General features: G+C 36.5%; 3 protein-coding genes and 1 non-coding gene across 6 annotated transcripts; 3 read left to right on the top strand and 1 right to left on the bottom strand.

The window, feature by feature from the left end:
* The first annotated feature begins 90,588 nt into the window (after positions 1 to 90,588).
* Positions 90,589 to 90,695, top strand: LOC141716373 (small nucleolar RNA R71). The gene has a single exon (XR_012573085.1). It is a non-coding gene; the product is annotated as a small nucleolar RNA R71 (small nucleolar RNA).
* A 19,857-nt stretch (positions 90,696 to 110,552) lies between these two features.
* On the top strand, positions 110,553 to 114,756 carry LOC141710909 (chaperone protein dnaJ 10). The gene is made up of 10 exons (XM_074513398.1): positions 110,553 to 110,838; positions 111,341 to 111,400; positions 111,524 to 111,606; positions 111,851 to 112,004; positions 112,713 to 112,842; positions 113,403 to 113,561; positions 113,665 to 113,843; positions 114,032 to 114,112; positions 114,215 to 114,337; positions 114,442 to 114,756. The coding sequence occupies exons 1-10, from the start codon at positions 110,752 to 110,754 to the stop codon at positions 114,520 to 114,522; spliced, it is 1,137 nt and encodes a 378-aa protein (XP_074369499.1). The 5' UTR covers positions 110,553 to 110,751; the 3' UTR covers positions 114,523 to 114,756.
* Positions 114,757 to 115,587: 831 nt separating this feature from the next.
* Positions 115,588 to 119,140, top strand: LOC141712897 (magnesium dechelatase SGRL, chloroplastic-like). 3 transcript variants are annotated; one of them, XM_074516016.1, is made up of 5 exons: positions 115,602 to 115,978; positions 116,967 to 117,143; positions 117,341 to 117,499; positions 118,494 to 118,640; positions 118,790 to 119,140. In XM_074516016.1, exons 1-5 carry the CDS (start codon positions 115,826 to 115,828, stop codon positions 118,907 to 118,909), a joined length of 756 nt encoding a protein of 251 aa, XP_074372117.1. In that variant the 5' UTR covers positions 115,602 to 115,825; the 3' UTR covers positions 118,910 to 119,140. The 3 variants fall into 3 exon arrangements, with proteins under 3 accessions (XP_074372118.1, XP_074372119.1, XP_074372117.1); XM_074516017.1 differs by lacking the exons at positions 118,494 to 118,640; positions 118,790 to 119,140 and adding an exon at positions 117,662 to 117,911 and having other exon boundaries at positions 115,588 to 115,978; XM_074516018.1 differs by lacking the exons at positions 118,494 to 118,640; positions 118,790 to 119,140 and adding an exon at positions 118,146 to 118,487 and having other exon boundaries at positions 115,590 to 115,978.
* Positions 119,141 to 120,131: 991 nt separating this feature from the next.
* On the bottom strand, positions 120,132 to 126,083 carry LOC141712896 (TOM1-like protein 3). Its single transcript, XM_074516015.1, has 10 exons — positions 125,930 to 126,083; positions 125,350 to 125,494; positions 124,195 to 124,273; positions 123,461 to 123,559; positions 123,256 to 123,369; positions 122,628 to 122,791; positions 121,533 to 121,614; positions 121,363 to 121,448; positions 121,094 to 121,285; positions 120,132 to 120,975 (listed from the first exon to the last, which is right to left on the bottom strand). The coding sequence occupies exons 2-10, from the start codon at positions 125,487 to 125,489 to the stop codon at positions 120,309 to 120,311; spliced, it is 1,623 nt and encodes a 540-aa protein (XP_074372116.1). The 5' UTR covers positions 125,490 to 125,494; positions 125,930 to 126,083; the 3' UTR covers positions 120,132 to 120,308.
* Between the last annotated feature and the right edge of the window lie 18,096 nt (positions 126,084 to 144,179).

Below are 144,179 nucleotides of genomic sequence, written 5' to 3'. Positions count from 1 at the left end.
CGTGAAATGCGATGCTATAATACTTGATGTTGATATATATACACATATGTTTTGTTCTCCTATGACAAACCTCTATAGTTCAGAGGTAGATTCCAAGCCAGATATTTGTGGCAGTATTTTTTTTCATATACAATTATCTTCAATTCGTTCTTTTCTCTCCTTTTCATTTTGTATAAGCTGAGAAAAACAACCCTTCCAGAAGCGGAGGTATTGCCGAATGACCATCTATCTGTGTGATAGAAGCCTAGTAGGATACCATATGTTGTTTAATTACTTGTCAAGTACTAAAGGCTGGCCACCTTTTGTACTAACTATGCAATAGAACAAGTGTTCATGATCATAGTGATCTCTCAATAAAATATTTTACTTCTATACGATAGATCAAGCTTTCGAAGATGGAAGTAGCTAAAGGAAGTAGTATCAATGCGGTGGTATTCCGTATCTAACGCGTTCATGATACTAAGGTTGACGCGGTTATTAAAAGGTTATAGAATACTAACGAGCAAAAGTATAACCAGTATAGTATTATGTATGGAAGATAGTAATGACTACGAACAAGAAAAAAAGGAGTATTGAGAAGCAAATGCTATAATGTTAGAAGCTATAATGATAGTCTGTGCAATAGACTTGAAAGAATTTGGAATGATCACTTAACGCGGATTGAGTTTTCTTACGATAATAGATCATATGTCATTATCGACATGTCGCCTTATGAGATCCTTGAGGGAACACAATGTCGATCTCCCTTATGTTAGGATGAAGTTGCAGAGCACTAGATGCTCGGACCAGCAGTGGTCCAAAGGACCAGGGATATAATAGATCTAATCAGAGGACGGCTGGTAGTAGCCCAAGATGGACATAAGAAGTATGTTGATTTGACATGAAAGGACAAAGAGTAGGAAGTAGGGGACCTAGTGCAGTTATAGGTATTCCCTTGGAAAGGATGGATGAGGTTCGGAAAGAAAGGAAAGTTAAGCCCTCGAATTGTTGGACCCTTGGAGATATTAAGACGTATTGGAAAGTTGGCATATGAGCTAGCCCTACCCCCGAACCTGTAGCAAGTTCATAATGTGTTCCACGTATCAATGTTAAGGAAGTGTAATCCAGATGCCAGACAAATAGGGGCATATGAACGCATAGACAAGCAACCAGACGTAACCTATATGGAGCAACCAGGAAGGGTTATAGATCGATAAGAGACAAGTGCTTAGGAGAAGGGTTATCAAACTAGTCAGAGTTGGTGGTAGAACCACAATGTGGGAAAATTGACTTGAGAGTTAGAAAGTGCAATGCTAAGAAAGTATCTCTATTCATTTTTATCTGATTCCGGGACGGAATCCTTTTACGGAGGGGAGACTGTAATAACCCCAAAAATTTTGGACTTTTTGTAACCCTTATGATTAGTGATTTTGCTGATTATGCTGATTAAGGAAAATTATCAGACCACGCTATATAGGTGTACTGTAATGGAAATTCTAAGATCGTATTAGTATTCCATATAGTAAATAAGTGTATGTAAAGGTCGTTAGAATTCGAATCCAGACACTTTGATTTTTCCCAAAAATCCACCAGATACCGAAAGAAATGAGTATTAGATAACATGATTAAAAGGATTTAAATTCAAGGATTATAAGAGAGGATCATAAAAGGAATATATAATATTGAGAAAGGTTTAGGGAAACCCAAGTAATAAGATCCCGGATATGATCCCTTAAACGAAGAACGAGAACGAAAGTTAAGCGAACCTTAAAACAAATAAGCGACCAAGAGACAAGCTTGTACAAGAAGCCAAGGATTTTGACATCATCAAACCACAAGGAAAGGAAATGTGTTAAAAAGGTGTCATAATCATGGTGACATAAGCATGACAAAAAGAAGTGTGTTGTTGGTTGATTCTTGGCCATGCAAAAGTTACTATGGTAAAAGATCAAAAATTGCCAAGCCAAAAAGGAAATCAACAAAGCAAAATATCATAATACAAAAATTAAAAATTTGACTTTGCTCCCATGAAGAGAAGCTCTCGGCCTTTTCCTTTTTCAAGAAGATGAAATTCCAAAAATCAAGATCCAAGCTTTGATAATTTGCAAGGTAATTATCCAAGGTCCCTTATACTTAGATATAACTATCATATGAATCTAAGCTTCCATTTCAAAAGTGAGTGTTTATGAGCTCGAGCAAGAGCATGGATCCATGGAATGATGGACGGAATAGTAAATATTCTGGCACATGAAATGCGATGCTATAATACTTGATGTTGATATATATACACATATGTTTTGTTCTCCTATGACAAACCTCTATAGTTCAGAGGTAGATTCCAAGCCAGATATTTGTGGCAGTATTTTTTTCATATACAATTATCTTTAATTCGTTCTTTTCTCTCCTTTTCATTTTGTATAAGCTGAGAAGAACAACCCTTCCAGAAGGGGAGGTATTGCCGAATGACTATCTATCTGTATGATAGAAGCCTAGTAGGATACCACATGTTGTTTAATTGCTTGTCAAGTACTAAAGGCTGGCCACCTTTTGTACTAACTATGCAATAGAACAAGTGTTCATGATCATAGTGATCTCTCAATAAAATATTTTACTTCTATACGATAGATCAAGCTTTCGAAGATGGAAGTAGCTAAAGGAAGTAGTATCAATGCGGTGGTATTCCGTATCTAACGCGTTCATGATACTAAGGTTGACGCGGTTATTAAAAGGTTATAGAATACTAACGAGCAAAAGTATAACCAGTATAGTATTATGTATGGAAGATAGTAATGACTACGAACAAGAAAAAAAGGAGTATTGAGAAGCAAATGCTATAATGTTAGAAGCTATAATGATAGTCTGTGCAATAGACTTGAAAGAATTTGGAATGATCACTTAACGCGGATTGAGTTTTCTTACGATAATAGATCATATGTCATTATCGACATGTCGCCTTATGAGATCCTTGAGGGAACACAATGTCGATCTCCCTTATGTTAGGATGAAGTTGCAGAGCACTAGATGCTCGGACCAGCAGTGGTCCAAAGGACCAGGGATATAATAGATCTAATCAGAGGACGGCTGGTAGTAGCCCAAGATGGACATAAGAAGTATGTTGATTTGACATGAAAGGACAAAGAGTAGGAAGTAGGGGACCTAGTGCAGTTATAGGTATTCCCTTGGAAAGGATGGATGAGGTTCGGAAAGAAAGGAAAGTTAAGCCCTCGAATTGTTGGACCCTTGGAGATATTAAGACGTATTGGAAAGTTGGCATATGAGCTAGCCCTACCCCCGAACCTGTAGCAAGTTCATAATGTGTTCCACGTATCAATGTTAAGGAAGTGTAATCCAGATGCCAGACAAATAGGGGCATATGAACGCATAGACAAGCAACCAGACGTAACCTATATGGAGCAACCAGGAAGGGTTATAGATCGATAAGAGACAAGTGCTTAGGAGAAGGGTTATCAAACTAGTCAGAGTTGGTGGTAGAACCACAATGTGGGAAAATTGACTTGAGAGTTAGAAAGTGCAATGCTAAGAAAGTATCTCTATTCATTTTTATCTGATTCCGGGACGGAATCCTTTTACGGAGGGGAGACTGTAATAACCCCAAAAATTTTGGACTTTTTGTAACCCTTATGATTAGTGATTTTGCTGATTATGCTGATTAAGGAAAATTATCAGACCACGCTATATAGGTGTACTGTAATGGAAATTCTAAGATCGTATTAGTATTCCATATAGTAAATAAGTGTATGTAAAGGTCGTTAGAATTCGAATCCAGACACTTTGATTTTTCCCAAAAATCCACCAGATACCGAAAGAAATGAGTATTAGATAACATGATTAAAAGGATTTAAATTCAAGGATTATAAGAGAGGATCATAAAAGGAATATATAATATTGAGAAAGGTTTAGGGAAACCCAAGTAATAAGATCCCGGATATGATCCCTTAAACGAAGAACGAGAACGAAAGTTAAGCGAACCTTAAAACAAATAAGCGACCAAGAGACAAGCTTGTACAAGAAGCCAAGGATTTTGACATCATCAAACCACAAGGAAAGGAAATGTGTTAAAAAGGTGTCATAATCATGGTGACATAAGCATGACAAAAAGAAGTGTGTTGTTGGTTGATTCTTGGCCATGCAAAAGTTACTATGGTAAAAGATCAAAAATTGCCAAGCCAAAAAGGAAATCAACAAAGCAAAATATCATAATACAAAAATTAAAAATTTGACTTTGCTCCCATGAAGAGAAGCTCTCGGCCTTTTCCTTTTTCAAGAAGATGAAATTCCAAAAATCAAGATCCAAGCTTTGATAATTTGCAAGGTAATTATCCAAGGTCCCTTATACTTAGATATAGCTATCCTATGAATCTAAGCTTCCATTTCCTTCACAATCTCTTTCAATAAATCATTGAAGAAGAAAGTGAATAGTGTTTTCAAGATCTTGAAATTTTTGATCTTGTGTTTTTGTTTAGATATAGCTTTTGTAAGGATTTTCAAGGGTTGTTTCAAGCTCCTTAGTTACTTCTACTCACCAAGGAAGGTATAATCTCATACCCTAGCCCTACTTTTGAATATTTAGAGTTTTTAAGTTTGGTATGGTTCATGAGAAGCATGATTCTTGCATACTTAGAGTGTGGTTGGTTTTGTAATGAGTTTGAAGTTGTAAATCTTGATTATTGGTTAATGAACTTAAGTATAAGCTTTTAGTTCATGTTTGAGGAAAATATAAATTGGAAATCTTGAGATGTTGGGGCTGTTGTAGTAAAGTATGGATGGAGTTTGGTTGTAGTGATGATTGTGGGTTGATTTGTGGATTGATTGGAGTGGTATAAATTTGGTAATCGCGTAAACATAGCCGTCGTAATGCCCAATTTACCTTAGACTGTTTTTGTTCTTAACTTCAGGACCCGTGAACTCACTGTTAGATTTTGACCATTGCTATGATTAGATAGTTCATGTTACGAGCTTCGTTTTGATATGTGGTTCGCTTGAATCCGATGTACGGTTTAGGAGACCACCGTTTTAATTAACGGCATTTCGCGAACGAACCATTACCCCTCGCCTTACTTTGAAACCTTGGTTAAGGCCCTTAAATGACTAATTGGAGTATGAAAAAATTATGTAAAATGGATTAGGCAGTTGGTAGGGTACTCGCGAAAGAATCTCCTTAAAATTCTTAATGGTTAATTTATTAAAAATGGTGGAGCCGAGGTTACTCGAACGACTTATGTGATTCGTTAAGCATAGAAGTGACTATAAGCGAACATTAAGGTTCAATTGGTTAAAGTCTAGTTTCTTAAGTGACCGGGGTTTAATTCCGAATTATGTTGTTATTCATAGGTTATCGGACCCACTCTAAGCTTAAGTCTATCCGGGAACACTCAGGCAAGTTTTCTACCCGTTATACTGTTGTTGTGATGTAAATATATGTATATGCATTATCTTATGATAAGTGCATGGTTGTTATTAGCAAATTTTGTGATATATTGGAGCATGCTGATATGGTATATATGCATGTCTGTTTCGTAATCTTGATATCTAATTGTTGATTCAAATGCTTATAAGTTGCATAATACCTATGTTAGAGATAAGCAGTAGTTGCGTATACCCTTAGTATAGGGGACCCAAAGGTGAACATTTTCTAAACCGGGAGTCGATGTTCCCGAGTATAATATATATATATATTTATATATATATTGCTATAGTTTTCAAAGCTATTAATCGAATAAGGTTTATTCGATAACTTTATTTTATTTAATGAATATTATTTTGAATATTCATTCGAGGACTTATGACTCCGCTCATTTTATTAAATAATATTCTTCATTTTATTAAAGAATAATTTTTCGATAATCAAACTTATTTTCGATTATTCAAATAAAGATCGTGCTTTCGTATAAGTATATCTTTGGTTATTTATTATTCATTTCAAGTATATGTTTTAAAACTTCTACTTCAATTATTTTTATAAGGATTATCCTTTATGGGAATATTATTTAAGTAATAATATTCAGATATTTTCTCCAACATATCGGGATTGATTCATTTTATTAAATCAGCGTTACTCTAAACATTCTTTAAAATGTTTTCGAAATTATTTTTTAAAAGTTAGAGCGGATCCCAAAACTCATTAATAGATTTAAGATCTTCCTTTCGAAGGGGATTTAAATACTCGCTCAAAACCTGAGGGATCCGGCTCTGTGGTGTATTTTATATTCGCAACGAGCTTGCTATTTTGAGAAAGCATTTTGATTACTTTCCCAACGTTTGGGAAGTAAGTCCATCTATTTGAGTCGGCATAAGCAACATGGGCTCAGTGGGCGTCCATGAAAGTGTAAGTGGATCAGTGGGAGTCCATTAATGCGTAAGGCTGAGTGGCAGTCCAGCATAGGTCTTAATGCGGCCAGGGTGATGACCAGTGGTGAATTCGTCCATCTAATAGTAGAAAAGGTTACTTATTGGTATCTTTGCCCGATCAGCAAGATATCAGGTTTATGCCAAGGTTTTCTCCTTTCCAAATTATTGGATATTGCAACTCTGTTTATAATTTTCATAACAGAGGTTTTCAAGGAGTGTATGAAATGTATATATATAGGTGTATATATATATATATATCGGGACTTAATGAAGTATCTCGTAACTTCATTATTTATAATGATATTTCAAAGATTGAATTTATCCAAGTCTTTTCTTGTAGTCTCATCTATGTGATGAACTTTTGAAACTGATTATACCTTGAACAGTGGTAGTTCAAGTAGTATTCGGAAAAGATATAAGTATATTGGAGTATCTTGTAACTTCATCTTTTCAACTTATATCTGGTTAATGATTATCTTGTGTATGACAAAGATTTTCACAAAAACGTTGAGACAAGGTTAGATATATGAGATCACCTTGCAACGATATTTTTATACTGCTATAAACTGGAACTCTGTGTATATTATGCATGGAAGAGGACTTCCAAGATTTTGAAAAGTATATATACATATATACTGAATATTTTGTGACTTGGTCGCGATAAGATATCAAACTTGGTACATTTTTACTTGACCAAGACTTTCATGAGTACTATGAGGATGCTCACATATTGTAAATTAATATACATATTATTTTGGTGGGCTTGTTGCTCACCCTTGCTTTCTTCTTTCATCACACAACAATAGATAGAAAAGATGAACATGACCAAGCTTCCAATTCGCAAGCGGTTAGGAAATATTCCGCGGTTTTCTTAAAGCCTTAATGCCGTGTAGCTGAGATAGGATCTACCAATAGGCTAGGCATCCAACTTTTGATGCACCAGACTTATGTATCTATATGAATTGTAATAATGGCAAGAAATATGTAAATTATTAAGAAACCCTTTTAAGGTATAATGGTTTATAATTGTGGAATAAAATGACTTGTGTTATTTTTGGTATTCATCTCTGAGACTATAACTTGTGGTGTGTGTATATTGTGGGGTCACAGTACGCAGTAATTGGTTGTTTATTTAGATTAAGTGTTGTTAAGGGAAATGGAACTTGTGACAACCCGGATCCCCGACCCCGGATTTGGGGGTGTTACAGAAATGGTATCAGAGCTAAGCGTTATAAACCTCAGAGATGATGTGACATTAAAATAATAAGTTCACTAAGATAATAAGAACTCTTTCCAAGTTCATAGTCGAGCTACTTAACGTAGTACTGACAGTTAAAACCCTTATGGGAACCCTTATAAATATCGTGATAGAAGCGTAGTTCATTATCGTATATGGTAGCGGGACTCTGAACCCTGAGGTTGAGGAGCAACAGCGCGATGATGTTTTATTACTTATTAGGAGATCATATTGTGGATCCAATAGAACGTCCTAACGAGGGACCGGATAATGCTCATATTGAGGATGTAGCCGTTGAGGAGGTTGTCCCAGAAAAGATTATTGCCGTGGAGGATCCTGACAAGAATGAATAAAGGACCACTGAGGAATTGATGACCATGGTTAGGGCGACTACCAGAGGTAGGATTGGCCGGTCACTACCGGAGGTTCGTTCAAGTTTGTAAAGGTAGTAGCCCCTTTAACGCGGCTTACTCGTAAGACTGAGAAGTTCGAATGGACAGAGAAATGCGAGAGCATCTTTTAAGAACTGAAGCAAAGGTTGGTGATGGCCCCTATGATGGCGTTGCCGGATGGAAAATGAGATTTTGTGATGTGTAGTGACGCTTTGCATAAGGAATTAGGGTGCTCTTATCCATCACAACAAGGTAATCGCGTACGCGTCAAGACAATTAAGGGAATATAAAATTCGATATCCCCACCCATGAGCTTGGCTCGTGGCAATAGTTTTGCCCTAAATTTTGGAGGCACTACTTGTATAGAGAGAAGTGCGAGATTTACACAAATCATAAGAGTTCTAGTATATTTCCACGCAGAAAGAGCTCAACATGCGCCAGAGGAGGTGGTTAGAGCTAATCAAGGATTACGATTATGAGATTATTTATCATCCAGGGAAAGCCAAAATGGTGGCTAATGCCCTTAGTATAAAGGAGAGACTCAAGATGAAAATGTCTTTGGGAGAGTTGATAAGAGATTTTGAGAAAATGGAAATAGCAGTGAAGGTAACCGGAGCCGGTACCGAAATGCTGTTTGAGATTGCAATACAGCCCGAATTATCGAAAAAGATCATATTGTGCCAAGAAAAAGTGATGAATGAAGGCAGAGAGTCAATGACTGGAGAAGAGATTAATACCAAGAAAGATGATAAGGGAATAATGAGGTATTCTTACAGAATTTGGGTTCCAAACGTTTAAGAGCTTAAGGATTGGATCTTAGATGAAATCCATAGCTCGAGGAATAAGATTTAGGGCAAACCCCGAATGTGATAGTCAGGGAGGTTGCCATTAAGAAAGAAGGAGCCCATAACATAATGAAGTGGAAAACAAGGATTTTAACGTATAAGATAACCCTAAGTATGGGAGAAGGATGAAACATTTAATACTAAGGAAACATAAAGTCGAGTAAGGAAAGGAGACCCGAGACGGTACTCCTATACGGCAATTCATGGACCTGTCTAAAAAGAACTTAGACTATTATTCCCAAACCACCACCCTGAGGAGACAGTGCGGTGGGAAATTCTTTCAGGACCTTTAAGTCGCTAAGCTCTCAGAGTTCCAAGGAACAAGCGAACCCAGTAGAGGCGAGAGCCTGGCTAAAGGAAATATAGGAATCATTTGAGATTCTAAATGATGGATGAATCACAAAAGACTGTTTTTGTCACTTACCCTCCTAAGAGAGAGGCCACCCGCTGGTGAAAGACCAAGAAAGGCACGGAGCCAGATGTTAGAATAAACTGATTAAAGTTCAGTCAATTGTTTTCGGGAAAGTAATTCCCAAGGTTATGGAGATAGTGTAAAAGCTTTAGAGCCAGAACAAAGGCGGACGAGTATGATGAATTATGAAGCTATGTTGTAAAAGTTGTCAAGATTCGTTCTGATGACAAGAATCCCAGAACGACGTGATGTTTGAAGTCAATGAGTAGTGGGTTCATGAAATGATTGTAATAGAAAAGAAAATAAAAAGAAACTGAAGTGGGAAGGAAAATAAAGATAATAGAGTTTGAGGAATGATAAGGGAGTTAGGTATGAGGAAACCCTAAAGACTCGTAGCAATAGAAATAGAAAAGTATGTATTCGTCAGGATGAGGGTGATTCGCCATAAGTTAAAGTTGATGGTTGAAGGCATAAGAGATACATATATTTTATCCCCTGTAAGTTGGGAGGATTTGAGGAAACCTTGAGATAGTTCGAAGGATAAATAATGAGACACGGATAGACCGAGGAGACAAGAAAGTAAGAAATTAGGAAAATTGGATGAAAGAAGTGACATTCAAGAATGTGAAGTGTAAGACCGGTGGCATGATACCCAGACAGGGAGACGCCAGGTATGAAAGATATCCCAACATTGAGATGACTGTTAAGATAAACAACAAAAGTAAATGAGGAATTATTAAGAAGAAGTTCACGTTGAACACGACTAATATCTTCCAGAACATCCCTGTTGTCATTACCAAATTAGGAAAGAAAAGCGGGTAACCATTGTTATCTTTTGAAGGCCATATGGGTTGACCTCAGTTTGAATAAGGATGCTATTGTGAAATTGGTATAGACTATATGGGTGGGAATGATTGAATAAGATAATCTCTCAAGGATATATGACTTGATTTATCCATGGAAGGATGCAAGTACCTTTTTAAAGGTGGAATTAAGGATATAACTTCGATAACTTAAGATGAACCATAGGGGAATGCATGAAGGTTGGCATTTCACCCTTAATAGGGATAGTATGAGTTTTGACAGTATGAATTGGAAAGGATTAAGGTAACAACAACCTTTAGGGATCAGTGGAGAAATTTTTCAGAAGTGTATAAACAATGGTTCTAGTATCAGTAAATGATATTTTGATATGTCCTGTATCTAGGGAATATAGGAGGAACGATTTAAGGATAACCTTAGAGGTTTTATAAGGAGAAAGGTAATATTCGAAGTTCTCAAGAATAGAAATTTGATAAATGAAAAATGGCGTAATTATAATAATGCTAGGTGGGCACGTGTTAAACCATAAAAAGTATAGATTGAACCAATGAAGGTCAGAATTGTTAAAGCAAGAAGGGCCCAAGATAAAAGACGTCATAAGTACGATCAAGAGTCAGCCATGATAATGTTTACATTTAAAGACTAAGGCAGTGACTTATGGAAAAATGGTGATTTTTTTTTCATAAGGACTTAAGAAAAGCATTTTCACATAAGCAGTGATTTGAAATGAGGTAGAAAATTTAGTGAAGGTGGTTAAAATGACTTTGATTGTAAGGAAATATTACTACAGGAAAGGCCAAAGAGGTGGCTGACACTTTAAGTGTAAGAAGACAATTATCGGCGCTCCTGCCAGAGGAATACAGTGATAATGGTTAAAGCCGTGAAGATTGTATTATGGTTTGAAAGATTGACATTCCTTCTGATGATTGTGCGATACTCAACCGTGATAGTAGTTTGGTAAAGATTTAATTTATAAAATCGCCGTGAGCGGGCTATCTATCTTATAAGGTCATATCTTGAGATAAGCCAGGACCATGTTACGAAAGGACTAAATGAACCTTTGAGCTTCATGTCTCCTAATAAAGACATATGGTTAATAAAGGTATTAACCTGCTATCGTTGCTTTTATTGAAACTCTTCTGTAATTTTATCTGCTTCATGTATGCTAAGTTCAGGAGTGTTCTTCATGAATCATGGAATGGTGATTATGTTGCCTCCTTAGAAGAATTCGATACAACATGTATGGACTCCGTATGGTTAGCTATTAAGATTTCATAGAAAATGAATAACTACAGTAGGTCAGTGGTGGACCATAGTAATGCAACAATGATTCTGCGAGTAATGAGCCGATTACATCTGTGAGAGTTGTATTGGAATGGATGTTGAGATTGAGTACCCCTAATGGGGTCGTGTTGATATATAAGTTATCATTGATAGACTACCCAGTGGATTATTTACACATTATATATTTATTCCCTCTTATGAATAGAGAGTCGTATTACTATACGAGGAAGGTTACAGTGCAAGCATAGAATTCTAGTAGCAATGATGTCTAGAAGGAAATCCCTTATTCGAGTTTCAATGTCGAGGGAGTTTCAAAAGTGAGTGTTTATGAGCTCGAGCAAGAGCATGGATCCATGGAATGATGGACGGAATAGTAAATATTCTGGCACATGAAATGCGATGCTATAATACTTGATGTTGATATATATACACATATGTTTTGTTCTCCTATGACAAACCTCTATAGTTCAGAGGTAGATTCCAAGCCAGATATTTGTGGCAGTATTTTTTTCATATACAATTATCTTTAATTCGTTCTTTTCTCTCCTTTTCATTTTGTATAAGCTGAGAAGAACAACCCTTCCAGAAGGGGAGGTATTGCCGAATGACTATCTATCTGTATGATAGAAGCCTAGTAGGATACCACATGTTGTTTAATTGCTTGTCAAGTACTAAAGGCTGGCCACCTTTTGTACTAACTATGCAATAGAACAAGTGTTCATGATCATAGTGATCTCTCAATAAAATATTTTACTTCTATACGATAGATCAAGCTTTCGAAGATGGAAGTAGCTAAAGGAAGTAGTATCAGTGCGGTGGTATTCCGAATCTAACGCGTTCATGATACTAAGGTTGACGCGGTTATTAAAAGGTTATAGAATACTAATGAGCAAAAGTGTAACCAGTATAGTATTATGTACGGAAGATAGTAATGACTACGAACAAGAAAAGAAGGAGTATTGAGAAGCAAATGCTATAATGTTAGAAGCTAAGATGATAGTCTGTGCAATAGACTTGAAAGAATTTGGAATGATCACTTAACGCGGATTGAGTTTTCTTACGATAATAGATCATATGTCATTATCGAGATGTCGCCTTATGAGATCCTTGAGGGAACACAATGTCGATCTCCCTTATGTTAGGATGAAGTTGCAGAGCACTAGATGCTCGGACCAGCAGTGGTCCAAAGGACCAGGGATATAATAGATCTAATCAGAGGATGGCTGGTAGTAGCCCAAGATGGATATAAGAAGTATGTTGATTTGACATGAAAGGACAAAGAGTAGGAAGTAGGGGACCTAGTGCAGTTATAGGTATTCCCTTGGAAAGGATGGATGAGGTTCGGAAAGAAAGGAAAGCTAAGCCCTCGAATTGTTGGACCCTTGGAGATATTAAGACGTATTGGAAAGTTGGCTTATGAGCTAGCCCTACCCCCGAACCTGTAGCAAGTTCATAACGTGTTCCACGTATCAATGTTAAGGAAGTGTAATCCGGATGTCAGACAAATAGAGGCATATGAGCGCATAGACATGCAACCAGACGTAACCTATATGGAGCAACCAGGAAGGGTTATAGATCGATAAGAGATAAGTGCTTAGGAGAAGGGTTATCAAACTAGTCAGAGTTGGTGGTAGAACCACAATGTGGGAAAATTGACTTGAGAGTTAGAAAGTGCAATGCTAAGAAAGTATCTCTATTCATTTTTATCTAATTCCGGGACGGAATCTTTTTACGGAGGGGAGACTATAATAACCCCAAAAATTTTGGACTTTTTGTAACCCTTATGAATAGTGATTTTGCTGATTATACTGATTAAGGAAAATTATCAGACCACGCTATATAGGTGTACTGTAATGGAAATTCTAAGATCGTATTAGTATTCCATATAGTAAATAAGTGTATGTAAAGGTCGTTAGAATTCGAATCCAGACACTTTGATTTTTCCCGAAAATCCACCAGATACCGAAAGAAATGAGTATTAGATAACATGATTAAAAGGAATTAAATTCAAGGATTATAAGAGAGGATCATAAAAGGAATATAAAATATTGAGAAAGGTTTAGGGGAACCCAAGTAATAAGATCCCGGATATGATCCCTAAAACGAAGAACGAGAACGAAAGTTAAGCGAACCGTAAAACAAATAAGCCACCAAGAGACAAGCTTGTACAAGAAGCCAAGTATTGTGACATCATCAAACCACAAGGAAAGGACATGTGTTAAAAAGGTGACACAATCATGGTGACATAAGCATGACAAAAAGAAGTATGTTGTTGGTTGATTCTTGGCCATGCAAAAGTTACCATGGTAAAAGATCAAAAATTGCCAAGCCAAAAAGGAAATCAACTAAGCAAAATATCATAACACAAAAATTCAAAATTTGACTTTGCTCCCATGAAGAGAAGCTCTCGGCCTTTTCCTTTTTCAAGAAGATGAAATTCCAAAAATCAAGATCCAAGCTTTGATAATTTGCAAGGTAAATTATCCAAGGTCCCTTATACTTAGATATAGCTATCCTATGAATCTAAGCTTCCATTTCCTTCACAATCTCTTTCAATAAATCATTGAAGAAGATAGTGAATAGTGTTTTCAAGATCTTGAAATTTTTGATCTTGTGTTTTTGTTTAGATATAGCTTTTGTAAGGATTTTCAAGGGTTGGTTCAAGCTCCTTAGTTACTTCTACTCACCAAGGAAGGTATAATCTCATACCCTAGCCCTACTTTTGAATATTTAGAGTTTTTATGTTTGGTATGGTTCATGATAAGCATGATTCTTGTATGCTTAGAGTGTGGTTGGTTTTGTAATGAGTTTGAAGTTGTAAATCTTGATTATTGGTTAATAAACTTAAGTATAAGCTTTTAGTTCATGTTTGAGGATAGTATAAATTGGAAATCTTGAGATGTTGGGGCTGTTGTAGTAAAGTATGGATGGAGTTTGGTTGTAGTGATGATTGTGGGTTGATTTGTGGATTGATTGGAGTGGTATAAATTGGTAATCGCGTAAACATAGCCGTCGTAATGCCCGATTTACCTTAGACTGTTTTTGTTCTTAACTTCAGGACCCGTTAACTCACTGTTAGATTTTGACCATTGCCATGATTAGATAGTTCATGTTACGAGCTTCGTTTTGATATGTGGTTCGCTTGAATCCGATGTACAGTTTAGGAGAAACCACCGTTTTAAGTAACGGCATTTTGCGAACGAACCATTACCCCTCGCCTTACTTTGAAACCTTGGTTAAGGCCCTTAAATGACTAATTGGAGTATGAAACAATTATGTAAAGTGGTGATAGGGATAAATAAATTATGATTGTATAATTAAATACTGCATTAATTGTACAAGCTGTGGGCTGCTAGGCCCAATAAAAAGATATATGATATTCAGACCAGAAAGGTTAAGCCTGATGGACCAGATCAGGCCTGGTGGAATAAAAAAGGCCCAAAAGCCCTGATTATTAATTAATTAATAAGGGAGAAATCAGATGCTGAAAAGAGTCCCGATAAGGATATAAATCCTTAGAGATTAGCCTCAAGGTGACCTAAAAGGATAAGGAATCAGCTTCCTACTTCCTAGGACTCCTAAGTCTATCCTAATTCAGAGGCTTGTCCACCAAGTCTCCTATACCAAGTCCAATTCAAGGACCACCAACATCTATATAAGGGGTCTCACCCCACAAATCAGAACTACGTTTTTTGACTTGATCCTTGGCAATCAGCAAGGTACGTAGGCATCTTGTTAAGGCAGATTGAGTCACGAAACACAAGAGCAGTCAAATCGAGCCTTGGAGCTCACGTTCCTTAGTATTAAATACAGCAATTATATATAGTAGTTTTAATCCATAACATTTGGCGCCGTCTGTGGGAAAAACGGAACAACAACCATGGCGAGAACACGGAGAACAACCAGCACTCTGGAGGAGGGAACACCATCAGGGACAACCCAGGTGATTTCATCAACCGTGGAGGTTCCTCCCCATTCAACTTATGCATCTACTCAGGGGGAAGCCCAGACAGGGGCAACTCAACCTCAGCCACAAGGGACAACTCCCCCGACTATTCAAGGTACGAATCCTCAAGTTCAACAAGTACATATACCTGTGAATTCTCGACCCCTCGGGTATGAATATTCAACTGTTGTTACTACTAACCCCCCTTATGGGATGCCCCTTCACCCTGAGGTTGGAGGAAGCGGATATGCTGGGCGAAGTGAAGCACGAGGGAGGTCGCCCCCCTATATACGAGGTTTGGATCCTATCCCTGAGGATCGGGAATTTTCTGGTCCATACACTGAGAGAGACTCCGAATCTTCGGATGATGAAGTGGCCCCGAGAAGGAGGCGTCCTGGAAAAGAGCCAATGGCCGATGGAAGGCAACGCCCCCAAAGCACCCCAGGGGCGAATCCCCAAGAAGTGCAGGAAAAGATCAGGGCTCATGAGGCTGAAATCCAAAGGCTGAGGCGTGACTTGGAGGCTCACCAAGCCACCAGAACCCACATACCACCTAGGGGGAGAAATCCTCCTCCTATCATAGACCTGGATGGTCCGGTAAGAAGAAGGGCTGCTGTCCCAAGAACTGATCCAAGCAATCTCCTTCCCCTTGGAGATCCTGATGATCCAACTCCACCCTTCACAGAAGAGATAATGAATGCCCATATCTCAAGGAAATTCAAGATGCCCACTATCAAAGCCTATGATGGCACGGGAGACCCCGCTAATCATGTTAGGACATTCTCTAATGCACTGCTGCTGCAACCCGTGAATGATGCTATAAAATGTCGGGCCTTTCCTCAAACCCTGTCGGGTATGGCTCAAAGATGGTACAGTCGCCTACCCCCAAATTCTATTGGATCATTCAGAGAATTAAGTCAGGCTTTTATTAAGCAATTCATCAGTGGAAGAGTCCATGAGAAAAGTTCAGCATCTCTTATGAGTCTTGTGCAGGGAGCTAAGGAATCCTTAAGAGATTACCTGAATCGTTTTACAAAGGAGGCTTTAAAAGTCCCAGACCTTGATGATAAGGTAGCCATGATAGCACTGCAACAAGGAACTAGGGATGAGTTTTTTAAGATGTCTTTGGCCAAACGACCCCCTGAGAGCATGTTGCAGCTCCAAGAGAGGGCAGGGAAGTATATCAAGGTTGAAGAAAGTATGAGGAAGACCGTAGTAAGTAATGAGCCCACTGGAGGCAAGAAACGAAAAACTGATTTGGAGTATATCGCTAAGGACAAATATCCTAGAACCGAACAAAACCCTGATTCAACCCCCAAGAAGGGAGGACCTGGGCAAAAGTTCACTGAATACGCTAAGCTGAATGCTCCCAGAAGTCAGATTTTGATGGAGATTGAGAAAGATAGAGATATTCGCTGGCCTAAGCCCTTGAAGGCTGATCCCGCCAAGCTAGATAAGGGCAAGTATTGCAGGTTTCACAAAGATGTTGGCCATGACACCGATGAGTGTAGGCAGTTGAAAGATGAAATTGAGTTTTTGATTCGAAAAGGAAGATTGAACAAGTATACTGGAGATGGAGGAGACAGAAATAATAATGGAAGGAAGAACTTTGAAGATCGTAGGAGGGACCAAGATGATCAGGGGCGGAATCCCCAACCTAGAGGACCAGTTATAAACACCATTTATGGAGGGCCGAGACCTCGAGGGCCCGTGATAAACACGATCTTTGGAGGTCCAACTGCTGCGGGATTGTCCAAAAATTCCAGAAAGGCATATACTAGAGAGGTTATGCATATTGTTAGAGAAGCCCCGAAGAGGGCCAGGACAGAAGTAACATTGGCTTTTGATGATTCCGACCTAGAGGGTGTGAAGTTTCCCCATGACGACCCGCTGGTCATAACGCCGATAATAGGAAATAGCCCGGTTAAGAGGGTCCTTGTGGATAATGGTGCTTCTGTGGATATCTTGCTCCACGACACCTTTCTAAGGATGGGGTATAACGACTCCCAGTTGACACCAACCGACATGCCGATATATGGATTTGCTGGAGTAGAATGTCCTGTGGAAGGGATAATTAAATTGCCAACCACCATAGGTACGGAGCCAAGGCAAGCGACTCAGATGCTGGATTTCGTGGTGGTAAAGGCTAGTTCAACTTATAATGCTATCATGGGGAGAACAGGGATACATGCCTTCAAGGCAGTCCCCTCTTCCTACCATTCAGTCATGAAGTTTCCCACCCGAAACGGGATTGGAGAAGAGAGAGGAGATCAAAAAATGGCTAGAAGCTGTTATGTGGCCTCTTTGAGGGCAGATGGAGTCGGGGGGCAGGTTCTTCCTATTGAAGATATGGATGTTCGAGAAAATGATGAGAATAGAGGAAGGCCAGCAGAAGAATTGGTTTCGGTTCCTTTAGATCCCAAGAATCCTGAGAGGATGACTTTCATTGGAGCTACATTAGAGGAGCCCCTTAGAGGGAAGTTAGTGAAATTTTTGCAAGAAAATAGTGATGTGTTTGCATGGTCAGCAGCTGATATGCCAGGCATAGACCCGAAGTTAATTACCCACAAGTTAAACGTTGATCCAAGCCGGAAGACAGTGAAACAAAAGAAAAGAAATTTTGCCCCGGAAAGACAAGAGGCTATAAAGCAGGAAGTGGAAAAGCTCTTAGAGGCTGGTTTCATTGAGGAGATTCAATTTCCGGAGTGGTTAGCAAACCCTGTAATGGTGAAGAAGGCTAATGGAAAGTGGAGGATGTGTATAGACTTCACCGATCTGAATGATGCATGCCCCAAAGACTGTTTTCCGCTGCCTAGAATTGATACTTTGATTGATGCCACCGCTGGACATGAGATGCTGAGTTTCATGGATGGGTTTAGCGGATACAACCAGATCAAAATGCATAAGGATGACGTTCCAAAGGTATCATTTATCACTGACTTTGGCGTTTATTGTTATCTTGTTATGGCGTTTGGTCTCAAGAATGCAGGAGCCACCTATCAAAGGTTGGTGAATAAAATTTTTAAGGATCTTATTGGGAAGACTATGGAAGTCTATGTTGATGACATGCTAGTCAAGAGTCTAGTAAAGACTGATCATATAACCCATTTGAGGGAAGCTTTTGAGGTCCTGAGGTACCACAAGATGATGTTGAATCCCACGAAGTGTGCTTTCGGAGTAGGATCTGGAAAATTCTTGGGATTGATGGTCTCAAAGAGGGGAATTGAGGCTAACCCCGATAAAATAAAGGCAATCCTGGACATGGAACCCCCAAAAACTGTCAAGGATGTTCAGAAACTCACAGGAAGGGTTGCTGCGCTAGGACGATTCATCTCCAAGTCAGGAGACAAGTGCTTGTCATTCTTCAAGTCATTAAAGAACATTAAAGACTTTGTATGGAGTGAGGAAAATCAGAAGGCATTTGAAGAGTTAAAGAAGTATATGGGCCAGGCCCCGTTGTTGGCCAAGCCAGTTCTGGGTGAAGTTTTATTCTTGTACTTGGCTGTTTCAGAAAGCGCCTTGAGCGCGGTGTTGGTTAAGGAGGAACTAAAAGTCCAGAAACCCGTATACTATGTCAGCAAAATTTTGCATGGTGCTGAGTTGAATTATTCAGCCATTGAGAAATTCGCTTTAGCCTTGATAATGGCTTCAAGAAAGCTGCGTCCTTATTTTCAAGCTCACCAAATTGAAGTGCTAACAAATCAGCCACTGAGAAATATCATTCACAGTCCCAAGGCAAGTGGGAGACTGATTAAGTGGGCAATAGAATTGGGAGAGTTCGATCTCAAGTATAAGCCACGTATGGCCATAAAAGCCCAGGCACTAGCTGACTTCGTGGTGGAATGTACCATACCCAACCAAGAAGTCGGGGGGCAGGAAGATACCACACCTCAAGACAAGGGAGTCGACAATGGGGACAAGGAGAAAGAATATTGGGTTCTCTATTTTGATGGAGCATCAAAAACAAATTCCAGTGGAGCAGGGTTGGTTTTGCAAAGCCCTGATGGATTCTTAATTGAGTATGCCATGAAGCTAGACTTCCCAACCACAAACAATGAGGCAGAGTATGAAGCCCTGATTGCTGGCCTTGGTCTAGCTGGGACACTTAGAGTCAAAAACTTAAAGGTCCGTGGAGACTCGAAGTTGATCATATCCCAGGTAAAGGGAGAATTTGAAGCAAGGGATGATACGATGGCAAAGTATGTTCGCCTAGTAAGGGCTGTGATGACCCAATTTAATGAATGCCATGTTGAACACATTCCAAGGGAAGAAAATGCTAAAGCAGATGCGCTATCAAAGTTTGCTTCATCCGAGATTGAAGAAAGTTCAGGAAGTGTGTACTTCCGTGTTTTGAAGACACGAAGCATAGATGTTAAGCTTGTGGCTCCCGTAGGCTTGGGGACGTCATGGATTGATCCCATCAAGGCTCACATTCAGACCGGTTGGTTGCCAAGCGATACAATTGAGGCACGGAAGTTAACTGTTCGAGCACTAAGGTACTCTTTGATAGATGGGATTCTATATAAAAGATCTTTCGTGGTTCCTTACTTGAGGTGTCTCAGGCCCGATGAGGCACGCTTAGCTCTTGAGGAAGTGCATGGAGGTATTTGTGGGCAACACTTGGGGGGCAGGGCCTTGGCTCATAAGATAACTCGTTTAGGCTTCTATTGGCCAGAAATGATGGCTGATGCCAAAGAATATGTAAAGAAGTGTGATTGTTGTCAGAAGCATGCACCAGTCGCCAGACAACCCCCCGAGATGCTGACCTCTATCAACTCACCTATTCCCTTTGCCATGTGGGGGATGGATATTCTAGGGCCTTTTCCTATGGCCACGGCACAAAGGAAATTTCTGATTGTAGCCATTGATTATTTCACCAAGTGGATCGAAGCCAAACCTTTGGCCAAAATCACAACTAAGCAGGTTGCACAATTCCTGTGGGAAAACATTATGTGCCGATATGGAATTCCCCGTATCCTCGTCACTGACAATGGAACGCAATTCAACAATGAGGAATTCAAGAAGTATTGTGAAGAAAATGAAATTGAGTTACGATTCACCTCTGTGGCTCACCCGCAAGCCAATGGGCAAGCGGAGGTAGCAAATCGGATAATCCTGGATGGATTAAAGAAGAGGATCGAGAAGTCAAGAAATAATTGGGTGGACGAGATACTTCCCATATTATGGGCCTATAGGACTACCTGTAGAGTCACGACGGGAGCAACTCCCTTCTTGTTGGCATATGGGGCAGAAGCAGTAGTTCCCGTGGAGATATCACATTCCTCTCCAAGGATTCAGGCTTTCAACGCAGAGGAAAATGGGGAAGGTCAGAGGTTAGCCCTGGATTTGATCGATGAAGTGCGAGATAAGGCACATGCAAAGATAGTAGAATATCAGAAAAAAGCTTCTTTCTACTACAACCTAAGGGTTAAAGAAAGGTTTTTTAAACAAGGCGATCTAGTCTTGAGGAAGATAGAAGCATCTGGTGTTGGACAAAAAGGGAAGCTTGTCCCAAATTGGGAAGGGCCGTACAAAGTCAAGAGCGTTCAAGGTAGAGGAACCTACAAGCTCGAGACTATGGATGGTTTTGAAGTCCCGAGGACCTGGCACGCACAAAACCTGAAGGTTTACTACGTGTAAGATAGGCGAAGTACGATTCTCACTTGTCATTATGACAAGTAGGTTTAAAAGCACCTGGAAGCTTTGCTTGCGTAGGATTTTATATTCCAGTAGAATTTACATTGTCTAGTTATTATTGATTAGGGTCGAACCCATGCTATGTAAGGTTTTGAAAAACCAGACTTCATATTAAAGAGTTTGAAATTACTTCAATCCAAGGATGTTTAAGGCTCAAATGCATATTAAACAGAAAGAGGCAAGAAAAGCAACATATAAAATATAAGCCCCAAAGGGTAATAAGTTTTGAATACAATTAAGTCAATACAATAAGACAAGCCATGCAAGGCTGAAAAAGCTCTAAGGAGCTGAGGTGCCCTCGGCGTCCATATCATCGTCTTCTCCGCTCTCGCTAGATGTCTCCGTCGTCTCGGAGGAGGAAGAGCTGTCATCCTCAGCAGGTCTGGAAGAAGACTCGGGAGGAGGAAGAAGTGGATCCTGAGGAACATGGTCCGAGACAACTACTCGGGTACGAAACCTCTGTAGCAAAGCCTCGTCATCAGGGCAGATGTAGTCCGCCGGGTTAATATCAGGACAAGCCTCGTTCACGGTCCCAAGGGCCGTGTCCCAACCAGTCCTAAAAAACTCGGGGAAGACTGAATCATCCCTAATCCTCATAGATTGGGCAAACTCCTCCGAGTCCAGATAGTTGTCTATAGCCTTATCCTTATCCGCCCGGAGTACCACCAGCTCGGCGTTAGACTCTCCGAGTTCTTCCTCCTTGCGCTTGAGCTTCTTCTCCAGGGTAGCATACTTCTTCTGCTGCCTCCTGAGGGCATTATCGGCCTTATCAGAAGCCCGCTTCCATGATTCGGCTTGCCTCACAGCGCCTTGAAAGTAGGCGTTAGACTGAAACAAAACAATTAACAAAGTATAAGGCAAGAAAGTGCTACAAGAACGAGAAATAAGTTTGAAAAAGAGAAGGCATACCGAAGCCAGAGATTGGGCTCCCATGAGCTTAATCCTCTCAAGGTCAGGGGTGGCCACCACATCAGTAAAGTCCTTTGGAGTCACGCTATGGTAGGACCAATCCCAAGCATGCTTCGTGGAACCAACCACGGTATCCCCTCGGCGGAATCCCCAGAGAGGCTGAAAGGCGCCTGTAGCAGCAGCAGCAGGGGCAGCAGCAGTGATAGGAGCATTATGGCCCTCAGCTCCTTCAGTTGAAGCCTCCCCCATAGGCTCCTTGTGCTTTCTCAAGAAGATAGGCTCTGTCGCCTTTCCTCGGGTGTCTAGGCCTGCTAACCGAGCTTTCTTCATCCTAGCTGTTTCCTCGACCAAGGGGACATTGTCCTCGTTAATCTCCTTAGCAGCTGAAACAAAGCAAAAGACAAAATAAGTGATGTTAATAATGCGTGAAATAAAGAAAAATTGAGAAGGGAAGAGAAATACCCTGTTGAGAAACAGAGGATAGTCCCACATGAATCAGGGAAAACTCTTCTAAAAGAGTCCAGCTGGTGGTGGTGCCATCATCCTGAGTGAGCCCATTGTAAATGATAGTTTCTTCAGGAGTTAAGTGAATGGATTTGAGGCTACCATCACTGACCTTCCCGAAGGAAGATCGAAAGAGCGTGCCCCAGTCGCCATTCTCCCAACGTAACCCAACGAAACTATTCCTCCAATTTGGATTATTATCAGGAATAGAGGCGCTATTAAAGATATGTTTGCTTTTGGGCCTTTGTTTGACGTAAACCCAGCCACAAATATTGGAAGAACTATTGTAACATTGAAAGACTTTCCTAAAAACGGCTACAGAAAGAGGAAAGCCCTCCCTAAGACAACAAACCATAAAACATAGAATATTCCTCCAGGCGTTTGGAGGAAGCTGACACGGGTTGATTTGTAAGTCAGCCAAAAGATGAGGGATAAAAGGATGGAAAGGGAACCTAAGCCCAGCATTAAGGGCGTCGGTGTAGATGAAGAGAGTATCGGGCCTCCAGTGGCAAGTACGGTCACCACCAGAGACTGGAACTAGTCTAAAGGGGGGAGGGACGTTATAACGAGCATTTAGTTTATTGAAATCTATGTTATGCCAAGTATTACAGTGATTAAAGGAGTCGAGATGTGCAGTGGAAGGATATTCATCCCCCCTAGTATTAATCATATCAATTAAAGACATATATGAAGAGCGGATCTCGATATCCTTACCTCGTTTTGAAGCCGAGGCTATCTTGGCCGCCCTCTCGGAACTCTTGTCAGCCATCTAGTAAAGACTGGAAAAGACTTGGGAGGAGGAAGGAGTGGATTTGAGAGAGGAGAAGATTAGAAAGTTTGAGATGAAGAGAAATGAAATGAGAGGTGTGAAGAATCACACTCTCATCCCACCTATATATAGGAGAAATAAATGGATAATGGGCCTTAAAAATCCCATTTGGGCCCAAAAGTTGGAAGGTTCTGGAAGTTCCTGGAAAATTCAAGAGAATTCTAGTAAAAAATCAAAAGAAAAACTTGAGTTTTTTCAAGATTTTGGAAGAATCCAGAAAGATATTAGAAGAGTTTGGAATTTGGGCTTAGAAATGAGGCCCAATTAAAAAAAAAACCTTGAAAAAATAAAGCCCAGCTAAGGGCCCAAGTGTTTAAAAAGCCCAGAAAAGGGCCCAGATATTTAAGGTTAACAGCCCATAACCCAAAATCCAGTCATAATGGGCCAAAAGAATGAAGGCCCAGCTAAGTGAAGGTGGCCCAAAAATAAAGTCCAGGGAGAAATGGATAAAAAGATCAGGAATATGACCCAATTCGACCAGGAATCATGGGGAAATCCTGGTCGAAATACAGGAGGTCGAAATTGCTTCGATCAAGGCACAAAATGGTACTTAAATCGGTCAAAATATTAGTTCCTGACCGAAATGGTCAGAATTCTGATCGAGAATGAATAAAACAGAAGAACCTTCGACCAGAAAGCAAGGCAAGATCCTGGTCGAATGGATCCCGCCCGAAAATCCTTCGACCAAGGCATCAAATGATGGCTAATTCGGTCAAAAAGCAGGACTCCTGACCGAAAGGGACAAAAATCCTGGTCGAAAAATTTCTGATCGAAAATTGTATAAAAAAAAAAAAAAAAAAATTAGGGAAAAAATCCAGAAATTAAGGATAAATCCCATAAAATTAGGGAAAAATCCCAGAAATTAGGGAAAAAATCCAGAAATTAAGGATAAATCCCAGAAAATTAGGGAAAAATCCCAGAAATTAGGGAAAAAATCCAGAAATTAAGGATAAATCCCAGGAAATTAAGGATAAATCCCAGAAATTAAGGGAAAAATCCAGAAATTAAGGGAAAAATCCAGAAATTAAGGATAAATCCCAGAAATTAAGGGAAAAATCCAGAAATTAAGGATAAATCCCAGAAAAATAAGGAAAAATCCCAGAAAAATTAGGGAAAATTCCAGAAATTAGGGAAAAATCCCGGAAATAAGGGAAAAATTCCTGGAAATCAAAATAATTCCTAAATAAAAGGAAAAATTCGTTGTAAACGTGTAGGTCGCTCCACACTTTACGGAAAAACGAAACCCTGTAAGGGAACAAATGGACTTAACTTCTGCGAAACCTATTCAATGTTTCCCAAAAGTTGGGGGGCAAATGATAGGGATAAATAAATTATGATTGTATAATTAAATACTGCATTAATTGTACAAGCTGTGGGCTGCTAGGCCCAATAAAAAGATATATGATATTCAGACCAGAAAGGTTAAGCCTGATGGACCAGATCAGGCCTGGTGGAATAAAAAAGGCCCAAAAGCCCTGATTATTAATTAATTAATAAGGGAGAAATCAGATGCTGAAAAGAGTCCCGATAAGGATATAAATCCTTAGAGATTAGCCTCAAGGGGACCTAAAAGGATAAGGAATCAGCTTCCTACTTCCTAGGACTCCTAAGTCTATCCTAATTCAGAGGCTTGTCCACCAAGTCTCCTATACCAAGTCCAATTCAAGGACCACCAACATCTATATAAGGGGTCTCACCCCACAAATCAGAACTACGTTTTTTGACTTGATCCTTGGCAATCAGCAAGGTACGTAGGCATCTTGTTAAGGCAGATTGAGTCACGAAACACAAGAGCAGTCAAATCGAGCCTTGGAGCTCACATTCCTTAGTATTAAATACAGCAATTATATATAGTAGTTTTAATCCATAACAAGTGGATTAGGCAGTTGGTAGGGTACTCGCGAAAGAATCTACTTAAAATTCTTAATGGTTAATTTATTAAAAATGGTGGAGTCGGGGTACTCGAACGACTTATGTGATTCGTTAAGCATAGAAGTGACCATAAGCGAACATTAAGGTTCAATTGGTTAAAGTCTAGTTTCTTAAGTGACCGGGGTTTAATTCCGAATTATGTTGTTATTCATAGGTTATCGGACCCACTCTAAGCTTAAGTCTATCCGGGAACACTCAGGCAAGTTTTCTACCCGTTATACTGTTGTTGTGATGTAAATATATTTATATGCATTATCTTATGATAAGTGCATGGTTGTTATTAGCAAATTTTGCGATATATTGGAGCATGCTGATATGGTATATATGCATGTATGTTTCGTAATCTTGATATCTAATTGTTGATTCAAATGCTTATAAGTTACATAATACCTATGCTAGAGATAAGCAGTAGTTGCGTATACCCTTAGTATAGGGGACCCAAAGGTGAACATTTTCTAAACCGGGAGTCGATGTTCCCGAGTATAATATATATATATACATATATTTATATATATATATTGATATAGTTTTCAAAGCTATTAATCGAATAAGGTTTATTCGATAACTTTATTTTATTTAATGAATATTATTTTGAATATTCATTCGAGGACTTATGACTCCGCTCATTTTATTAAATAATATTCTTCATTTTATTAAAGAAATGTTTCGATAATCAAACTTATTTTCGATTATTCAAATAAAGATCGTGCTTTCGTATAAGTATATCTTTGGTTATTTATTATTCATTTCAAGTATGAGTTTTAAAACTTCTACTTCAATTATTTTTATAAGAATTATCCTTTATGGGAATATTATTTAAGTAATAATATTCAGATATTTACTCCAACATATCGGGACTGATTCATTTTATTAAATCAGCGTTACTCTAAACATTCTTTAAAAAAAAATCGAAATTATTTTTTAAAAGTTAGAGCGATCCCAAAACTCATTTTTAGATTTAAGATCTTCCTTTCGAAGGGGATTTAAATACTCGCTCAAAACCTGAGGGATCCGGCTATGTGGTGTATTTTATATACGCAACGAGCTTGCTGTTTTGAGAAAGCATTTTGATTACTTGCCCAACATTTGGGAAGTAAGTCCGTCTATTTGAGTCGGCATAAGCAACAAGGGCTCAGTGGGCGTCCATGAAACTGTAAGTGGCTCTGTGGGAGTCCATCAATGCGTAAGTGGCTGAGTGGCAGTCCAGCATAGGTCTTAATGCGGCCAGGGTGATGACCAGTGGTGAATTCGTCCATCTACTTGTAGAAAAGGTTACTTATTGGTATCTTTGCCTGATCAGCAAGATATCAAGTTTATGCTAAGGTTTTCTCCTTTCCAAATTCATTGGATATTGCATCTCTGTTTATAATTTTCATAACAGAGGTTTTCAAGGAGTGTATGAAATGTATATATATAGGTGTATATATATATCGGGACTTATTGAAGTATCTCGTAACTTCATTATTTATAATGATATTTCAAAGATTGAATCTATCCAAGTCTTTTCTTGTAGTCTCATCTATGTGATGAACTTTTGAAATTGATTATACCTTGAACAGTGGTAGTTCAAGTAGTATTCGGAAAAGATATAAGTATATTGGAGTATCTTGTAACTTCATCTTTTCAACTTATATCTGGTTAATGATTATCTTGTGGATGACAAAGATTTTCATAAAAACGTTGAGACAAGGTTAGATATATGAGATCACCTTGCAACGATATTTTTATACTGCTATAAACTGGAACTCTGTGTATATTATGTATGGAAGAGGACTTCCACGATTTTGAAAAGTATATATACATATATACTGAATTTTTTGCAACTTGGTCGCGATAAGATATCAAACTTGGTACATTTTTACTTGACCAAGACTTTCATGAGTACTATGAGGATGCTCACATATTGTAAATCATTATACATATTATTTTGGTGGGCTTGTTGCTCACCTTTGCTTTCTTCTTTCATCACACAACAACAAATGAAAAAGATGAACAGGACCAAGATTCCAATTCGCAAGCGGTTAGGAAACGTTCTGCGGTTTTCTGAAAGCCTTAATGCCGTGTAGCTGAGTTAGGATCTACCAATAGGCTAGGCTTCCAACTTTTGATGCACCAGACTTATGTATCTATATGAATTGTAATAATGGCAAGAAATATGTAAATTATTAAGAAACCTTTTTAAGGTGTAATGGTTTATAATTGTGGAATAAAATGACTTGTGTTAATTTTGGTATTCATCTCTGAGACTATAACTTGTGGTGTGTGTGTATATTGTGGGGTCACAGTATGCAGTAATTGTTTGTTTATTTAGATTAAGTGTTGTTAAGGGAAATGGAACTTGTGACAATCCGGATCCCCGACCCCGGATTTGGGGGTGTTACATATACATAGTGGGATATTAACTATAAAAGGAAACCGTGTCTGAAAAATATATTCGGGTGATGATGTCCTCTTGAAAGCTCATAAAGATAATTGTGCTTTAGTCCTGCAGGCAGATTTGTTCTTGCGTAATTATAAGGTTGAGTGGATGATCAAGGATAAAAGATATTGATTAAATTAATTGTCAGAAATTAATTTAATTAATGGACATACAAAATCACATCCTAGGGTTTGAGAGAGGCAGCCATTTTTTTCAAGGAGCCAGCTAGGGTTTTGGAATTTCAGAGCTTTGGGAGAGGTACACCTTGGGAGATCGAAGCCCACACTTCGTCCAAGGAGAATCAGGGAATACAGTAGAAGACGTGGATTTGAATCGCTTGCGCCATAGCGATTAAGGTTAATATTCTATTCATACTCTTTAAATTAATATCATAAAATGCAGGGCGAAGATTCGATAGATCCAACAAATGCTTGGCAGCATTCGAGACTCTCAAGAAGAGTTTAATTTCCACACCAGTTATTACGGCACCGGATTGGAGAGAAACTTTTGAGATGATGTGTGATGCAAGTGATTATGCAGTGGGTGCAGTTCTTGGGCAGCGAACGACTAATATCTTTCATGTGGTCTAATATGCTAGTAAGACGCTAAATGGAGCCCAACTGAACTACACCACTACTGAGAAGGAGCTCTTTGATGTAGTTTTTGGTTTCGAAAAATTTTGATCTTATCTACTTGGGACAAAGGTGATAGTGTTCACTGATCACGCAGCCATCCGCTATCTGGTCTCAAAGAAGGATTCGAAGCCTAGACTTATTTGTTGGGTTCTCTTACTACAGAAATTTGAATTAGAGATCAAGGATCGAAAAGGTACTGAAAATCAAGTGGCTGACCATCTCTCTAGATTGGAGAATCCCAATTCTAATTCACATGATAAGACATTGATCAACGAATCTTTTCCGGATGAGTAGTTTTTCACAATTCAAGAGGTAGAGCTATGGTTCGCAGACATTGTGAACTATCTTGTTAGCAACATAATGCCTCCTAATATGAATGCGGCTCAAAAGAAGAAGTTTCTGGATGAGGTGAAGTGGTACATGTGGGATGAACCATATTTGTTTAGACAAGGAGCTGACCAGATCATCAGGAGATGTATCTCATTCTATGAGACGGAGGGGATATTACGAGACTATCATTCCACAACTTATGGTGGACATTATGGTGTTGAAAAGACAGCAGCTCGTATTCTTCAAACAGGTTTTTCTGGCCTACGTTGTTTAAGGATGCACATCAGTTCATTTTAAGGTTTGATCGTTGCCAAATAGTTGGGAATCTTACCAGAAAGGATGAGATGCCTTTAAATGTGATGCTTGAAGTTGAGGTCTTCGATGTTTGGGGAATCGATTTCATAGGACCATTTATCTCGTCCTGCAATAATCAGTACATCTTGTTGGCAGTCGATTATGTCTCGAAATGTGAAGAAGTCAAGGCTCTACCGTCTAATGATGCAAAGGTAGTGTTGAGTTTTCTTCATAAGCAGATATTCACAAGGTTTGGAATGCCACGAGTTATCACAAGTGACGAAGGGTTACATTTCTGGAATCGTAAGTTCACTTCTATGATGCAACGCTATAATGTGAATCATCGCATTGCTACTACCTATCATCTGCAAACTAATGGTCAAGCTGAAGTGTATAATAGAGAGATCAAGTGCATTCTAGAGAAATTCGTTTGTTCGTCAAGGAAAGATTGGTCTTTGAAGCTCGATGAAGCTGTTTGGGCTTATAGAACAGCATACACGACTCCACTTGGGATGTTCCCGTTTCAACTTGTCTATGGTAAGAGATGTCATTACATGCGGAGCTTGAGTATAAGGCTTATTGGGCATTGAAGAAGTTAAACCTTGATCTAGATGCAGATGGGAAGAAGCAAATGCTTCAGTTAAATAAACTTGATGAATTTCGACTTCAAGCATACGAAAACAACAAAATGTACAAGGAAAAGGTAAAAAGATGGCATGACAGGAAGCTATCGCCTAAGTCATTCGTGCTGGGGAAACAAGTTCTTCTATTTAACTCTCTTCTCCGACTTTTTTCTGGAAAGTTGAAATCAAGGTGGTCTGGACCATTTATCGTCAAAACTGTGTTTTCACATGGAACGGTGGAGATTTTTGAGAACGATCTAGGCCAAGCATTCATAGTAAATGGTCAGAGATTGAAGCACTATTATGGGGATACGGCAAACCCTGAAGTGGTTAGTACCGTTTTATTGTCAACTTGATCGCATAACTCCACGTCAAGCTAATGACGTAAAAGAAGCACTCTTGGGAGGCAACCCAAGATATGAGACCATAGGACACCTTAGAATTTAGTAATTTATCCAAAAACCCAAAAAAATCCGAAAAAGGTTGGCAGAAAAAAAATTCCAGAAGCCTTGCAAGCGCCCGCCTGCTAGGATTAGGCGGCCGCGCGCTAGCAGGCATCCGTGTGCTGGTACCAGGCGGCCGCGTGCCACCCTGATTTTTTAAAAATCATGTTTCAGCCTATAAAAAAAACAAAAAAAACAAGATTCACAGGAGCCATATCACCCATTAACCCACGAATTCTCCCCATACTTAGCCACAATCCCCACTCCTAATCAAATTCTAACCCTAATTTTGCCCTATAAATACATACAACCTCTATATACACATCCCACACACTTTCAACTCTACAAAAACTCTCCTACACAGCAAACACAAACTCTCCAACTCTTATTCTCAGTTTTCATGGCCCCAAAGAGATCACGAACTGTGGGTAGCAGCAGAACCAACCCGACTGCTACTGATTCTTTGAGGAATACTGCTGTGAGGCCCCGATTATTAGATGGGGTTGCTGAAGAAGAGTACACCAAGCTTCTGACTTAGCCTATTATGAGGGAGAGGGGGTTCTTGCCATCAGGGAGGGATGGTGATTTGCTACCGATGATTGCTGAGAAGGGATGGATTATATTCTGCGAGTCACCTGAGGCGGTTCCGATGAGTATCGTTCAAGAGTTCTATATGAACGCCAAGGCCAACAAGAATGGGTTTTCTGTTATTTGTGGGCTTACTATTAATTATCATCCCTAGGCGATTCGCCGGGTAATTGGACAGCGACAAAGGAAACCACAAGAGGAGTAATGGAATGAAAAGACCCCTGAGGACTTTGATATGGACTTGATTATTGCTACTCTCTGTCGGCCGGGCATAATGTGGAAGTTCAAAAGAGGAAACAATGAGTATCGTAATTTCCCTGCTGTCGTGATGAACAGGTATGCTCGTGCTTGGAATGCATTTATGTGTGCTAATTTTCTTTCTTCTTTGCATTCACATGAGGTTACAGTGGAGAGGGTGATTTATTATGGGGAATTCTGAATGATAAATATTTTGTGGACCTTGGTGAGTACATCTACCAAGGAATTTTGAAGTTTTTGAGGGGGAAATTGCAATACTCTATCCCGTATGCCTCTATTGTCACGAAGCTTTGCAAGGCAGTTGGAGTCCAGTGGCCTTCGTATTAGCCTGCAGATGTCGGCCGCTCTTATTGATTCATCGACTTTGAATGCGATGCAGGAGTGGACGGGTGGAGACCCCGAGCCACATGGTTTGGGGTATCACCTTCCAAGAGGAGTTCCAGCAGCTGGTGCTACCATGGCTAGGCACAGTCAGGCTCAGGGAGAGGCAGGCTCTTCGAGAGCCCAGAGAGGAGATAGTTCGGGATTGGCTGATGTCCAGTACAGGAGGATTTCGAGGAGGATGGATGCGATGTATGAGTCGTAGATTCGGTTTGCGTAGGAGCTCACCCAAGCACTTGGGACTGCATTTAGAGGCATTGGAGCTAACATCCAGTGGCCCGTTTATGGTGAGGATTCTACTTATCCACCTCATAACACTCCACCCTCTGAGGGTGATGATGATGATGATTCGTCTGAGTAAGTATACCTTGTGTTCCTTTCTATTACCTTCACTGGGGATAGTGAAGATTTTAAGTTGGGGTTGGTAGTTAAGGAGCATATTTGTGTGTGTGTCATGTAGTTGGATTTTCATGATTAGTTTAGCTCATTTAGTTGCATATTTTTGCCATATAGTTTTTTTATAGTTTTTTTTTATTTTTTAGATTTATTTATCATGTCATATAGGTCATGCATATACCATGATCCTTTTGTGTTGCTTTACCGATTAATATGTAATATTGATGCGAATGTACTGATAGCGTTAGAGTGATGTTGAATCTTATTAGGTTAATATTCATGCTAGAAACACTTGTAATTTCACTAAGTCTTAGAGTATGCTTAAGAACTAGATTGTTGTCATGATTTGATGGTTTTTGAGGTTAATATATTGCTTATACTTAGAGTGCATGATAGGCTCTTAATGATAAAAGACATGAAAAGATAAAAATTGGAAAAAAATTGGAATTCATTGCTAGTTGTGGCTAGGCGTCAAATGGCTAGCAGCCGGCTCGCATTGTATACGAGTAGTCTAGGGTTGAGCAAGATGGAGCGAAACGCACTTGCTCAGAAATAAAAAAAAAAGAAAAAGAAAAAAAAAAGTAAAAAAAAGAAAAGAAAGAAAAAATATGGTTAATGCACAATTGATCACGAGTGGGCTCTTTGGTATTCGAGTTATTAAGTTCTTAGGGGACTTTGTGCCTAGTGACCTAAGGCTTTTATAGTCTGGGATCCGCTAACCTAACACTCGCTAAATGGGTACCATTGCATAAGTCTTTTGTGGACCTCACTCATTGCACGATCAAATAAGCATTTGTTTTATGTGTTGAATAAAAGCATGATTCCGTATTAAACTCCAATAATCTTGAAGTGTTATAAGTCATTTTCTGTCTAGAATATATTCTTCGTATAATCTTGTGATTGCCTTGAGGATAATTAAGTTATGGTGATTGATCTAGTTTCGAAGCATATCTGTTAAGCATTCGCATACACCACGTTTCGAGTTGTATGTTAGCTTGCATGATTTGATTGATCTTTAGTCGCCTAATTGCATTTGTTGATATGTCATGTGTTGGTTGGTTTAGTAATCGCGATGGGGATCGCTACATTCATATAAGTTGCATTCATGCATATTTTTATTCTATTTTTGAGTCTGTGATGCTTGAGGACAAGCATCGATTCAAGTTTGGGGGTGTGATTAGTGGCATTTTAAACCACTTAGAGCGTCTCATAACAGCTTGAATTGGTGTCTTGAACTCGAGTATTTTATGTATTTGACGCATTTTCTAGTGTTTTTGCATTTCAGTGTATAACTTGCTTAGATAGGTGGTTTTCATCAAATAAAGCTTAAGGAAGTGCTTGGAATCAGTCTAGGGGAGATGAGCAAAGAAATCAGCAAAAACAGAAGTAAAATAAAATATTTTCCAGAAGGGTAGCAGGCGCCCGCCTGGAGAGAGCAGGCGGTCGCGCACTAACAGACACCCGCGTGGAGACAGCAGGCGACCGCCTGTGGGCGAAATTTTAGAATCTGGATTTTATTAATTCTATTACAATTGGGCTTCTGTTAGCGCTGGTTCTCTTGGATTATTATATAAACCTTATGGGAAGACGTTTTCTTCATAGAGGAGATAATCAAGAGCGAAGGCAAGAAGATTGAGAAGACCGTTTTAGCACGCAATAACGAAGAAGAGGAAGCATACGTTTATCTTGTGATTCTTTTAATTCGTTGTAACAGTGGATGCTAGTTTTCTTTATGCTTTGAACCTTAATACTCTTGTGACGTACTTCATTATTTATTAATTATTTTTAATCTTTATATCATTGTGTTATTATCATGCTTTCATATGAACCCATGGTGACGATAAGTTCTATTATGGGTTAATCGTGATCATGGGATCCTAGCGGATTTACTATGGATTTCTTTAGTTAATTGTTTAATACCTTGGTATGTGGTGATTGTATGATATCTAGTATAGGTTGTGCTTATTCGTCTTATGTGTGTCGCGAACATGTAAGATAGCTTGTTAATCTCTTGTGAAACGACAGTGAATCTTGAGATTTAGAACTTGCCATGCTAGCATAGGTTCATATATTGTATGCATGATTAGTGGGTAACTCTAACCGTTTTACTTGCCCTGTGTAATCATCATGAATAACTTGTACTTAAATCGTTATGTTGTCAAATTATGTAGACATATAGGGTCTCAACATAATTGATGCCTATTCAACTTCTATCTTAATTGTGGATGCTTGGTAGAATGGTATTCGTACAACGAAAGTTGGCGTTTATCAGTTTCGTGTTGTTCGATTAATATCATCACCATTACATGGTCAGGGTAATAACAATAACTATTGAATGAAGTAGTAATGAAGTCAGGATCCCATGTGTGTTTAATATTGTTAATTTAAGTGTTTAATTCTCGTAGTTCATATTAGTTAACCAACCTTAATTGTAATTGTCTTGACATTGAAGAATAATCTTACATTGGTGAGTAAGTGTTAATTAGATATAATTACTCAGAGTCTCTGTGTGAACGAACTAGAAATTATTCTATATTACTTGTGAACGCGTATACTTGCGTGAATTATTTAGCGCATATTTTGTGCCTAACAGCCAGAGATGGATGGATCCTTTATATATGAAGTCCAGAACTGGGACTGGGTACCTTGATATGATGATGGGTCTATACAGGTGGGTATAGATCCGCACTATATCCTGACTAATCAACAGGGTATAGTGCATATGTTGGTTCTAGTGTCCATTCTAATTTATTATTGATCGCCAGTAACGACATTCTTTCTTGAAAAGTTTTATGATTACAAAACCGGACAAGATCTGATTCAAGAGATGAATCAGTGAATTGCTCATTACTTTTGATATATGATTGAGGGCTAATAAAGGCCAAGGTTTTATTCACTCAACTAATTTAAATAAATAAAGATGTTTATAAAATATTTAACGATTGTGTCCGGGAATTTCTTTTGATATTGATACCTGGACAGCAGTTATGTTACTTACTGGGCATTTTTGGCTCACACTTGCTTTGTGAACTCTTAATTCTTTCAGTTTCGAATGAGGATTAAAGTGAATTGCTCTTAATAGACAACAAAACTGAAGAAATCTCAGTTATGAGAAGTTGGAGATGTTAGAGTGAATAAGATAAGGGAAGTTAGTAAATACTTAATAGAATTGTATTTAGTTGATGTAAATTTTAGAAGGTTAGATTCTTGTTTTATACCATAACTTGTAAACGATCCGGAATTGAAGGGTTATCTGTATATTTGTTTTAATATACAGGGTTATATTGTTTAAAGTTATTTAATGACACCCAATCCTGACCTCGGATTTGGGGATGTTACACAATGAACTCACTGGTGAAGAGGGAGTTGGTGAGAGGTTTACCACAGATGGAATTATGTCAAGAAGGACTCTATAAAGCATATGAAAAAGGGAAGTCAAAGAAAGAATCACACTGAAGCAAGGAAATGACAAGCATAACTGAATCTCTTCAGTTAATTCATATGGATTTATTTGGTCCACTGAATGTGATATCACTATCAAGGAAGAGATATACTTTAGTGAGTCGATGACTACTCAAAGTACACATGGTGTTGTTCTTATAATCAAAGGATAAAGCAACACAGATAATTGTTGATCACATAAAGAAGATTGAGCTGGAAGCGAAACTACCTGTCAGAAAGATTAGATCAGACAATGGAACGGAATTCAAGAATGCATTTCTTAATGAATTCTACAAAGAAAAAGGTATTTTGAGGCAGTATTCAGCACCAAGAACTCCACAGCAAAATAGAGTAGTAGAAAGGAAGAATCGTACCTTGGTTAAAGCAGCAAGGACTATGCTAAGTGAATCAAGACTTCCTACCTACGTTTGGGCTGAAGCAGTCAACACAACGTGTTACAATCAGAATCGTACCCTGATTAATAAAGATCATAACAAGACTCCTTATGAGATCATGGATGACAAAAGACCAACACTGAAATACTTTCATGTGTTTGGAGCTAAATGTTTTGTGCTTAAAGAAGAAAATGAGCATTTGGGTAAGTTTGATGCTAAGCAAAAGAAGACATATTTCTTGGTTACTCTCTGGAATCTAAAACATACAGGGTTTATGTTATTGCTGATCAGAAGGTGATTGAAAGCCTTAATGTAATGTTCGACGGCATCAAATTGGCAGGCCTGCAAAGAGAAAATGATTACGAATCTCTGGAATTTGAGAATCTTTCAGATGATCCTATATATGAAAACGAACCTGAGATACCTAATGTACATGGAAATAATGATCCTGAAACGAGTGGTGGTGGTAGTAATGGTAATGCAGATCCCTACAAGAACCATTACACACCTATTAGAATCATCAAGTCATGGTGGTAGCAACCCAAGGGGAGCAGGAAGAGGATCTACAGTTCACACTCAACATAATACTGAACAGGGGGAAACATCAGGATTGTATCTGCCTAAACAAAGGGTGTTAAACATAGACCATCCTTTTGAGCTGATCATTGGTAATCCTGAAATGAGAGTGAGAATTAGATGTGCCACACAAAATGAATGTCACTTTTCAGGGTTTCTTTCAGAAATGGAACCTAAGAAAGTGGATGAGGCACTTGAATATCCAGATTTGGTTATTTCTATGCAAAAAGAACTCAATCAGTTTGAAAGGAAGAAGGTATGGAATCTGGTACCCCGACTAAAAGACAAGTCACTAATTGGCACCAAGTGGGTATTCAGAAACAAGTTAGATGAAGATGACATTGTAACGAGAAACATTGCCAGACTGGTAGTAAAAGGGTACTCTCAAGAAGAGGGAATAGATTATGATGAAACCTATGCTCTAATAGAAAGTCATGAGGCAATCAGGATGTTTCCGGAATTCGCAGCACATTCAGACTTTAAAGTTTATCAGCTGGATGTGAAGAGTGTATTTCTGAATGGGGAGTCAGAAGAAGAAGTGTATGTGGAACAACCTCCAGCTTTTGAAGATCTAAATCTGGTAGACTTTGTATACTTTCTATTCAAAGCTCTCTATGGTCTCTAGATGTGTTATAGATAAAACTCTGTTTCATAAAATGCTTAAAATTGATATGATATTAGTGCAAGTATATGCTGATGACATTATATTTGGTTCTACTAATGATGATCTTTGAAAGATATTTTTTAAGCTAATACAGAGTAAGTATGAAATGAGCACGATGGGAGAGTTGTACTACTTTCTTGGACTACAAGTGAGTCAAATGGAAGATGGAATATTCATTTGCCAATTCAAGTTTATCAGAAAACTTCTCAAGATGTACAATCTGGAATATTCAACTTCGACAAAAACTCTAATGCCAACAGCCTCTAAGCTTGATCAGGACAAAACCAGTAAGAAGTTGACATCACAAGCTATAGAGGTATGATAGGCTCATTATTATATCTTAAAGCAAGTAGACCAGATATTATATTTACAACATGTTTGTGTGCTAGATTTCAACCTGATCCCAAACAGTCTCATCTTATAGATGTTAAACGGAGTTTTAGGTATCTTAAGGGAACTTCAAATCTTGGAATTGGTAACCTAAAGGTACAGGTTTTGACCTTGTTGGCTATACAGATTCAGATTTTGTAGGTTGTAAGATTGATCGGAAAAGCACATCAAGAAGCTATCAGTTTCTTGAAAGAAGGTTGGTATTCTAGCATGGCAAGAAGCAACATTCAGTATTCACATCAACTGCTAAAGCTAAATACATAGTTGCTGGAAGCTGTTGTGCTCAAATCTTGTGGATGATGCACCAACTCCGGGATTATGATCTGTTGATGTCAAAGATTTTAATATTCCGCGACAACACTAGTGCCATAGCAATCTCCAACAACCCAGTTCAGCACTCGAGAATAAAGCATATTGATATCAGGTATCATTTTATAAGGGAGCATAACACAAATGGCACTGTGAAATTACATTTTGTACCCACAGAGGATCAAATTGCAGACATCTTCACAAAATCACTTAATGAAAACACTTTCTCTAAGCTGGTCAGTTAACTTGGGATGTTAAATCTTTCTAACTGAATTAATTAAAAATCAATTACCGTATTTTGTTTCGAATAAACTCACTTGTTAATTAATGTCAATATTTTTAGGACATGTGAATTTATTTGTCAATATTTATTTCTCGTAATTCAAATATTTGTGTGCTTGTATCTAATTGATAAATATTTAAGCACATTTATATTGTCAAAATATTTGAAAATAATTTAATCATTATTGATTAAATTGTGAGTAAAAATAATTCAGTATAATTTTGTTACATAAAATTATAATTTTATCTTGTCAATGATAATTATTGTAATTTTTATAATTAAAGTTGTGATTTATTGATTTTGGTGAACTTTAAATAATTTAATATTTAAAAAGGTTCACTGAAATTGAAATAGAAAAGTAGCATAATTTTGTCTCAAACAAATGTATAATATCATCAAATTAATGATAAGTATTGTATGAGTGTGAACAAAATTGTGATTTACTAATTCTGGTGAACTTTAAATAATTTGATATTTGAAAGAATTCACTGAAATTAATGATATTTCTAAAAAATTTCTATAGAAATAGAAATGCAATACTTAAATTTTTTTCAAGTAAAAATAACAGTTGGCGTAAGTGACCACAAGGCTACACTGTAGGCGCAACTGAAGTCAACACTTAGAAAGACTAAGTAGGCGCAAGTGCACAACACTTAGAAATTTTCTAAATCAAGTTGCCATGTAGGCGCAACTGGTAAACTTGGAATATTTCTCTAAGTAATCCAGTGCCCTGTAGGCGCACTAGACACTTAGAATTTATTTCCAATGACTGTAAGCTCCTTAGGTGCCTCTAGTCGCAAGTGGCAACATAGTTTTTTTTGTTCCCATTTACTACTCTAGTCGCAAGTGGACATATTTATATAATTTTCTAAGTTAACGAGCACTATATGCGCAACTCCCTCACTTGAAGATTTTTTTGTTGTGATATATATGTATATTTCCGGACTTTATCATTTTCACATATACACACAATCTCTGTAAAGGCGCAAGTGCGACTTAGATTCAATATTTCATTTGATCAAAACCCGAACTAGACTCTGCTAAAATTTGTAATTTTATAAATAATTGTTGCCCAGAACAACGGATATCTTTTGATCTCAATAACTCATGATTTCATCATGTTTTTAGATTAATAATTAATTACAGATATCCTATATCTAAGACTGTGTTTGGTTTAGAGTTAATTTTGATTAATTACATTCCAAGTCGAGTTACTTACTTTAGGGTTTGAGAGTTAATTTGTTCCTTTATTATTTTTGTGTGTTACATTTAGTGGATTTAAATTTTGGTGCACAATTCAATTTATTTTAAAATCAAAATTTTATTCTCATTTTTAATAGAATGGCGTATAATATTAAGATTCTAAAAACAAATTATGTTTCGATTATAGAACACGATCCAGTAAAAATGGTAATTTTAAAAAATGGATCCGTTTTCTGAATGAACATTCAATTGTGCGATATGCATTAACTACAATGTCAAGTTGAATGTTCAGCTTCTCAGATATATTCACACAATAGCTGAAGACAGATCAGACGACAATCAACTTGGTTTTTCTTTCTTAATTGGTGATGAAAAAATCATCGCCGATGATGATTTAAATGAACATCTTCAACTTCCTCGTGATCATTTTGATGAGATACCAAAAAAATGGGAACTGATGAGCTTCTTCAATGCCATAAACTGCATAATGGAAAATGACAACTATCATATATATTTCAACCAGAATCATTTACCGAAGGAATGGCATATATTTTTCAACATACTGTCGTATTGTCTGGCTCCAAGGATTAGTGGATTTCATGGGATGACTAAATTCAATCAAATCATTGGAGTAGTAAGAAGAATCTGTGCCAGAACAATCAGAAGAAAATGTTTATAGGCCAGACTTCTCAGGTATGAATGTATCTTCTCATAGTGGTACTTTTGAAGATTTTCCTGACTTAATTGACATTGATTCATTACACATGAATGACTTTCACACACAGATCCTTGAGGATCAAGTTAGTATTAGAGGAAGTGAGTTTGTTTTCTCCAAAATTCATAACCACCCTCTAGAACCTATAAAAGAATCTCAAAATCTCTTGACCAAATCCCTGGAGTATAAGGATCCACTGAGTAAAGAGGAAGAAACTGCACTAGTTGCAGCAAATAAGGAAGGTACAATGAGAGAATCCAAAGCTCTGTCTCCTCAGAAGCAAAAAAACTGAGATAATTATAATCCCCCTTGTATCTTTTCAAAAGGATACAATAGTTGAAAAGGCAATAAAACCGTTCCTAGATCTATCTTCTCAACAAAATGTGTCTATTAAAATTCGCCCGTTGGCCATGGAATTCTGTATAGAGTCAAATATTCTTTGAGATACCCAACCTCTTGAAGTTCTAAATGCGTCAATCATAAGAGAGGTATTTGGTTAGGACGAATTGACGGAAATAGAAAGTTCAACCACATTACGGTTAAAATATCATGTTCAAGTTCCTTTAATGGATCAACTTCCTTCGCAGGTGTTAGGAGAGAGTGTTGTAGTCGTTGCCACATAAAGCATAGCACTTACCTCCCCAAGACTAATAAACCTGAATGCATCTGCAAATAGGGGATCTAACATAGGTGCGTATCAGCAACCCATTGACCATGAATCAGATTCACCTGGTGTGCCTAAGGGGAAAATGTCTTCACCGACACTTGAGAACACTGTGGATCATATGACAAATATGACGGCCTCAGTGATTCTCTCGGAGATTCAAACTCTAGAGCAGTCATCTCAGGATGACATGCAACTTGTCTTATACAAGGAAAGGGATTTATGAACTCCCATTGCACCACTGCTGGCCTTCTTAAGGATGGCTCCAGTGTTTTCTGCAGGTACATCTGGAACTCATAGATTTGAGCGGAGTGTATCCGTGAGGACTAGTGAAACACGACACCCTAAATCGAGTGATAGAGTGTTGAATGAAACTCCACGAGAAACTAGTGAGACACCCACCATCCAAATTACACCTATTGACATGTCATAATACGTTACAAAAGCATATCTTGAAGAACATTTAACATTCAAAGATGAATACCTAAAAGAAAAACTGGCTCTGAAAGATCAATTTCTAAAGGCTGAACTGTCTGCCAGGGATCACCGGATTGCACGTCTTTCTGAACAACTGGAAGTTCAACAAGCATCTTTTGTAATCTTATGGGAATTCTTGGAACAATCACTCTCTCAAACAGGAAAGAGAAAGACAATCGTCAATATTGAGCAAAAGCTTTCAGTTAGCGAGCAAGCACCAATTCCTAAAACCACAAGAGTAGTTCTTGCCAGTACTGAGCCAAAGACCTCAGTCAGCAAGCAAGTATATATTCCAGAATCACCTATTCGGAATGCTTCTGACTTGATCTTGTCTACACAATCAACCCCAGCTCTGAAGGATAACACAACTGAGGGGGAGAAAAGGGTGAAAAAGGAAACGTAGTTGTTGCTGTAGAGTTAATTCAAGATACATATTAAGAAGCTGGCTCAGAATATAATGAGTTTAGTGATGAGATTGAAGAAGAGAGAGGTGAATAAAGAATAGATGAAAGGGAGTTAATTAAATCTAGAGCAAGTGAGAAGAGTTCCAAAACTCAGTGGAAGAAATCAATATCATAGAAAGATCTTCTGAGCCAAGTTTTAAAAGCTTAGAGGAATCTTCTATCAGGTGTAGATGCTCTGAGGCCCCTATTCACAGATCTAGAGGATGAAGAATTTGAAGAAGGGGAGATTGATGAAAGTGATGTTCCTCGAGGATTTGAGCCTTTGTTTGAAGAAATTGAGATAGAATCAAGCAAGAAGATCTCTAAAGATGAAGAGTATGAGGATGAAGATGCTTTCACGGATGATTTCTTGTTCTATGGAGTTACCGAAGAGTACAACTTATCATATCAAGTAATTCAAGATGAGATAACCAGATCAAGAGCAAGAGTCCAAACAGATGTTTAAAGAAACAAAGAAATAGAAGCTATAAAGTCATGCCTTCAAAGAACCATAAAAGGAAGCAAGTGGGAGGAAGTGAAAAGAAAAATGAACAAACCGGAAACCTATCTGAAGATAGACACTGATAACAGAAAGCTCTTAAATGTTGTGGAAAAATTCAGGGAATGCTTTGCGAATATTCATGTCTTCTTTTATGAGTTCAGTCAAATAATTACTGGTGTCACGGTGAATACTTTGAAGATGGATGGAGAATTTATGTTAATCATATTGACGGGAACCAAGTGAAAATATCTACCAGTGTGCTGAGGAAATTAAATATAGTTGAACTGTTTGTCCTAAATACGAAAATCCCATGGTTGAATTCACTGGAGAATGAATACTTCAAAAACAAGCTTCACAAGATGATGATGGATGTGTCTCCTCAAGCATTCCTTGAACCATTTGTGATCAAGAGGCTTGCAGATGGAAGAATGCAGAACATAACCTTATCTGATGAACATTTGAGACTCATTAGATATCTTCAACTCACTTTTCTTGAAATTCAACTTAGAAGCAAAAGAGCAAATCTGGAAGCTCCTGAAGTGAAAAGATCAGAAGCAGATCTTAAAGCTGCTGAAGCACTGTATGTTTATAGGTTGAATGATAAAATGATCAGAGATTCAGAGAAAGATATGAAGAAGCAGTACATATCATATCATGAGATGGTGTTTGTTAGTCGCTAAACACGCGCTAAAATTCATGAAAGAATAGGCGTTTGCAAGTAATATAGAATTATTTCTAGTTCATTCCCATAGGGACAGGCTTAGATTAACTTGTGATTTATGCACTTATGCAACAATGATATGGCTAATATTCAATGCTAAGATGAATAACAAATTGGGTTTTGATTATACTACGACTAACTATTGAGAATTATACTAAATAACATTAACTAAAGAGAGTAAAGAGAGTTGAATAATATATAACACAAACATGGGATTCTAACTTGATTAAGTACTTCATTCACTAGCCTTTTCATTCTTAACCTTAGCATGTAATGGTGATGACACTAATCAGATAACATGAAACTGATAAACGCCAACTTTCGTTGTACGAGTATCATACTACCAGACATCCACAAAAGATATAGAAGCTGATTAGACACAAATTATATTGAGACCCTATATGTCTATAGAATTTGATAACATAATGGTTTAAGGTACAAGTTATCTATCGTAATTACATAGGGAAAGTAAGATGGTTAAAATTACCTACGAATCATGCATAACAATAACACATGAACCTATGCTAGCATGGCAAGTTCTAAAAAACTAACTAAAGAAATCCATAAATACTAGGTTATCATTCAATCACCACACACTAAGGCATCGAAAATTAACACATTATCTTATAAGTTCGCGATGCTCACAAGACGTATAAGCACAACCAATACTAGGTTATCATTCAATCACCACACACTAAGGCATTGAAAAAACTAACTAAAGAAATCCATAAATAAATCTGCTAGAACCCCATGAGAACGATTAGCCCATAATCGGACTCATCATCAACGTGGGTTCCGATGAAAGCATGGTATAAAAAATGTAATCCTTATACTTAATAAAACCAAGTACGAAACACAAGTAAAGGTTTAAGAATAAGAAAACTAACATCCAACGTTACAACTTAAAACAAAGAATCACAAGAATAAACTAGATCTTCTTCGCATTGGTTGAATTGTGCTCTCCGGTCTTCTTTACTCCTTTTCCTTAGCTTTTGTACGTCTCTCCTTGAAAAACGTCTTTATTTATGTATATATATGCTGTAGAATTGACCAGGGCTTCAAACTCTCAAAATCCTAATAGAAACAGAATTCTGCTACCCTGACCTGGCGCGACCGTGCGCTTGACCAGCGCGGGTGCACCGTCCTCCTAAATAAAATTCTGAATTCTTTTCTTCTTCTTGCTGATTTGAGCCGGTCTTTTCACGAGCCTTTATTCCAACACCATCCAAACACCAAATTAGCATTATAACCTTGCTAATTTACCTGATTACCTGAAAAATGCCTGCAATGCAAAAACACCACAAAAACACGTAAAAACACCAACACCTTGAGTACAAATACATCAATTAAAAGCTTTACGGAGCGTAATAAAGTGTCATAAATGCCACTCAACATACCCCCAAACTTGAATCAATGCTTGTCATCAAGCATAAACAGTCTCAAAGAACAAGAAATAAAAATGCATGAATGTAACTAAATGAATGCAACGATCCCCAATAGAATAACTAAACGAATCAACAAGCAACATCTCAACAAATACAGTTATTCGCATAAAAATCAATCAAACCTCACAAATCAACCTACAAACTAGAGATGTGTGTGTGTGTAACTGCTTACAGATATACTATCGCAACTAGATCAATAATCATGACTCACTACTCATCAAAGCATTCGCAAGGTTATAAATAGAATAAAAGCTAGACTTAAAATAACTTATAACACTTCAATTCTTATTTTGGAGTTTTATATGGATTCATGCTTTTATTCACAATAAAACAACAAGTATGCTTACTTGATTGTACAATGAGTGAGGCCCACAAAAGACTTATACAATAGTACCCATATTGCGAGCGTTAGGTTAGCGGATCACAGACTATAAAAGCCTTAGGTAATTGGGCACAAAGTCCCCTAAAAACTTAATAACTCGAGTACTAAAGAGCCCACTTGTAACGACCGGGAAATTTACGTTGTATTATATCATATTTATAATAAAATATGTGTATTAATATGTCATTTATATGTTATTAAATGTGTTGAGTCATTAAATCCTAACTGCTACGTGTTACGTGTTATCTGTTTTGATCGAAACGTGTTTTGGATATGTATTGAGTGTTTTATTGTAAGTTATATATTTTATATCAAAACCGGTACAGCTCAAAACCATGTTTTAAAAGCCCGTATTTCAAACAAAATCATTGGCCCTATTTTGCCAAAAATGCCCTATACCACGAAAAACGACTTTTCCGGACCCCTCCGGGTACCAAAAACCCTATAAAAATCACATTTTTATTTTTATAAGATCATGAAATTATCATATATCATTTTTCTTTACATTTTTGTAATATTCACAATTTTTGGGAATTTTTGACATTAATTTTGAATTTATTAAATATTTAAAAATTCAATATTAATACCCAAAAATTATAAAAATTGGGGCCAAATATTTTTATTAGGAGTGTAATTAGCCCCTTAATTTTATTTAGGGATATTATTTTACATAGTATAAATAGCTGATTTTTCAGTAATTAATTATTAGTTAATTATAAAAAACTCAGAAAATAAACAGAAAATTAAGAAAAGGGGGATTAGGGTTTGTTGGTGAAGAACAGGGCAGAAATTCAAGCAAGGATTTGAAGGTGATTCTGTTAAACAAATCGGACATGTAAGTATCCGTTTTGAAGCCTGTGATTCGTAGTTTTCGATAATGTAATCAATTTTGCTGTTGGATTTCTTGATTTTTAATTCGTAATTTCGAGTTTAGTTCTTGAATTCGGGTTTTACAAATCGTTAGTTGTTTGATGTTATTATTGTTGGGGATGATTAGATCGTCAAAAACCGAGTTGATTAACCCCGGTTTCGACTGTTGTTGCTTCGGGTTTTGTCTCGCCGGAAAGCGGCATCGCCGCCGCTGTTCTAGGTTCTGCCGGCGTCGGGCTCGTCGAGGACGAAGGGGAAACAGCAGAGGGACATCGTCTGTGTTGCTGTGCATCAGGAACGAGGAAGAATCGGACTGGAATCACGGCGTTCGACCATGTTTTCTCGCCGGAACGATCACCGGCGGCGGAGCCGCGGTGATGTTCTTCGTGACCCGATAACCCGGAGTGGACCCAATTTGCAACCCGATTTCGACCCGGGATTGATCCATGAAAACCATAACCCTGTTTCTGTGTTGTGTTTATGATATTTTAATATTTATTCTATTTTCTAAAAATCAGGAAATTAGTTTTAGCAATTCTAAAAATTAAATAAAAATTAGTTTAAATTCTGAAAAAAAATCTTATAATTAATTTCTAAATTATTTTATTAAATTATAAATTTGAATTTAATTATTTAATTAATTATTTAATTATTTATCTAATTATTTATTAGTTATCTAATTAATTAATAATTAGGTAATTAATTAATAATTAGGTAATTAATTAATAAATACGAATTAAAAATAATTAAATAATATGAATAATAATTCGATAATTAGTTAATATTACGAGTAGTGATTCGATAATGAGAATTATTATTCGAGCAATAATTATTCGAAGAATGTCGTAATAATTAGTCGTATCGTATAATTAAATACCGATAATCGATTGAATCGTATAAATTGTAATAATTATCGTAATAATTCAATAAATATACGAGAAAGGTGAATGATTCGTATTTATACGAGTAATTGATTGTTGAGTTGGATTATGATTCGAATAATGACTCAATTATTTTATAATTAACGTACCAGTTAATGATATCGATTATTTATTTATAAATAATCGATCTAATCGAATAAATAACGATGAGTTGTAAATATTTGTAATAAATTGTGATTAATCCTAATAATTTGGGATTAATTATTTTAAATTATTAAATAAATATTTATTAATTATTTATTAGATATTTATTTATTAAATATTTTAAAAGTGATTAATTATTTCGATAATTAGTCACATAATTTTCAATAAATCATAACTTATTCATTTTAACTCCAAAAATTATAAAAAAAATATTTTTGACTTTGATTTTCTTAAATAATTATTTAAAAATTATTTTTGGATTTAAAAATTTGCAATAATTATTTATATTGAATAATAAATTGAAATTATCAGTGTTTAATTGATAATAATTCAACCGTTAGTCTAATTGGAGCGAAACGAAAGCCTGTTGACTCTGAAAAATGAATTCTTTTCACTAAAAATAATATGAAGACCTAATTTCTTCTCTAAATTAGTTGACTTTATTGATTGCTTTATTATCAGTAGAAATACGTGCCGAGACGAGTTCGAAAAATTCTGGAAAAATGGGAACTGAAGTAAAAGGTGATCAATGGAGTAATCAGCGAGTCGATTTTGATTCTAAAAATTATTTTAACTATAAAAAAGATTATGTGCTTATGTGCTTATGTGTATTATGTGGTTAATCGAGTCTTACTTGCTTATATGTAATATTCGAGTCGGTTATAAGCGTATGGGTAGATAGTAGAAACAAAAATGAAGTTGATTTAAGGTGCAACCGAAGTACAAAATGAATTAACCAGTCTATTTTGCTAACAAAAACTAAGCCAGCAAGGCAGGTCAAGTAGGGGATAGACGGAAGTGATTTAATTGCAGTAATTCGCACAGAAGGCAAGTTTCTCCTCTATTCTATTTTTCAGAATAGTGATATTCTCTTCAGATTATTATTACAATTGCACTCTTTTAATTCTCTTGTTCATATTTCATTTCATTTCTTGATTTATTCTTTTCATTTGAATTCATTATTCATATTCCAATTATTATTCACAATTATTGATATATTCTAGTGATTGGAATATATCAAAGTATACCGATGGTTCCGGTTGCTATTCCAGGGACTGAATAACACTACTTTTGGGGATTAAGTTTACTTAATCCTAAGGACCGGGACATAACCGGATCCTTGAGATGGGCCGTAGTGCCTGGGTGCCCGACGGGATCTATATAGTGAGATATAGATCTGCACTGTATCCTGGCTGATCAGCAGGGTATAGCTGCGAACTTGAGTCCAGTTTAGTTCGTTCGCATTCGCCAGTAATGGCCTTCTTTTTATTCTTATGAGGTTATATCTTTGCAGATTAACCTGGGTTACGGATTCAGTTATATTGCTTTAACATTGTGTATATTTTATAGACTTGTTGAGCAAATTTTTGGCAGACCCCTTTTTTTATTATTCACCTTATTGTTTCAGTTAAGAAGGAATATGAAACCCGTCAGGACACGAGTGGTAAAGAAGCGGGTCAAGCCTCGGGATCCTCTTATACCCAATGTGTTGATCCCAATCCAGGAAGAAAGCTTTGAGTTGCCCGAGCAGGTGGAGTGTTGTTAGATAGTATGTGTGTTTGAATAAAAGCTGAACTTAGTTTAAAATGAGTTAGACAATGGTTTGTAATAAAGAAAGTTTGTGAGATTTTAAATGTTGGTTTGTAATAAAAGTAGTTAGTGGTTCTTGTTTTCATACTTCAACCTAAAAAGGTCCTGGTAGTGATTAAGGGGTTTAGTTTCAGTTCTTTATTATTTATTAATAAGCTTGTGTAGGTTTGGTGATTAGCTCGTAACCCCCAGACTTATACCCCGGGTCTGGAGGGCGTTACAGTTTGGCATCAGAACTGTAGGTTGGTCCCTGAAAACAAGAACATTAGGATTAAGATAGGATAGAGAGATCACATAAGATAGGGATAGTCATATTAGGAAGAATAGTGTTAGGATTTAGGTCAGATTAGAGTAGGGAAGTATAAATCTTAGAATTATTTAGTGACCTTTTCTTTTCTTTGGTATATTATTAGATGGCTTCTTCGTCAGAGCGGACTGAGTCAGACCCAGTACTAGCCCCAACATCAGTGCAGATTTTTCCTCCATTGCCACCACCTCCACCATTGCCACCCGGACCGGCACCAGAGATACCACCTCCACTAGAGGTACCAGACTTTGTTGATTATTTCCCTTATTTTAAGCCAGAAATGCCTGACTTTCAACCTTTGGAGTTTCCGATGTTTGATGTTCCTGATATGATTGATCTTCCATATTGGGAGGACTTAGAGCCGCAGATTCCAGTACCGCAGCCTGAGATTCCAGATATTCCACAGATGGAGCCAGAGGCAGAGCCACCAGTGTATGCACCTATGGAGCAGTCAGTCTTATTTCCTGCCCCTTTAGCTATTTATGCCCCTGTTCCCGGGGTATATCAGTTTCCACAGCAGGAGTTCATGGATGAGATATTAGTCGATGGGCCGTTACCTTCTCGAGGTTCTAGCACGGATCTTCGTGAGCATCATACAGTTACTTATCAGCATTTTCAGGCGGAGAGAGAGGAGAGGGTTCGATGGCAGAACCAGTGTAGAGAGATCCTTGGATTGTTTGAGACGCAGGCGGATGGTCCCGTCCGAGCATTACGACCAGATTATATACTGAGGGAGAGGTTACGTCAGATTTACCGAGTTAGTTCTCAGCAGCTTATGGATCTGAGACAGCAGGATATTAGTGCAGAGACAGCATATCGTAGAGCATTGGGACTTACCGAGGCAGTGCTAGAGGCATTGCAGGAGGAGTTGAGTCACGTGCCACCAGGGTTCTGAGTCAGGGACAGTTGAGACAGTGACTTTAGAGTATAGATATATATAGAGGCAGCATAGTATAACCTAGTGAGTAGTGTGTATGTGTGTACTAGTAGTTTAACCTGTAGTAAGATTTTGACCTGTAGTAGTAGTATGACTTGTAGCCCGATGACTTCCAGCGGAGCGAGACTTTTTGTATCAAGCATTTACACCTAAGGCTGGTGTCATATATATATAAACTGAACTTTTCAAATTTCTTTTATTTAAATTTCAGTCTTTACAGTTTTACAGCATTTACTTTCACTTTATTGCTTTACAGTCTTCCATACTACAATTCCTGTTGAAAAAAAAAATGAATGAACAGGACAACCATGTTATTTAACTGCTTACATTTCTAGTTTTTATATTCAGCAACTGTTTTCTTTATATAAATCATGTTATTAATGCCGGATCAATTGTTTTCTTATATATTGTCAATTGTTTATTAAACTGTTAAATAAATATCACATGTTTTATTATCAGAAGAAGATGACACCAAAAAGAAAGACTAGGGCTGAGACCTCTAACAACAATTCTGAAGGCCAGACTAATGAGACCATGAACCAAATGTTCCATCTGATGCAACAACAGATGGTAATGATGCAGCAGCAGATGCAGCATCAGCAACAACAGATACAACAACAAATATTACAACAGCCACCTCGTCATGAGCCTCAACCTGTTGTTACTTTTAAGCAGTTTCAGTCAGTTAAACCTTCAGAATTTGATGGATCTACTGATCCTATTAAAGCTACCACCTGGTTAAAAGAAATAGAGAAAGCTTTTGTACTAGTGAAGGTAGGTGAGGACCAGAAGACTGATTTTGCTAGTTACTTGTTGAAGGGAGAGGCAAATTATTGGTGGAAATCTAAAAAGGCTTTAGAGGGTGAAGATGTTATCACTTGGGATAGATTTAAAGAGTTATTTTTAGAGAAGCATTTTCCTCGCTACGTAAGGAATCAGATGCAGATAAAGTTTTTAGAGCTGAAGCAGGGAAGTATGTCTGTAACAGAATATGAAGCCAAATTCAATAAATTGGCTAGGTTTGTTCCGGAACAGTGGACACTGAAGAGAAACGAGTGCAGAGATTTCAAGAGGGATTACGACCATGGATACGTGGACAAGTTGCAGTTTTTGAATTAACAACATATACCTCTATAGTCCAGAAAGCTTTAATCATCGAAGGGGAAAGTGAAAGATCTCAATGAGACAGAGGACAGGGAAGTTTCCAAGACCGTTCCAGCAGGAAGCCGGGATTTCAAGCCCGAGAAAATCTGAAGTTCAAAAGGATAGGACAGGGTACATAAAAAGCAGGTAATCATTTCCAAGTCTCCAACCAGCAGGGAATTGTTAAGGTTCCAGTGCCATATTACAAAACTTGTGGACGCAAGCATACCGGCGTATGTATTAAAGCATATGTTACATGTTTTAAATGCAAGCAGAAAGGGCACTACTCTAACGAATGTCCAACAGGAAAAATAGCAGAAATCACTTGCTATCAATGCGGAAAGAAAGGGCATATCGCTAGGAATTGTAAAGGACCAGCAATGGCAGCCAGTATTCCGAAAGTATTGGCATTACCTCCGCCACCACCGCCGAATCAACCCAGAGCAAAGACTTTTAACATGACCATGAAAGAAGCAGTGCAGAGTCCAAGTGTGATTGCAGGTACGCTTTTGGTGAACTCCGTAGATTCAAAAGTATTAATTGATTCTGGAGCTACTCGTTCATTTATTTCTGAAGAATTTCTTGATAAGTTACATTGCAAAATTGAATGGTTGGGCGAGACGTTAATTATAAAATTAGCGAATGATGACCAAGTTCCAGTAGATCGAGTGTGTCATGCGTGTGATGTAGAAGTAGCCGGACATTATTTTTCTGTAGACTTAATTCCTTTTAAGCTAAGAAAATTCGATGTGATTTTGGGAATGGATTGGTTAGCATGTCATAAAGCTCAGATAGATTGCGCGAATAAGAAAGTTGAATTGCGAACTGCGGTAAATGCAACGGTAATATTTAAGGGCGAAAAGCAGCAGAATAAATTTCTCACTGTAGTGCAGACTAAACGATTGCTTCGACAAGGATGTGAGGCGTACATAGCTTACGTGTTAGATACTAAAAAAGGAAGTCCTCGAATAGAAGACATTCCAGTTGTATGTGAATTTCCGGACGTCTTTTCAGACGAGCTTTTAGGGTTACCGCCAGATCAAGAAATCGAGTTCACGATTGATCTAGCACCAGGTACATAACCGGTTTCGAAAGCTCCGTATCGAATGGCTCCAGTTGAGATGAAGGAATTGTCAACGTAATTGCAAGATCTTCTAGACTGAGGCATTATACGACCTAGTGTATCCCCATGGGGTGCACCAGTGTTATTTGTGAAGAAGAAGAATGGCAGCATGCGATTATACATCGACTATAGGGAATTGAATAAGCTCACTATCAAAAACAAGTATCCTTTACCGAGAATCGACGATTTGTTCGACCAGCTAAAAGGAGCTGCTTGGTTTTCGAAGATAGATTTACGCTCAGATTATCATCAATTGAAGATTAAAGCTGAAGATATTCCCAAAACTGCGTTTCGTACGAGATATGGGCATTACGAGTTTTTGGTAATGGCATTCGGTTTGACAAACGCGCCAGCAGCATTCATGGATTTAATGAACAGGGTATTCAAGAAATATTTGGATAAATTCGTTATTGTATTCATTGATGACATCTTGATTTACTACAAGACAGAAGGAGAGCATGCGGAACACTTAAGAATAGCTTTAGAAATTCTGAGGAAAGAGCAACTATATGCAAAATTCTCAAAATGTGAATTCTGGTTAAGGGAAGTACAATTTCTACGGCATATCATCAGTATAGTAGGCATCCAAGTTGATCCAGCAAAGATTGAAGTTGTGTTGAATTGGGAAAGACCAAAGACGCCGACAGAAGTTCGAAGTTTCTTGGGATTGGCAGGATATTATCGAAGGTTTGTCAAAGATTTTGCGAAAATAGCAACGTCGCTGACTAAGTTAACTCGAAAAGGTGAAAAGTTTGAATGGAATGATAAATGTGAAGAAAGTTTTCAAGAGTTGAAGAATCGGTTGGTGACCGCACCAGTACTGGTATTGCCAGACGAGCAAGGAAATTTCGTCATTTATAGGGACGCTTCGTATCGCGGGCTAGGATGTGTATTGATGCAACACGGTAACGGTATTGCATATGCTTCGAGACAACTTAAACCCCATGAGTAGAGATATCCTACGCATGATCTGGAATTGGCAGCGATCGTATTTGCATTGAAGCTTTGGAGACATTATCTCTACGGTGAAAAATGCGAAATCTACACGGATCATAAAAGTCTGAAGTATATCTTTACGCAAAAGGAACTGAACATGCGAAAGATTACGATGTTACAATCAGTTATCATCCAGGAAAAGCAAATGTTGTAGCGGATGCATTGAGCAGAAAAGAAAGATTGAATTGTTTGATATCATGTGAAGAATTGGCCAAGGAATTCGATAAATTAGAAATTGAGATTCGCATTCCCAATGAATCTGCAGGAACTATCTACGCTATGACTTTCTAACCGGAGATGCTAGAAAAGATTCACCGTTGTCAAGTTGAAGTGATGAGTCAAGATGACGACTTAACGGGAGAAGAGATCACAACTCAGAAAGATAATGAAGGAATTACGCTTTGTATCGAGAATCTGGATCCCTAACATGGCAGAATTAAAAGAAGAAATAATGCGAGATGCGCACAATTCGAAGTATTCCATTCATCCAGGAAGCACAAAAATGTATCGCGATCTGAAGGAAAACTTTTGGTGGCCGAATATGAAGAAGGAAATAGCAGAATGGGTGAGTAAATGCTACACATGCCAGCGAGTTAAAGCAAAACATCAACGTCTGAGCGGCTTATTACAACCGTTAGACATTCCAAAATGGAAATGGGAACATCTAGCGATGGATTTTGTAGTAAGACTGCCAAGGACTAAGGAAAATCATGATGCGATATGGGTAATTATTGACAGACTCACGAAATCGGCACATTTTCTACCAATTAATAAAAGATTTTCACTCGACAAATTAGTGCACATGTATCTCAAAGAAATTATAATGCGACATGGAGTTCCAATATCTATCGTGTCTGATCGAGATCCTCGTTTCAACTCAAGATTGTGGAGATAATTTCAAGAATGCCTTGGAACAAAATTAAATATGAGTACCGCTTATCATCCGCAAACCGACGGGCAAAGTGAAAGAATTATTCAAACGATTGAAGACATGCTACGAGTTTGTGCGATCAATTTTGAAGGCAGTTGGGATTAGCAACTACCCCTAGTGGAATTTTCTTATAATAACAGCTATCACGCCAGCATTGGAATGCCACCGTATGAAGCACTATATGGGAGAAAATGCAGATCACCAGTGCACTGGGATGAAGTTGGAGAACGTAAAATTTTGGGTCCAGAATTAATTCAGCAAACGAAAGAAAAGATTGAACTTATTCGGAAACGACTCGATGCAGCGCAAAACAGGCAACGCAAATATGCAGACCAAGCAAGGAAGGATATGGACTATCAGGAAGGAGAATACGTATTACTCAAAATATCGCCATGGAAAGGATTGACTAGATTTGGCAATAAGGGTAAATTGAAACCACGATATGTCGGACCATTTAAAATTTTGAAGAGAGTAGGAAAGCTTGCATACGAATTAGTGTTACCGCCTCATATGCAACACATTCACAATGTGTTTCACATGTTGATGCTTAAGCGATATAATACTGATTCTAGGCATGTAATAGAGTATGAACCAATAGATATCCAACCAGATTTGTCTTTTGTAGAGTAGCCGGTAAGAATTTTAGATCGGCGAGAGAAAGTGTTGAGAAATAAGTCTGTATATTTAGTGCGAGTGTTGTGGAGAAACCCAGTGGTTGAAGAATCAACCTAGGAGCTTGAAAGTGAAATGTTAGAAAAATACCCTCATTTGTTTTCGTAGAAGATTCTGAGGACAGAATCCTATTAAGGGGGGAGAATGTAACGACCGGGAAATTTACGTTGCATTATGTCATATTTATAATAAAATATGTGTATTAATATGTCATTTATATGTGATTAAATGTGTTGAGTCATTAAACCCTAACTGCTACGTGTTACGTGTTATCTGTTTTGATCCAAACGTGTTTTGGATATTTATTGAGTGTTTTATTGTAAGTTATATATTTTATATCAAAACCTGTACAGCTCAAAACCATGTTTTAAAAGCCCGTATTTCAAACAAAATCATTGGCCCTATTTTGCCAAAAATGCCCTATACCATATCGCTATTCTGAACCCCTAGACGTTTTACAAATTTACCTTTTTCGCGAAAAAAGACTTTTCCGGACCCCTTCGGGTACCAAAAACCCCACAAAAATCACATTTTTATTTTTATATGATCATGAAATTATCATATATCATTTTTCTTTGCATTTTTGTAATATTCACAATTTTTGGGAATTTTTGACATTAATTTTGTATTTATTAAATATTTAAAAATTCAATATTAATACCCAAAAATTATAAAAATTGGGGCCAAATATTTTTATTAGGAGTGTAATTAGCCCCTTAATTTTATTTAGGGGTATTATTTTATATAGTATAAATAGCTAATTTTTTCAGTAATTAATTATTAATTAATTATAAAAAAATCAGAAAATAAACAGAAAATTAAGAAAAGGGGGATTAGGGTTTATTGGTGAAGAACAGGGCAGAAATTTAAGCAAGGATTTGAAGGTGATTCTGTTAACCAAATCGGACATGTAAGTATCCGTTTTTAAGCCTGCGATTCGTAGTTTTCGATTATGTAATCAATTTTGCTATTGGATTTCTTGATTTTTAATTCGTAATTTCGAGTTTAGTTCTTGAATTCGGGTTTTACAAATCGTTAGTTGTTTGATGTTATTGTTGTTGGGGATGATTAGATCGTCAAAAACCGAGTTGATTAACCCCGGTTTCGACTGTTGTTGCTTCGGGTTTTGTCTCGCCGGAAAGCGGCATCACCGCCGCTGTTCTAGGTTCTGCCGGCGTCGGGCTCGTCGAGGACGAAGGGGAAACAGCAGAGGGACATCGTCTGTGTTGTTGTGCATCAGGAACGAGGAAGAATCGGACTGGAATCACGACGTTTGGCCGTGTTTTCTCGCCGGAACGATCACCGGCGGCGGAGCCGCGGTGATGTTCTTCGTGACCCGATAACCCGGAGTCGACCCGGTTTGCAACTCGGTTTCGACTCCGGATTGGTCCATGAAAACCCTAACCCTGTTTCTGTGTTGTGTTTTTGATATTTTAATATTTATTCTATTTTCTAAAAATCAGGAAATTAGTTTTAGCAATTCTAAAAATTAAATAAAAATTAGTTTAAATTCTGAAAAAAATCTTATAATTAATTTCTAAATTATTTATTAAATTTTAAATTTGAATTTAATTATTTAATTAATTATTTAATTATTTATCTAATTATTTATTAGTTATCTAATTAATTAATTGTTAGGTCACACACACTGTAGAGGGGGTGAATACAGTGTAAAGTACAATCTAATCGAACTTTAATATCTCAAGTAACAGAAAACAAACTTTATTGAAACAATAAACTCTATTACAGTATGGAACTGTTACCTCTCAGTGATGAACAAATATCACGAGAGCTGCTAGGGTTACTACGAATAATCTTCTCGAATATGATAACACTTATAGTTTAAACCCTATATCTGTGTTTATATACTACACAGTTACAAGATAATCGCTAATTGATATGGAATATAATTCTGCTTCTTAAAATATATCAATCAAATATCTTTTCTTCCAAGTATTCTATTCTTTATAGAATTTCTTCTTCATGCGTATCTCTTCTTATGTTTATCTCGATCTTTTTTCCTTTAATTAGCTACTGGCCTTATCTGAACGTCCTTCAGCACTTAAGTTCTGATATCCATCTTCTGATGATTATCTCCTGATAATAAAAGTACTGATATCCTTAAGTCCTGACTTCCAGTAAGTACTGATTTATCCTGTTTAAGTAAGATCTGAAAACTAAACATAAATCATATTAGCCATGACATTATCAAATATATCTAACAATCTCCCCCAACTTGTAAATTAGCATAATATACAAGTTTAACAGATATTTGATGATGTCAAAAACATTAAGTACAAATGCATGAGAATTAGACTAGATAACTACAATTTACAGTCCTTAAAGCTTTACCAACATTTAACTTCTGATAACAGCTTCAGTCTGTACAAATATCAGAATTTAATCAGTTGTAGATCTTGACTTGGCTTCATCTTCTGATCTCTCTGATATCAGGAGTTGTTCTGAGATAGTTCTTCAACAAACATCTCTCAGCACATCTAAGTTCATCAATCATCCTCCTTTTAGCATCTTTAAGTTCTGCACTATCTTCACCAATTTGAAAGATTGCAGCCCTGAGATCATTAATCTTTGCTTTTCTTATATCCTGATCTAGTCTGATCAAATAAGCTTTATCAGACTCAAGATTGAATTCCACAGCCTTGTAACCCAGAAAGGTAGTTATAATTTTAGCAGTGTTGGGCTTCATTTCAACTATATCACCCTTGTGATCTCTGTACTTTGGAACATATGTGCTGTCAGACTTAACAGAATAAAGCCTTTTCTATCTCTGAATCTGATCCTTCAAATAGTTTGCCGCACTTCCTGTTAATCTGTCATCCACTTGAAGTAAGAATAGTACATGCTCCAATTCTCCAAAATACTTCAATGGAATGGCATTTTGCCTTATATGATAAACCCTACCATCTGTCATGAAGTACAACAAGATGTGTTCTTTCAAGTAGGTATGGTAAACCATTTGTACAGATTCCAGTTGATTCAATCTCTCAGGAGTTGCTCCAATACCTGGTTCACTCAAGGAAGTTGGATCATTGATAGTGTTCTGTATTCTTCTTTCATCAGCACTTCCCAATCCAGTTTTATCTCTTGCTTCCTTTCCATTAACTACTCTTGCTTCAAAACCACTTGCAGCAGTCTTCAAAGGTTGAGTCTGTTTTGCTTTAGTGAATCCTGGTAGGAGTGTCTTTGATCTATCTTCTGATATCAAGTTAACTTGAGCTATGTCAGAGGTTTCTTGCTTCTTTGGAATATAAGAACTTACTGTCTCTTGACTCTGAACAACTTGAGCCATGTCAGACGTTGTTTTAAGAACTTTTCTTGAAGTTAGAGCAAGATCATCCTTTTCATCAGTGATTTCTTCATTCTCAGGAGGCACATAAACCTTGATAGGTTCACCAACCTTTTCTTTACCCTTGGATCTTGGATCTATCTGCGGTTGTGATTTAGCCAATGTTGCTTCAGTATTTGTCCTTTCTTTTATCACAATGCCTTTGAGTTTTGGAAGTGTCTTTTTACCAGAAACTTCAGATTTAGATGTGACTTTTTCTGATTTAAGTCTGGCTTCTTCTTCCATTAAACTCTCCAAGTCCATTCCTGGATTTTCCTGAAGAAATAACTGTCTTGACATTTCTTCATCAAGATCTAAAAGTTCATCAGAACTTATCCTTTTACCAGTAGCAGAACTGATTCTTTTCCCAGTATCAGAACTTGTCCTGTAACTTGTGATTTCAGCTTTTCTTGATGAGAAACCTCTACCTTGACTATGACCTCTACCCATTCCAGAGTTTCCTTGATCATCCTTTTCATCATCCTTCCCTTTCAGTGTCTTGCCAGTCTTGCATTTGGACTTAATTACTTTCTCCCCCTTTTTGGCATCAGCAGGTAGGAGAAGAGAGACAAGCAATTCCACTGAAGCTTGGATTTCAGTAAGTTGAGATTGCTGAGAAGCTTGATTTTTCAGAATATCATCAATCTGAGCTTGTTGTTTCTCTTGAGTCATCTCAATATAAGCAATCCTGTCAAAGGTAGGTTGGAAGAACTTTTTCTTGTCAATTTTCTGAATTTGGTCCTGTTTGATGAATTCTTCCTGAATCTTGTGTAGCTCTGCATGAGTAGTTGAATGGAGACCTTGTAGATGTTTAGTACTCAATGCAGTGACTCTAAGATGGGTTTTGAAATCATCAGAAATTAACATTTCATCAGCTTTTGTCAAGTGCTCAGCAAGATGCTTTGCAGTTGGAACACAGGAAACTGAGTTCCATTCCTTAGTCCACTCCTGTCCTGCAGGAGTTTCACTCCAAGGCACTGGTGCTTCTCTGGTAACAAACTTCTTAACAAGTTCAGATTTAAGAATAGTTTGTTGAGGAGCATGTCCTGAAGGACCTGCTTCATCAGCATCTACATTTGGAGCAGCATCACCAGTATCTCCAGCATTTGTAGCATCATAACTTACAGAATCAGTATCTTCTGATAAAACAACAGTGTGAGTAGCAATGGAGGCTTCAGCATCCTCTAAGTGCTGATCTGGTTCTAAGTTCTGATCAACAGCCATATCCTGATGCTCACCTAAATTCTGATCATCAGCATCTAGATGCAGAGAAGGTGTAGTAGATAACTCTGGATTTTGAACAGCATCAGTAACAGGTGTTGTTGATGGATTAGTTGTTGTTGGAGCTTCTAGGAGAATTACGCCAGGCACAACCAAGTTCTGAACATCAATTTCAATACTGGTGCCTGTAGTAACAGGAGAGACAGACTTTTGAACAGGAAACATAGATGGTGTGTTGGCCTGTTCAGGAACAGCCTCCTGAGATGGAGTTGATGAAGAAGAAGTGACTTTAGCAAATTCCTTTTCTTGTGAGATCAGAGATTCCTGATCTCCTTCCTTAGCTGCTGCTTCTTCATCTGAAACTGGCCTTTTTGCCCTCTGTTTCTTGTATCTCTTTGTAGATATGGATTCCTTGGGAGTTTCAGGAACAGTCATTCTTCTAAGCCTCTTGAGAAGCCTAGATCCCCCAATTTCAGAATCCTTCTGAGAAGTCACTGTCTCAGCTTCTTGGACAACAGGTTCTGATGTAGAAACCTGTTCCTCACTATCAGACTCATCTCTCAAAGAAATCCTCCTTCTCTTTTGAGGTGTTTGAGGAACAATTTTTGTCCTCTTAGGTTTGGAAGATGAAGGCTTCACAGTAGGTGCTGAGGATGAGGGTTAAACTGTCTGTGAAGTGGAGAGATAGGATTTGATATATTTCCTAAGGGTTGGTTGAGTACTATGGGTGGTATGTTCTAATGGTTGTTGTGGTGTTTGGGAGGTGTTTGTTGGTTGGACATCAGGATAAACAGATCTATAGGAATCAGGATCAGCATTTACTAAGATCTGTTTCACAGACTGAGGAATCTGTAAAGGTCTAACCACTGGTTTCTTAGTGTCAGCATTTACCAGGTCATTAAAGTAACGTTTGGCAACTTCAAAAGGTGAAGTTAAGGTACTGGTTAGTCGAGGTTCATCAGTATAAAAAGTATATATAAGTTGACAAAATCTAGCAAAGTAAACAACATTCCTATCCTCTGTCATCATATCCCCAATAAAACCTATTATAGCCGTTGCAAAATCAAAATGAGTTTGTTTTATAATGGCATACCCAATGTGCTGACTCATTATAGGGATGGCATCAAAATTCGAACACTTGTTCCCAAAAGCTTTAGTGATGCAGTCGAAGAAGAAGCTCCATTCCATTCTGATATGAGCCCATTTCAACTGCCCAAGCTTTGCCAAACTCTGTTCATACCCCAAACTGGCCATTATTCCCTGAAGAGCCGATTCCTCTGGAATTGAAAAAGTACATCCTTCTGGGAGATGTAGAGCCTTGCGTATTGTACCAGGAGTGACTGTATATGAAGAATCACCCACTTCAAAAACAATACTTGGAGTACCATTTGGACCACCATTATCAAAGTTTCCAGTCCTCCAAAGTGTCAGAACTTGTTGGCTTGAGAATACTGAAGGTTGGGTCAATGCATACCCGATTTCACTGTGTGCAAGAAGGTCTTGCACAAAATGCAATTCAGACGGAGCTTCAGCATTATCAAGAATAGCAGCATAATTGTTTGGAACAAATTTAGCTCCATCAATGATTAAATCCTTAGGTGCCATGAAAGTAATCGAGAGGTTTAAGTGCCTGTTAGGTGTTTGATAGAATGTCTATATGAAAAACCAACGTTAGAAAAAAAAGAGAGTAAAAGCAAGTAGAGAGAAAAAGTATGAAAGGAAATAAAAGATTAAAAAATCTTCTCTCTGTCTTACTTATACTTTTGAAAGAAAAAAAAATGTAACCGTTGGACACCTGTCAGACATGCAGTTAAAAACAAATAGTTAATGGGCACGAGAAAACAGTAATCATTACTTACCCGCTTGCAGTTTTTCAAGGAAAAACCGTTCCACTTACCCAGTTATTCCATTAATCAAGGTGAAACAGTTTTAATTTAAAATGGAAACTGTTCCCACTTATTTAATTATTTTTCACCGCAATATCAATATTCTGAAAAAAAAATTGAGTGAAAATGACCATAATAAATCGGACGAGCAAGTACTGATAAAAGAAAATCAGAATTTAAGTTAAAATAGAATTTATATGGTCATCATAATATGAATATATATTAGGATTTATCAATACATTAGAAAATATCTCAGAGACAAGATCTTGAAACAAAAACAAATTTCATTAATATATCAAGAGAATACATTCATGAAATTGAAATTACATCAGAACTTGTACAAGATTTCCCTAAGCTGCTAAACCTAACGTCAACAGCCTTAGTCCTAGCTCAAGAAGCAGGGCAAGGCTGATGATGAAGAAAAATAGGAAGAAGAAAATAAATTATTTCTTCTTCCTACTCTCGACAAATAGAATAGCGAGTCGAATGATTCGCTCTTGCTGGCGGAGAGCTTCCAGCCTTTCCTCCTCCAATCGCTCCAGATGGCGATGGTAGTCCATGTAGAAGAACAGGAGGTGGGTAAGTACCTCTTGGGGAACGGAGTCCCATATCTCATCAGGAATGGCAGTGACGTGCCATTCCTGCTGCCAATCGGCACAGCTCAGCTCCATGTTGAATGTTTCGTAGTTCAAAAATATATTGTAATTGACCATGGTGTTTTTGATAGAAAAAGTATGAAGGTGATTTTGTGATAAAAGTGGTGATGGGAAGGCTGATATAAAGTGGTTGTTTATATAGGCAAGAGAATGCCAGGAGATGCAAAGAAATTTAATGCTGACAGGTGGAATTAATTCCACCTCGTCTCCCCAGACTTGGAAAAAAAAACATTCATTGGAAAGAGAAGACATGGTTTAATGCGCACAAGAAGCAAGTAAAAGTTGATTGTTCATGTACGAGTACCACTATCCCTAACTATAGTGACTATTAATCTTCCACTTCAACATTATTCAGGTTTAAACTGAGACTGTTGTCAAATTTTATCCAAAAATAAGTCAAGTAAAGAATCAGACTGTAATATCAGAACTTAGACTTATATCAGAACTTAACAGTCATCAGAACATAATTTCTTAACTCGAAAAAGGAATTCCTATTTTAGTAAGTCCTCACACAAATTCTGATTTATATTCTTCAGAACTTAATCATCAGAACATGCAATCAGAACTTGTCCTCAGAATTTGTGCAATGTGACACAATGACTGTTCATCTAAAACAACATAGATCCCTACAATGATTTTCATCATTTATATGGAGTGGTTAGTGTGTGCATTAAGCTAAATATCAGACAAAGAAAAAAGTCCGATTCACTTCAGTACATCTTAGAAATAAGGCATAACTAAAACTTTACTAAAAACCTGTCAATATTCTGAAACCTACTATTGAATGAATTCATGCTTGAGTCCACCTCAACTATTTTGTGCTAATTTTGTGCATCTTTTGAAATTCTATTTTACAGTGGCTTCTCAGTGTAGGTGAGTCACGACTGCTTATCAGAATTTATGCTATTATCAGAGTATTTCTCCAGTAATCATAGAGTCTGAAAAGTCACCAAGAAAATATTTTATTTGCTTTTCTGATGCATATTACTTAATACCAGTAATGCACTTGGGTCTTCCCTTCCACATTTTTACTCTAGATCTCAAAGGAGTACCTGATTTTTAATCCTTGTTTCTCTTTCTTTTTCTTTTGATAAGTGAGGTTTATCAGCACTTAGTACATTCAACAGATTTATTAGCATCAGAATTTAACAGATGAGTAGCATTATTCTAGTTTGTGACTTAGTAATAAGATAGACAAAGTAAACTCAACTAAGCTCAATTATCAGAATTTGCTTGTGTCAATAGATTTCCACAGAAATAATTACTTCTTACATGGGATCCCTTGTTTATTGAAGACTACTAGGTCAGCATCTAGCACAGTTATCCTCATAGGATTGAATAGTTACCTAACTAGACATATCTCTATCAGAGTTTAGAAATATTGATCAGACAACAGTCAGTACTTAAACATATTTTTCAATTAAGCACAGAATACACAAAGAGATTGAATTATGTAAATACTGATCATAAAGTCTGATGCCATAGAACAAAACTAAGCAGATTTAGAGAAAGAACCTGAAACCATTCCAAGTTCATTTACCAATCTTGTAAAAGTAGCTTCACACAATGGTTTTATGAAGATATCTGCTAGTTGTTGATCTGTTGGAATAAAGTGCAATTCCACTGTACCTTCATCTACATGTTCCCTGATGAAGTGGTACCTGATGCTGATGTGCTTTGTCATAGAGTATTGAACTGGATTACCTGTCATAGCAATAGCACTTTGATTATCACAGTAAATAGGGATTTTGAAATATGTTAACCCATAATCCAGTAACTAATTCTTCATCCAAAGAATCTGTGCACAACAGCTTCCTGCAGCAATATATTCTGCTTCTGCAGTTGATGTGGAAATTGACTTTTGTTTCTTGCTAAACCAAGAAACCAATCTGCCTCCAAGAAATTGGCAGCTTCCACTTGTGTTTTTCCTGTCAATTTTGCAACCTGCAAAATCTGCATCTGAGTAACCTATTAGTTTAAAATCTGATTCTCTAGGATACCACAATCCCAGATCAGCTGTTCCTTTAAGATATTTGAAAATCCTTTTCACAGCTGTTAGGTGAGGTTCTCTTGGATCTGCTTAAAATCTTGCACAAAGACAGGTAGCATACATGATATCAGGTCTACTAGAAGTTAGATAGAGTAGAGAGCCAATCATACCTCTGTAATCAATAATATCTACTAATTTACCAGTATCCTTATCCAGTTTTGTTGCAGTGGCAATGGGAGTGGATGCACTTGAACAATCTTGCATTCCAAATTTCTTCAGCAAATTTCTGGTGTACTTAGTTTGACAAATAAAAGTGCCTTCTTCATTCTGCTTGACTTGAAGGCCCAGAAAATAGCTAAGTTCCCCCATCATACTCATCTGATACCTTGACTGCATCAGTTTGGCAAACTTCTTGCAAAGTCTGTCATTTGTAGACCCAAAAATGATATCATCAACATAAATCTGGACCAGAAGTAAGTCTTTTCCATGGTTGAGGTAGAACAGTGTTTTGTCTATTGTTCCTCTGTTAAATCCACTTTCCAGAAGAAACTGAGCTAATGTCTCATACCATGCTCTGGGAGCTTGCTTAAGTCCATAAAGTGCTTTATCAAGCCTGTAGACATAATTTGGATGTTTGGAATCTACAAAGCCTAGAGGTTGTTCAACATATACTTCCTCCTCCAATTCTCCATTGAGAAAAGCACTTTTCACATCCATTTGAAAGACAGTAAACTTTTTGTGAGCAGCATAAGCCAAAAATATCCTTATGGCTTCTAACCTAGCAACTGGTGCAAATGTTTCATCATAATCAATTCCCTCATGTTGAGAATATCCTTTTGCAACCAGCCTTGCCTTATTCCTTGTAATTATGCCATCACTGTCAGTTTTGTTTCTGAATACCCACTTTGTACCAACAACAGATCTATTCTTTGGTCTTGGCACTAGGGTCCAGACTTTGTTTCTTTCAAATTCATTTAACTCTTCCTGCATTGCTTGCACCCAATCAGCATCTTGAAGAGCTTCTTCCACTTTCTTTGGCTCAGTCTGAGAGAGAAAAGAATTGTAAAGACATTCGTTTGAAGTACCTGTTCTAGTTCTGACACCTGCATCAGGATTTCTAATTATCAAATCAGGTGTATGTGATTTAGTCCACTTCCTTGCAGATGGAAGGTTTTCTCTAGAACTGGATGCTCCCCCATGATCCATGTTGTCTTCATTTTCATTTTCCGATGCTCCCCCTGAAACTATGCTCTCTGAGTTGGATTCTTCAGAATTTAGATTTTCAGAACTATCAGAACTTGGCTTATCAGAACTTGATGAATCAGAACTTGAAGAGCCAGATGTATGTTCTGATGCTTCTTGAGATGTGGTATGTTCTTGAGTATGCTCCCCCTGCATAGGTGCATCTTCCTTTGGCGTAGTCACCACAGTTTCAATAACATCAGAGTTTAATCCATCAGAGTTTACAGTATCAGGACTTAGACTGTCAGGATTTTCAGTATCAGAACTTGAGTCTTCATTTTCAAATCTCAGTTGATCATGATCAATAAAATCTTCAAGACCAGTAATATTCTTGTCATCAAAAGAGACATTGATAGATTCCATGACCACTCTTGTTCTCAAATTATAGACTCTGAAGGCTTTTGTGGAAAGTGGATATCCAACAAAGATTCCTTCATCAGCTTTTAGATCAAATTTAGATAGCTGTTCAGGATGAGTCTTGAGAACAAAACACTTGCATCCAAATATATGAAAGTACTTCAGATTTGGCTTCTTTTTCTTCACCATCTCATATGGTGTTTTTCCTTGCTTGTTAATGAGTGTTGCATTTTGAGTAAAATAAGCAGTCTGCACAACTTCAGCCCAGAAATAGGTTGGAAGCTTTGCTTCTTCAAGCATTGTACGTGCAGCTTCAATGAGAGTTCTATTCTTCCTTTCAACAACTCCATTTCGCTGTGGAGTTCCAGGAGAAGAAAAATTCCTGCTTAATTCCATGGTTTTTGCAGAACTCTTCCATTATCAAATTCTTGAACTCAGTGCCATTATCACTCCTTATGGTTTTCACAGAATCTTTGACGAATTTATCCAGATGTTTGACATGATCAATCAAGATAGATGCAGTTTCACTTTTTATGTGCAAAAAATACACCCATGTGTATCTGGTGAACTCATCCACTATGACCAACGCATATTTCTTCTTTGCAATAGACATGACATTCACTGGACCAAATAGATCAACATGTAGTAGATGATAAGGCTCAAGAATTGATGATTCAGTCTTGCTCTTGAATGAAGATTTTCTTTGTTTGGCCTTCTGAAAAGAATCACAAAGGCCATCAGGAGCAAATACTGACTTTGGCAGTCCTCTCACAAGATCTTTCTTGACTAGTTCATTTATATTGTTGAAATTTAAATGAGAGAGTTTCTTGTGCCAATTCCAGCTTTCTTCAATTGATGCTCTACTCATCAGACAGATTGCAGAACCATCAGTACTTGTTGAAAGCCTAGCTTCATAAATGTTACCACGCCTGTATCCTTTTAGAACAACTTTGCCTTTGAATTTACTCACAACTTCACAGTGTTCTTCAAAGAAATCAACATGATAACCTCTGTCACAGATTTGACTTATACTCAGCAGGTTGTGTTTAAGTCCTGAGACCAGAGCTACTTCTTTAATGATGACATTCCCAAGATTAATATTGCCATATCCCTATGTTTTTCCAATGTTGCCATCTCCATAAGAAACACTTGGGCCAGCTTTCTCCACAAAGTCTGATAGCAGGGCTTTATTTCCAGTCATATGTCCTGAACATCCACTGTCCAGAACTAGAATATTTTTCATGTTGCCCTGCAATCACAAAGACCACTAATGATTAGTTTTAAGGACCCAGACTTGCTTGGATCCTTTGGCCTTATCAAGTTTGTTAACATTTGCAGCGGATTTAGCATCAGAGTTTATGTTAACATTTTTCTTATCAGAACTTACACTATCAGACTTTGAATCAGAATTTACACTAGAAGGAACAATGGAAACTTTCTTCAAAGAAGGTTTTATTTGATAATAATCATAGTACAAACTATGATATTCCTTACAAGTATAAATGGAATGCCATAAACTACCACAATAAAAACAAGGATTTTGTGGTTTATATCTAACAGACTGACTCTTAACTCCTGATTTTGAAGGTAAGGAGTTTATGTTCTTATTCTTCCTGCAAAAAGAAGCCAGATGGTTAGAACTTCCACGGTTATGACACATTTTCCTAGGAGCATCAGGAACAGGCCTATAATCATTGCTTTTATTCACACCTTCCTTTCCATTCTTATTTTTCCTAGGTGATTTTACCTTGTTTGCATTCTTAACATCTTTTAGCTTATGCTTTAGCTGCTTCTTAGTCATTAAGCCTATGTTAACTTCAACTGTCTTTTCCTGTTTCAGTTTGTCAGAAGTTAATTCCTCTTTAACTTCTGATTTCTCATTATCAGACTTTACAGTTACAAACTTAACAGGTTTTAATTTTGGCTTCTGCTTAGCAACAGGCTTAATTTCTACAGTTCCTTTATCATTCTTATCCTCTCCATAACCTAAGCCCTCTTTCCAATTTTCACTACTTCGCAAATTTTGAGTTGTTCTGCCTGAGTTAGTCCAAGTCCTGATCATCTCTTTTTCCTTTTCTAACTCAGTTTTTAGAGATTCATTTTTAGCACTTCATCCCTAACATAAAAAGCATCATCTCTATCCTTCTGAGTTTGATGGAACATAACTAACTCTTTTTCTAAGAAATCATTTCTTTTCTTAAAAGCAAGATTTTCAGAAGTTAATCTTTCACATGCTAAATTTTGATCTTTATAACTAACAAACATGGTTTTAAGATATCTTCTCAACTCATTAATATCATCAGTATGAAAAGCATAAGTAGTCTGAGGTACCTTTATTTCAGCAGCTTCAGAACTGCTCTCAGCACTTTCTTTATCAGCATTTGCCATCAACGCATAGTTCTCCTCACTTTCAGAGTCTGAGGTGTCTGTCCATTTTTTCTTCTTTGTGACAAGAGCCTTGCCTTTGTCACCCTTTACTTTCTTGCAATCAGGAGATATGTGGCCTTTCTCACCACAGTTATAGCATTTTACATTGGTATAATCTCCTCTATCAGACTTTCCTCCTCTGTCCTCAGATCTTCTGAAATTCTTCTTATCAGAACTTGTGCCTTTCCTGGAAAACTTCTTTCCCTTCCTGAACTTCCTGTATGCAATCTTTGTGATCCCTTTCACCATAAGAGCACACAGCTTCATCATCTCCTCATCAGCATCAGTCTCAGGCAAGCTTTCAGAATCCGAGTTATCATCACTTTCAGAACTTGATGACTCAGTATCAGACTTTGTGAAAAGAGCTTTACCCTTGTCTTTCCTTGAGGTAGCTGCCTTGGGGAATTCTTCTTCAGCCTTAAGAGCAACTGTCCTTGACTTTCCTCCTTTCCTCTTGCTTCTTTGTTCCATCTCAAGTTCATGAGTCTTGAGTATTCCATAAATTTCATCAAGAGTTGTTTCATCAAGATTGTAGTTGTCTCTTATTGTTGTTGCCTTCAAATCCCAGCATTCAGGAAGAGCTAACAGGAATTTAAGGTTTGAATCTTCAAGTTCATACTCCTTATCAACCAATGACAAATCATTTAAGAGTTTGACAAATCTATCATATAAATCAGTCAATGACTCATTAGCCTTTGAGTCAAAGTGTTCATACTCTTGAGTGAGTATTGTCTTCCTGTTCTTCTTAATTGTATCGGTTCCCTGACACCTTGTTTCCAGAGCATCCCATATCTCCTTAGCAGTCTTGCAGTTAATTACCCTATTTGACATTACATTATCAATGGCATTATGCAGTAAGTGTCGTACCTTAGCATCCTTAGCAATTGATGCTATATCTTCAGCAGTATAATCACTCTTCTCCTTTGGTATGGTCTTTGCTGCTTCACCTGCAACTGCAACAGCGAGCTTGGTTGGTTTGTGAGGCCCTTCTTTGATTCTATCAAGATATTCTGGATCTGTTGCTTCCAGGAACATGGTCATCCTCACCTTCCATATGGAATATTCAGATGGTCTCAGTATGGGAACTCTGATGGTCTCATACCGACTTTGAATTTGTGTCTTTCGTGGTTCTTCAGTTTCGGTAGGCTTAGTTGGAGTTTTTGTGTCAGACATGATTGTGTTTGGATCTTTAACTGTATGTGCGTTAACAGATAGGCTCTGATACCACTTGTTAGGTCATACACACTGTAGAGGGGTGAATACAGTGTAAAGTACAATCTAATCGAACTTTAATATCTCAAGTAACAGAAAACAAACTTTATTGAAATAATAAACTCTGTTATAGTATGGAACTGTTACCTCTCAGTGATGAACAAATATCACGAGAGCTGCTAGGGTTACTACGAATAATCTTCTCGAATATGATAACACTCGGCCCGCAAGGGTTGGCTCAGTTGGTTAAAGAGAGGAAAATTGTCCTCTTGGTCACAGGTTCGAATCCCACGGGAGGAGATTTTATGATTATGCCTCCTGAGTCAGAGCTTGTCGCTTAAATGCGGTTTACCTTGGTTCACGTGGTTTGCAGGCTATTGCGTGAGCCCGTAGGGTTTACCCAGTGCGCACCCGACGGGTAGTGGCTGCAGGTTACCTACGATAAAAAAAATATATGATAACACTTATAGTGTAAACCCTATGTCTGTGTTTATATACTACACAGTTACAAGATAATCGCTAATTGATATGGAATATAATTCTGCTTCCTAAAATATATCAATCAAATATCTTTTCTTCCAAGTATTCTATTCTTTATAGAATTTCTTCTTCATGCGTATCTCTTCTTATGTTTATCTCGATCTTCTTTCCTTTAATCAGCTACTGTCCTTATCTGAACGTCCTTCAACACTTAAGTTCTGATATCTATTTTCTAATGATTATCTCCTGATAATATAAGTACTGATATCCTTAAGTCCTGACTTCCAGTAAGTACTGATTTATCCTGTTTAAGTAAGATCTGAAAACTAAACATAAATCATATTAGCCATGACATTATCAAATATATCTAACATTAATAATTAGGTAATTAATTAATAATTAGGTAATTAATTAATAAATACGAATTAAAAATAATTAAATAATATGATTAATAATTCGATAATTAGTTAATATTACGAGTAGTGATTCGATAATGAGAATTATTATTCGAGCAATAATTATTCGAAGAATGTCGTAATAATTAGTTGTATCGTATAATTAAATACCGATAATCGATTGAATCGTATAAATTGTAATAATAATCGTAATAATTCAATAATTATACGAGAAAGGTGAATGATTCGTATTTATACGAGTAATTGATTGTTGAGTTGGATTATGATTCGAATAATGACTCAATTATTCGATAATTAACGTACCAGTTAATGATATCGATTATTTATTTATAAATAATCGAACTAATCGAATAAATAACGATGAGTTATAAATATTTGTAATAAATTGTGATTAATCCTAATAATTTGGGATTAATTATTTTAAATTATTAAATAATTATTTATTAATTATTTATTAGATATTTATTTATTAAATATTTAAAAAGTGATTAATTATTTCGATAATTAGTCACATAATTTTTAATAAATCATAACTTATTCATTTTAACTCCAAAACTTATAAAAAAATTATTTTTGACTTTGATTGTCTTAAATAATTATTTAAAAATTATTTTTGGATTTAAAAATTTGCAATAGTTATTTATATTGAATAATAAATTGAATTATCAGAGTTTAATTGATAATAATTCAACCTTTAGTCCGGTTGGAGCGAAACGAAAGCCTGTTGACTCAGAAAAATGAATTCTTTTCACTAAAAATAATATGAAGACCTAATTTCTTCTCGAAATTAGTTGACTTTATTAATTGCTTGATTATCAGTCGAAATGCGTGCCGAGACGAGTTCGAAAAATTCCGGAAAAATGGGAACTGAAGCAAAAGGTGATCAATTGAGCAATCAGCGAGGTGATTTTAAATTTAAAAATTATTTTAGCTATAAAAACAATTATGTGCTTATGTGCTTATGTGTATTATGTGGTTAATCGAGTCTTACTTATTTATATGTAATATTCGAGTCGGTTATAAGCGTATAGGTAGATAGTAGAAACAAAAATGAAGTCGATTTAAGGTGCAACCGAAGTACAAAATGAATTAACCAGTCTATTTTGCTAACAGAAACTAAGCCAGCAAGGCAGGTCAAGTAGGGGATAGACGGAAGTGATTTAATTGCAGTAAGTCGCACAGAAGGCAAGTTTCTCCTCTATTCTATTTTTCAGAATAGTGATATTCTCTTCAGATTATTATTATAATTGCACTCTTTTAATTCTCTTGTTCATATTTCATTTCATTTCTTGATTTATTCTTTTCATTTGAATTCATTATTCATATTCCAATTATTATTCACAATTATTGATATATTCTAGTGATTGGAATATATCAAAGTATACCGATGGTTCCGGTTGCTATTCCAGGGACTGGATAACACTACTTTTGGGGATTAAGTTTACTTAATCCTAAGGACCGGGACATAACCGGATCCTTGAGATGGGCCGTAGTGCCTGGGTGCCCGACGGGATCTATATAGTGAGATATAGATCTGCACTGTATCCTGGCTGATCAGCAGGGTATAGCTGCGAACTTGAGTCCAGTTTAGTTCGTTCGCATTGGCCAGTAATGGCCTTCTTTTTATTCTTATGAGGTTATATCTTTGTAGATAAACCTAGGTTACGGATTCAATTATATTACTTTAACATTGTGTATATTTTGTAGACTTGTTGAGCAAATTTTTGGCTAACCCTTTTTTTTTGTTATTCACCTTATTGTTTCAGTTAAGAAGGAATATGAAACCCGTCAGGACACGAGTGGTAAAGAAGCGGGTCAAGCCTCGGGATCCTCTTATACCCAAGGTGTTGATCCCAATCCAGGAAGAAAGCTTTGAGTTGCCCGAGCAGGTGGAGTGTTGATAGATAGTATGTGTGTTTGAATAAAAGCTGAACTTAGTTTAAAATGAGTTAGACAATGGTTTGTAATAAAGAAAGTTTGTGAGATTTTAAATGTTGGTTTGTAATAAAAGTATTTAGTGGTTCTTGTTTTCATACTTCAACCTAAAAAGGTCCTGGTAGTGATTAAGGGGTTTAGTTTCAGTTCTTTATTATTTATTAATAAGCTTGTGTAGGTTTGGTGATTAGCTCGTAACCCACAGACTTATACCCCGGGTCTGGAGGGCGTTACACCACTCGTGATCAATTATACATAACACTTATTTTTATTTTTTCTTTCTTTCTTTTTTTTGTTTTTCTCACAAATTTTTGAACGAGTGTGTTTTGCTCCATCTCGCTCAACCCTAGACTACTCATATAAATATGAGCCGGCTACTAGCCATTTGACACCTAGCTACAACAACTAGCAATGAAATCCAATTTTCTCCAATTTTTACAAATCCATGTTATTTTATCATTAAGAGAATATCCATTTTTAAAAATCCATGTTATTTTATCATTAAGAGAATATCCTAAATTCTAAATATAAACAAGCGATTAAACCTCGACAAACAAACAAACCATGACCATAATCTAGCACTCAAGAAACCTATAAGACTTAGTGACATACAATTGTCTCTAGCATGCAAATCAATTTGACAAGACTTAACATCACGAAATACGACATCACTACACTAGCATCAATATCACAAGTCAATCGGAAAAATCATCTAAGGGATCATGTTATAATGCAAACGCATAAAACTATATGAACAAACTATCATAAAAACTACCAAAATAAAATAAAAAAACTATATACGCACTAAACTATCATAAACATGCAAACTATATGTGACTCACACAACATATATTCCTTCCACTATTACCCCCAACCTTAAAATATTAACTATCCTCAGTGAAGGTAATATTAAGTAATCAGGCATACCTACTCAGAATCAGGCTTATCACCCTCAACGGGTGGAGTGTCAGGCGTGTCTGGAGGTGGATACACGGAATCCTCACCAAATACTGGCCATTAGATGTCAACACATGTGGCTCTGAATGCAGTCCCTAGTGCCTGGGTGAGATCACGTACAAACCGACTATGAATGTCATGCATCCCATCCATCCTCCTCTCTAGACGCCTATACTGCGCCGTGCTCAAACCATCTCCAATATCTGTTCATGCTTCCTCCTGCTCCTGCTGCGATGGACCAGCCTCACCCAACTCAGCTCTCCAATCTGCCTTGCTCGCATGCGTCGTGCCACCAGCATATGCCTGAGGAGCTGGCCTTCCACCTGGCAGATGGTCATAAGAATATCCAAGACCCTTAGGATCGGGCTCCCCACCATATCTGTCATGTTCAACAGCGTCGAACTGTCGATAGGAGCACTGGGAAGTTGTAGTTGCTCATAAGCGGGCCAATGATATAACACCCTCCAAATCCGGGGTATAGATTTGGGGCATTATTAACAACAACTACAAACTAAACCTGCACAAGCGGAATATAAATATAATAATTACCCCGAACTATTACTACTCAGGTTCTTTTAAGGGTTGAGTTGAAAACAAGAACCACATACTACACTTTATTACAAACCCAAATAAAATAATATGTCTTAAGAACTCTCTTTGTTACAAAACTTTATTCTATCTACGTTCTCACCACACAACTTTTATTCAAACTACATAAAACTTTTATTCAACCCAACATTACTACTTATCCTGCTACACCTGATCTGGTAATTCAAAGCTCTCTTCGGGAATAGGAAGGAACACTCTTGGTATAAGAGGGTCCCGCTGCTTGACTCGCTTCTTGACTACGCGGGTCCTGATGGGTTTCATTCTCTACCTTAACTGTAAAATAATAGGAATAACAATAAAAGGGATGAGCCAAAATTGCTCAACAAGCCTACAACAATATATATAGTATAAAGAGAGAGAAATAAGTGAACCAATAAGCTGTTGGTTTGAACAACCATCTGAATTTGTATAGGATAATAATTTGCCAACACTAGCGAGTGTCAAATGAACAAGACTGGAAACAAGAACCAACATATACACTATTACCCGCTGATCAGTCAGGATAGTGCGGATCTATACCCAACTGCATATACCCAACCAACATAAAGAGTACTCAGGCAACTATGGCCTATTAAATAATGGTCTGGGTAAAACCCAGCCCGTATAGTAACCATCCAGTCCAAGGTATAGCATCCGGAAAAATCGGAATGTTTTGATATATCCCAACACCAAGACATATCAGAGTATATGTAACAAGGGTAAAAGTATTGGAATATGAATAGAGGATTCAATAAATTGGGAGAAATCAAGAATCGAAATGAAATAGAAACAAGCATTAATAATTGGGTAATAGTGTATATGAACAATAATTATCAAAGGTAACTGATATTAGAAAAAGAATTATAGTTCACTATTCTGAATTTAGAATAGGGGAAAAACTTGCCTTGCGCGTACTTAACCTGGTTCAACTCACCGCCTTCTGTCCCTAGCTTGCTCTGCCTTGCTAACACTGAACCAATCATAGAAAGATAGTTGTTTAGATAACTTACTATATACGTGTATCTCGAATTGATACCACGTAACCTTATCAGTCCACCCATGCGTTTCTATCTGACTCGCATATATACACATATAATTATATAGCACGTAAGGTTCACATAGCCACGTAAAGCACATAGCACATAAAGCACATAATTAATTTTTAGACTTATAATTATTTTTAGAATCGATTCTAGACTCATATTTATAATAACTAACCCTATATGATTTTATTACAATTTTTCGGGATTTATTCGACTCGATTCTACCCCTAATAGGGCCTATGAATAATTAATTATCACAAAACCACTCTCTTCCGGAATAAATTATAACTTACAACTATTTTTATTGGATTCGTTTCATTTTTCTAAGTCTAGGGGTCTTTGTTTCGCTCAAATCGGACTAACAATTTGATTATTATGAATTAAATAAGATTTAATTAATTAATAATTAATTATACATAATTAATTATAATGAAATAATCCTTAATTACATTTTTAAATAATTATATAATAATTATTGTATTTTAAAATAATTAATCCCTAATTATTAGGATTAATTACTATATATTACAATTATTCACAAATTAATAACACTTACTCGATCGGATCGATTATTTACAAATAATCAATCGATTCAATTAACTGATACGCTATCTATCGAATAACTACTAATTACTCGAATTATAATCTACTCAACGATTAACTACTCGTATAATTACGAGCTACTCACAATCCTCACATAATTATCGAACCATTCCATTATTATTACTGTAACTTGTACGATTCATTAATTAATTATCGATATTTAATTATACGATACAAATAATTATTACGACATTCTTCGAATAACTATCGCTCGAATAATAATTATAATTATCGAATCACTTCTCGTATGAATACGAGTTACTCTAATATTAACTAATTATCGGATTATTTATCGTATTATTTAATCCTTATTTATTAATTAATTACCTAATTATTAATTAATTACCTAATTATTAATTAATTAGATAACTAATAAATAATTATATAAATAATTAAATAATTAATTACATAATTAAATTCGAATTTATAATTTAATAAAATAATTTAGAAATTAATAATACTATTTTTCAGAATTTAAAACTAATTTTAAATTAATTATTAGAATTATTAAAACTGATTTTCTGATTTTAGAAAATATAATAAATAAATAATATATCAGAAACATATTTCAGGGTTTCAGATTAGGGTTTTTAGGATCAAACCCGTGTCGAAACCGGGTTGCAAACCGGGTCGAACCCGGGTCGCGAAGAACACACCCCAGCAACCCAGAATCCGACGCCGGCGACGTTTCCCGGCAAAAATCCGGCGAGACAAAAACACGACCAAATCGTGTGATTCAAGCTTGTTTCTTCCCCGTTTCTGGTGCACCGCAACACAGACACCTTCTCCTTCCTTCCTTCTTCTCCAGTCGTCGACGTCGTCGACGTCGTCACCGGAAAACGAAGAACAACGGTGGCGTCGCCGCTTTTCCGACGATTCTAAAACCTCAACCAAAATCGACGAAACCGGTGCCGTTCGACTCCAAAATCGACGATCTAAACGTCTCTAACAACCATAACATCAAACAACAACTAGAAATTCAAACCCGAATTCAAAATTAAAACCCGAAAATACCAATCAAAAATCAACTCAATAATCAATGAAAATAAGTACATGAACAGAAAGTACAGATCACAAGCTTCAAAACGAGTACTCACGCGTTCGATTTGGATGCCGGAATCACGATCAAAATCGACTTTGATTCTCCTGCCCTGTTCTTCACTCAAACCCTAATCCCTTTTCTTTTTATTTTTTTCTGATTTTTAATAGTAATTAACTGAATATTTAATTATAAATCTGGTATTTATATTTATGAAAATAATACCCCTAAATAAAATTAAGGGGCTAATTACACTCGTAATAAAAATATTTGGCCCCAATTTTTATAATTTTTTGGGTATTAATAATGAATTTTTAAATATCCAATAAATACAAAATTAATGCTAAAAATTCCCAAAAATTGTGAATATTACAAAAATGCAAAGAAAAATAATGTATGATAATTTCATGATCATATAAAAATAAAAATGTGATTTTTGTGGGGTTTTTGGTACCCGAAGGGGTCCGGAAAAGTCGTTTTTCGCGAAAAAGGTAAATTTGTAAAACGTCTAGGGGTTCAAAATAGCGATATGATATAGGGAATTTTTGACAAAATAGGGCCAATGATTTTGTTTGAAATACGAGCTTTTAAAACATGGTTTTGAGCTGTACGGGTTTTGATATAAAATATATAACTTACGATAAAACACTCAATAAATATCCAAAAAACGTTTGGATCAAAACAGACAACACGTAACACATAGCAGTTAGGGTTTAATGACTCAACATATTTAATCACATAATAATACACATAATTTATCTTTATTATGATATAATACAAGCGTAATTTCTCGGTCGTTACATTCTCCCCCCTTATAAGGATTCTGTCCTCAGAATCATACTATGCAAACAACTGAGGATACTTTTCTAACATTTCACTCTCGAGCTCCCAGTTTGATTCTTCAACCACTGGGTTTCTCCACAAAACTCTCACTAGTGACACAGACTTATTTCTTAATACCCTCTCTTGCCGATCTAGAATTCTTACCGGCTGTTCTACATATGACAAATCTGCCTGAAGTTCTACTGGTTCATACTCTATTATATGTCTTGTATCAGGGTTGTACTTCTTAAGCATAGATACATGAAATACGTTGTGAATATGCTGCATATGGGGTGGTAAAGCTAACTCGTACGCAACCTTCCCAATTTTTTTCAAAATTTCAAATGGTCCGACGTAGCGAGGTTTTAATTTGCCTTTATTGCCAAACCTAGTTAATCCCTTCCATGGTGATACCTTTAGCAATACATGCTCTCCTTCCTGGTAGTCCATATCCTTTCTAGATAGATCTGCGTATTTACGCTGTCGATTCTACGCCGCTTCGAGTCGCTTGCGGATCAGTTCTACTTTTTCCTTGGTCTGCTGAATCAGTTCTGGACCTAGAATCTTGTGTTCTCCCACTTCATCCTAACAGGTAGGTGATCAGCATTTTCTTCCATATAGAGCTTCATAAGGTGGCATCCCAATACTTGCTTGATAACTGTTATTGTAAGAAAATTCCACTAGCGGTAAGTGCTCGTCCCAATTGCCTTCAAAATCTATTGCGCATACACGTAGCATATCTTCAATTGTTTGAATTGTCCTTTCGCTTTGCCCGTCCGTTTGTGGTTGATAGGATGTACTCATGCTCAACTTTGTTCCTAGACATTCTTGGAATTGTCTCCAAAATATCAAATTGAAACGAGGATCTCGATCCGATACAATCGATACTGGTACTCCATGACGCATCACAATTTCCTTGAGATATAAGTGCACTAACTTGTCCAGTGAAAATCTTTCGTTAATCGGAAGAAAATGTGCTGATTTTGTCAATCGATCAACGATAACCCAAATTGCATCGTGATTTGATTTCGTCCTTGGAAGTCCCACTACGAAATCCACAGCTAAGTGCTCCCATTTCCATTCGGGAATGTCTAGTGGCTGTAGTAGTCCGCTCGGGCGTTGATGTTCAGCTTTCATTCTTTGGCACGTATAACATTTGCTGACCCATTCCGCTATTTCTTTCTTCATATTCGGCCACCAAAAATTTTCCTTCAGGTCTCTGTACATCTTTGTGCTTCCGGGATGGATTGAATATCTTGAACTATGAGCATCTTGTAAAATTTCCACTTTCAGTTCCAGTACATTAGGTATCCAAATCCTTGAAGCAACACGAAAAATTCCTTTAGCATCCTTCTGACTGGTAATCTCTTCTCCTGTTAAATTGTCTATATACCGGTCCATTACTTCTTCCTGACACCTTCTTATTTTCTCCAATAGTTCTGGCTGAAAAGTCATAGCGTAAATCATTTCGGTAGAATTTTCTGGTACACGAACTTCAATCTCCAATTTATCGAATTCCTTGATTAAGTCCTCTGAAGATGTTAACAAGTTCAATCATTCCGACTTAACGCATCTGCTACTACATTGGCCTTGCCTGGATGATAATTGATTGAAACGTCGTAATCCTTAATTAACTCTAGCCAACGTCGTTGTCGCATGTTAAGTTCCTTCTAGGTAAAAATATACTTCAAGCTTTTTTGGTCCGTGTAAATCTCACATCTTTCACCGTACAAATAATGTCTCCAAAGCTTCAGTGCGAACACAATTGCTGCTAGTTCAAGATCGTGCATCGGTTATTTTTGTTCATGCGGCTTTAGCTGTCTGGAAGCATATGCGATCACATTTCCATGTTGCATCAAAACGCATCCAAGTCATCGATATGAAGCATCACTGTATATGACAAAGTCTCCTTGATCATCAGGTAACATAAGCACGGGTGCAGTTACGAGTCGATTCTTCAATTCTTGGAAACTTGCTTCACATTTCTCGTTCCATTCAAACTCTTCATTCTTTCGCGTCAACTTTGTCAATGGTGTGGCTATCTTTGCAAAATCTTTAACAAATCTTCTGTAATAACCGGCTAATCCCAAGAAACTTCTGACTTCAGTTGGCGTCTTTGGTCTTTCCCAATTTAAAATAGCTTCAATCTTCACTGGGTCCACTTGAATTCCTTCAATACTGATGATGTGTCCTAGAAACTGCACATCCTTCAACCAAAATTCACATTTTGAAAATTTCGCATAAAGCTGCTCCTTTCGTAATATCTCCAATGTCGTTCTTAAGTGCGCTGCATGTTCTTCTTCCGTCTTTGAATAAATTAAGATGTCATCAATAAATACAATGATAAACTTATCTAGATACTTCTTGAATACTCGATTCATCAAGTCCATAAACGCTGCAGGTGCATTTTTCAATCCAAAAGCCATCACAAGAAATTCATAGTGTTCGTATCTCGTTCTGAACGTCGTCTTTGGAATATCTTCTGCCTTGATCTTTAACTGATGATAGCCTGATCATAAATCGATTTTCGAAAACCATACTGCTCCTTTTATTTGATCAAATAAGTCATCGATGCGAGGTAAAGGATATTTATTCTTGATAGCTAACTTGTTCAGCTCACGATAATCAATACACAGTCGCATACTACCGTCCTTCTTTTTCACGAACAATACTAGTGCGCCCCATGAGGATACACTTGGCCTTATAATTCCTTTGTCGAGAAGTTCTTGCAACTGCTTTGCTAATTCCTTCATTTCAACAGGTGCCATTCGCTATGGAGCTTTTGAAATTGGTTCAGTCCCTGCCGTCAAGTCAATAGTGAACTCGATTTCTCGATCCGGTGGAAGTCCTGGAAGTTTATCTGGAAAAACATCAAGAAACTCACAAACTACATGAATATCTTCAATCTTCGGATTACCCTTGTCGGTATCCAATATATAGGCTAAGTAAGCTTGACATCCTTGGCGTAGCAATCTTCTCGTCTGCATCATTGTTAGGAATTTTTGCTTTTGCTTCTCACCTTTAAATGTTACCGTTTTATTTCCTTTAGGTTGCAATTTCACTTTCTTATTTGCACAATCGATCTGAGCATTATTACTAGCTAGCCAATCCATTCCTAAAATAACATCAAACTCTCCTAACCTGAAAGGTATCAAATCAACTGAGAAATGACATCTCCCTATCTCAATATCACAACTTGGGCATACTCGATCTACCTTAACCTGATCATCATTTGCTAATTTTATGACTAACACTTCATCTAACCACTGAGTCTCACAATCTATCTTAGAGATAAAATCTTCAGAAATAAAAGATCTAGTAGCTCCTGAATCAATCAATACTAGAGCATTTACGGAATTTATAGGAAGTGTACCTGCAACCACATTCGGACTCTGTACTGCTTCCTTCATTGACATGTTGAAAGTCCTTGCCCTGGGCTGATTTTGTAGTGGTAGTGGAGGTGGAGGTAATGTTAAAACTCTTGGAATACTAGCGGCCATTGCAACTCCTCTGCAGTCTTTGGCAATATGTCCTTTTCTTCCACACTGGAAACAAGTGACTTCTGCTCTTCCCATCGGACATTCTCCAGAGTAATGTCCCCTTTGCTTGCACTTAAAACACGTGACATTTGGCTTGTTGCAAATTCCTGTACGCTTTTTACCACACGTTCTGCAATCAGGTATAGGCGATCGAATAAGTCTTTGCTGAGTTGGGACAGGAAGTCGATTACCCATCCTCTGGTTGTTTTGTTCTGGTCTCCTGAAGTTTGCTTTTCCCCGGGCTTGAAATCCCGGCCTTTTGTTGAAACGATTCTGAGAATTTCCTGGTCCTTTCTCTTTCTAAGCTGCTTCACTTTCACCTTTAATAATCATGGCCTTCTGAACAACAGCGGTATAAGTCGTCAGTTCAAACACAGCTACTCTGCTAAGAATCCATGGTTTCAGTCCCTGCTGGAATCTCTTGGCCCGCTTCTCATCCGTATCCACTTGCTCAGGAACAAATCTGGCCAATTCAGTAAACTTGGTCTCTTAATCAGCGACCGATAAGTTGTCTTGCTTCAGCTCCAGGAACTTGATCTCCATCTGGTTCTTCATAAAGCGAGGAAAATATTTCTCCAAGAAAAGATCAGTGAATCTATCCCAGGTCACCACACCTTCTTCTTCCAAAGCTTTCTTTGATTCCCACCAGTAGTTAGCTTCGCCCTTTAGAAAGTAGCTTGCAAAATTCGTCTTCTATTCTTCCTCAACTTTCACAAACAAAAAAGCTTTTTCTATCTCTTTCAGCCAAGCTCTCGCCTTTGTAGGATCTGTGGAACCCGTAAATTCTGGAGGCTTTACCGACTGAAATTGCTTGAAAGTGACCGTAGGTGCTGCTGGTGGTACTTGATGTCCTGGATGAGCGGCTTGCTGTAACATCTATTGTTGGAACTGCTGTTACTGCTGCATTTGTTGTTGCATCATCAACATCTGCTGTTGCATGAGATTAAACATCTGATCCATCTGGTTATTATTATTTTGGCCCTCGGTATTTCCATTTGATGAGTCGGGTCGTGCTTTTCTTTTAGGTGCCATCTTTCAGGTAATAAAACAATGGGTTCTCTTAATAACGGTATATTAAACAGGTGTTATGGAATGGAAATAGTCTTTATAATATTAAAACCGTATTAAAACAGTTGATATGGGGAAAGAAAACAATTTATTAAATATCCAAATAAATCAAACAATATGATGTGTAAATAAATCCTTTTTTAAAAAAATACTTTAAAATCTTTTTGAAAATATAAAGGGCACAACATGAGCGTAAATAAAACAATATTTGTAAATATGCAACGATAAAATAATGAAAATAAATGTAAATGCTTAATGACTGGAAATAAAATAAAGAAAACGTGTAAAAGACCATCTCATATATATATAGGTAGAACACCAGCTGCAGGTGTCAGTGCTTGATACAAAAGCCTATGATATATCAGTCGTACTACTACTACTATTAGTCAAAGTTAGTAGCTACACTCATACAACTAGTCATACAATACTATGCTGCCTCTATCTACAAAAATGTACATGATACAACACTCCTCTATCTGTTAGTCTCAGAATCCTGGTAGCACGTGACATAACTCCTCCTGCAATGCCTCTAGCACTGCCTCGGTAAGTCCCAACGCTCTACGATATGCTATCTCTGCACTAATATTCTGCTGTCTCAGATCCGTAAGCTGCTGAGAATTAACTCGGTGAATCTGACGTAACCTCTCCCTCAATATATAATCTGATCGTAATGCTCGGACGGGACCATCCGCCTGTGTCTCAAACAATCCAAGGATCTCTCTGCACTGGTTCTGCCATCGAATCATCTCCTCTCTCTCCGCCTGAAAATGCTGATAAGTAACTGTATGATGCTCACGAAGATCCGTGCTAGAACCTCGAGAAGGTAACGGCCCATATACTACTATCTCATCCATGAACTCTGGCTGTGGAAACTGATATACTCCGGGAACAGGGGCATAAATAGCTAATGGGACAGGAAATAAGACAGGATGCTCCATAGGTGCATACACTGGTGGCTCTGCCTCTGGATCCATCTGTGGAATATCTGGAATCTCAGGTTGCGGTACTGGAATCTGCGGCTCTAGGTCATCCCATTGTGGAAGATCCATCATATCAGGAACATCAAACATCGGTAACTCCAAAAGTCGAAAGTCAGGCATCTCCGGCTCAAAATAAGAAAAATAATCAACAAAGTCTGGTACCTCTGATGGAGGTGGATATCTCTGGTGCTGGTCCAGGTGGCAATGGTGGAGGTGGTGGCAATGGAGGAAACATCTACACTGATACTGGGGCTAGTACAGGTACTGCTACTGGGTCTGACTCAATCCGCTCTGATAAAGAAACCATCTAATACCAATAACAATAATAACACAAAAACAAATCAAACCATATTCCTAAAATCATAACTTATAATCACATAAATAGACAATCCTAACACTCTTACTTCTATCCTATCTAATTTTCCTATCTTATCCTAATCCTAACGTTCTTGTTTTCAAGGGTCAATCCTAAACTCTGATGCCAACTATAACACCCTCCAAATCCGGGGTATAGATTTGGGGCATTATTAACAACAACTACAAACTAAACCTGCACAAGCGGAATATAAATATAATAATTACCCCGAACTATTACTACTCAGGATCTTTTAAGGGTTGAGTTGAAAACAAGAACCACATACTACACTTTATTACAAACCCAAATAAAATAATCTGTCTTAAGAACTCTCTTTGTTACAAAACTTTATTCTATCTACGTTCTCACCACACAACTTTTATTCAAACTACATAAAACTTTTATTCAACCCAACATTACTACTTATCCTGCTACACCTGATCTGGTAATTTAAAGCTCTCTTCGGGAATAGGAAGGAACACTCTTGGTATAAGAGGGTCCCGCTGCTTGACTCGCTTCTTGACTACGCGGGTCCTGATGGGTTTCATTCTCTACCTTAACTGTAAAACAATAGGAATAACAATAAAAAGGGATGAGCCAAAATTGCTCAACAAGCCTGCAACAATATATATAGTATAAAGAGAGAGAAATAAGTGAACCAATAAGCTGCTGGTTTGAACAACCATCTGAATCTGTATAGGATAATAATTTGCCAACACTAGCGAGTGCCAAATGAACAAGACTGGAAACAAAAACCAACATATACACTATAACCCGCTGATCAGTCAGGATACAGTACGGATCTATACCCAACTGCATAGACCCAACCAACATAAAGAGTACTCAGGCAACTATGGCCAATTAAATAATGGTCTGGGTAAAACCCAGCCCGTATAGTAACCATCCAGTCCAAGGTATAGCATCCGGAAAAATCGGAATGCTTTTGATATATCCCAATACCAGGACATACCAGAGTATATGTAACAAGGGTAAAAGTATTGGAATATGAATAGAGGATTCAATAAATTGGGAGAAATCAAGAATCGAAATGAAATAGAAACAAGCATTAATAATTGGGTAACAATGTATATGAACAATAATTATCAAAGGTAACTGATATGAGAAAAAGAATTATAATTCACTATTCTGAATTTAGAATAGGGGAAAAACTTGCCTTGCGCGTACTTAACCTGGTTCAACTCACCGCCTTTTGTCCCTAGCTTGCTCTGGCTTTCTAACACTGAACCAATCATAGAAAGATAGTTGTTTAGATAACTTACTATATACGTGTATCTCGAATTGAGACCACGTAACCTGATCAGTCCACCCATGCGTTTCTATCTGACTCGCATATATACACATATAATTATATAGCACGTAAGGTTCACATAGCCACGTAAAGCACATAACACATAAAGTACATAATTAATTTTTAGACTTATAATTATTTTTAGAATCGATTCTAGACTCATATTTATAATAACTAACCCTATCTGATTTTATTACAATTTTTCGGGATTTATTCGACTCGATTCTACCCCTAATAGGGCCTATGAATAATTAATTATCACAAAACCACTCTCTTCCGGAATAAATTATAACTTACAACTATTTTTATTGGATTCGTTTCATTTTTCTGAGTCTTAGGGTCTGCGTTTCGCTCAAATCGGACTAACGGTTTGATTATTATGAATTAAACAAGATTTAATTAATTAATAATTAATTATACATAATTAATTATAATTAAATAATCCTTAATTACATTTTTAAATAATTATCAATAATTATTGTATTTTAAAATAATTAATCCCTAATTATTAGGATTAATTACTATTTATTACAATTATTCACAAATTAATAACACTTACTCGATCGGATCGATTATTTACAAATAATCAATCGATTCAATTAACTGATACGCTATTTATCGAATAACTACTAATTACTCGAATTATAATCTACTCAACGATTAACTACTCGTATAATTACGAGCTACTCGCAATCCTCACATAATTATCGAACCATTACATTATTATTATTGTAACTTATACGATTCGTTAATTAATTATCGATATTTAATTATACGATACAAATAATTATTACGACATTCTTCGAATAACTATCACTCGAATAATAATTCTAATTATCGAATCACTACTCGTATGAATACGAGTTACTCATAATATTAACTAATTATCGGATTATTAATCGTATTATTTAATCCTTATTTATTAATTAATTACCTAATTATTAATTAATTACCTAATTATTATTTAATTAGATAACTAATAAATAATTGGATAAATAATTAAATAATTAATTACATAATTAAATTCGAATTTATAATTTAATAAAATAATTTAGAAATTAATAATACTATTTTTTAGAATTTAAAACTAATTTTTAATTAATTATTAGAATTATTAAAACTGATTTTCTGATTTTAGAAAATATAATAAATAAATAATATATCAGAAACATATTTCAGGGTTTCAGATTAGGGTTTTTAGGATCAAACCCGTGTCGAAACCGGGTTACAAACCGGGTCGAACCCGGGTCGCGAAGAACACACCCCAGCAACCCAGAATCCGACGCCGGCGACGTTTCCCGGCAAAAATCCGGTGAGACAAAAACACGACCAAATCGTGTGATTCAAGCTTGTTTCTTCCCCGTTTCTGGTGCACCGCAACACAGACACCTTCTCCTTCCTTCCTTCTTCTCCAGTCGTCGACGTCGTCACCGGAAAACGAAGAACAACGGCGGCGGCGCCGCTTTTCCGACGATGCTAAAACCTCAACCAAAATCGACGAAACCGGTGTCGTTCGACTCCAAAATCGACGATCTAAACGTCTCTAACAACCATAACATCAAACAACAACTAGAAATTCAAACCCGAATTCAAAATTAAAACCCGAAAATACCAATCAAAAATCAACTCAATAATCAATGAAAATAAGTACATGAACAGAAAGTACAGATCACAAGCTTCAAAACGAGTACTCACGCGTTCGATTTGGATGCCGGAATCACGATCAAAATCGACTTTGATTCTCCTGCCCTGTTCTTCACTCAAACCCTAATCCCTTTTCTTTTTATTTTTTTCTTATTTTTAATGGTAATTAACTGAATAATTAATTATAAATATGGTATTTATATTTATGAAAATATTACCCCTAAATAAAATTAAGGGGCTAATTACACTCCTAATAAAAATATTTGGCCCCAATTTTTATAATTTTTGGGTATTAATAATGAATTTTTAAATATCCAATACATACAAAATTAATGCTAAAAATTCCAAAAAATTGTGAATATTACAAAAATGCAAAGAAAAATAATGTATGATAATTTCATGATCATATAAAAATAAAAATGTGATTTTTGTGGGGTTTTTGGTACCCGAAGGGGTCCGGAAAAGTCATTTTTCGCGAAAAAGGTAAATTTGTAAAACGTCTAGGGGTTCAGAATAACGATATGATATATGGCATTTTTGACAAAATAGGGCCAATGATTTTGTTTGAAATACGAGCTTTTAAAACATGGTTTTGAGCTGTACAGGTTTTGATATAAAATATATAACTTACGATAAAACACTCAATAAATATCCAAAACACGTTTGGATCAAAACAGACAACACGTAACACATAGCAGTTAGGGTTTAATGACTCAACATATTTAATCACATAATAATACACATAATTTATCTTTATTATGATATAATACAAGTGTAATTTCTCGGTCATTACAAATGAACACCAACTGCCACGCACAACTTCGTCACAATAGACGCATAAGGTATAGAACCCGTAGTACCTCCTCTCAAGAACCTCAAAATACCCTGGTAAATAACCATCCCAAGATCCACATAGTCCCCCTGAAGAATACCCCACAACAAATGAGCACGCTCCACAGTAATCTCATACACATGAGAAGATGGCATGATGTTAGCACAGATAAACAAATTCCAAGAACGCGCAAACCTGTTCATACACGAGGCAGGGAACGTGGAGTAATTAGTCGTGCCCCTCTTGAACTTCCAATGAGTCTCAGGCACACACAAAGTAGCAACAATAAAATCCAGATCAAAGTCCTCTGGAGTCTTATCATTCCAAGTGTCCTGACCGGGCATCCTCGCGGGCTGCTCAATCACCCTCCTTATCGTATCAGCACTATAATCCACAGTCATCCCCCTAACCACAGTGAAACCATTCTTCTCCGCATTTGTATTAGTATACTCCACTTCAGCCTCGGGAGTTGAAAACCTCGGCCTCACACCACCCGCACTCAAAGAATCATTGGTGTTGCTGCTTACTTGAGTTCTTTGTCTCTTGGGTGCCATTGGGATTGAATAAGAGAGAATAAAAGATAAGTGTTTGAGGGAGAATTGTGTTTTGAGAATTTGTGAAGTTGTGGAGAAGTTTGTGTATAAGTGTATGTATATATAGGAGGTGAGAAGAGAATTAAATATGGAATAGAATTGGGAATTGATTATGGGAATAGTGAGAATAATGGGTTTGATTTGGAGAGGGAAATTTGGGATGTGGAAGAGTAAAAATCGGGTGGAATTTGATTTTCTATCAAAAACACCAATTTTTTCTTTATAAACTGCTTTTTTTTTTGAATCGGGACCCCAGCGCGGGCGTGCTCACCTTCTGCCAAATTGGTGCGGGCGCGCGCTAGATCAGCGCGGGCGCGCTTGGTTTCTGGAATTCCAGCGCGGCCGCACGCTAGATCAGCGGGCGCGCTCAGCTTCTGAAGTTGGCCCTGAAATTTTCTGTTTTTCTGAATTTTTTGTATTTTTCTCTTTTCTTCTTGCTTCCTCTACCTACTAATGTACAACAAACTTGGGTTGCCTCCCAAGAAATGCTTGTTTTACGTCATTAGCTCAACGTAGAAATGTGAGATCAAATGGACAATAAAATGGCACTAACCACCTCGTGGTTTGTCGTGTCAACATAGTAATGCTTCAATCTCTGACCATTTACCTTGAATGCTTGGCCCGGATCATTCTCAAAATTCTCCACCGCTTCATGTGGAAATACAGTTTTGACAACAAACGACCCTGACCACCTTGACTTCAACTTTCCAGGAAAAAGACGGAGACGAGAGTTAGATCTTTCCTTGATGGACACACAACCTTCTCTAAAATGCGCTTGATCTCTCTGTTGGATACTTCAGCTTGACCATTTGTCTAAGGATGATAAGTCGTAGCAATGCGATGATTCACGTTATACCTTTACATCATAGAAGTGAACTCGTGATTGCAAAAATGCGACCCCTCATCACTGATTATGACTCTTGGAGTTCCAAACCTTGTGAATATCTGCTTGTGAAGAAAATTAAGCACTACTTTCACATCATTCGTTGGAAACGCCTTAACTTCAACCCATTTCGACACATAATCAATTGCTAACAAGATATACTGATTATTACAAGATGAGACAAATGGTCCCATAAAGTCAATTCCCCAAACATCGAAGACTTCAACCTCGAGAAGCACACATTAAGAGGCATCTCATCCCTCCTGGACATATTACCCACACGTTGACATCGATCATATTTCAAAATGAACTGATGAGCATCTTTGAACAAGGTCAGCCAAAAGAAACCTGCTTAAAGAATACGAGCTGCTGTCTTTTCTCCACCATAGTGTCCTCCATAAGCCGTTGAGTGGAAATCTCGCAAGATCCCCCCCCCCCCCCGTTTCGCTGTAAGGAATACATCTCATGATGATTTGGTCAGGTCCTTGTCAAAAAAAAATGGCTCATCCCATATATACCATTTCACTTCATGCAGAAACTTCTTCCTTTGAGCGTATGATAAGTCGGGAGGCATTATATTACTCACAAGGTAGTTCACAATATCTGCAAATCACGGTTCTTCCTCTTGCACTCCAAACAGCTGCTCATCGGGAAAAGACTCATTGATTAATATCTTATCTAGTGAAGTTGCACTTGGATCTTCTAAACGCGAGAGATGATTAGCGACTTGATTTTCAGTCCCTTTTCTGTCATTGATCTCTAATTCAAATTCTTGAAGCAAAAGAACCCATCTGATCAATCTAGGCTTCGAGTCCTTCTTTGAGATGAGATATCAAATTGCAGCATGATCAGTGAAAATTGTCACCTTCGTCCCAAGGAGATAAAATCAAAATTTCTCAAAACCATAGACAATAGCCAAAAGTTCTTTCTCCATAGTAGTATAATTCGGTTGAGCACCATTAAGAGTCTTACTAGCATAGTAGACTACATGAAATATATTGTTCTTTCTCTGCCCAAGAACTGCTCCAACTGCATAGTCACTTGCATCGCACATCATCTCAAAAGGTCATTCCAATCAGGTGCAGTTATGTCAAGTGCCGTGATTAAACTCTTCTTTAAGAATTCAAAAGCAGCCACACACTCATCATCAAACTTAAACGGGACATCATTCTCCAGAAGATTGCACAAAGGTTTAGAAATTTTTGAGAAGTCCTTGATGAACCGCCTGTAGAAGCCCGCATGACCAAGAAAACTGCAAACCCCCTTAACAAAAATTGGTGGGCGAAGATTTTTGATGACCCCCACTTTGGCTTTATCCACCTCAAGACCCTTACTAGAGACCTTGTACCCAAGAATAATGCCCTGTCGCACCATAAAGTAACATTTCTCCCAATTGAGAACCAAATTGGTCTCAACACACCTCTTGAGAATGTCGCCCAAATTATGCAAGCACTCATCAAATGAATCACCAAACGCATAGAAATTGTCCATGAACACCTCCACATTTTGACCAATCGTATCAGAGAAGATAGCCATCATGCATCTCTGAAATGTGGTCGGTGCTCCACATAGTCCAAAAGAAACTCTCTGAAAGGCGAAAGTACCAAATGGACAAGTAAAAGTAGTATTCTCCTGATCTTCTGGAGCAATACAGATTTGATTATAACCAGAATAACCATCCAGAAGACAGTAGTACTCATGCCCAGCCAATCTGTCAAGCATCTAATCAATAAATGGCAGAGGGAAGTGATCTTTTCTTGTGGCCTTGTTTAGTTTCCTTTAATCCATGCAAACTCTCCACCCCGTGACTGTTCGTGTAGGAATAAGCTCATTCTTCTTATTTGTAACGACTGTGATACCTCCTTTCATTGGCACACACTGAACTGGGCTCACCCATGAACTGTCACGAAATAGGATAGATGATCCCTACATTCAGTCACTTAAGAATTTCTTTCTTCACCACATCTTTCATGATCAGATTTAGCCTTCTATGTTGCTCAACAGTAGTCTTGTTTCCTTTCTCTAGCAGAATTTTGTGCATGCAATACAAAAGGCTGATTCCCTTGATATTTGTTATAGTCCAGCCAATTGTAGATTTGAATTCTCTAAGAATTCTCAAAAGCTTCTCTTCATCGCTACCTGAAAGGTCAGATGCAATAATAATAGGCAAAGTAGATGCATCACCTAAAAATGCATACCTCAAATTTTCAGGTAGAGGCTTAAACTCAAGAGTAGGATCTTCCTCAATAGATGGCTTGAGGCGCTTTGGATCTTTGTTCAAATCATCCATTCCCGGAGATTCAAAAGGCATATCAATCTTCCTCTTCCAGGGAGAAGCATTTAAAAATTGCAATTGTTCATCCCCTTCGTCATATTCACTATCGTAATTCCCCAATAAGGCCTTCTCTAAGGCATCAGACCTCAGTAATTGATCAAGTTCAGAAGTAACCACAGAATCAACCAACTCCACTTTTAAGCACTCCTCATTTTCTGTAGGGAACTTCATGGTATTGAACACATTAAAAGTTACATCCTGATCAATCACTCGCATGGTAAGCTCACCCTTCTGCACATCTATCAAGGTTCAGCCAGTAGCCAAGAACGCTCTTCCCAAGATTATGGGAATCTTCTTATCCTCCTCGAAATCAAGAATTACAAAATCAGCAGGGAAGATGATTTTATCCACCTTAACCAAGACATCTTCCACAATACCTCGCGGATATATAATAGAACGGTCGGCCAACTACAAAGTCATATAAGTAGGCTTTGGACAGGCAAGTTCAACTTCTTGAAGATTGACAAAGGCATCAGATTGATGCTAGCTCCCAAGTCACATAGACACTTATCAAATGACACCTTTCCAATGGTGCATGGAATAGTGAAGCTTCCAGGATCTTTAAGCTTCGGAGGCAACTTCTATTACAGCACAACACTGCATTCCTCCGTGAGAGCAACGGTCTTCCAAGTCATCAAGCTTCACTTCCCTAGAGAGAATACCTTTCATGAACTTCGCGTAACTAGGCATTTGTTCAAGAGCTTCATCAAAAGGTATGTTGATGTGAAGTTTCTTGAACACCTCCAGAAACTTCTCAAACTGCTTGTCCAACTTTTTCTTCTGCAGCCTCTTAGGAAAAGGAGGTGGAGGATAGATCTGTTTCTCCCCTGTATTACCCTTAGGAGGAGTGTGCTCAACAGTAGTCTTCCTTGGTTCCACTTCTGCTTCCTTCTACACTTTTTCTTCTTCCACCACAACTTTAGATTCTAGAGTCTTTGCTTTTTCAGGATTCAATGAGGCTCCCCCAGACGCTGCATCGAGCATAGGTCTAGACTGAGCACCCAAACCATTGTAGAAATGGTTTATAATCATCCAATCAGGAATTCCATGGTGTGGGCACTTCCTTAGCATCTCCTTATATTGATCCCAAGCCTCACACAGAGATTCTCCAGTTTGCTGAGCAAACTGAGTAAGAGCATTCCTGATTGCAGCAGTCTTCGCCATAGGAAAGAATTTAGTGAGAAACTTTTGAGCATTATCTTCCCATGTGGTGATAGACCCTGGTGGTAGAGAATGTAACCATCATTTTTCTTTATCCCTCAGAGAGAATGGAAAGAGTCACAGCTTGATAGCATCTTCAGTCACCCCATTGAACTTGAAAGTGTCGCAGATCTCGATAAAATCCCTGATGTGCATGTTGGGGTCTTCTGTAGGAGAACCCCCAAACTGAACTGAGTTCTGTATCATCTAAATCGTGTTCGACTTGATCTCAAAATTGTTAGCTGAGATGGCTGGTCTGATGATGCTTTACTGAATATCATTGATCTTAGGCTGAGAATAGTCCATCAGAGCCTTAGGAGTTTCTGCTAGATCTCCCATCACTACTAAAGCTGGTTCCTTGACTTTTTCTTCTTCTACTTTCTCTTCGTCCTCAAAAACTTCCCTTCGAATCACTACAGCTTCTTCCTCGGCTTGATCCAGAGTTCTCTTACGAGCCCGCGAATGTGTATGCATACAAGCTCACTAGAGTACCTGAAACCCGACAAGGAACAGAGTAAGTAAGTAACAATATCTGAGTCAATGAACTTTAACGATCACTGATGACAAACACATAAACTAAAAGTTAACACTGTAGTCCCCGGCAGTGGCGCCAAAAACTTGTTAGTCGCTAAACACGCGCTAAAAGTCATGTAAGTATTCGCGTTCGCAAGTAATATAGAATTATTTATAGTTCGTTTCCACAGGGACATGCTTAGATTAACTTATGATTTATGCACTTATGAAAAAATGATATGGCTATTATTCAATACTAAGACGAATAAAAAATTAGGTTTTGATTATACTACGACTAACTATTGAGAATTATACTAAAGAACATTAACTAAAGAGAGTAAAGAGAGTTGAATAATATATAACGCAAACATGGGATTCTAACTTCATTAAGTACTTCATTTAATAGCCTTTTCGTTCTTAACCTCAGCATGTAATGGTGATGACACTAATCAGATAACACAAAACTAATAAACTCCAACTTTCGTTGTATGAATACCATACTACCAGACATCCACAAAAGAGATAGAAGTTGATTAGACACCAATTATATTGAGACCCTATATGTCTATAGAATTTGACAACATAATGGTTTAATGCACAAGTTATCTATTGTAATTACATAGGGTAAGTAAGATGGTTAAAATTACATACGAATCATGCATAACAATGTGTTAGTCCCTAACAATGCAACAAGAATTACAGAAGGGGGGTTGAATGGAATTCTTGAACCTTTTTGAGAAATATAAAATGTTCTAACTTAAGATATATATGACAATGTTTTGATTTGCAAAGTGCAAAATAACAAGTTAAATATGAATAAAAACACAAAGTAATAAAAACACAAGTCTTTAAAAATTTCTTGTGGATTAGAAAGTATCCACCAGAGATATATAAATATATCGAGAGAACTCTGTGAAGCTTGAGTAGCTCACAGCTGCTTATAAAAATAAGAACGACTAAACTTACAAAGAAATGCTAAGAATACAGCTTACAAATGTTTCTCTGAGAATTTACTTGCTTAGTCTCGTTATTGTTCTAATTGCTACTCTTGGTTTATATATCACTAAGATTACACAGTTTTAAGATAAGATAATAAAACAAAACCTATCAAGTCTAATAATATGCTACTTCATTACTCTATTCCAGCGTCTTTGAATATCTTCATAATAGCATGGAAATGGCAATGCTTCTTTGTTCTCAAAAACCCAGTTGAATAGGCTTCAACATTCCTTTTGCATACACTCGACGCATGTGACTATGTTGTCACTGTCAACAGATGTTTGAATTAATTATCCGTTGGGTACATGATCATCCGTCAGGTTGCCTTGTTGATCATCCGTCGAGTAGCATTGTTGATTATCCGTCGGGTAGCTATTTGGCACTTGACTTCATTTCATTTATGCAGAATTACAAGACATCATCTATGTACAATTAATCAACCTATTCTGCATATCTAATTAAAGTCAACATGACTTATATGCTACTATAGAATCTAAATAAGGTGTATGCAGAAATGTGCTACAGACTTATTGTTACATAAGATACTCATTTGATGGATGTCAAATCCTTATCCTTCGGGACTATATAGAGTCATCCGTCGGGATAATATTTGCTTATCCGTCGAGTGCTACATTTTTCACTAAGTTAAATCTACTAAGGTGTTTTGTTAATAAAATCATCAAGTTCACAACATATCCACAACACAATGACACATGAACCTATGCCAGCATGGCAAGTTCTAAATCCTTAAATTTACTTTCGCTTTATTAAGAATTAATACACTATCTTATAAGTTCGCGATGCTCAAAGATGAATAAGCACAACCAATACTAGGTTATCATACAATCACCACACACTAAGGCATCAAAACAAATTAACTAAAGAAATCCATAAATAAATCTGCTAGAACCTCACAAGAACGATTAGCCCATAATCGGACTCATCATTAACGTGGGTTCCGATGAAAGCATGGTATAATAAACATAGTCTTTATACTTAATAAAACCAAGTACGAAACACAAGTAAAGGTTCAAGAATAAGAAAACTAGCATCCAACGTTACAACTTAAAATAAAGAATCACAAGAATAAACTAGATCTTCTTCGCCTTGGTTGAATTATGCTCTCCGGTCTTCTTTACTCCTTTTCTTTAGCTTTTGTATGTCTCTCCTTGAAAAACGTCTTTATTTATGTATATATATGCTGTAGAATTGACCAGGGCTTCAAAAATTCAAAATCCTAATAAAAACAGAATTCTGCTACCTCGACCTGGCACAGCCGCGCGCTGGACTAGCGCGGGCGCGCTAAGTTTCTGCTCTTTGGGCGCGGCCGTGCGCTTGACCAGCGCGGGTGCGTCGTCCCCCTGAATAAAATTCTGAATTATTTTCTTCTTCTTGCTGATTTGAGCCGGTCTTTTCACGAGACTTTATTCCAACACCATCCAAACACCAAATAGCACTACAACCTTGCTAATTTACCTGATTACCTGAAAAATGCCTGCAATGCAAAAACACCACAAAAACATGTAAAAACACCAACAACTTGAGTACAAATACACCACTTAAAAGCTTTACGGAGCGTAATAAAGTGTCATAAATGCCACTCAACAGTGTTCATAATTGGGGTAACAGAAATTGATTTTCTAAAAGATAGTCAACCTATTACCAGCAAGGATGATGAAGGGGATCTAGTCTTTGAGATCAATAAAAAGAAAATTAAAATCAAATATTTTAGAGCGAGTGAATCAAATTCAGGCAAGCAAGCCTTGTTGGATGTCAAAATTTCAACATGCAAAGAAGACAAGATTTCCTTGATTTCAATTATGAAAATACTTAAGGAAGTGTTGGAAGAAGAGTCTCTCAACAATACGAAAAGAGTATAAGAAAGGATAACAGTCTTTGTAATGGCAAGAAAATCAATATTGTTGTTCAGTTTTTTCTACAGAGTTTCCAATGTCAGGTATCTTCAACTGATGCTCAAAGAGCTTAAAATCCACCACCCAAGAATGCACTTGAAATTGAAGCTCGTGATTCTGTTCAAGCTAGATTGAATGAACTTCTGAATCTACGAAAAGAAAAGAAGAAAGAGGAATCAGATGCCAAGAAGAAAGCTACCAAAAGAAAGTCTGTTCAGACTGAATCTACTCAGGAAGGAGAAGATAGTCAAGGCAAGAAGCTAAAGAAGACAAAGACAAAGAAGACTTAGTTTATTTGTTCAGGCTAGAGGAATACTTCTTATCTTTGTAACTTATAATTTAAGAAATATGGAATTGTATATGTGATCCAAAATACATTTAATATTATTCTCTATTTTTAATACATACTTTTTCTTATTGTCAGTTGAGTTATCATTTAGGAATTTGCTTGTCGAACTCTAACAAAAAAATATGGGGAGATTGTAAAGCATAATGTAACGGAATATGTAACCGAGGAAATATAACTCAACATAAAATAGAAACAGATAAATAATATTAATGGTGAAGCAAAGGAACCCTGAAGATGAAGACTTGATAAATACAAAGAATCAAAACATGGAATTAATGCTCTAAGTCCGTAACCAGGTCATGGAAAGAAGTTCGTTGTTATGTTCAAGCCTCCGTGAAGAATAAAATATCAAAGGACTTTTAGTGACAATGAAATTTATTATTTTGAAAGTATTGAAGATCAAAGGTTTTAGTGATTGAAGAAATGAATGACCAACAAGTTATATCAGCTCAAAATTGTAAAGAGATTGAGTTAAACTAAATCAGTGCTAGTTGTTTGTGAACCACTCCAGTGCGCCAAACATCAGCACATCAGAAATGAATTAATTTAATCATACAGAAGAATTGAAGTTGATATAATATTAATTTAATCAAATGATGGAAGAATTGAGTTGTACTTGAAAAGGTTCATAAAATTATTTAAGTCCTGAAAGTTGCACTCTAGGAGCAAGATAATGTAAAAATTTCTAAGTCAGAAATCACTCACCCTGTTGGCATAGGTGTGAAGAAATGCTAAGAAAAGTGGTTGTTTATTCTCTTGGCGCAAGTAGGAGTAAATTTCTAAGTAACGAATTTCCTTCTCTATTGGCGCAAGTTCTTGAACCATTCCTTGTAGGCGCAACTGGAATAAATTTCCAAGGAAATGAATTCCCCCCCCCCCGGTGTGCGTAAGTGGAGTTCTAGAATCTCTCTATGCACAAGTGAATTAAAAGTCAAGACAAAAGAATTATTTCCCCGTGTGTGCAAGTGAATATAATTACTAAGGCAAAGAAGTTCACTCTAGTCGCCACTTGTGACTTGGTGAATTCATTGAACAAAAAAGCAATACATTTTGTACTTGGTTGAGAATACTACACACAGAAGAATCAGAGTGATTTTAATTCATTCAGTTATCTTCTTCAGATCCTAACTGTATTTTACGAAGTTCCATTGAAGGCCAAATTTATTAAGCTTGTGACATACTGTTATGTTGTTGAATTTATTGTAGCTAATCATTTGATTGATTAGAGTGTAACAACCTCAAGGTTTATATTAATAAAAAATAATATTCCTCGAATTGTTTTATGTCTATTTTTCTTCCGTATATTTAACGAAGAACTTAAAAGGAATCGAAAAAGATTGTAGGTATCGTATTCAACCCCCCTTTTACGATATTTTGGGACTAACAGAACTAAGTCTTAATCACCAAATCACTAAATATCAACATCGTTAAACACAAGCCTAAATATATATAATTTCATATATTAACACCATCATCTCTCTACAAGTCCCATAACCTTTATCACAATTTTTACCATCACAATTATACCACAATCACTTTCATTAACTATCATCACCACCACTAAAAACCATCATTAGTTATTCATCACATATATCATCCCATAAAACTTCCACGTCCCCTATCTTTACCACGAATCACCCTATTTATTTCCGAATCACTATAATTTAACAGAAAATACCAAATTTTTACACAAATCATCAAAATAAATTTTTGATAACAAATCACTTAATTTCTACACAAATTATCAAAATATTTTTTCAACGAATCTGACAAAAAAAACTAACTCTACGGTTCCAACCACTAACGTCTCTTCCATCATAATACTCGTCATCGTATATCTTCCACCCTTCTTTCACTATATCCACCATCATCTCCATAACAATCACATAATCAAAGATATCAAATTATAAAGAGTTATAAATATGAAATCTTGTTGTGAATATATTGTGAACTTGATGATTTCATTAACAAAATATCTTAGTAGATTTAACTTAGTGAAAAATGTAGCACTTGACGGATAAGGAATATAGTCCCGACGGATGATTCAATATAGTCCCGACGGATGATGATTTATTATCCATCGAGTGAGTAGCTTATGTAACAATAAGTCATGTAGCACATTTCTGCAAACACCTTTGTTTAGATTCTATAGTAGCATATAAGTCATGTTGACTTTAATTAGATATGCAGAATAGGTTGATTAATTGTACATAGATGATGTCTTGTAATTCTGCATAAATGAAATGAAGTCAAGTGCCAAAAAGCTACTCGACGGATGATCAACAATGCTACTCGGCGGATGATCAACAAGGCAACCCGACGGATGATCATGTACCCGACGGATAATCAATTCAAACATCTGTTGACAGTGACAACACAGTCACATGCGTCGAGTATATGCAAAAGGAATGTGGAAGCCTATTCAACTGGGTTTTTGAGAACAAAGAAGCATTACCATTTCCATTCTATTATGAAGATATTCAAAGATGCTGGAATAGAGTAATGAAGCAGCATAGTATTAGACTTGATAGGTTTTGTTTAATTATCTTGACTTATTACTGTATAATCTTGGTGATATATAAACCAAGAGTAGCAATTAGAACAACAAGAAGACTAAGCAAGTTAATTCTCAGAGAAACATTTGTAAGCTATATTCTTAGCATTTCTCTGTAAGTTTAGTTGTTCTCATTTGTAAGCAGCTATGAGCTACTCAAGCTTCACAAAGTTCTCTCGATATATTTATATATCTTTGGTGGATACTTTCTAATCCACCAGAAAGTTTTAAAGACTTGTGTTTTTATTACTTTGTGTTTTGGTTTTTATTTAACTTGTTATTCCGCACTTTACAAATCAAAATACTGTCATATATATCTTAAGTTAAAACATTTTTATATTTCTGAAAAAGGTTCAAGAATTCCATTCAACCCCCCTTCTGTAATTCTTGTTGCATTGTTAAGGATTAACAATTGGTATCAGAGCTAGCTCTTAAAAAACAAAGAGCTTAAAGATCACAACAAACAGCAAGATGAATAAGAAGGATGTTAGAGTCAAGATTCCTTTTCTGGACAAAGACAATTACAATCACTGGAAGGTAAAGATGCATCTTCATTTACTTTCTCAAGATGAGGCCTATGTAGATTGCATAGAGAGAGGCCCTCATGTACCAATGAGAGCTGTAACTGGAAATGAGCCATTAGTTCCCAAGCTAAGGCATGAATGGTCAGATCCTGATATTGAACAAGTTAGGAAGGATAAGAAGGCCATGAATATTCTGTTTAATGGAGTTTATGGTGACATGTTTGACAACATCATCAATTGCAAAACTGCCAAGGAAGTTTGGGATACAATACAGATCATTTGTGATGGCACTGAACAAGTTAGAGAAAATAAGATGCAGCTACTAATTCAGCAACATGAGCATTTCCACTTTGAAGAAGGTGAATCTCTCACTGATATCTTTAGTAGATTTCAAAAGCTACTAAATGCTCTAAAGCTACATGGAAGAGTCTACCAAACCAAAGACTCTAATCTCAAATTTCTGAGATCCCTACCAAAAGAATGGAAACCAATGGCAGTCTCCTTGAGAAACTCACAAGAATACAAGGAGTTTACACTAGAGAGATTGTATGGCATTCTAAAGACTTATGAGCTTGAAATAGAGCAAGATGAAAGAATGAAGAAAGGGAGAAAGAAAGGAGGGTCCATTGCACTGGTTACTGAGTTAGAGAAAGAGAAAGAAGTGAAGATAGAAGCTGTTGAGTCTACTTCAAAGGTCTGTGAAAACAAGGGCAAGGGGCTTGTAGCAGAAAATGAAGATTCTTTGAGCCAAGATGACATGGAAGATATTGATGAACATCTAGCATTTCTTTCCAGAAGATTTGCCAAGCTCAAGTTCAAGAAGAACTTTGGAGCAGCTAATCCAAACAGAAACATGGTGGATAAATCAAAATTTAAATGTTTCAAATGTGGTTTGGCAGGGCACTTTGCCAGTGAGTGTAGAAAGTCAGATTCAAGTAAAAAGAAGTTTGAGCCTGTGGATTATAAACAGAAATATTTTGAGTTGCTAAAACAAAAGGAAAGGGCTTTCATTACACAAGAAAATGACTGGGCATCAGATTGTCTCGATGAGGATGAGGATGTCAGCTATGTCAATCTAGCCCTAATGGCCAAGTCTGATGAAACAGAGACAAGTTCTTCAAGTAATCAGGTAATCACCACTAACCTAGCATATTTATCTAAAGCTGAGTGTAATGATGCAATAAATGACATGTCTACAGAATTATATCGCTTGTGTGTTACACTTTTGTCTCTTACTAAGGAAAATGCTAAAATCAAAGAAAATAATTTGTTTTTAAGTGAGAGGAATAATGTGTTAGAATCTCAGTTCATTGAATTTGAAAAATTGAGAATTGAGTGTAAAATTGCTAAGGATGAATTAACTGAGTCCTTGAAGAAAGAAGAGATCTTGAAGAAGCAGCTTGAACGAGAACATGAGGTGATTAAGGCATGGAAAACATCTAGAGATGTTCATGCTCAAATCACCAAAGTTCAAGGTATTGAGTCCTTTTGTGATGCAGCCTGGAAGAAGAATAAGGAGAAGCTGGAATCCAACTTGGTTGAGGGATTGCTAACAAATGTGGACTCGACGGATGATGAGAGTCATCCGTCGGATAACAAAAAGGATTATCCTTCGAGTGACATAAATCCTCATCCGTCGGCTGTGAGCAAACCTGTGAGTAAAGCCTAACTTGCCAAGTTAAATGAAAAGTATAGATCAGTTTCCTAAAACTTTATTTCAGGAGAATCTAGTCGAGTGAAGAAGGAAAAGATAGTAAATGTTGTTCATTTGTCTATCAAATAATTGAATGACAGACTAGAAAATATTGAGGTTAAAACAGAGGCTAAAAGGAAAAACAATAGAAATGGTAAAGTAGGGATTAACAAGCATAACAACTACACACCTGATAAGTATGCTCCAAGAAAAATATGTGTTAAGTGTGGTAGTGTAAATCATCTGTATGTTAATTGCAAAAATGCCATGCATACTTCCATATCTGTGCCACCTCCTTTTTCCAACATGAATGTCATGCCTTCTATGCTATGAATGCTATGTCTGCACAGAATATGAATGCACAATTTGTTAATATGTCATTCGCACCTACTCCTTATTATGCTACATTTAATATGCCTCAAATGCCATTTAGCATGCCCTACTAGAATAACATGTTTACTAATAACATGTCATTTCCTGTTAATCAAAATGTGCATGATAATTCTGTTGTAATGAATGGTTTCAAAGGTTCAACTCAAATGACTAAGGATGAATCTGATATTCCCAAGTCAAATGAGATAAAGCCTAAGAAACAGAAAAAGAAAGCTAACAAGGCAGGACCCAAGGAAACTTGGGTACCAAAATTAACTTTATTTGATTTTAATGTGTACAAGGAAACAGAAAGAAGGTACTTGGATAGTGGTTGTTCAAGACACATGACTGGTGATTCTACCCTACTCGCAGAGTTCAAAGAGAGAGCTGGCCCAAGTATTACTTTTGGAGATGACAGCAAGGGTTATACTGTGGGATATGGTTTGATTTCTAAAGACAATGTCATCATTGAGGAGGTTGCTTTAGTGGATGGTCTCAAGCATAATTTGTTGAGTATCAGCCAGCTGTGTGATAAAGGCAATTCAGTAACCTTCACCTCAGAAGCCTGTGTTGTGACAAACAAGAGAAGCAACAAAGTGGTTCTCACTGGTGTGAGAAAAGGGAATGTGTACATAGATGACTTCAACTCATCAAATGCAGAATCTGTTACTTTTCTTCTCAGTAAAGTAAGTCAAGATGAAAGTTGGATATGGCACAAGAAGCTATCCCATCTAAACTTCAAGACCATGAATGAACTTGTAAAGAAAGAACTGGTTAGAGGTATTCCTCAAGTGGAGCTTTCTAAGGATGGACTGTGTGATGCTTGCCAAAAGGGAAAGCAAGTTAAAGTATCATTCAGAAAGAAGCTTGATTCAACAATTGAAGAACCTTTGCAACTGCTACACATGGATTTGTTTGGACCAGTCAATGTGTTGTCCATCTCAAGGAAAAGATTTTGCCTAGTAATTGTAGATGATTTCTCAAAGTTCTCTTGGATATATTTTCTTAAGTCTAAAGATGAGGCTAGTAAAATCATCATCAATCACATAAGGCAAGTCAACAATCATCCTGATTTCAAAGTTAGAAAAATCAGGAGTGACAATGGAACTGAATTCAAGAATTCTGTCATGAGAGTATTTTGTGAAGAAAATGGGATTTTGCATGAATTTTCAGCAGCAAGAACTCCACAACAAAATGGAGTAGTAGAAAGAAAGAACAGATCACTTATTGAAGTAGCAAGGACAATGCTTGAAGAGTCTAAGTTACCAACATATTTCTGGGCTGAAGCTGTAAATACTGCATGTTACACTCAGAATATTTCTCTGGTTAATCAAGCAAAATGCATGACTCCCTATCAATTGTTCAAGAACAAGAAGCCAACTCTAAATTTTCTTCATGTCTTTGGCTGCAAATGTTATATCTTGAGAAATCAAACTGATCAGAATGGGAAGTTTGATGCTAAAGCGGATGAAGGAATTTTTGTTGGATATGCTGTTGGTAAAGCATATAGAGTCTATAATCTGAGAACCAACATTGTTGTGGAATCAATATATGTTGTGTTTGATGATAAAAAGATTGAAGGACTGCAAGATGGAGATTACCATGAGAGCCTCAAATTTGACAATGTGGAGATGGTTAGTGATAACAGTGATGATGAAAGTGATCAAGAAATAGTATCAAAGGATAATGCAGAAGAATCCACTACCAATGAAGCACAAAATTCAACATCTGTCGAGTTGCAAAATGCTTCATCCGTTGGGAGACAATCTTTTTTATCCGTCGGGAGACAACCAGCTTCATTCGTCGGTACTCAAAATTCACCATTCGTCGGGTCATCAAAAGAAGCTGAAAGTCAGAATAGATCACTTACAGAAAGTTCCCCTTTCACAAATCAAAGATCCATAAACTCGGAGGGAGTTTCTAACAATCAAAACTCAATCACACATCAAGACAACAATGAGGCCTCTTCATCTAGAGCTAATCTACCTCAACAAAGGAAATGGACAAAGGATCACCCCTTTGAGCTCATCATTGGTGATGTATTTTCTAGAGTTCAAACAAGGAGAGCAACTCAGGAAGAATGTCTATATAGCAGCTTCCTCTCTAAGGAAGAACCAAAGAAGGTAGAAGAAGCTTTATTGGATCCTGATTGGATTTTAGCTATGCATGAGGAGCTAAACCAATTTGAAAGGAATAAGGTGTGGAAGCTGGTACCCAAGCCTAAAGGAAAGAATCCAATAGACACCAAATGGGTATTCAGACAAGATGGATGAAAATGGCATAGTAGTCAGGAACAAAGCTAGATTGGTTGCTAAGGGCTATTATCAACAAGAAGGAATAGATTTTGATGAAACATTTGCTCTTGTTGCAAGACTTGAAGCCATCAGAATTTTCTTAGCCTATGCAGCCCATGCCAATTTCAAGGTCTATCAAATGGATGTCAAAAGTGTCTTTCTTAATAGAAATTTGGAGGAGGAAGTCTATGTCAGTCAACCTCCTGGTTTTGAAGATCAAAATTTTCCAGAATATGTCTACTATCTTTTGAAATAACTTTATGGATAGAAGCAAGCACCTGGAGCCTGGTATGACACTTTGTCAAAGTTTTTTTAGAGAATCACTTCACTAGAGGTACTGTAGACAAAATTTTATTCTTTAGAAATGTTAATGGCTCTAGTATACTTGTTCAAATTTATGTAGATGACATTATTTTTGGCTCTACAGATGAAAAACTTTGCAAAAAGTTTTCCAAATTGATGCAAAGTAAGTATGAAATGAGCATGATGGGAGAACTAACTTACTTTCTTGGTTTGCAAGTTAAGCAAGTTAGTGATGGAATATTCATTAGTCAAACCAAATACGTTTATGATCTTTTAAAGAAGTTTGATCTAATGGATTTCACATCTGTAAAAACTCCCATGGCCACTGCAACTAAGCTTGAATTAAACACTACTGAAAAGTTTGTGGATATCTCAAGTTATAGAGGCATGGTTGGCTCACTTCTGCACTTAACAGCTAGTAGGCCAAATATAATGTTTGCTACATGTCTTTGTGCTAGATTTCAGGCTGATCCTGGAGAATCTCACTTTGTAGCTATTAAGAGAATTTTCAGATATCTCAAAGGAACACCAAAACTTGGCATTTGGTACCCTAGAGATTCTGGTTTTGCTCTAACTGGTTATTCAGATGCAGATTATGTAGGTTGTAGAATTGATAGAAAAAGTACAACAAGAACCTGTCAATTTCTAGGAAACAAGCTTGTGTCCTGGTTCAGTAAAAAGCAAAATTCAGTTTCTACTTCTACAGCTGAAGCTGAGTATATTGCTGCTGGCAGTTGCTGTGCACAGATTTTGTGGATGAGAAACCAATTGCTAGACTATGGTCTGCAAGTGGAAAGAATTTCAATTTTCTGTGATAACACAAGTGCTATTGCCATAACTGAAAATCCAGTATAGCATTCAAAAATAAAGCATATAGACATCAAGTACCACTTCATAAGGGAACATGTAGTTAATGGTACTGTGGAACTACATTTTGTTCCAAGTGAAAAGCAACTTGCAGATATTTTTACCAAGCCACCGGATGAATCCACATTTTCAAGGTTGGTAAGTGAGTTAGGTATGTTAAATTTCTCTTGAACTCTGTAATAATTTGAAAGTTGTATTGCAGCCAGAAATTTAATTGGTTTTTCAGTCTTGGATGAAATTTTGGCTAAATCAAAATTTACATCTCGACAGATGATCATTATCCATCGAGTTTGATCATCCATTGGTATACATTTTGTTAATTAAATCAATTATTTTTCTGGAATATTTTATGACTCGACGGATAACTGATTTATCCTCATCCGTCGAATTGTCTTATTTTTAGCCGTTGATTCTCTGAACATTATCCATCGAGTATAATTATAGTTTGTAAGCATAACACGACGGATAATTGATGGAATTTTTACAGTTTATTTTTTAAACGGCTATTTTGGGCAATTTTTATTGGTCACTTTATTTTACTTTATTACTTCTGGCAGTTATTTTTGAGATAGTATAAAAGCATAATTCATTTTCATTGCTTTTCTTATATCATTCTCAAATCATCTGCTCTAACTTCTCTCTTTATCAAAAGCACTTACTCTCTCTCTGCAAGTTTTTACTCTCTAACAATGGCACAAGTAGTCAAGATAATGTCTCAAACTGGATTTATCTATGAGAAAAACAACTTCACTGCACTTATGAACAAGGGGATTCAACAGTCTGGTGAATACCACAAGATGATGGATTTTGTGAAGAACTGCAAACTCAACTATGCCATGCTGGAATCACCCACCATATAATGTGAAGTTGTTGAAGAGATGTGGACGACTGCAACATACAACTCAACTGATAAGATTATCACTTTCACTATTAAAGGTAAGGAATTATGTGTTAATAGTGACATTGTTAAAGCATGTTTCAAGATTCCTGATAATACTATAACTTTACCACACACAAACACTGACATTGTTAATATGCTTAACTCCATGGGATATGCACTCTCTACTTCTAAGTTAAGTGAAATTTGGAGGTTGTGTCTTAGGAAGGAATGGAGTTATCTATGTGATGTATTTACTAAGGTATTCTCTGGTAAAATCAGTAATTTTGATTCTGTCAATATCTCTATGCTTAACATGCATTACATGCTAGTTACTGATAAATTCTTCAACTTTAGTGATCTTGTCATATTTGAGTTGGGGTTTAAGTTAGGGGAGTTAAATAAGAGGGGTAAAAATGTTTACTATGCTAGATTTTTAATGATGCTTGCTAACCACCTCGTTGAGGATATTGTGCTTGAGAACCCAACCAACAAATTAGATTGTTGGGTTCAAGAAAGGAGAATCATTGCAGATTTGAACAGGGCAAACCATCACAAAGAGGTGCCACTCTTCTATTTTCCTGTTATGGAGGTACCTCAGGTAAGTGAGGTAAGTTCATTTGTCTCTATTCTTCCAGTCTTACACACTTCTTTGCATTCTAGTGTAGCTATGGCAACTGTGTCATTGACCCAACAGTTGTCTACCCAAGCTACCAAACCCAAAATTTCAAAAACCAAGACAAAGAAAGCCCCCTCTGGTGTCTCTCAAAAGATGCCAGTTGTAAAATCCACCAAACCAAAAGAGGGGAGTGTGAAGGTGGGTAAGAAAGGTGAGGGACGGGGTGAATATCAAAGAAACCGTAAGGATAAGGTTGGAGAGGTGAGTGTTTCCCAGCCTAGCCACACTGCAGTTTCCCAACAAACTGCAGTACTTAATAAGGATATAAGCTCATTAATAGTTGCATCCTTCCAAAAGGATGTGACTATTGAACAAAGCTCTCAACCAAGAGCACAGGCCAAAAGGGTAAGGGACACAAGCTCACCCCAAACCTATACTAGAAAGAAGAAACCAAAGACCTTTGGGGATACACAGGGTTCACACACTGTACAAACAGGTGCTAAAGACACAGTCATTGCACCTTCTCAAAGTTAGTTTGATGTGGCTCCAACAAATGTGGAGTCACAGCCAAAATCTCTAACAATTGAAGCCCCTGAAACACCAAACTCTCCCACACACTCCTTGGATGTTGACATGATAAACACATAACTTCCAAATTCTCCATCTTTAACTCTCTTGGAGAAGCCAAAAATCCAAGCAAGTGAGCATCATCTTTTAGATGATTTGTTGGCTCACTTGCCATTTCTTTCTGAAACTGTTGAGACATCTGTGCCAAAATTCTCATCAATCTGCACAGAGTCCATAATAGTTTCCACTCCAAACACATTCATTTCTACTCACTCGATGGATATATTCATCCGTCGAGTAGTGATTGTATCCCGGCGGATAAGCTTAAAAGCAGTTATCCGTCAGATAGTCAAACCACTAACCCGACGGATATCCCTTATCTGTCGAGTGTCTCTGCACAGCTTCAAATTTCATCAATTATCACTAATGTAGAAGACTTAGTGGTAGTGCAATCACTCCTAGGATTGAGGGAAGGGAGTAAAATGAGTGAGAGTCTGGGTTGCTCCCAGGAAAAAGGAGAGGAAAAGAGTGACCAAATGCAATCCAGTTCTTCAGGATTGGCAAAAGTGAGTGTGAGGAGTCTCACCTTAGATGGTGAAGGTGAGGGTGTGAGGGTGGGGAGCCAAGGTGAGACTTTGATGCAACAAAAGAGAGATCAAGAGAGAAATGCAGGTACAGGAGTGATAAGGGTGGAAACCATTGCAAGTGAGTCAATGAGTGTCAATGATGCAGAAAGGAAAAGGCTATTTCAGCAAGAATATCAAGCTGTTATAAATTCCATTTCCCTAGATGCTGAGACATTTACTCACCCTGTGACAGCTTACCAAACTCTAGCTGTACAGGGCAATGAGGAGGCTGAAAGATTGCTGAACTTGGTGCATACAACACAATCTTTACAACCATCATTCATCAAATCTCCAAAGGCTAAGCTAATTTTAAAGCCAAGGGTGAACTATCCAAAATCTTCACTAAAGAACCCCTTGGACACGGTGTATGAGACACAAAAGCTTGATGAAAAGAAGCTGTTGGCCAGGTCCATAGCATTCTACAAGGATCCAACTAATTCAGCATTGAAAAGAAGAATTGCTAAAGTTTTCAGGAATGGTAAGAAATTTGTGTGGTGGCTGGACACCCTCAATTTGCTGAAGCAAAGAGAGAAGAAAAGGCAAGATTGAAGCAAGAAAAGAAGCAAGCTGCTCTAGATGCTAAAAAGGTCAAACAAAAGAAGGAGCAAGCTGCTATCTTGGCTAAGCTACAAGCTGTGAAACCTACACAACAAGTTTCTGCACAACCATCTGAAACAGTTGAATCTCAAGATCAAGTAATGCAAAATGAACCTCCACAGACAAAGAAGCCCAGGTACAAGCAAAGAATCAAGAGAAAGCTAGACTTCAGTGATGAGGAGATGGAAGGGTACTTTCCCAAAGAGTCTATTTCTATAACAAATCAAACATCCATGCCCTCTGTGGCACATGGAGATTTCAAGATAGATCCATCCAAAAACTTTCATAGTGAACCTATCATTCCAAAGGATGAGCCAATAGACTGGGATAGTCTACCAATATGTGAACTCAATCTACCTCAATTCATGAAACCAAAGAAGACAAAGACAAGAGCAGTCAAGAAAGTGAAGCCATCAACTCTCAGATCCAAATCTCTAATCAAAGCTCATACCAAAGTCAACAATGGAGACATCATGTACATCTGTGACATCAAGGAATTCTCAGACTTAAACCTCTATCTAGATGAACTGGAAGAAGTTAGAGGGATTGATGCTTACAGGAATCTGCCTGAAAGGTTAGTATTCAAGTACAAGGGAGGAAAAGAGATACAATGGCCACTTCACAGGATCCTTCAAGAAAGCTAATATGTGCTGATAAAGGTTTATTCATCCTTTAAGAAGAACTTTGGATTCAATGTGACAGCTAGAAGACTTGTTTTAAAGAAGATTAAAGAACTGAGGAGTATTTGAGCTAAAGATGCACTCCCAAAGACTCTAACTATTCCTTACACAGGAAGTAGAGTGCATCTAACGCCCTACTGGATGATGAAATTCATGGATGACTAAAGAGCTAGAAGATTCTTCAGATTAGAAGACCACTTGAGCATCTCTAGCAATGAGACTCTTTTGGAAATGCAAGAAATGCTAAATCTCTCAGAATCTGATGAACTGGAATTCCACAGACAGCTCCAAAATCAGATAGAAGAAAACAACGGAAAGCTTGGAAAGAGATCCAGATCTTCAAGGAAATAGATTAATCTGCTCAGGCTAGAGGAGCACCTTGAAAATGACTGTGAGCAAATCTTTGTACATTTTGTTAACTGAAGCACTTTATAGTTTTATCTACTTCCATTTAAATTTGTATTTTTAGGATGTCTTGTTATCATCAAGTTTCTCTTAATTTATGGCTACAATTCTAGTAGACATAAATTGGGGGAGATTGTTGTGAATATGTTGTGAACTTGATGATTTCATTAACAAAACATCTTGGTAGATTTAACTTAGTGAAAAATGTAGCACTCGACGGATAAGGAATATAGTCCCGACGGATGACTCAATATAGTCCCGAAGGATGATGATTTATTATCCATCGAGTGAGTAGCTTATGTAACAATAAGTCATGTAGCACATTTCTGCAAACACCTTTATTTAGATTATGTAGTAGCATATAAGTCATGTTGATTTTAATTAGATATGCAGAATAGGTTGATTAATTATACATAGATGATGTCTTGTAATTCTGCATAAATGAAATGAAGTCAAGTGCCAAAAAGCTACTCGACGGATGATCAACAATGTTACTCGAAGGATGATCAACAAGGCAACCCGACGGATGATCATGTACCCGAAGGATGATCATGTACCCGACGGATAATCAATTCAAACATTTGTTGACAGTGACAACACAGTCACATGCGTCGAGTGTATGCAAAAGGAATGTGGAAGCCTATTCAACTTTGTTTTTGAGAACAAAGAAGCATTACCATTTCCATGCTATTATGAAGATATTCAAAGATGCTGGAATAGAGTAATGAAGCAGCATAGTATTAGACTTGATAGGTTTTGTTTTATTATCTTGTCTTATTACTGTGTAATCTTGGTGATATATAAACCAAGAGTAGCAATTAGAACAACAATAAGACTAAGCAAGTTAATTCTCAGAGAAACATTTGTAAGCTGTATTCTTAGCATTTCTCTATAAGTTTAGTTGTTCACATTTGTAAGCAGCTGTGAGCTACTCAAGCTTCACAGAGTTCTCTCGATATATTTATATATCTCTGGTGGATACTTTCTAATCCACCTGAAAGTTTTAAAGACTTGTGTTTTTATAACTTTGTGTTTTGGTTTTTATTTAACTTGTTATTCTACACTTTGCAAATCAAAACACTGTCATATATATCTTAAGTTAGAACATTTTTATATTTCTGAAAAAGGTTCAAGAATTTCATTCAACCCCCCTTCTGTAACTCTTGTTGCATCGTTAGGGATTAACAAATCTCTATCTGATGTGTCTCTTTATTGTCTATCAACCAAAGATCACGATTTAAGATGGATAAATAATAAGAATAGGGATGCTATAACAGTGTAATGATTACAGATCAGAGCAATGATGATGCTAGTAGGTGATGATCTTTTTTTACTGATAATTGTGATGTTCACCGATGAAGATATGGTAACAACGAGGGAGGAAGAAGATTTGTTGCTCGGATTGGAGATAACATAGATAAAAATGGGGGTAGTTGGCAGAGGAGAGAGATAAGGAAGAGAGAAAGTTATATTATTTATGTGGTTATGATTTAACTAAGATATAAAATGTGAGGCATGGATCGAGTCTCAGCTCTCATTTTTATGTGAAGGTCTCACTTGAACACTTATATATATATATATATTAGTCAAGTTCTATGAAGATCACATTGTTGTTGGAGACCACTTATGTTCTGCAACTAAAATCTTGCATAAAAATATTGCAAAATATATTATTTTGCTAATTATGTTCTACAAAGATCATTATTTTATTCAAAATCTTGAACATCATGCATGTACTGTATGTAGAATATTACAAAATATTGTATTCTAAGAAACATGTTTAGTTTGCAGAATACTTGTTCAAATTGCAAAACATACACATTATACTTATTAAACTTAACTCATCTTCAACAATTTTAATGAATTAGTGATATTCGTAGAACATATTTCATAAAATAATATATTTCATAATATTTTGATTGTAGAACATAGGTGGTCTCCGATAAAAATGTGGTATCCTTAAAACTTATATATATATATATATACACACACACACACTAATTCACTATTGATGCTTTGAACTTTAAATGATGATTGACTTGATTCGATTGATGATTCAGGGAAGAAAAACGAGTATTCTTGCACTGATACTTGATGAACTGATGATTATAATGTTTAGCTAGCCGGGATCGCAACTTGATGAATTGATAAAACTATCGTGCTTGAATACTCCGTTTTAATCTTGTGAGAATTATTTTGATGAACTCTTGATGACTGTGATTAAACTCTAATATATCTCTTAAAAACATATTTATTTGATGATTGAGGAAATCTAATTTTCTCGGAAAAACCTCAGTTGAATTAATACAATATATTCCTTCAGAGCTTTATAAACTCACTCTTTTATGTGACTAACTTCTACATGAAAGAGTTTCGAAGAATGATGTTCATGAAAGATATAAATTGATGAACTAAGGTTTTAGCTGGCGACGAGCGACGTGTAGCATCATAATGAATATTGTTTCGAAGAATGATGTTCAGGAAAGATATAAGTTATCAGCATCCAATACTTGTTAAAAACTTTGTGTCAAAACTCATGAATTTTGAAGTTTGGAAAAAAAATGAAAGAAAAATATTAAAAAGGCACGAGAGGTTTTTGCTAATGTAATACTAAACACGTTTATTGAAGAACATTAATTAAGAGTACGAATGGATAACTAAAGTAACTAAGATTTTATCCAATGTCGTAATAGGCCCGAATCTGGTTCACCTCGGTAATTTTTTTGAACAAATACTCAATTGTAAATTTATAGGACATATTAGTTAAAAAAATAATATTTAAAAAAAATCTGAATATTAGTATCTTGAAAATTGTGAAAGCGATTATATCAAACGAACATGTATGCTATGGTAATGGTCCGTCCATTAGCTTAATGGGCTATTCTCAATGTAACCCCACTACCGGGAAACAGGGCCAGCCATTTTTAAGGAATAGGCCCACAGACAGCACAAAAAGGCAGTGGTCTCAAACGTGACAGTTAAAAAACTGTTTCCTCCCGCGGAAAAGTTTAATAAAAAGTATATAAACTATATTTAATATCTTCTTCAGAACCTGGAAAGCTAAGTTCATCTCGTGGGTTTTAATCACTCCCCTCTCTTTACCTTTTGTGTTTTTATTAAAAAAATTCCATCTCTCTCTCTCTCTCTCTCTCTCTCTCTCTCTCTCTCTCTCTCTCTCTCTCTCTCTCGCTGTATACTGCACTTTGTGTTGATCAGACATTCTGAAGGAACGGTTTTTAATTTTCGAGGTACAATGGTGAAAGAAACAGAATACTATGATATTCTTGGTGTTATTCCTGCTGCTTCAGAGGAGGAGATTAGGAAAGCTTATTATCTCAAGGTCTTGAATTCGCTTTTCTTGATTCGTGCTTTTATCTTGCATGTTGCTTGATCTTTGTTAAGCATTGATTATGAAATCTGTGCATTTTTCGTAATAAAATAAATTATTGAGAGATTCATGTTTTCCTGATTTCTGTCGTGTAATTCACGGAGTTGGTTAGTTATATTCAGTTGTGTAGTGAATTCATAACTGAGTGTTGGTAAGTAGTAACTTGCTAGTTACTACTGTCCCAAAATCTTAAGGTGCGGGTGTTAATGGATTAACATTTGTAACACAATCATTTTCATGTATTAATCCTATACAAGTTGATGAGACCCTTCTTTCGCGTTATATATGATGATAGGAACAGTATATGTTGTTAATGGAAATTTTTAGTAGCCATTTGAATAATAGATATTGCTAAAGTTCAACTATATGTGAAACTGTCAAAGAGTCAAAAAAATTTCCGCATTTACATTTTTCTAACAATTCCTTTTTTCTATTATTACTTCTACTGGTACAGGCAAGACAGGTTCATCCTGATAAAAATCCAAATGACCCCAAGGCAGCGGAAAGATTTCAGGCAAGTCTGTTCCTTCCTTGGGCAGATAGTGTATTGATAATGTAGATGAACAACTTTAAGTCTCTTATAAGTTGAGTGATGTGATTTGATTCACATTTTAAGACACAAATCAGATGTCTACAGGTACTAGGTGAAGCTTACCAGGTTTTGAGTGATCCAGTGCAGAGAGATGCATATGATCACAATGGAAAATATTGCATATCTAGGTAAGCATTCTCATTCATATATTTATGTTTGGTAACTGTGAGGTACAATAAGGACTTGATTAGGAAATCAGCTGGCTAACAACTAGAGAATGTAATCTCAAAGTAAGCGTCACATATATCAAGCCTTAATATGAAAACATTCGATCTAGTGAACAAGTTCTGCTTGTACTTTTACATGATGACTTCAGGGAAAAAAAAGTACTTTCATGCATTTATTTTGTCATTTTAATGATTGAATTCTCAGGGAAACCATGCTTGATCCAACTGCTGTCTTTGCTCTTCTATTTGGAAGTGAGCTTTTTGAAGACTATATTGGACATTTAGCTGTAGCCTCAATGGCTTCGTCTGAGTTAGCTAGTGAAAGTGACAACCAAGAAAGATTGAATGAAAAGTTAAAGGTAAGTATTTTCTTACTGATAAAATGTAGCAATGATCTGACCAATTACTTCTTCAGAGTAAGGGATTCAACTCAAGTTCGCATACATTTTCCAATTACTATTGTTCATACTCCCCTAATCAGATGGCTACATTTACAGCTAAGATACTCTGGTTTACAAAAAGAAGTTGATAGGTAGTACTGAAACTATTATTAAAATTGGTGAGAATTCGTAACCTGTCATTTATAGTCTATATATTAAGTAGAAACTGCCTCTGAATGTTTTAACGAGGACACAGCTTCCTTCTGATTGTGTCTAAGTCCATCAGGATTCTGGTCTCGCCCTGTTCTGGTTGTGCATCAAGATTGAAACTTTTATAAAGAGCATGAGGAAACTCCCATCTCTTAAAGGTCCCTATCACATAACCAAGTTACAATTATTTGAAGATTATAAGATGGTAGAGATAGTCAGTTAAGATAGCAAGGGCACTTCAAGTCTGCAAAGTATATCACCATTTAGAGTGGTTCACTCTCCTATTCTTTTCTCTTTTTGGAATGTCAACTGCATAAAAAATTTCAATATTTGATTACTGATGCATATTTTTTATCATTATAATTAGTATATTAGCTTAATTCAGGAGATGTAATATATGAGTTATGCCAGTATATTTAATCAATATTTGAAAAGTGTATTAATGTCACAAATTGTTAAACCAACTATCTATTGAAGGCTGTCCAGAAAGACAGAGAAGAAAAACTTGCTGGAAAACTGAAAAACATTCTTCAACAATATGTTCGAGGTGACAGGGAAGGCTTTCTGCACTTTGCAGAAACTGAAGCAGAACGATTATCGCATACAGGTAAATCAACTAGTTTCATTTCCAACACTTGTAAACTAAGGTTGTGTCCACTTGGAGATAATGTAATGAAGAAGGAATGGAATGAAAATTTTGTAAAAAATATATATAAATAAAGAATGTTTTGGGAAATAGTGAACAAAAATGAGGAAGTAAAACTTTCTACGATGAAGAATAGGGAATATTTGGAAGAAGGAGAACGGAGCATTCCTTCCAAAATTGGCGGGGTAAGATTTTTAAGTTTAAATTACAAGGAAAGGAATGAAGGAACGAATGTTTTTAAACATTTTACCCTATAATTCCATTCTATCCAAGTAAACGCCACCTAAATGATATATGTCGTTTTTTTGAAAATATATTCTATTCACCAAATTCAATGTACTCAAATCGATCAAAGTCTTCAAAAATACTTAACAATGTGACATAATATCCCATGTTTAAAAAGTACAAAAACTATATGTAGCTTTCTACAACTTGTTTAGGAGGTCCAATAAACTGCATTAGATTAGCCATATTCATAAACTTTGTTCTTTCCGATAAACAATCTGATGTTTAAATTCCAGCTTTTGGGGTGAATATTTTGCACACCATTGGTTACATATATGAGAGGCAGGCTGCACAAGAGCTTGGAAAGAAAGCTATTTATCTAGGCGTTCCGTTTATGGCTGAGTGGGTACGAAATAAAGGGCACTTCTGGAAATCTCAAATCACTGCAGCAAGAGGTATTAGAGTCTCATATCAAACATAGTCATCTGTTAACTTCAAATGCTTTAAACTTGTAACTTCAAGGAAATATTTAATAATCCGATGAGGGGATCGCTCCAGGTGCATTTCAATTGCTGCAACTTCAGGATGATATTCGTCACCAGTTTAAGATGGACGGCAGTGGTCCTGTAAATGATTTGGAGTCACATCTACGATTAAACAAGGACACACTCATGAACTCCCTGTGGAAATTGAATGTTGTCGATATTGAAGTAACCCTTTTACACGTATGCCAAATGGTTAGGACTTTATCCCGGATTTCATTTTGATTTATGAAGATAAATTATCTAAATGAACATATAAAATCTTGCTAATAGTAGATAATGTAAAAATTAAGATATTTACGTGATATGTGACTTCATATATTAAATTGCAATATGAATCAACAGCAGCAAGATGTTCATAATCCCTAAGTGGTGATTTTCAGGTTATAGTAGAAATTGGTGTTAAGAAGGAAGAACTGAAATTGCGTGCTTCTGCCCTTAAATTATTGGGGAAAATTTTCCAGGTAATAGATAAGTACATTTCTTAATAAGTAATAGGATGCCTCCCGATATCATGTAGACATTTTTCTATGTACTCTGTAACTGAATTCAGGTTTAATTTATAGAGAGAAAAGTATGCTCAAACTAGTGGGACGTCAAAGAAGAAAGTAGCTGATAGCAGTTCAGACAGTAGTGATGACGAGGATTCACCAAGACCACTTAATTATCGAACTCCACTAGTTACACAGGTATAATTTTTGGATCTTGATGCAGAAGTTGTGTCTTCTTAATTTACACACCAACATGCACATGTAAAGACTAAGGAATGAACTTGGATTTTTGGTCCCTCCAGGGCATTGGGAGACTGTTCAGGTGTCTGTGCAATCCAGCTTTTGATGTGGATGATGAAGAGATTGTGTACAGAAGCAAATGATAGAACTAAACGCATAACACCTGCATAAATGATTTTCATGCATGTTTCGTAGAACCAGAAAGGTGACAGGCTTTTGACAAATGAAATGTATCTTTGTGTATTTTGTGAAGAATGTATACCCATTTTTTTCCCCTCGAAAATCAGAATGCAGATTAATCATTATATGAACACATCTCTTTTCCTACAATGAATACGTTGCAAATTTTTCCTTGTGCCCAACTTTCATATATGATGAAAGTCTACAATCATTGGTTGTAGCCTAGTGATACTAAGATGCCGGTGGTATATGAGGTTGATGGTTAAAAATTTGTTGCAGGAGTTAATGTGTAATTACCATAAAATATTTTGAGAAACTCCGTCTAACCGAATGCAATCATCGCCTTAATACCCTAAACTTTGAAACTGACATACTTTGGTAAGCTGCAAGCTCTATAAATTTCATGGTCCGACGACTATAATAGAAGCATTTTATGTAAATTCGAAAAGCTCAGTGCATTCATAAATAGAGAGATACATAATGATGGTGAAAGGAGTTTTATATTGGTAAGGCTTAGCAATCTGGGAAGCTGTCAGAGCTCTTCCGCATTATTACATACCAAAAAATCACAAATCTGAAAAATGAAAATATAAGAATATTTACAATTTGTGTCAAGTTCATATCTAGCTGTGCGACGTAGCCTAATAGTTTACAATGTGTTTGTGCAGTTTGAAATGTTTATTTTTCTAGATACACAACAAGCAGATTGAAATTACTTATAATCTCATTTTTAAGTTAAGCGCAAAAATTATTATTGTGTACATAAAACACTGTATTTTTGAAACAAGTACATTGTTACACATAAACTCATTTTTACTTTGAGCACATTTTAAATTACGTATTACATTTTGGGAATCATTTTATGTTCAGAGTTCAACGTTTAAATATCCGAAATTGAGCTTAAGAATAAATTAATATTTATAAGTGGAAAAAAAGTTGAACATGTTACAGTTGGAAAATTGGAAAAAGAAAATCCAACCTGTGTAGTCTGTATAATCTAGTGGGGGTAAGCTCCAGAAGAATGAGTGGTAGCTCATGCATTTCAAGATTTCCCTGCCTCCTTGCTTTGCTATATCTCCGCATGCACATCTTTAAAAAAAAAATCAAAAATAAAATAAAATTACTTGCAATTTTTTTTGGATCCCCTTGAAGTATTTTCTCACTGCATCCACCCAACCCTCATTTTCTCTCCAAAATTGTGTTAAGAGTGTAACAAAGAAAATAAGAATGTGAAGGGGGTGAAGAGAGGATGAGTGTGCTGCTATTATGCAGTTTTGTATGGCTACTCATTGTCTTCCTTTTGGTTTGTCTCCAGATAGTTATAAAATTAACTTCAAGTCTTCTTGTTCTTCAGTTCCCCAAGCAGCTATTGTTATGTTTTCTGACAGAGGATCCTCTTACAATCCCCTTGTTTTCCAGGTTCTTGTTCCTCTTTCCTTTCTTTTTCTTCTTCTTTTTCTTGTAATCTGGATTACTTTCATTTGCATCATGAGTCTTTGAAATGTGTATCATCAGTTTATATAGGACGATAGGACCAATATTATTTCTATCTTAAAGATATGACCATAGTTTAGCTGATAAATTAGAAAATTTAGAGACATTAAACTAATTAAACTGCTTCTGAGTTCTGTCTATGGAAAGGGATAGGCTTTCCATAATTAGGGTAAGGTCCGCATACATCTTACCACCTACTTTATTTTTATTTTTTTGTTTGGGTGAGTGAAAGAGTGGCTTGTTAAAGAGCAAGTGGTGCTTCCCTCACCCCGTCTCATTCAAAATGAAAGTGATTTTTGAAATCTATATGTAATTTGAACTCCATTATCTTCGGATACACAATGTGATGGTATGTTAAATATGACAATCCTGTGTTTGCCTTCAAGGAGTATATGATATGTGTATAAGAATACCAATCTTTCAGTTAACATCAAACCAGATAGTTAGGAATACTAAATCTTACTATGGAAATTTTAGTCTAATTTAGAGAAAGGTAGTAGATTTTATAATGAGTTTGCAACATAAGATTGCTTAAATGCCTTCATCACCTATGCCCTAAAAGAAATCCGTTTTTCCATGGAAGAAGTCACGATGGGTAATATTGTAAATGTGAATACGAACACAGAACACTTGTTGCACATTTTTTCAGAACATAAAATCCCAATGTGTGACAAAATTCGTTGTATATGCCAAGTCTGCGTTTATATATTAACACAAGATTGCACATTGCATTAAATGAGTTTTTTCGATGGCAAAGGTACTTTTCTGTTAAGTAAGCAAGTTGCTCAGTTGCATGAACCAACTCAAGTTCCACACTTTCAGTTACCCACTATAGCATAAAATTATAAAACATACATGCTCTAAGTTTTCATTATAAATTTGTTAAGTATGTTTGATGTGTGGCTATTCATAGGCTGTTAGACTTTTGGGTCCTCCAGCACGATTTGAAGCATCAAAACTGAAAGTTGAATTTAAAGGTGAAGAGAAAAATCGATACACCAGAATTGTGCCAAGAACCTACACGCTCTCACATTGTGACTTTACTGCTGACCTAACCTTAACCATTTCTAGACTCATCCATCTTGATCAGGTAACATATAACTTATTAGCTTTACGCATACTGTTTCTTTTAGTTAAACTTGTGCTTTACAAATTTAATTATGTTCTGCTTGGTCTGTGTAGGAAGCTAACAACTTATCATGATGTTCATTCGAGTCCAGTATAAAAACAGAAGATGCTTTGTTTTATTTAATAATAATGATAAAAGCACGAATGTTTGAATGGCAGTTGAAAGGATGGTATAATAAGGATGATGTCGTGGCTCAGTGGACAGAAGTGAATGGAGATGTGTGTCTTGATGTCCACTGCTATGTGAGTGGACCAAATCCCTTGCTAGTCTTGGTTGCAGAGTTAAGATACCACATATTCTCCAAGGAGTTACCTTTGGTAAGTCCAATGTATGATGTTAATGAAAAACATGAACCTTTTATGCATGTTAATATTAAAAACTAAAGATTATGGACTATTTCAGTAATCTCATTAACACAAATATGTATAAGAGTGTCCAAATATGAAGCCACCAGTGAATCAAGCAAAAGCTTTCTGCAGGAATCTGGCACCCTAGGAAGCACGGACACTCCAAAAAGGATGCCGTATGCGTGTCGGACATGGCGACACGGCACCGACACGGTTGAGTACGTGTCCGACACGCCATGTGGCGTGTCTACAGAAAAAGGCGACCGACACGGGTTCGACACACGACCGACACGCGACCGACACGGCCCACCGACCCAGCCCATATAAAAAAAGCCCAAAACCATCTTTAAAAAACCCAAAATCAGTTTTTAAAAGCCCAAACCATCTTATATTAACCCTAATTTTATGTCCCTTGATGAACCGGAAATGGAAGTTATTCTTTTTACACAAGATGATCATTTGAATGAAAATGTAGAATAGATCTTATAGTAGTTTATCACTATTATGAAGGAAACACTATTATTATTATGAATGAAGTTGTTCAATATTTGACATATACAAATCTTATATTTTTTATATTTTTTTTTACTTTTTTTTTGTCGTGTCCCATATCCAGAACACTTTGATAATTGACGAATCCCCGTGTCCGGTGTCGCCGTATCAGTGTCGGTGCTTCCTAGCTGGCACCTCACCAAGCACTGAATATCAATCACGGTGTAGAAATTTCACTCTCTTCATTTTAAATTGATTGTGTATGTTCCTTCCCACTTGATGACCCGACATTGTGCTGGTACAAAGTCTTTACTGTAACTTCAGAATCTTGACAAGAAAAAGGGCCAGACAGTGATCATATCAAATTCTAAGCATATAATAGAAGTTTTGATTTATAATATGTTAATGTTATCTTGTTTGTGTAGATTTTTTATATTAGAAACTATATGCAACTCTCTGTTACTGATACCAGGTTCTCAAGGCTGTGCTGCATGGAGATTCAGCATTCTTCAGCGAGCATCAAGAGTTGATGAACGCATCAGTTCGAGTTTATTTCCATTCTAGTTCTAAGAAATATAATCGCATTGAGAGCTGGGGGCCACTTAAAGATGCTGCACAGGTAAATAAATTTGTGATTTTTACATGCTACCACAGTTTGCGTCAAGATCAGCAGCATTTTCTGTAACTGTTTTTACATAGAAATATTCACGTGTTACAACATCTAGTAAAACTACTTTCTAAGCGTTCTTATTGTGCCAAACGTTTCAGGAAAGACCAGAAGATAATAAAAAGCAAGGCTTATTAGCCACGGAAGAAGTTTCTCATCATCATGAGAACTGCAGAAGCCCAAAATCTCTGTTTCAAGCTCTGGTAGCTTTCCTACTATAACTTACATATTGACATGCAATTAACATCAGTATATCAAGCTTCAATCAGCTTTTATAGAGTTGCAGTCAAATTTTTTGGAGGATCAACTTCCTGTGATGTATAGCCGCAAATTTAGTTTCCAGGGTCATTTAATCTTTTGTACCTTTAGTCGTTCATCATATGATATACTTCACTTACAATTCTTGTAAAATCAACACACTGGAATCATTTTAATTCACGGTTATTCAATAATGTGTAGCTTCTTATCATGATTTAACAAATAAAAAAAAAAAATTATACAGGTTGTAGAATAATAAATGCAATAGTTGCTGATTTTCAACATACAAATTCAATCAGCCCCGCAGGCTTCTTTCGGTCTGGAGTGTAGTTATTGAACTGTACGATTTCATAAAGGGGTTAATTATTAAGGTCATTTACTGAGTCTAAAATCTAAATATATGAAAGTCATGATTCCAAAAGTAACTTAAAAATATTATACATTGAGTTTTACACATTTTTTATTAATAATATTACATTCAAATGAAAGTTTTTGAGTTTTAATATTTTAGATAATATTTTTAGATTTTTAAAATTTTATCTACTATTTATTTTTATTTAACTTAAATAAAACAATCAAAAAATTAAAAATAAATACTTGATAAAAATTTAAAAATCTAACAATATTATCTAAAATAGTAGAACTCACAACCTTTAATTTGGATATAATATCATTCATAAAATACTCAAAATATAACATTTTTCAGAATTTCAATTTACGATAAAGTGATATTTTTTTACAAATTTTTAAATAAGTATATGAGTCAATTTTATAATTAATGAGTCACCTGATATATTTGCATGCAGTAAGGACCCATTTGATAATTAACCCTTTCATAAAGCAATTTCGCAATAGTTGCAGACGGAAAAAGTCAAAAACACTGAGATTTACGTCGCCCGTATGCTTGTTCATTACAGCAAAACTCAGCCAGCAAATCATTCAAATGCTAGTAAACCTGCACTTCATCGCAAGGAAAGTTGTATTTGGAATGATGAATGATCTGTTGAAAACACAATCTTTATTATGAATATAAAACATATATATAAACGAGTCAATTCAGATCATATTTAGATTAATCAAACCGTATGGTAAAATCTGCAGATTCTACCTCTACTGGATCGAATGACAGGGTGTATCAGACATTGTCATCCTTAGCAAAAAGAACCACCATGGGTCTGCTTCAAATAAAATAAAAGAAATATACATTCACAATCTTATAAATCTTTTACATATCCACTCATTCACTAACAAACCAGGAAGTCAGATCCACAAGTCCATAATCATCCAAGTCACCCACGTTTATTCAAGAATCGTCTTTTGATAAAAATATCCAATGAAACTAAGAATGCACTTTTACTACTTTTAAAAAGCTCTATTAGGCTTGGATGATGACGAAGACTTTGCTTTAGCAAAATCGACCAGATCTTTGAAAAGTGCATCTTCAGATTTATCTGGCTTCTTTGGGGTTGATGAATTGAGAGAGAGATTGTTCGTCTGCCCAACTAAGTTATCAAAGGAGGAACCCGACCCCTCACTTGAAAGAGCTCCTGCATTATGCTGTCTGAAGAACTGTGTTCTCTGACTATGCTTAGAAGGCGGGGGTGGAAGGAACACAGGAGATTCCAAAGGAGTTGGAGACGACCGGTCAATAGGTTTGGTTGTTGCAGTTTGTTCACCATAACTGGGGGGCTTTTCAGAAAAGATCGAGGCAGTAGGGTTTATAAAATCATCGGAGGCAGTTGGGTTAATGAAATCATCAGGTGGAGACCATGACACTTTCGCTTTTGATGGGGCAGTAGAGTTTGTGTTGTTTACATGAGTTGGTACTGGCACAGGGGTGGATCCAGAAGCTGCTGAAGTCCTTTCAGAGTTGTAAACATCGCCACTTAGATAATCAATTTGACCATAATCTTCATTAATCGGCTTTTTCGACGCGGGTGTGGGAGGTAAAAGTGGGTTTACACGGGCTGTTTCAATCTGACCATTGCCTGGTTTTCGTCCTTGTCCTTGCAAAGTATCCCTTGATGACCTGCACAAATACATGGTTTGATTCACAGATTAGATAATTAATTAGTAAGCCAAACGCTATTATCCATAACAAGATAGGACAGCAAATTGATAAGAAGGTCATTAACATTCATTATCACCTGAGAGCTAGCTGAGAAAAATCATCTTCAGGCTCCTCATCCTCGTGAGTCACATTTACTAAAGGGACAGCTGAAGGTTGTGCTTGTCCTACTCTTGGATATGGTATTCCTTTTGCAATGTCATCATGCCGGCTAAGAACACGCTGCAGGGTATCATTTAATGTCAATCCCTTCATTAGGAGCTCTTCATCTCTGAAAACCGATAACCGCTCTGTCAGTAATTATTAAAGATAACAAGTGGTAAGCAATTATATCAATTTTTTACTTACGCTGTATTGTTCACAAGAATCATGACACGCTTTTGGTAGGAATGACACTGCTCAACCAAGTCAACAATCACCTCTTCCTTGATACCCTACCACGAACACAGACAGATTGCAGTCTAGTATGGTAACTAACAACTTAACAGATGGCAATCAAACTACATCAATAAATATACCTCACGATTTTGAGGATCTAACGCATTGAGCATTTCCATCAATACATCTGCTAGTCCATCAGCAGTGTGAATCTCTGTCAAGCTGCATTAATTTCTTTTCATAAGTACATATATGTTGGTCTAAGGTGCTAAATAAAAAAAAAATGTGAAGAATTAATCCAGAGAAGAGAAGCAAAGGAAGACTTCGTACTGCAGCCTAATCAGATAGAACTTTTACATACAGAAATTAAGGCACATCTGACCATGTGATCTATATACAAAAGATCTAGGGGCGGTAAGTATGTTGTCCTCTATTCTAACAAAAAAGAATCTGTATATTTTTTCTTATGCCTGGTGAGAGGTTTAGAGTGGATGTACAGAATAAAATAATAATTCCACTGGAATTTACCAAATGGAGTACAACTTGGTTTTTGAATGACAAATGTGTAAAGAAGGTTACTCATTGCTGCCTATTGCCACTCTTGACATGTGTAAACAGGCCAAAGAGGCACCTAATATGAAATGAGTGATTAAGCTCATAAGTAAAACACAAGAAAGACGAATATAATGGTTTTTTTTGAAGAGTAAGAATAGAGTGTGAAGTTTGTTTCATTAACTTCCCTGACGTACTCACTTCATGGGGCAAAATACGGGTCAAATGACTATCCACCTCTGCAGCTAATAAATATCCACATCAGCAAAGGTAGTAGGGATATAATTTGAATTTTGAAATATTTAACTTTAGGGTAAAGTTTTGTGTTGTCCAGTTAAAAAATGTAATAGTTCATTTCTTTTATTTATCACTTCCTGTAATCATGTCTTTCTTCGTTCTACCTAGTTTTTGTTGAAAGGTTAAAAAGGTATTTAAGTGCTACTTGAAAAACATAAAATATAGGGGATATTTGAACATTAAAAGTACAATAGACAAAATGATCTAGGCCATCCAATACGAAGTCGACAATATATAATTGCATCTCCATTAATGCCCCTGAAACTAAATTTTCAGCGGGGTAACACAGACCAACACTGATCCGTAATAAGAAAGTGGACTTCATATTCTTGCAACTGGAGTAACAATAAAGGAACACATAAAAGTAAAAATGATTTATACAATACCTCAGTCCAGGAGCATCCGATTGGAGAGATGCCTGAATAGCAGCTTCCTCATATGTTGAAGCAGGGTCCACGATTGATGGTGGGTGCATTAGCGGCTGCGTTTGTGGTGGTGTAAACAACGGAACACTGTTCTCCTCACGGGGTGGAAATTCTACACCAGCGGACTGAATAATTGAATGTATTCAGTTAAATACTGAGGGATGTCGAAAAAGATGTCTAAATTAAAGAAGCTCTGTAGGAACTTGCGACAAGTAATTTTTTACCGTACATCTAACAATGCACCAACAGTTATCGTATCACGTATAAATGGTTTATCAATCAATGAGAAAGTCAACAAAATATACTATTTCAATCTTATATCTCCAAAACCTTATAAGTGATTACTATGCCAGAGGAAAATTTGTGCTAGCTAAAGAGCTAATTGAAGATAATGTCGCACAAGAGCAATTTAATAGGTACAAAAATTATTTGGATTACATTATAGGCACTCTCATAATGAATCTGCTGACTAAATCATACCCAAGCTATGTCAATCAAGATTTGTTGAACAACTCAGTTTACACTAATATATCAAAAATGAAACCGGATGACTAATTTATTACTTGCAAAAGAATACACTGAAGACTACCTTTAGTTCATTGTAAGCAGTAAGATATTGGGGATATCGTGCCCCTGATCCTCCCAGAGCTTCTTGCCAGGTATCTATTAAAATCAATATTTTCTCCCGAACATTTAAATCTGGCTGCAAAATTACAATACAGTATAAGAATGACAAGGCCTGAATACTTTCTAGGCAATGAGAGTATATATCCTCAGTAAGAAACACAATTTACCTTCTTCTTTACAATTTTAACCATTTCATGTAATATATCCCGCTCAGCAATTAATCGAAAGATATTTTCTCCGCAATTTTTGCTAAGAGTCTCCAGCACCTAATTCAGAAAACCAGATATAAGGTGCAATGTCAAATGCAAAAGAAAATCTGTATTAAAACCCAGGTGAGCTTTTCAATGTATAGATGGAATATTGGGATTTGAAGGCATAAAGTACATATCACAGCTAAGAATGTGTGGTGGCGTGATCTTTGGGTGTTTCTGATTGGCACATTTAGTATTGATGAACTATTCACATAAAGGTAACAATTAACTTCTTGCACAACAGTGTTTCTGATCGTTGAGAGATGAGAAAAATACAGTGAAGTCGGATTTTTAAAAAAAACTTACCGTTTTACAGGAAAAATCAAATTAAAAACGGAGGGGAAAAGCTGAGATTGTGTGTGAAAGGGTGCAGATTAGTTGTGTGTGGTGCTTTTAGGGGGGGCATTAGATTAGATTATCTAATGGCTTAGATTAGTTTCTAGTTTTTATTTTAATTTTAGTTTCTATTTGATCATTTGCTCATATATATATATATATATATCAATATCTTCTGCACATGTAAATGACTTCTCTTGGTCATATTTGATCAACATAATTACGTGCAAAATTATGATAGGAAAGTACTAATTCATTAGATTTAGCAATTAAAACTAAAGAAAGGAAGAGTAAAAGAATGTGCAATTACTGACAAAGAGAGTAAGCAGCTGAATTTTTGGATTTTTACTTCCGAGACGCTTCTTGAGTATCTTCAAAGCATCCTTCGTTTGACTGAAAGTTCAATGGAAACCGAGAACTGAGTACTTAATTTTCTTAAATAACATACAGGCTGAAACAAGAAAACGGGTAATTGGCTGTGGTATTTTAAGAAAAATAATCAAGCAGGAAAACTTAAAATAATCCGCTAACAAACGAAACAAATCAAGGTGACTGTACAAAGTACTATCAGAAAAGTGCTTTTTGTTCTACCAATTACTTCATAAAACGTGTGAATAAAATTCTTGGCCTCTTATTAAAGAGTTCCATATGATACACAACCAAACACAGCATTCTAAAATTTAATTTATTCGTTACAGGTCTATTCTACCCACTACTTGATTAAAATGCATATTAGCTCATTTTTTAGAATAGGGGTATGGTCTGCGTGCATCTTACTGTCCTTGGCCCCCCTTTAAGCGGGTTATATTGAGTATGTTTGGTTTGTTTTGGTTTGGTTTGGTTTGGTTTAAGAAATCATTACATGATCTACCGGAAAACAAACATTTTTGGAAGTTCAATAACTACTAACAACGTCTTTGTTTTCCAATTTACTGTCCACACTATCTCTACATTTATTTGGAAAAAAAGAATATTTCTATGGTTGGAAGCTGGAACACATCAATGCACCTTTCAAAAATAATTTCCTAAGAGTTAATCTCAAAGTGTTTGAAAAATCTCATTTGCATAGTATTAGAGGAAAAAAAGGTTATTTTCATGTACGTAGAGGCAAATAATATTTTCAAAACACCCTCTAAATGTATCAACAACCTATACTTGAGTTACTTCAAAAAACCATGGAGTCTTGTTGATTCGAAGCACCTAGTATATGGTACAGATTTCATATACTAGAAAAGAAGATAAAACTTAATCTATCCGTTACGAGAGACTTGACCAAAAAGAGAAGTATTTAAACATTTCAACTTATGAGACATATTCAAAGCATTACCCATTACATATTCTATTACATAAACAAGCCAGCATTTAAAATGCATATCATTCAGATAATCAACAACTTCCCAATTTGCAAAGCAAGACATCAAAACAAAGACAAACAGCCACAGCTTTCATCAAAGATAAAATGTAAATACCCTGGATTTGAGTTGATGAGATCGCATAGCTCGATATTAATAGCCCAGTCTGGACCAATCAGCGAATCACTAGTTGCTCTTTCAGCACAAGCTGCCACACCACTAGTAGGCATTCCAATACTATGAATTCCCGAAATCATATTTCCTAAAACCACAAACCCCAAAAATCAATTCAAAATCTAAAGCATGACATCCTCAGAATCTCCGATAGCAAGAAGATCCAATGAAATTCAGGCACAAGATAAAAAAAACAGAAACAATCGTCTAAAAGAACCCGAAAAACTACTATAATTTGTAAAATCAAGTCAACACAGCTATAAACCTTCAAGAGCCAAACTTTTTCAACCTCATCAAATGCAAATTATACAATCACAAACAATAATCAATGAAATCAGACCATAGCCCACCAAAATTACATCTTTAAATATTACAAACACCACAAAATTAAGAATTTAATTGCAGAAATTATGATCATCCACTACAAATTTATACTAATAAACAAAAAGGGCTAAACAAACGAGTGAATATACATACAGAATCAAAGCAAGAGAAATTAAGAAGAAATGGTCAAATGAGATACCTTTATGTATAAGCACTGAGATGATGTTTTTAAGAAATAAAGGGGGTTGAGGGAGAGAGATGGGCTTTATTGTTGTATCGAGGGGTTTACAAGTTACAACTACAAGTGTTTTTAATAGATTTATTTATTGAAAATTATACCCCAAGAAATAACTTAGTAATTTCGATATATATCAGCGTGTGTATCGTGTTTTGACTTGTCTAACTTGGATGACATAACTCAATGGTTCATGGTCTTTCCTTGGTAAACAAATTTTGATACGAGGTAGGGTGTTATCCTACGCCTTGGCCTCGATTAAAAATATTTGGGCTTGAACTCGAGTCTGACCGAATTTTAATTGCCTCGATTAAAAATATTTGGGCTTGAACTCGAGTCTGACCGAATTTTAATTTTTAAGTTTGATATTTAATTTATAAAAAAATTAATAAATTCAAATTAGGCTCAATTGATTTCCCCGAATATTAACAAAAACTCGAAATAAGATCGGTTTGACTCGAGTTCGATTCGATTAAATATATAAAATATAAAAAACTATTAAATATTTTATTAAAACATATTTTTATTGAAAATTTAAAATTATAAAGTCTTGATAAGGCTCGTAAATTTTACGAACCAAGTAATCTCGAGCTTGTCTTGTTAAGAAATTCGAATAGCTCGAACTCGGCTCAATTATTACTGAGCTGAATTTCATAAGTAAACTATTAAACATTGTTATAACCATTTATTCATCTCCGACTCTTTACATTCTCATATACGCTCCTCTCTTCGCCCCTCATCTTTTTACATTTTGGAGAGAGTGTACGACACGTATTATGAGGTACATATGATATATAGTTTTACAACTTATTTTTACAATTTCATATTTTTAAATAAAAATTGAATGTTTAAATTTTACTTCGGAAAAAAATTAAAAATAAGTTATGAAACTACTTTATATGTACCTTAAAATATGTGTGGGATATTTTCTCAGGAATGTAAAGAAATAGATGAGACGAATGGAGTATTAAATAACTTGTAATTTACAAAAATCAAAATGTAATAAAATTTTGACATTGACAATTAAAAAAAGTAATGTACCATATCCATGATGGGTTTCGAGCATATAAACGCAACGGAAACAGTAATTAAAAACGTAAAAAATCAGAATTTTCGAAACCCACCGTAGGATCCATGCGAAAAACATATATTTAATTCGTAGATCAGATTGTTTACCTTAAGAAGCTTTATCAATTGGTTAACTAATGGAGATCCAAAGCTTGTTCAATCACCACGCATCCCACTCTCGCGATCTACGCTCTATCGGTATCCACACGAATGCTTGAACTCAAGGATTGGATGTGTACTAGCACAAACCCGTTTCTTCTTGCTCTCTTCATCTTCTCTCTTGGTAGCTAGGGTTTTAGTAAAAGTCTTGCACCCCCAAAAAATCAGCCATATAAGAGATATTATATAGAGAGTAAAAAAACGAATTATAACTCTTAACTAATTAGGAGTTATTATTAATTCGAAATTCACATTTGTATTATAATTAAGTCTCACTTATTTATTTAACAAATAAATTTCATAATTAATATTAGTAAATTCGAATATCAATATTTATCTCATTAATTAAGTCATACTTAATTAATATCATAAATTATTCGAATTACATTAATATAATTTAAATCCAATTTAAATTAAATAATCCTTCAAGTATTTTTAGTGTGTGACCCTATAGGTTATTATTATATTGACAACGAATTTTAAATCTAATTTAAAATCGTAAACAATGAGCGGCATCTAGTAATACATCATTGCTACCCAAGTAATGATAATTGAATCGGTGATCGATTAAACCTTTTGTGAATAATGTACAATGTAATATAATCCTTTTAACCAAATATTATAGATTAAACTAGAGGCATGTAATGTGTCATCCTCATCATAGTTTAATCCAAGTTTCCTTGATCAATGAGTAGACTATCATATCAAATCAACATTTGAGCGTGGTCACGCATTTCATAGCCTAGCTCACACAAGAGCCCAATAATATCACTCCTAAAATAGGAGGGTTAAATCCCATCTAGATCATTCATATTTCTCACACGATTCATAATATACCCAATGTCCACTTTTATCATTACCCGGTCAAGGATAACTTTTAATGGAATCAATGTATATTAATTCTCGTATAGAAATATAATGACTTCAGGTCTAAGGATCATTACATCATTATCACTGTGAGAATTACTTATGACACAACAAACATGTAGAATCTCACATTGGGTCTGTCCAACACCATGTACATATACATCTGCCTGTGTTTTTGACTTTAGTATCATCATACCAATGATCAATGAGATGTAATCATCAGTCAACAAACATACCAGTCTTAATGCATTATTATTGTCCCTTAATAATAATAATCGACTAGGGAGCTTTATGAATATTGATACTATTCTCATAATCTCATTTCTAAATCACGTACTTAGAGATATAGAATTACATATCATATTCCAAGGTGTTGTGCATATATTGTGTACTTGATGATTTCATAAACAAAACATCTAAGTAGATTTTACTTAGTGAAATAATGTAGCACTCGACAGATAAGAATTATAGTCCCGACGGATAACTCATTATAGTCCCGACGGATGATGACTTATTATCCATCGAGTGAGTAGCTTGTGTAATAATGAGTCTGTAGCACATTTCTGCATACACCTTTGTATAGATTCTGTAGTAGCATATAAGTCATGTTGACTTTAACTAGATATGCAGAATAGGTTGATTAATTGTACATATATGATATCTTGTAATTCTGCATAAATGAATTGAAGTCAAGTGCCAAAATAGCTACCGACGGATGTTTAACAAAGCCATTGACGGATGATCAAATGGCTATCAACGGATGTTTTATATAGCAGTCGACGGATGATCAATGAAGCCATCAACAGATGATCATAAAGTCGACGGATGATCATGTATTCAACGGATAAAGAATTCAAACATCAGTTGACAGTGACAACCAGTCACATGCGTCGGGATGTATGCAAATGGAATGAGGAAGCCTATTAACTGGGTAATAGAGAACAAAGTAACAAAGCATTGAACCCGATAGTTTTTATAATGATTCTATCTTTTGACTTTGTAATCTTATTAATATATAAACCAAGAAGTAGCAAATAGAAATTAAGATCTGAGATAAAAAAAAAAAGAGAGAAACATTTGTAAGCAGAATTATTAGCATTTCTCTGTATTCTCGGTAGTTCAAATTTGTAAGCAGCTGTGAGCATTCTTGCACACAGAGTTCTCTCGATATAATATATATCTCTGGTGGAATTGTTTAAATCCACCAGAAAGTTTTTAAAGACTCTTGTTTTTAATTACTTATGTTTTGATTCACTTAAGTTTTTATTCCGCATTGTGCTAATCAAAACACTTATATTTGTTTTCGAGTTTGAACATTTTTATTTTAAGAAAAAGGTTCAAGAATTCCATTCAACCCCCCTTCTGTAATTCTTGCTATATTGTTAAGGGATTAACAATTGGTATCAGAGAAAGCTTTTAATCAACAAAGAGTTTAAAGATCAAAACAATTCAGCAAGATGAACAAGATGGATGTTGGAGTCAAGATTCCTTTTCTAGATAAAGATAATTACCATCATTGGAAGGTAAAGATGCATCTTCATATGTTTTCTCAAGATGAGGCCTATGTGGACTGCATAGAAAGAGGCCCTCATGTTCCAATGAGAGTTGCAACAGGAAACGAGCCATCAGTTCCCAAGCCAAGGCATGAATGGTCTGATCCTGACATTGAACAAGTCAGGAAGGATAAAAAGACCATGAATATTCTGTTTAATGGAGTTGATGCAGACATGTTTGACAACATTATCAACTGCAAAACTGCCAAGAAAGTCTGGGATACTATACAGATAATCTGAGATGGCACTGAGCAAGTTAGAGAAAATTAGATGCAGCTCTTGATTCAGCAATATGAGCATTTTCACAATGAGGAAAGTGAGTCTCTCACTGACATTTTTAGTAGGTTTCAAAAACTACTAAATGCTCTTAAGTTGCATGGGAGAGTCTATCAGACTAAAGACTCTAATATGAAATTCCTTAGATCTCTTCCAAAGGAATGGAAACCAATGACAGTCTCATTAAGAAACTCACAAGATTATAAGGAGTTTACTTTGGAGAGACTGTATGGCATCCTGAAAACCTATGAGCTTGAAATAGAGCAGGATGAAAGGATGGAGAGAGGAAAGAAGAAAGGAGGATCCATTGCACTAGTTGCTGAGTTGGAAAAGGAGAAGGAAGTGAAGATGGAAGCTGTTGAATCAACTTCAAAGGTCTGTGAGAACAAGGGCAAGGGGCTTGCAGTAGAAAGTGAAGATTCATTGAGCCAAGATGACATGGAGGACATTGATGAGCACCTAGCATTTCTTTCCAAGAGATTTGCCAAGCTCAAGTTGAAGAAGAACTTTGGAGCAGCCAAGCCAAATAGAAACATGGTGGATAAGTCAAAATTCAAATGTTTCAAATGTGGCTTGGCAGGGCATTTTTCCAATGAGTGTAGAAAGTCAGATTCCAGTAAGAAAAAGTTTGAGTCTGTGGATTATAAGCAAAAATACTTTGATTTACTCAAACAAAAGGAAATGGCTTTTATTACACAAGAAAATGACTGGGCAGCAGATGGTCTGGATGAAGATGAAGATGTCAGCTATGTCAATCTAGCCCTAATGGCCAAGTCTGATGAGATAGAGATAAGTTCCTCAAGCAATCAGGTAATTACTACAAACCTTGCACATTTATCTAAAGATAAGTGTAATGATGCCATAAATGACATGTCTACATAATTATATCATCTGCGTGTTACACTTAAGTCTCTTACTAAAGAAAATTCTAAAATCAAATAAAATAATTTGTTTTTAAGTGAGAGGAATAATGTGCTTGAGTTATTGATTTTGAGAAATTAAGAATTGAGTGTAAGATTGCCAAGGAGGAATTAACTGAGTTCTTGAAAAATGAAGAAATTTTAAAGAAGCAGTTCGAGCATGAACAAGAGGTGATTAAAGCATGGAAAACATCCAGGGATGTCCATGCTCAAATCACCAAAGTTCAAGGAATTGAGTCTTTCTGTGTTGAAGCCTGGAAAAAGAACAAAGAGAAACTAGAACCTAATTTGGTAGATGGACTGCTAACAGATGTAGACTCGACGGATGATGAGGACTATCCGTCGGATAACAAAAAGTGTTATCCGTTGAATGATGAAAATCCTCATCCGTCGGCTGTGAGCAAGCCCATTAGCAAAGCCAAACTAATCAAGCTGAATGAGAAGTATGGGTTTGTTTCCAAGAACTTTGTTTCAGGAGAGTCAAGTCAAGTTAAGAAAGGGAAAAAGGCTAATGTTGGTCACATGACTGTCAAACAGTTAAGTGACAGACTTGAGAAAATTGAGGTAAAAACAGAGACTAAAAGGAAAAACAATAGGAATGGTAAAGTAGGGATTAACAAACACAATAACTACACACCTGATAAATATGCTCCTAGAAAAATCTATGTCAAGTGTGGTAGTGTAAATCATTTATCTGTTAATTGCAAATCTGCTAGCCTACTCCCATGTATGTTCAGTCTCAATTTCCCAACATGAATGCCATGCCTCCCATGCCTATTAATGCTATGCCTACACAGAACATGAATGCACAGTTTTCTAATATGCCATTTGCACCTAATCCTTATTATGCTGCATATAGTATGCCATAAATGCCATTTACCATGCCTTACTGGAATAACATGTTTACTCATAGCATGCCATTTCCTGTTAGTCATAATATGCATGATAATTCTGTTGCAATGAATGGTTTCAAAGGCTCAACTCAAATGACTAAGAATGAATCTGAAATTTCTGAGTCAAATGAGATAAAGCCTAAGAAACAGAAAAAGAAGGCTAACAAGGCAGGACCCAAGGAAACTTGGGTACCAAAATCAACTTGATTTGATTTTGATGTGTGCAGGGAAACAGAAGGAATCTTTGGTACTTGGATAGTGGTTGTTCAAGACACATGACTGGTGATTCTACCCTGCTCACAGAGTTTAAGGAGAGAGCTGGACCAAGTATTACTTTTGGAGATGACAGCAAGGGTTATACTGTGGGATATGGCTTGATTTCAAAGGACAATGTCATCATTGCGGAGGTTGCCTTAGTGGATGGTCTCAAACACAATCTGTTGAGTATCATCCAGCTTTGTGACAAAGGCAATTCAGTAACCTTCAACTCAGAAGCCTGTGTTGTGACTAATAAAAGAAGCAACAAAGTGGTTCTCACTGGTGTGAGAAAAGGAAATGTGTACCTAGATGATTTCAACTCATCTAATGCAGAATTTGTAATTTGTCTTCTCAGTAAAGCAAGTCAAGATGAAAGTTGGCTATGGCACAAGAAGCTATCTCATTTAAACTTCAAGACCATGAATGAGCTGGTAAAGAAAGAACTGGTAAGAGGCATTCCTCTAGTGGAGTTTTCAAAGGATGGACTGTGTGATGCCTGCCAAAAGGGGAAGCAAATCAAAGCATCATTCAGGAAGAAACTTGATTCAACAATTGAAGAGCCTTTGCAACTGCTTCACATGGATTTGTTTGGACCAGTCAATGTATTGTCCATCTCAAGGAAAAGATTTTTCCTAGTAATTGTAGATGATTTCTCAAAGTTCTCTTGGACATATTTCCTAAAGTCTAAAGATGAGGCTAGTGAAATCATCATCAATCACATTAGGCAAGTCAACAATCATCCTGATTTCAAAGTTAGAAGAATCAGGAGTGACAATGGAACTGAGTTCAAGAATTCTGTCATGAGAGCATTTTGTGAGGAAAATGGGATTCTGCATGAGTTTTCAGTAGCAAGGACTCCATAACAGAATGAAGTAGTGGAAAGGAAGAACATATCACTTATTGAAGCTGCAAGGACAATGCTTGAAGAATCTAAACTACCAACATATTTCTGGGCTGAAGCTGTAAATACTGCATGCTACACTCAGAACATTTCTCTGGTTAATCAAGCAAGATACATGACTCCCTATCAATTGTTCAAGAACAAGAAGCCAACTCTAAACTTTCTTCATGTCTTTGGATGCAAATGCTATATCCTGGGAAATCAAACTGATCAAAATGGGAAGTTTGATGCTAAAGCAGATGAAGGAATTTTTGTTGGATATGATGTTGGTAAAGCATATAGAATCTACAATCTAAGAACCAACATTGTTGTGGAATCTATACATATTGTGTTTGATGATAAAAAGATTGAAGGACTGAAAGATGGAGATTACCATGAGAGCCTCAAATTCGACAATGTGGAGATGGTTAGTGATGACAGTGATGATGAAAGTGATCAAGAAACAGTGTCTAAGGATAATGCAGACAAATCTACTACCAATGAAGCACAAAACTCAACATCTGTCGAGTTGCATAATGCTTCATCCGTCGGAAGGCAATCTGCATTATCCGTCGGGAGACAAACTACTTCATCCGTCGGTACTCAAAATTCACCATCCGTCGGGTTATCAAAAGGTGCAGGAAGTCAAGACAGATCACCTATAGACAGTTCCCCTTTCCTAAATCAAAGATCCACAAAGTCAGGGGGAGTTTCTAGCAATCAAAACTCAATCACACATCAAGACAACTATGAGGTCTCTTCATCTAGAGCTAATCTACCTCAACAAAGAAAATGGACAAAATATCACCCCTTTGAGTTTATCATTGGTGATGTTTCTTCTAGAGTTCAAACAAGAAGAGCAACTCAGGAAGAATGTCTATACAGCAGCTTTCTGTCAAAGGAAGAACCAAAGAAGGTAGAAGAAGCTTTATTGGATCCTGATTGGATTTTAGCTATGCAGGAGGAGCTAAACCAATTTGAAAGGAATAATGTATGGAAGCTGGTACCCAAGCCTAAAGGAAAAAATCCAATAGACACCAAGTGGGTATTCAGAAACAAGATGGATGAAAATGGCATAGTATCAGGAATAAAGCTAGATTGGTTACTAAGGGCTATTGTCAGCAAGAAGGAATTGATTTTGATGAAACATTTGCTCCTGTTACAAGAGTTGAAGCCATCAGAATCTACTTAGCCTATGCAGCCCATGCCAATTTCAAGGTCTATCAAATGGATGTCAAAAGTGCCTTTCTGAATGGAGATTTGGAGGAAGAAGTATATGTCAGTCAACCTCCTGGTTTTGAAGATCCAAATTTTCCAGAATATGTCTATTATCTTCTGAAAGCACTTTATGGACTGAAGCAAGCACCTAGAGCCTGGTATGACACTTTATCAAAGTTCCTTTTGAAAAATCACTTCACAAGAGGTACTGTAGATAAAACTTTATTTTTCAGAAATGTTAATGGTTCTAGTATACTTGTTCAAATTTATGTAGATGATATTATTTTTGGCTCTACATATGAGAAACTTTGCAAAAAGTTTACCAAATTGATGCAAAGTAAGTATGAAATGAGTATGATGGGAGAACTAACTTACTTTTTTGGTTTACAAGTTAAGCAAGTTAGTGATGGAATATTCATTAGTCAAACTAAATATATTTTTTATCTTTTAAAGAAGTTTGATCTAATGGATTGCACATCTGCAAAAACTCCCATGACCACTACAACTAAGCTTAAATTAAACACTACTGAAAAATCTGTGGATATTTCAAGTTATAGAGGTATGGTTGGCTCACTTCTGTACTTAACAGCTAGTAGGCCAGATATAATATTTGCTACTTGTTTATGTGCTAGATTTCAGGCTGATCCTAGAGAATCTCACTTGATAGCTATTAAGAGGATTTTCAGATATCTCAAGGGAACACCAAACCTTGGCATTTGGTACCCTAGAGATTCTGGTTTTGATCTAACTGGTTATTCAGATGGAGATTATGAAGGTTGTAGAATTGATAGAAAAAGTACAACAGGAACCTGTCAATTTCTAGGAAACAAGCTTGTTACCTGGTTCAGTAAAAAGCAAAATTCAGTGTAATAACCCCAATTTTTGGAATTTTTGAAACCCTTATGAATAGTGATTTTGCTGATTATGCTGAATAAGAAAACTTTTCATGCCACACTATGTAGGGGTTCTGTTATTGATATTCTGAGATTTTATTAGTACTCTATATGGTATATAAGTGTATCTAAAGATCGTCAGAATCTAATTCCGAACACTTTGATTTTTCCCGGAAATCCACCAGATACAGAAAGAAGTGAGTATAAGGTAACATGATAAATAGGATTTAAATTCAAGGATTTTAAGAGGGGATCATAAATAGGAATATAAAATATTGAGGAAGGTTTAGGGGAACCCAAGTGATAAGATCCCGGATATGATTCCTCAAACTGATAAACGAGAACGAAAGTTAAGCGAACCGTATAACAGATCAGCGGTCATTAGGCAAGCAATTAGGAGTTAATCAAGGATGTTAGGGATGATAATGTCATCAAACCAACAAGAAGAAGACAAGTGTAACAAGATGACCTAAGCTTGATGACCTAAGCATGACAAGTGGGAAGGATTGGTTGGTTGATTGTGAGCCACACATTTTTCACCATGGTAAAAATTTAATTTAATTCCAAGACAAAAGGAAGCAACCAACCAACAAATATCATAACACAAATACAAATTGAAAGTTGACTTTCCCATTTCAAGAAGAAAGCTCACGGCTAAAACAAACACAGCAACTTCAAACTGCCATATCTCCTTCAATACTCACTCAAATGTTGTGTTCTATAGCTCGTTGGAAAGGTATTGAGATGGCCTACAACTCTTGTTCACAAGTCTCTTCCAAATAAGCATGGTAAGATCCTCATTTTTACAGTTCTTTAAATCGGACTTTTAGAAACTTCAAAGCCTAACTTTGTGTTCTTGATTTCTTTGGAAAGATCAAGCTCGTAGGAGGCTCCATAAGGATTTCTAGTAACTTTCCACCCTCCAAGAAAGGTATAAATCTTCACACCCTTTAGTAATAAGTTTGAATGTTGAAGTTTGGAAATGGTTTGGATGGATGAGTAGTAATTTGAATGATAAGCATGATTCGAGCTTAATTGTTAAGTAGTTTAGTTGAATTTGGAGATGTTATAATATATGATTGGATTGAGATCCTTGAGCTTATTATGACTGAAATCAGTAGCATTGATGTGTATCTTGAGTTGTTGTTGATTGGTAGTTGGATTGATATGATTTGGAATGGTAAAAACTTTGGAAATCGCGTAAACATAGCCGTCGTAATGTCCGATTTACTTTAGACTGCTTTTGTTCATAACATTAGGACCCGAGAACTCCCTGCTAGGTTTTGACCATTACCATTTTTAGATAGTTCATGTTACGAGCTTCGTTTTGATATGTGGTTCGTTTGATTCCGATGTACGGTTTAGGAGAAACGGCCGTTTTAAGTAACGACGTTTCGCGAACGAAACATTACCCCTCGCCTTACTTTGAAACATAGGTTAAATACCTTAAATGACTAATTGGAGTATGAAACATTTATGTAAAGTGTAATAGGCAGTTGGTAAGACACTCGCGAAGGAATCGCCTTAAAACTCGTAATAGTTAATTTATTAAAAATGGTGGAGACGAAGGTACTCGAGCGACTTAAGAGAATCAGTAAGCGCAAAGCGAGCGTTAGAGTCTAATTTGGTTAAAGTATAGATTTACAAGTGACTTCGGTTTAATTCCAACTTATATGTTGTTTATAGGTTACCAGACTCGTCCCGAGCCATTTGTAACCCCCAGTCGCTCAGGCAAGTTTTCTACCCGTTATACTGTTGTTGTGATGTATATGTGTATATGCATGATCTTGTGATAAATGCATATTTGTTATTAGCCAATTTTTGCGATATATTGTAGCATGTGATATGGTATATATGCATGCCTGTTTCGTATTCTTGATTTATATATCTGTTGGTTCAAATGCTTATTCGTTGCATAATACCTATGCTAGAGATAAGCGATATTTGCGTATACCCTTAGTATAGGGGATCAAAAGGTGAACTTTTTCTAAAACCGGGAGGCGAGGCTCCCGAGTATAATATATATTTATATATATATATTGATATAGTTTTTAAAACTATTAATCGAATAAGGTTTATTCGATAACTTTATTTTATTTAATGAATATTATTACGAATATTCATTCGAGGGCTTATGACTCCTTTATTTTATTTAATGAATATTATTACGAATATTCATTCGAGGGCTTATGACTTCTTTATTTTATTAAATGAATATTATTTTGAATATTCATTCGAGGGCTTATGACTTCTTTATTTTATTAAATGAATATTATTTTGAATATTCATTTGAGGACTTATGACTCCTTTTATTTTATTATTTGAATATTATTTGAATATTCATTCGAGGGCTTATGACTCTTTTATATTATTTATTGAATATTATTTGAATATTCATTCGAGGGTTTATGACTCAGTTTATATTATTTAATGAATATTATTTGAATATTCATTTGAGGATCTATGACTCCGATTATTTGCTGAGATATGTTCTTTATTTTATTAAAGAATAAGGTGTTGATAATCAAACTTATCTTTGATTATTCAAATAAAGATAGTACTTCCGTATAAGTATATCTTTGGTTATTTAATACTCATTTCAAGTATAAGTTTTAAAACTTCTACTTCAATTATTTTTATAAAGATTATTCTTTATGGGAATATTATTTAAATAATAATATTCAGATATTTTCTAATATATTGGGACTGATTTATTTCATTAAATCAGCATTACTCCAAACACTCTTTAAAGTGTTTTCGAGTCTTCAAAATAATTTTTAAAAGTTAGAGCGGATCCCAAAACTCATTTTTATATTTAAGATCTTCCTTTTAAAGGGGATTTAAATACTCGTTCAAAACTTGAGGGATCCGGCTCAGTGGTGTATTTTACATTCGCAACGAGTTTGCTGTTTTGAGAAAACATCTTGATTACTTGCCCATCGTTCGGGAAGTAAGTTCATCTATTTGAGTCGGCATAAGCAACATGGGCTCCGTGGGCGTCCATGAAAGTGTAAGTGGCTCAGTGGGAGTCCATCAAATGCGTAAGTGGCTGAGTGGCAGTCCAGTATAAGGTCCTATTGCGGCCAGGGTGATGATCAGTGGGGAATTCGTCCATCTACTAGTAGAAAAGGTTACTTATTGGTATCTTTGCCTGATCAGCAAGATATCAGGTTTATGCCAAGGTTTTCTCCTTTCCAAATTCATTGGATATTGCAACTCTGTTTATAATTTTCATAAAAGAGGTTTTCAAGGAGTGTATGAAATGTATATATATATCGGGATTTAATGAAGTATCCCGTAACTTCATTATTTATAATGATATTCAAAGATTGAATCTATTCAAATCTTGTCTTGTAGTCTCATCTATGTGATGAACTTTTGAACTGATTATAACTTGAACGGTGGTAGTTCAAGTAATATTTGGAAAAGATATAAGTATATTGGGGTATCTTGTAACTTCATATTTTCAACTTATATCTAGTTAATGATTATCTTATGCATATCAAAGATTTTCAGAAAAATGTTGAGACAAGGGTAGATATATGAGATCACCTTGCAACGATATTTTTATACAGTTATAAACTGGAACTCTGTGTATATTATGCATGGAAGAGGACTTCCAAGATTTTGAAAAGTATATATGTATATATACTGAATATTTTGCGACTTCATCGCATTAAGATATCAAACTTGGTTCATTTCTTTTGACCAAGACTTTCATGAGTACTATGAGAATGCTCATATATTGTTAATCATTATACATATTATTTTGGTGGGCTTGCTGATCACCCTTGCTTTCTTCTTTCATCACACAACAACAGATAGAAAAGATGAACAGGACCAAGCTCCCGATTCGCAAGCGGTTAGAAAACGTTCCGCAGTCTTCTGAAAGCGTTGATGCCGCCGTAGCTGAGGTAGGAGCTACCAATAGGCTAGGTTTTCAACTATTGATGAACCAGACTTATGTATAATATGAATTGTAATAATGGCAAGGAATATGTAAATTTATTCAGAACCTTTTTAAGGTGTAACAGTTTATAATTGTGGAATATAAGGACTTGTGTTATTTTTGAGTTTTCATCTCTGAGACTATAACTTGTGGTGTGTGTGTTTATTGTGGGGTCACAGTACAGAGTAGTTGATTATTTATTAAGATTGGGTGTTATTAAGGGAAATGGAACTCGTGACAACCCGGATCTTCGACCCCGGATTTGGGGGTGTTACAGAAGTGGTATCAGAGCTAAGCGTTATAAACCTCAGAGATGATGTGACGTTAAGATAATAAGTTCACTAAGATAATAAGAACTCTTGCCAAGTTCCTAGTCGAGCTATCTAACGTAGTACTGACAGTTAAAACCCTTATGGGAACCCTTATAAATATCGTGATAGAAGCGTAGTTCATTATCGTATATGGTAGCGGGACTCCGAACCCTGAGGTTGAGGAGCAACAACGCGATGATGTTTTATTACTTATTGGAGATCAGATTATGGATCCGATAGAGCGTCCTAACGCGGGATCGGATGATGTTCATGTTGAGGATGTTGTCCTAGAAGGGATAGTTGCTGAGGAGGATCCCATGGAGGATCCTGACAAGAATGAATAAAGGACCACTGATGAATTGATGACCATGGTTAGGTCGACTACCAGAGGTAGAATTGGTCGGTCACTATCGGAGGTTCGTTCAAGTTTGTAAAGATAGTAGCCCCCTTTAACGCGGCTTACTCGTAAGACTGAGAAGTTTGAATGGACAGAGAAATACGAGAACAACTTTCAAGAACTGAAGCAAAGATTGGTGACGACCCCTATGATGGCGTTGCCGGATGGAAAAGGAGATTTTGTTATGTGTAGTGATGCTTCGCATAAGGAATTAGGGTGCTTCTTATACAGCACAACAAGGTAATTGCGTACGCATCAAGACAATTAAGGGAATATAAAATTCGATATCCCCACCCATGAGCTTGGGCTCGTGGCAATAGTTTTGCCCTAAATATTGGAGGCACTACTTGTATGGAGAGAAGTACGAGATTTACACAAGCCATAAGTGCTCTAGTGCATTTTCACGCAGAAAGAGCTCAACATGCGCCAAATGAGGTGGTTAGAGATAATCAAGGATTACGATTATGAGATTCTTTATCATTCGGGGAAAGCCAATGTGGTGGCTGATGCCCTTAGTAAAAAGGAGAGACTCAAGATGATAATGTCTTTGAGAGAGTTTATAAGAGATTTTGAGAAAATGGAAATAGAAGTGAAGATAACCGGAGCCGGTACCGAAAAGCTGTTTGAGATTGCAAGACAGACCGAATTATTGGAAAAGAACATATTGTGCCAGAAAAAGTGATGAATGAAGGCAGAGAGCCAAAAAATAGATATGAGATTAATACCGAGAAAGATGATAAGGGAATAATGAGGTGTTCCTATAGAATTTGGGTTCCAAATGTTTAAGAGCTTAAAGATGAGATCCTAGATGAAAGTCATAGTTCAAGGAATAAGATTTAGGGCAAACCCTGAATGTGATAGTCAGGGAGGACGCCATCAAGATAGAAGGAACCCATAACATAATGAAGTGGAAAATGAGGATTTTAACGTATAAGATAACCCCAAGTATGGGAGAAGGATGAAACATTTCATACTGAGAAAATAGAAGTCGAGCAAGATAAGGAGACCCGAGACGATACTCCTATATGGAAATTCATGGACCTGTCTAAACAGAACTTATACTTTTATTCCCAACCACCACCTTAAGGAAGCAATGCGGTAGGAAATCCTTTCATGACCTTTAAGTCGCTAAGCTCTCAGAGTTCCAAGGAACAGTTTGACCCAGTCGAGGCAAGAGCCTGACTAAAGGAAATATAGGAATTATTTGAGATTCTAAATGATTGACGAAGCACAAAAGACTATTTTTGTCACTTACCCCCGTAAGAGAGAGGCCACCCGTTGGTGAAAGGCCAAGAAAGGCACAGAGCCAGAGGTTATAATAAACTGATTAAAGTTCAGACAATTGTTTTCGGGAAAGTACTTCCCAAGGTTATGGAGGTAGTGTAAAAGCTTTAGAGCCAGAACAAAAGCGGACGAGTATGATGAATTATGAATCTAAGTTGTAAAAGTTGTCAAGATTCGTTCTGAGGACACGAATCCAGAATGACGGGATGTTTGAAATCAATGCTTATGTTGTGTTGGTTCATGTAATGGTTGTAATGGAAACTGAAAATAAAAGACTGAAAAGGGAAGGAGTATAAAGGGATATAAAGGAAATACAGTTGAGAAGTGATAAGGGAGTTAGGTATGGGAAACCCTAAGAAACCCTTGCAATAAATATAGAGAAGTGTGTCATCATCAGCGCGATGGTGACTGATCATGAGATAAATTCAAGGTTTGAAGGCGTAAGCGATATGTAAAGTTAATTCCCTTGAAGTTGACAGTATTCGATGAAAATTTGAGATAGATCGATTGATTAATAAGGAAACACGGATGGACTGAGGAGACAAGAAAGTAAGAAATTAGGAAAATTGGATGAAGGAAGTGACCTTCAAGAATGTGAAGTGTAAGACCGGGGGCATGATACCCAGAAAGGGAGACGCCAGGTATGAAAGATATCCCAACATTGAGATGACTGTTGAGATAAATAAAAGAGGTAAATGAGTAGTTAGAACTAAAAGGTTCACGTTGAACACGACAAACATCTTCTAGAACATCCCTGTTATCATTACTGAATCAGGCAAGAAAAGCGGATAACCATTCTTATCTTTTGGAGGCCATATTGATTGACCTCATTTTGAATACAGATGTTATTGTGAAATTAGGCATATACTATCGAGGTGGGAATGATTGAATAAGATACCCTTATCAGGGATATATGACTTGATTTATCCATGGAAGGATGCATGTACCTTTTAAAGGTGGAATTAAGGATAGAACATCGGTAACTTAAAATGAATCCTCGGGGAATGCATAAAGGTTGGAATTTCACCCTTAATAGGGATAATGTGAGTTTTGATAGTATGAATTGGAAAGGATTAAGGTAATAACAACCTTTAAGAATCAGTGGAGAAATTTTTCAGAAGTATATAGACAATGATTCTGGTATTAATAAATGGTATCTTGATATGCCCTGTATCTAGGGAATACAGGAGGAACGATTCGAGGATAACCTTAGAGGTTTTACAAGGAGAAAGGTAATATTCAAAATTCTCAAGAATAAAAATGTTGATAAAGGAAATATGACGTAATTATAATGATGCCAAGTGGGGCACGTGTTAAACCACAAGAAAGTATGGATCGAACCAGTAAAGGTCGAAATTGTTCAGGGCAATTAGGGCCTAGGATAAAAGATGTTCTAAGTATGATTGAGAGTCAGTCGTGACAGTGATTAACCTCTAAAGACTGAGGCAATAACTTATGGAAAAATGGTGATATTTTTTTTTACTCATCAGATTTTAAGAAAAACATCTTCACACAAGCAGTGATTGGAAATGAGGTAGAAAATTTAGTGAAGGTGGTTGAAATGACATTGATTGTAAGGAAATATTACTATCAAGAAAGGTCAAAGAGGTGGCCGACACTTTAAGTGTAAGAGGACAATTATAGGCGCTCGTGCCAGAGGAATATAGTGATAATGGTTAAGGCTGTGAAGGTTGTATTATGGTGTGGAAGATTGACATTCCTTCTGATGATTGTGCGATACTCAACCGTGATAGTAGTTGGGTAAAGATTAATTTTTGTAATCACCGTGAGCGGGCTATCTATCTTAGAGGGTCATATATTAAGATAAGCCAGGACCATGTTACGAAAGGACTAAATGAACCTTTGAGCTTCATGTCTCCTAATAAAGACATATGGTTAATAATGGTATTAACCTGCTATCGTTGCTTTCATTGAAACTCTTCTGCAATTTTATCTGCTTCATGTCATATGTACGTCAAGTTCAGGAGTGTTCTTCATAAATCATGAACGGTGATCATGTTACCTCCTTAGAAGAATTCGATACGAGATGTATGGACTCCGTATTGTTAGCTATTAAGACTTCATGGAAAATGAATGACTACAGTAGGTCAACGATGGACCCTAGTAGTGCAGGAATGATTATGCGGGTAATGAGCCATTTAATTACAACCGTAAGAGTTGTATTGGAATGGATGTTGAGATTAAGTACCACTAATCGGGTTGTGGTGATGTATAAGTTATCATTGATAGACTAATTAAGTCGATTATCTACCTATTGAATACTTATTCCTTCTTATCAATAGAGAGTCGTATTACTATACGAGGAAGGTTGCAGTGCAAGCATAGCATTTTAGTAACGGTGATGTCTAGAATGAAAACCCAGATTCGATTTTTGATGTCGAGGGAGTTTTAAAGGTGATTGTGTATAAGCTCGAGCAAGAGCATGGGTCCATAGAATGATGGATGGAATAGTAAATATTTAAGCATGTAAAATGCGATGCTATAATACTTGATGTTGATATAAATACACATATGTTTTGTTCTCCTATATCAAACCTCTATAGTTCAGAAGTAGGTTCCAAGCCAGATATTTGGTGGCAGTATATTTTTTTTTCACATATAAAATTCTCTTCAATTCGTTCTTTTCTCTTCTTTTCATTTCATATAAGCTGAGAAGAACAACCCTTCCAGAAGGGGAGGTATTGTCGAATGACTATCTATCTGTGTGATAGAAGCCGAGTAGGATGCCATATATTGTTTAATTGTTTGTCAAGTACTAAAGGCTGGCCACATTCTGTACTAACTATGCAATGTAACAAGTGTTCATGATCATAGTGATCTCTCAATAAATTCTTTTACTTCTATATGAAGGACTAAGCTTTCGAAGATAGAAGCAGCTGAAAAAGGAGTAGTAAAGTTGTGGTGGTATGCGGAATGGAAACACATTCGTGATACTAAGGTTGACGAGGTTATTAAAAGGTTATAGAATGCTAACGAGCAAAAGTATAACCAGTATAATATTAGGAACATAAGGTAGTAGCGATTACGAACTGGAAAAGAATGGGTATTGAGAAGCAAAAGCTCTAATGCTAAAAGCTATAATGAGAGTCTGTGCAATAGACTTGAAAGAAATTGGAATGATCACTTAACACGGATTGAGTTTTCTTACGACAATAGATCTTATGTCATTATCGAGTTGTCGCCTTATGAGATCCTTGAGGGAAGACAATGTCGATCTCCCTTATGTTAGGATGAAGTTATAGAGCGCAAGATGCTCGGACCCGCAGT

This window comes from Apium graveolens, chromosome 3, assembly GCF_009905375.1.
Source record: "Apium graveolens cultivar Ventura chromosome 3, ASM990537v1, whole genome shotgun sequence".
NCBI classification, from domain to species: Eukaryota; Viridiplantae; Streptophyta; class Magnoliopsida; order Apiales; family Apiaceae; genus Apium; species Apium graveolens.
Note: the sequence above shows the minus strand (reverse complement) of the source record. Positions and strands in the feature narration are given on the sequence as shown.

Bases quoted from the DNA above. Each gene is read 5' to 3' on its own strand.
- LOC141712897 (XM_074516016.1), top strand. From the start codon at position 115,826: ATGCAGTTTTGTATGGCTACTCATTGTCTTCCTTTTGGTTTGTCTCCA. The intron at 115,979-116,966 runs GTTCTTGTTCCT...GGCTATTCATAG, and splicing joins ACAATCCCCTTGTTTTCCAG to GCTGTTAGACTTTTGGGTCC. The intron at 118,641-118,789 runs GTAAATAAATTT...CAAACGTTTCAG, and splicing joins CACTTAAAGATGCTGCACAG to GAAAGACCAGAAGATAATAA.
- LOC141712896 (XM_074516015.1), bottom strand. From the start codon at position 125,489: ATGATTTCGGGAATTCATAGTATTGGAATGCCTACTAGTGGTGTGGCA. The intron at 124,274-125,349 runs GTATTTACATTT...TTGAACTTTCAG, and splicing joins CTCATCAACTCAAATCCAGG to TCAAACGAAGGATGCTTTGA. The intron at 121,615-122,627 runs GTATTGTATAAA...AAATTAATGCAG, and splicing joins TCGGATGCTCCTGGACTGAG to CTTGACAGAGATTCACACTG.
- LOC141710909 (XM_074513398.1), top strand. From the start codon at position 110,752: ATGGTGAAAGAAACAGAATACTATGATATTCTTGGTGTTATTCCTGCT. The intron at 112,843-113,402 runs GTAAATCAACTA...TTTAAATTCCAG, and splicing joins AGAACGATTATCGCATACAG to CTTTTGGGGTGAATATTTTG. The intron at 113,844-114,031 runs GTTAGGACTTTA...GGTGATTTTCAG, and splicing joins TTTTACACGTATGCCAAATG to GTTATAGTAGAAATTGGTGT.